This window comes from Phocoena sinus, chromosome 12, assembly GCF_008692025.1.
Source record: "Phocoena sinus isolate mPhoSin1 chromosome 12, mPhoSin1.pri, whole genome shotgun sequence".
Lineage (NCBI taxonomy): Eukaryota > Metazoa > Chordata > Mammalia > Artiodactyla > Phocoenidae > Phocoena > Phocoena sinus.
Genome location: NC_045774.1, coordinates 14670690 through 14814868, shown reverse-complemented (window position 1 = coordinate 14814868; position 144179 = coordinate 14670690). Strand labels below are relative to the sequence as shown.

The window sequence follows — 144179 nt, the reverse complement described above, 5'->3', positions numbered from 1 at the left end:
CAAGAACAGGGGTTATTACTGGGCAGATTTTTTTTTAATGTCTTCTATATATGTAGTTATGGCTTTTATTTTCCAAAATGTTAAAATACAACAACTTTTAAGAGGAAAAGAAAAAATTGGGGGTACTCAAAATCATCTTTCTCAATTTAATTTCTACTCTGTCTTCGTTAGAATGCATTTCAGCATCTCTGTCCAATACATGGTTAAATATGGTCACTATGTACTGGAAGTCCTTGCAGAAACAGGGTAACTGGTGTCCAGCTTAGTGTCACTTTTAGCTCTGCCCTGGTTGAACATCAAAATAATTCTTTTGTGTGATAATAGAACAGTTTCATATATGATGTATCCAATTTCCTCCAGGATTTTCAGCATTTGGGTTAAATTTCATTCAACCTTATACCCACACTTTAATTTCCCCAAGGCACCAACCAGAAAAAAACAGGCCCCAACTTTGCCACACAGACATACCTAGGCATCCTCATCTTTTCCCTCAGCATACATAGATAAAATTTTGTAAAGATGAATTTGCATACAAATGCAAAAGTCTATTTTAAAGTCTTATGTCAAGTCTTTTAGAAAGAGCTTCCAAATTCTTACTCTTGAATATTCCCTAGTAGCAGGAGATAATTTGACTGCTGAGATATTCACAGAAGAAATGAGAAAAAATGATTAATTTCTGGACATGTTTAATTTCATAGAATCTTAGGCTCCTAATTGATTGTTGATTTCCAGTTCTTCCAGGTGCAACCACACCATGGAGAAATGATTTTAAAAGATGAAGCATTAGTGAGAGCCTAATAGATTTTTCAGGCCAGCTCTCAATTTCCTATGTACCATTAAAGAGTAACACATGGGGCTTCCCTGGTGGCGCAGTGGTTGAGAGTCCGCCTGCCGATGCAGGGGACACGGGTTCGTGCCCCGGTCCGGGAGGATCCCACATGCCGCGGAGCGGCTGGGCCCGTGAGCCATGGCCGCTGAGCCTGCGCGTCCGGAGCCTGTGCTCCGCAACGGGAGAGGCCACAACAGTGAGAGGCCCGCATATCGCAAAAAAAAAAAAAAAAAAAAAAGAGTAACACATGTCTAGCACTTAGAATGCTCTGGTAGTGCACCTGGGGACAGAAATGACTGGATAACACAGTAGGATCTGCCTAAGTATCCAAACAGCAAGCAAACAAAAATGGAAATGGAAACCAGCTGAATAGAACATCCTAGGGGAGCAGCCCTGACCCACAGTAAACCACTGCCATGGGGACAAAAATCACAGAAATTTCCAAAGGGTGCTCAGGACACATTTCCAGCAGAAACCCTTGAGCTCTCTGTGGTTTGCTTCTTTCCCTGGCTCATGGTGTTTGCAATGGGACCACATTCCAGGCTCAAGGGTCTTCTGTCCATTCATAGGGCACAGTATGGCAGAGGAAACAACCTATTGCATATTGCTAGTTTTAAATGAAGGCTATCTTAATAAACACACTAAGAAGCAAAAATTGGAAATCGGGGGCTTCCCTGGTGGCGCAGTGGTTGAGAGTCCGCCTGCCGAGGAAGAGGACACGGGTTCGTGCCCCGGTCCGGGAAGATCCCACATGCCGCGGAGCGGCTGGGCCCGTGAGCCATGGCCGCTGAGCCTGCGCGTCCGGAGCCTGTGCTCCGCAACGGGAGAGGCCACAACAGTGACAGCCCGCGTACCGCAAAAAAAAAAAAAAAAAAAAAAAAATTGGAAATCTGTCCAGTCCAACCTGCCAGAGAAGTGGGACCATAAATGTAATAAAGATACATTGGGATACATCCCAATACATCGGAATCAGTTTATAAACATTCGTTTAAAATTTCATCTATAGAGCACTAATTCATATGATTCCCTCAACACTTGTTTTTTTACACGGTACCAGCACCTGTCTAGTTCTCCTTGGGGAAAGGTGTCTTGCTCTTTCATGAGATGAAAACACATCCGGTACAGATTTCCAGTCGATTCTCCAGAACGCTGCATGCCTCCACGCTTCAATTCCCTAAGTGTTTGGGAATTAAAGTCATTAATCTTTTTCTTTCTTTTTTTTTTAAATCACAAGGACCCTAGTGGCATAGTGATTAGCAATTGTAGCCTAAAAGAAAGAAAGAAAGAAAGAAAAGAAAAGAAAAGAAAAAGAATTCTAGCACAGCTGCAAGAAAACAAACAGAAGGGCTGGGAAGACCTGGTCTATTTTTGTTTTCCATTTAGTTGGCAAAACAGAATTCCCTTTAGGAAAGAATTCCCCAGCTCCACTTCACTACATATTTCCTCACTTTTCCTACGTCTTTTATTTAATTTTGCAATGTTGCTGTCTTTTTAGTCGCTGGGCATTTGCTTGTTTTTATAATCCGTTTAACAAATACCATTGCATGCCAAGTACTGGTGAAGTATTGTGCTGGGCACCCTTCAGCCACACAAAGCTAAATTACATGTGAGTACTGACATCAAAAGTGTCTTATCCTAGGACTTCCCCGGTGGCACAGTGGTTAAGCATCCACCTGCCAGTGCAGGGGACATGGGTTCAAGCCCTGGTCCGGGAAGATCCCACATGCCGCGAAACAACTAAGCCCGTGTGCCACAACTACTGAGCCTGTGCTCTAGAGCTTGCGAGCCACAGCTACTGAGCCCGCGTGCTGCAACCGCTGAAGCCCATGCGCCTAGAGCCTGTGCTGTGCAACAAGACAAGCCACCGAAATAAGAAGCCCGTGCACCGCAACGAAGAGTAGTCCCTGCTCGCTGCAACTAGAGAAAACCTGCGCACAGCAGCGAAGACCCAATGCAGCCAAAGAAAAAATTAAATTAAATTTAAAAAAAAAGTTTATTATCCTAGTAGAGCATATGACTGGTACATAAATAAGTATAAAATGTGGTAAGGGGGCTTCCCTGGTGGTGCAGTGGTTGAGAGTCTGCCTGCCGATGCAGGGGACACGGGTTCGTGCCCCGGTCCGGGAAGATCCCACATGCCGCGGAGCGGCTGGGCCCGTGAGCCATGGCCGCTGAGCCTGTGCGTCCGGAGCCTGTGCTCCACAACGGGAGAGGCCACAACAGTGAGAGGCCCGTGTACCACAAAAAAAAAAAAAAAAAAAAAAAAAAAAAAAAAAAACAGATGATAAGGGACAAAAAATATGAAGTGCCATGGAAACTAAGAAGGAGAGAGATTTCCTTCCAGCTTGAGGGTTCAGGGAAAGTTCACAGAGGAGGTGTGTGGATGAGAAACATCCACATGAGAACATGAGAAAAGGCGTGAAGGCATGACAATAATTTCCAAAGAACATGGAGGGATTGAGTTTGACGAGAAAAGCAGTTCTCAAGGTGCGGTCCCCAGACCATCTGCATCAGCATTATCTGAGAACTTGTCAAACCTGTCAGTCCCCAAGATCCAGACCTACTCTATCAAAAACCCTGTGGTGAGGGAATTCCCTGGCTGTCCAGTAGTTAGGACTCTGTGCTTTCATTGTCGAGGGCCAGGGTTTGATCCTTGGTCAGAGAACTAGGATCCCACAAGACACACAGCATGGCTAAAAAAACAAAAAAAATAAAGCTCCTGTGGTGGGACTCAGCAATCTGTGGTGTTACAGGCCCTCCAGGAGATTCTGATGCATATTTGAGTTTGAGAGTCACTAAATAAAGGTGGATGCACCTGGGGGTGCATGGGGTGGGAAATTAGCTTTAAAAGTAAGATTGGAAAAAATGGGACTACATCAAACTTAAAATCTTTTGTGCATCAAAGGATATAATCAGTGGAGGGAAAAGGCAACCTCAGGAATGGGAGAAAATATTTGCAAATCATATATCTGATAAGGGTTAATATCCAGAATACATAAAGGATTCCGCAACACAGCAGCAACAAAAAATCAAACAATCTGATTTAAAAATGGGCAAAGGGCTTCCCTGGTGGGGCAGTGGTTGAGAGTCCGCCTGCCGATGCAGGGGACGCGGGTTCGTGCCCCAGTCTGGGAAGATCCCACGTGCCGCGGAGCGGCTGGGCCCGTGAGTCATGGCCGCTGAGCCTGCGCGTCCGGAGCCTGTGCTCCGCAACGGGAGAGGCCACAACAGTGAGAGGCCCGCGTACCGCAAAAAAAAAAAAAAAAATTGGGCAAAGGACTTGAATAGACATTTTTCCAAAGGTGATATATAAATTACCAACAAGTATATGAAAAGATGGTTAACGTTAGTAATTATCTGAGAAGCACAGATCAAAATCACAATAAAATATTACCTCACACCCATTAGGATGACTATTATCAGTTAAAAGCAGAGAGGGAGAGAGAAAATAACAAGTGTTGGCGAGGATGTGGAGAAATTGGAACACTTGTGCAGTATTCATGGGATTATAAAGTGGTGCAACCCCTATGGGAAACAGGATGGAGGGTCCTCAAAAAAATAAAAATAAATGTACTGCAGCATCCAGCAACCCCAGTTCTGAATGTACATCCAAAAGGATTGAAAACAGGATCTTGAAGACATTTTTGCACGCTGTGTCCACAGCAGCACACTAGTTACAATAGCCAAGAGGTGGAAGCAACCCAAGTACGCATTGTTGGAAGAATGAACAAACAAGATGTGGTATATACATACAGTGGAATGCTATTCAGCTTTAAAAATCTAGGCTAACCTACCACATGCTACAACATGGATGAAGCTTGAGGACGCTATGCTAAATGAAATAAGCCAACAAAAAGACAAATATTGTATCATACTACTTATGTGAGGTATCTAAAGTAGTCAAATTCATAGAAACAGAATGTTAAATTGTGGTTGCTGGAACAGGGGAGGAAATGTTATTGTTTAATGTGTATGGAGTCTCAGATTTTCAAAATGAAAATTTTCTGGAGATCTGTTTCACAACAACATAAATATATTTAACACTACTGAACTTTACACTTAAAATTGGTTAAGATGGTAACTTTTATGTGTTTTTCTTCATAAAATTTTTTTAAAAGGAAGTTTAGGATAATTGAGGGCTTGGAATTCTCCCTCCTTTTCCTACCTCTGGTCTATTTTGAGTCCATTACCCCTTTCTTTTCTTGCCTTTGGTCCTGAGCTTTTCTTTGTGGGAAGTTCTGTTTTGTTTTGTTTTTTTCTTGTTACTAGTAATTCAATCTTCTATTTTGATTTTCTATGTCTTCTTGAATCAGTTTAGATAGTTTGTACTTTTCTAGAAATTTGTCCATTTCATATCGATTATCTGATTTGCTGGTACACAATTGTTCAAAATACATATTTCCTTACAATTCTTTTTATTTCTGTAAGGCCTAGAATAATGTTTCTTCTATCATTTGTGTTTTTAGTAATTTGAGTTTTCCCTCTTTTTCTGTGTCAGTCAAGCTAAATTGTCAGTTTTGTTGATTTTTTTCAAAGATAAACTTTTGGTTTTGTTGATTTACTCTATTTTTTTTCTATTCTGTATTTCACTTATTTATATTATTATCTTTATTATAGCCTTTCTTCTGCTTTCTTTGGGTTTAGCTTGCTCTTATTTTTCCAGTGTCTTAAAGTGGAGGTTTAGATTATTGATTTGAAATTTTTTTTTTGTTAATACAGGCATTTACAGCTATAAATTTCCCTCTAGTCAGTGTTCCAGCTGAATTCCATGAGTTTTAGTATGCTATGTTTTTATTTCTATTCATCTCAAAGTATTTTCTAATTTGCCTTGTGATATTTTTCTTTTATTCATTGCTAATTTAGGACTGTGTTGTTTAATTTCCACTTATTTGTGGGTATCCCAAATTCCTTTTTGTTTTTGGTTTCTAATTTCATTCCATTATAGTCAGAGAATATATATTGTATGACTTCAGTCCTTTAAAATTTTTTAAGACTTGTTGAGACTTCCCTGGCAGTCCAGTGGTTAAGACTCCACTGCCACAGCCAGGGGCACGGGTTTGTTCCCTGGTCAGGGAACTAAGACCCTGCATGCTGCATGGTGCAGCCAAAAAAAAAAAAAAAAAAAGACTTATTTTATGGTCTAACATATGACCTATCCTGGAGAATATTCCACGTACACCTGAGAAGAATGTACATTCTGTTGCTGTTGGTTGGAGTAGTTGGATTAATTTAACATCTGTCTGTTAGTTCTAAACAGTTTATAGTCTTGTTTATTCTTCTGTTTTCTTTTTGATCTCCTGTATAGTTGTTCTATCTATTATTTTTTTTTTTTTTTTTTTTTTGCGGTATGCGGGCCTCTCACAGTTGTGGCCTCTCCCGTTGCGGAGCACTGGCTCCGGACACGCAGGCTCAGCGGCCATGGCTCACGGGCCCAGCCGCTCCACGGCATGTGGGATCTTCCCAGACTGGGGCATGAACCTGTGTCCCCTGCATCGGCAGGCGGACTCTCAACCACAGCGCCACCAGGGAAGCCCTCTATCTATTATTGAAAGTACGGTACTGAAGTCTCCAACTATTATTGTTAAATTGTCTATTTCTCACTTCATTTCTGTCAGTTTTTGTTTCTTTTATTTGGGACTCTGTTGTTAAGCGCATATATGTTTATGTATTCGTTTGCCAGAGTTGGCATAAAAAATACCCCATACTGAGTGACTTAAACAATAGAAATTAATTTTTTAAGTTATGGATCCTGGAAGTCCAAGTTCAAAGTGCCAGCAGGGCTGGTTTCTTCTGAAACTTCTCTCCTTGGCTTGCAGATGGCCACTCTCTTGCTGCTTCTTCACATGGTTGTCCTCTGCCCACCCTGGTGTCTCTCCATGTGTCCTAATCTCCTCTTTTTATAAGGACACCAGTCAAATAAGATTATACTCTAAAAGCCTTACTCTAACTTCATTATGCCTTTAAAGGCCTTATATCCAAATATATTCACACTCTGAGGTTCTGGGGGTTAGAGCTTCGAAATATAAAGTGCAGGGGGTGGGGGTGGGGACAATTTAGTCCATAACAGTTTACAATTGTTACAAGGTATAACAATCTTATGAGAACAATTGTTCTTAAGAACACTCTTGATGGATGTCATTCTTTGTCTCTATTAACAGTTTTTGTCTTAAAGTCTATTTTTATCTGGTATTAGTATAGCCACTCTAGCTCTTTTTTGGTTACTGTTTGTGTGGTTTATCTTTTTTTCAAACTTTTACTTTCAACCTACTTGTGTCTTTGAATCTGAACTGTGTCTCCTGTAGACAGCAAACATTGGATCATAGGGTTGTTTTTGGTTTTTTTCATCCATTCTGTCAATATTTGCCTTTTGAGTGTTTAATCCATTTATGTTTAATGTAATTACTGACAAAGTAGGATTTATGCCTGTAATTTTTGTCCTTTATTTTCTATGTCTTACGTCTTTTTGTTTCTCTGTTCCTCCATACTGCCATCCTGTGTGTTAAATAACAATAATTAATAAAGTTCTTTTCTAGTGTACCATTTCAATTCCCTATTTGTTTCTTTTACTAACTTTTTTTTTAGCTGTTTTCTTAGTGGTTGCCCTGGGGATTTAAATTAACATCCTAATTGATAACAACCTAGCTTAGATGAACAACAACTTAATTTCAATCATATACACAATCATATATAGACCTGTTCCTTCCCCCTCCTTTGTGCTGTTATTGTCATACAAGTTATACTTTTATACGATGTATACACATGCCTTGTGTGCCCATCCTCACAGATTTACAATTATTGCTGCATGAAGTTCTCCTTTAAATCAGATAGGAGAAGAAAAGTGTGACAAACAAAAAATAAATTTGTACTGCGTTTTATATTTACCTATGTAGGTACCTTCACCAGTGCCCTTTATTTCTCCATGTGAATTCAAGTTACCGTCTAGTGTCTTTTCATTTCAACCTGGCTTTAGTGGTTTTTAAAGGACTCTCTTTAGGATTACCCTAGGGAGTTGAAATTGTACACTAGAACACAGACCAGTTTTCTTATTACTTTTATGGAGAAGAGAATTTTCAGAGGTCCTTTCTCGGCCATTTTGGCTGACATCCTTTTCTCTTACATTTGGAACCTGGGTGAGAGATTTGTTCCCTCTGTATTCAGTGCTGTCCACATGGCCTGGGGCAATCCAGAAAACAGTGCTCAGGACAGTGCTTGTAAGGCACACAATGCAGTGCTACTATCAGGTATACAAATCCAAAAGGGTTTACCTAAAGGAAATGGTTGAAGGTTTTCCTTGGCCTTTATGCTGGAGGCAGTACCATGAGGCTTGTCCCATGTGAGGTCCTCAGCTCCCCTTTTCTCCTTTCTCTCTTCTTCCATCCAGTCTCTAAGACAAGACAGGATTGGTGCCCACCCATGTTGAATTAGTCATCACCTAGTCTGAACCAACTCAAGACCATGTTTCCTGCCGACATGGTGGCAAGAGCATCAATTTTAGGGTAAAAATAACTTGGTCTAAACCCAGCCATGCCACTCACTACATGTGTCCCAGGAAAGTCCCTTTAATATCATTGAGCCTCAGTTTACTTTTCTATAAAATGTGGGTAATCATATTTATTTTGGGAGTTCCTAAAAAGATTAAATGAAGCAATGAATGTATTTGAAGTGCCCAGTATTCTGCCATGCATATAGCTTGTGCTGGAGAATAATAATTATGCCTCAATATTATCTGGGAAAACGACCTACTTTACAGCAAAGGGAACTATACTCAATATCTTGTACTAACCTATGATGGAAAAGAATCTAAAATATAAAAATATACACACACGCATATCTGAATCACTTTGCTGTACTAACACAACATTGTAAATAAACTATATTTCAATAAAAACAAACAAAAATTATCCAGAAGGGTGACTTATATAGCTCTGTGCATACTCTTTTCCTTTATTAAAACCCATCTTACTCCTCAAAAGTTTTTATTTATATCTAACAAAATTCCAGACTAGGGCTTCCCTGGTGGCACAGTGGTTGAGAATCTGCCTGCTAATGCAGCGGACATGGGTTCGAGCCCTGGTCTGGAAGGATCCCACATGCCGTGGAGCAACTAGGCCCGTGAGCCACAACTACTGAGCCTGCGCGTCTGGAGCCTGTGCTCCGCAACAAGAGAGGCCGCGATAGTGAGAGGCCCGCGCACCGCGATGAAGAGTGGCCCCTGCTTGCCACAACTAGAGAAAGCCCTCGCACAGAAACGAAGACCCAACACAGCAAAAATAAATTTATAAACTCCTACCCCCAACATCTTCTTTAAAAGAAAAAAAAAAAGAATTCCAGGCTATATTTAACTCTTTTATTTTGGCCTAGATTGGGGGAAAAAAAAAAAGTAGCTGTGAGCTCTCGTTACCATGACGCTTCACAGTCTGTGTTAAAGCCATATCTTGGCCATGTTGTCATTAATCCAGATGTCTTTGGTCAGCTTGCTTGCCTTTTAGTCCCTTTATTCCTCTTTGATGATCCTTTGCCTGCTTTTTTCCTTCTCTGTCTTCCATCTCTTCCTATGTATATTAATTGATGTGTTTTGTAGGTCAACGTGTTATTAAGGTCAAGGTCTGTGTCTCTGGGACTTGGATTCAGCTGTCAGCCCTCAGCATCTAAGACAATTCGAGACCAAGTTGAAGCTGCATCCAGAGGCTGAGAGGATGCAAGAGCGACAAAGGCTGGATTTGATGGACAATTAGGACAGCTGGAGAGAACAGAAACAGTTTCTTTAGACCTATTTCCTGAGGTCAAAAAACCCGGAAAGTGGGGTAGGGTAAGGAGTGTTCAGGAATAACTATAATCACCAGCTTTGCACACACATAAAACATGGGTCAGGACATGCTGGGCCTATTTCATTATTTTTCACAAAAGATTCCCTCAGACTTTTCAGTCTCTTTTGTTAACAAATGCTTGTCCTAAATTCTATTCATTCCCTCTTCCTTCGTTTGTTTCGTTTTCATTATCTCCTCTACCCGATTGATTATGCACTTAATTACCATATTCCTTTTTCTTACTGGTTCCTTCAGCATTTTTCTGACTGGTTACTCTTGTCCTCATTACAGATCTTTCAAGGTCATTTATTTGTTATAACAGAAAGAAGAGATTTGGAATCTGATGGTTCAGCCCCTGGGAGATGCACAAACTCGAACGAGTAATAATGGGCCTATTTCACAATTCTCTCCCCAAGTTGTCAGAAAGATGAGAAACTTTTATGCATATGCAAAAATTGAGACATAGTAAGAACTCAAAAACTTATAGCTATTATTGCTGTTTTATAAAACTCATGCATTTAACTTGCCTATGATTTTTTATTGGGTGCCCCAGGGTTATTTGGCTATAAATAAGGACAACTAACCCCTAGTCAGTGAAGCCTGTTCTTGGAGCTGGTTTTTCAAGAACAAGGATGGGCTGGACTGAATCGTTCACACACTCTATTTCCTCATGACAAATGGCCGGCATTTGTGAGGATGGAGATTTAGACTGTGTCTGTGGCAAAGATCAGGGTGGGTAACTTTTAGTATCCCCGGGCTGTGCCGCCAAACTCTCCAGATACTCTAGGGTCTTAACCAACTTGACATTAAGAATCATCTGCAGAGTCATTTTCTGTTTTTGGGGTTTTTTTGTTTTGTTTTGTTTTGTTTTCTTGTGGTACACAGGCCTCTCACTGTTGTGGCCTCTCCCGTTGCGGAGCACAGGCTCCGGACGCACAGGCTCAGAAGCCACGGCTCACGGGCCCAGCCGCTCCGCATGTGGGATCTTCCCGGACCGGGGCACGAACCCACGTCCCCTGCATCGGCAGGCGGACTCTCAACCACTGCGCCACCAGGGCAACCCCATTTTCTAGTTTTTTTGTTTGTTTGTTTTTTAATACCTCATGCCCAGAGAGCCTATGATTTTGGTCTGTGACAAGGCTCAGTTACCTGAATTTTTAAAAGCTCCCGATTGGTTCTAGTTGCTTAGTCAGCTTTCCCAGATTAGGTAACTCAACAACCCCTACTCCCAGATGCTAGGTTTTCATCCCAACCTCCACTCAGACTTTCCCCGCATCCTTTGCTGGTTATCTACCGCAGACTAGCATGCTCCTGGTGCCGAAGAGTTAACTGTCGTCCCTCCCCGTCGATATTTGCAAAGTAAGTGGTTCCATCTGGAGGAGAGTGTTTTTCTCAAAGGAAAGATTTTGCATCAAGCTTTCAGCCACTTCCTCCCCCAGGAAGCCATCCCTGATAGCCCAGGCTCAGCTCAGGGCCCTTCCTGCATACTTTGGAAATCTCCAGTACACATCTCCAGTTTAGCACTTGTCACAGTTATATTAAAATGACCCACTTACAGATCTGACTCTTTAACATCAGTGACTGTGTTATTTTCACCTTTGTGCCTGTATCACTAGCCCAGTGCCTGGGACGTGGGAGGCTCCCAGTTATCTGCCCTTTATTGAGCCTCTGCTATGTGCCATGTGCACATATTTTCATCCTTCCATGAAGGACTTTCACAGCGAGGTCAAACCTGGGCTTCTGACATGATTTGCTTCACGCTCCTCTTTCTGAGTTCTCTAGTTTATAACCCCAATTATCTTCCAAACCGGAAAGCTGGGCTTCATCCAGGACTTGTCTTCCTCACTCCAGCTCATATCCAATTAGTCATTCATGCCCTGTCCATTCTCCCTCCCAGAAATCTCTCTACCTGTCCCCTTTTATTCTGGCTTCGTGGCCACTGTCTTAGTTTCCTGAAATTATTCCCTCCCCGTAGTCAAGTCCTCTTCCCATCTCTTCTGAGAGCTAAAAAACTCTTCAGTGAAATGTCCTTCTCTGAGGGATGGATAAACAAACTTCTATGTGCATATAGTGGAACACTACCCGTGGTAAACAGGAAAAAGTACTGATACGTAGGACAGCTTGGAGGAATGTCAAATACATTGGGATGAATAAAAGAAGCCAGTCTCAAAAGTTTGTATACTATAAGATGCCATCTGTATGGCATTCTCAAAAAGACAAAACTATAGTGATGGAGAACAGATCGATAGTTGCAGGTGGTCGGAGTGTGGGGGAGGGGTATGACTACAAAGAGGTAACAGAAGGGATTTCGGGGTGTGTGTAATGGAAGCGTTCTGTATTTTGATTGTGGTGATGATTACAAGAAACTCCACGTGCATTCAAGTTCATAACACTATATGCCCCCCAAAAGGTCCATTTTGGATGTGATAATTTGAAAAAATAAAATTAAACAATTATAATGAAAATCCTATTTGTTACCCAATAAATGAATGGAATATACACATTAATAATTTTTACAGATGCAGAAAAACACAAAACAAAAACTCTTCAGTGACTCCCTAAAGGCCATCTGAAAATATCCTAACCTTTATAAGATCCTTTATGATCTGACCCTGGCTTGCCTCTGGGGCCACCCCTCTAACACCATATTCAGTCCTTACCCGCAAATACCCCCAGAATGTACACTGTGTGCTCCAGTCCTGGCAATCGGCCCAAAGCTCCTGGATGCACCAAGCTTTCTCTCATTCACCGGTGCCTCTGTCCATGCTCATCCCTCTGTGGATGCCTTTCATAGTCTATTCCCCTTCGTGTTCATGTGGCTGTCACTGACTTACACTTCACCCCATCACCCTTCCGGATTCAGCCTGCAGCCTGCCCAAGCCCGCCTTCCCTGACCCGTCCTCCCCGGCCCTTCCTCAGAAGCCGGTTGGATCCCAGGCCCATCTCCCTCTATTTGAATTGTAATCCTCTGTAGTCTTCCCACAGATCGTAAACTCCCAGTGGGCAGAAGCTGTTGCTTATCATGCTATTTCCAGTGTTTAACCCAAGGCCTGGGAGTAGTAGACTGTTACAGTTTGAGGAATGAATGAATGAATGAATGAATGATGTTGTAACCTCACGGATATGACCAAAACACATTAGAAGGGAACTTGAGAATGGTGTTTTCTATTATTCCGTGGCCAGTCCTTCTACCGGGCTCCAAATACAATGGCTACCTATTCCAGATAAATCTAAACAATTAGTGGGCAGAATTCCATCTAATTCTGAGTCCACGAAGGGGTCAGGGGTGGAAAGGAGGCACCAGGACCAAGTTGACCATATGCTACGTGTCAGGCACTCGTCACGTACACTATTCTATCCTTTCATTCTCACAGTCACCCCAGAAGCAGGTATTAATAGCTGCATTTTACACATGAGGAACCAAGTTTCCTCAGCCTTGCCCAACCTTCCAGAGTCAGTACTGAAGCTGGTAATGGAACAGTAACAGTAGCAAATCTTTATCTATTGGGCTTAAAAGCCTTGCATCTTTTATCTCATGGAATCTTTTTAACAGTCTTGTATGAGTTGGTTTTCTTTTTTTTTTTGCGATACGCGGGCCTCTCACTGCCGTGGCCTCTCCCGTTGTGGAGCACAGGTTCCGGACGCGCAGGCTCAACGGCCAAGGCTCACGGGCCCAGCCACTCCACGGCATGTGGGATCTTCCCGGACCGGGGCACGAACCCATGTCCCCTGCATCGGCAGGCGGACTCTCAACCACTGCGCCACCAGGGAAGTCCTGAGTTGGGTTTTATATCACACATGAGAAAACAGAAAATGACGACTAAGAGACAAGAAGCAGCTCCTCCAAGGTCACAGTGGCAGAGCTGGGTCTGTCTGACAGCGAAGGCTGTGCTCTGGGCCCCAGTGTGACACCTCCTTCTCTCTCCACCCCCAGTCTCCACTTGTTGTACGTACATGCTGCCCCCAAGACTCAGGTGCTGCCCCTCACACTGCAACTCCTCTCTCTGCCCTCCAACTGACTAGTGAGACGCTCCCAAGCCGGGAAAATCCCAAATAATCTCACGAATTCACATTGCTGCTTTTATAACAACACAACCCAGCCAGTGTTACTAAGGAAGAAAGAATCCCTTCCCAAATAAAATCACAAAGTTATTGGAGCCATAGTTAATTTATTACCTACGGGTAAACATTCCTGTTGGTTTCCGAACATTTTGATTAAGAAATTACACTAAGGGCTTCCCTGGTGGCTCAGTGGTTGAGAGTCCACCTGCTGATGCAGGGGACACGGGTTTGTGCCCCGGTCCGGGAAGATCCCACATGCTGCAGAGCGGCTGGGCCCGTGAACCATGGCCGCTGAGCCTGCGCGTCCGGAGCCTGTGCTCCGCAACGCGAGAGGCCCGCGTACAGAAAAAAAAAAAAAGAAAAGAAATTACACTAAATTTAAAGGGAGCATTTACAGTCATTGAAACAACACAGTGAGGCCTTTTATGTATTAGTAGATGTGAGTCCCAGTTATTCTATACAATTGAAAAAAAAAAAAAGCTTTACCCAGTTTGAATTCAAGAGGCCTAAAAAACAAACAAACAAACAAACCCTCACAGCTACCTAGGATAATCGGTAAGAAAAGGAGTTTGGACTTTCTAAAACAAGGAAAACCAGTTTTGACCTCTATTTACCCTCAGCTAGTCATCTAATTAATGGCAATGCTTTGCTAGCTCCCCACAAGCTTCTGCTTACGTGAATTAGCCATATTTTACTATGTCCAGAACACACACTAATAAAGACTACAGAGCAAAAGGTAAAAATCAAGAAATAAAAGGGGAAGGGACCACCGTTTATTATAGGTAGAGAAGTCTTTGAACTTCTACTCCAGGTTGGGCTGGGAAAAACCAGGACTAAGAAAAGCAACGCAGCGCGGGCTTGGTCAGGAGAGCCTGCAGGCGTTGCCAGATGAGGTGCCGCTTTCTGCTTTAAGTTGCTCTCCGGTGGCTGACACTTACCTGTAACAGAGACTGAGTTCAGGCTTGGTTTTTGCTCGTTCTCTGCATCCTGCCCTGGTTCTCAATGCACTTCTCCCCTGCCTGGTACCCCCGCCACACTCCTTTCCCAAGGAGCCCAGCTCGCCCTGCAACCTGATTACGCTCCGGCAGGGCATCTGCTGGGTGCCTCTGTGTCACTGGCAAATCAGCTTGCAGGCCACAGGTGGTGTTTCTGGAGGATCAGGTGAGGGTGCCTTGACTTGGCACAGCTGAGGGACGCTCATCGGATTAGACCCCTCTTGTTCTCATGTGCAGCTGGACAGCAAAAAGTCCCTCGGTTTCTCATTGGAAATCAGCTACAAACACAAGTCCTCTAAGAATATTAGTACTGACTTCACCAAGATTCTATTCTTGATCTTTCTGCTGTTATTAAATTAAAACCCCAAAATGTTGCTTACTCACATTTCCAGTTTTCTTTTTTTTTTTTAAAGGATACTCCAAACTCATGTAGATTTTGGTAAAAGTTGAGGCTGTCTTTTCTTTTAATGTTAATGTCTTACACAAATGCTTTTGAGCCATTGACAGCTTTTTTTTTTTAATTAATTAATTTATTTATTTATTTTTGGCTGCGTTGGGTCTTCATGGCTGCACGTGGGCTTTCTTTTTTTAGTTGCAGTGAGCGGGGGCTACTCTTCATTGCCGTGCGCGGGCCTCTCGTTTCGGTGGCCTCTCTCCTCGCGGAGCACCGGCTCCAGAGCGCAGGCTCAGCAGTTGTGGCGCAGGCTCAGCAGCTGTGGCTCACAGGCCTACCTGCTCTGCAGCATGTGGGATCTTCCCGGACCAGGGCTCGAACCCGTGTCCCCTGCATCGGCAGGCTGACTCTCAACCACTGTGCCACCAGGGAAGCCCAAAGTGAGATCATTTTGAACTACAGGCATACCTTGTTTCACGGCACTTCTCAGAGATTTCGTTTTGTACAAAATGAAGGTTTGTAGCAACCCTGTGTCCAGCAAGTCTATCGGCGCCATTTCCCCAACAGCATTTGCTTACTTTGTGTCTCTGGGTCACATTTTGGTAATTCTCGAAATATTGCAAAATTTTCATTTTATCATATTTGTCACAGTGACCTGTGAATGGTGAGCTTAGATGTTATTATTGCAAAAAGATTATGACTCGCTCAGGTGATGGTTAGCATCTTTAGCAATAAGATATTTTTGGGTTTTGTTTTTTGTTTTTCGGCTGTGCCGCACAGCACGCAGGATCTTAGTTCCCTGACCAGGGAGCGAACCCATGCCCCCTGCAGTGGAAGCACGGAGTCTTAACCACTGGACCCAAGGTATTTTTTTTTTTTTTTTGCGGTACGCGGGCCTCCCACTGTTTTGGCCTCTCCTGTCGCGGAGTACAGGCTCCGGACGCGCAGGCTCAGCGGCTGTGGCTCACGGGCCCAGCCACACCGCGGCATGCGGGATCCTCCCGGACCGGGGCACGAACCCGTGTCCCCTGCATCGGCAGGCGGACTCCCAACCACTGTGCCACCAGGGAAGCCCCCAAGGTATTTTTAATTAAAGTATGTACATTGTTTTTTTAAAGACATAATGCTATTGCACAATCCATAGAGAGTATAGTATAAACATAACTTCTATAGGCACTGGGAAGCTAAAAAATTCATGTGACTCGCTTTATTGTGATGTTTGCTTTATCGCTGTGATCTGGAACCGAACCTTGGAAATCTCCGAGGTCTGCCTGTACTTGTTGATGTACCAAACACAGTTGGATAATCTGTCCTGGTTACAGAAAGGGCCTGGGCTGGGGGACACATTTGGACATGAAGTAGCTACTAAAGCTGTGAATGGGCTGAGCCACTCAGGACAGACATGGAGTGTGAGACAAGGTGAGAAAAGAACAGGAGAGGGCCTGGGGCAGGGCTGGTGGAGCAGCCACATAGAAAGACAGTCGAAAGTACGTCTGCAGGAGATCAACATGCAGTGGCCTGAGAAAAAGTTAGAGCTGGGAGGCCGCCGAAGAAATCTCCCAGGAGAGGCGGTCCACAGTGTCAAATTGCTCAGTGGGAACAAAGATAGGGGCTGGGGCCTGTTCTCTGCTGCAGGCGACCAGGACAAGAGAGCACAGCCCACTGCCACGGTGGGGACAGAGGCCAGATGGCAGAGAGTTGAGGAATGAAAGAGGGTAAGGTGAAGATCAATGCTGTAGAGACTGTTCTTCCAAGAAACTGGATTGTGAAAGAAAAGCAATCTCTAAGGGCATTGAGCAAAGCTCAGTGATTGTTTATTTTTAAATCTCAAATAGATTTAAGCACTTGCATAAAAGAAAATTCAACAGAGGAAGAGAATTCAGACATGCTGGGTGCGGGGGAGGGGTACTATGTGTGGAGCCCATAGAGTGGCAGTAGCCCAGTGTTTAAATAGGGGCCTCTGTCATCCATCTGCTAGGATACTGGGAGAAGTTGCTTAAACAGCTAAGTTGGAGAATTAATGGGATCTCGGTGACAAGGAAGGACAGGAGATGCTGTTTTGGGGGGAAAAAAAATTAGAAAACTCTGATTCGTTTGTAATATATTAACAGTCTCCACCTGGGGAGATGGTACTGGACACACAGAGAGACACACACCTCCTATGGTAGATGGGGGACCAGGGTGGTCCACTAGCAGCGCATAAAGGGCAGCAGGGACCACGGCCTCCTTATCACAGCTATCTACCGTGGAGGACGCAATAATGCAACATGGAACAAAAGTACAAGGTCTAATGTCTACAAATTAAAATAACAGTGTCACATAAGAGTTCTACTGTTTAATTCTGCTATGAGAATCCCAAAGTGGGCCACCTGTTATTAAAGATCACAGTGCCCAGAAAGGTCATATCCTAGAATCATTGTCTTTGTTAAATTAGAACTGAATATGATTGAAATCTTGCATTTAGAGAATTTCCTGGAAGTCCAGTGGTTAGGACTCTGCGCTTCCATTGCAGGGGGCAGGGGTTCCATCCCTGGTCGGGAACTGAGATCCCCCAAGCCACGCGGGGGCTGGGGGTGGTGGCGGGGGAGAAAGAAAAAAGAAATCTCACATTTAAAAGCCAGAGATGTTTAAAATCACTCCTTTCGATGAAAAGATGGGACCCTACAAATTTCCACCTAGACCTGAGAGACCTACTTGAATCATCTTCAAGCCAACCTGTTGGGTCCTTTACAGATATTGATTTTAGTTGCTGCATTTATACTCCTTTGCAGTTTCATCCGTATGGGATAAACGTTCCACTTGTGCTTGGCCTCCTTGGTAATATCACCCCTTCCACAGTGGGCTCCTTACCTTTCCTGGTTGCTACTCCAGATACCTCCTGCCCCTCCAGGGAAACTCTCCCAGATCCTAAGCCTATTCCACATTAAAATTGGTTATTGATTTATTTTAATTTTTAAATTAAGGTATAGTTGATTTACAACGTTATATTACAACATAGTGATTTGACATTTTCTATAGATTATACTCCATTTAAAGTTATTACAATTAGGAGGTTGGGATTACATATATACACTACTCTATATAAAATAGATAACCAACAAGGACCTACTGTATAGCACAGGGAACTATACTCAATATTTTGTCATAACCTATAAGGGAAAAAATACATATATATGTACACCTAACTGAATCACTTTGCTGTGCACCTGAAACTAACACAACATTGTAAATCAACCGTACTTTAAGAAAAAATGAATTCATTAAAAAAGTATTATAGGGCTTCCCTGGTGGCGCAGTGGTTGAGAGTCCGCCTGCCGATGCAGGGGGCGCGGGTTCGTGCCCTGGTCCGGGAGGATCCCGCGTGCCGCGGAGCGGCTGGGCCCGTGAGCCATGGCCGCTGGGCCTGCGCGTCCGGAGCCTGTGCTCCGCGGCGGGAGAGGCCACAGCAGTGAGAGGCCCACGTACCGCAAAAAAAAAAAAAAAAAAAAAAAAAAAAAAAATTAAAAAAAAGTATTATAAAATATTGGCTATGTTCCTTGTGTTGTACACTATATCTTTGTAGCTTATTTATTTTATATGTAGTAGTTTGTACCTCTTAATCCTCTACCCCTACCTTGCCCCTTTGGTATTTAAATTTACATATATTTTCCCCTCCACTATGAGGTCTGAAAATAGGTATTGTTTTAGTGTCATCATATAAAATTCTGGAGCCTCTCAAACAGCCCCCAGGTATAAGAAAAAGACCACTATACCTACAGTCCTATTTCAACTGGTCTGAACAGAGCACCTCCTGGGTTTTTATTTGCACACGGGATTATCACAGCCCATCCTGCCTCTGCCTCTGTGGTCATTGCACAGGTCCACTCTGGAGCAACATCCTTGTTGTGAAATTGTTCTGTGGCTCTGCCTGCCATTTAATGAGCTCATTTCCTGGTCGTACATCTGCCTCTGAGAGCTTGATCTAGATCTTGTTCGGAAAGTAAATGGTGTGGCAGCCTTGCACGGTAGGGCTGTCACCAAACTGTGACACAAAAAATACCGAGCCCTCAACTCAGATAGGTCAAGTGACCACTAGGAATAAACATTGGCTAAAAAATCACAAGAATCTACCATCTGCTTCTTTTATAAGCATCTAAAAATTCTTGGGCTTGCCAATTCAAATGTAGTTTATTTGTCCTTTAAACACATAGCATTTTTTTTAACACCTTAAAGCAATAGACATTTATGATTTCACACTGTCTCGGGAAGCTGGAAATGGCTTAGCTGTGTGATTCTGGCTCGGGGTCTCTCATGAGGTTGCCTTCGGGCTGTCGGTCAGGGTTGTCGTCATCCCCAAGCTCATAGGGAGCTGAAGAATCCACTTCCAGCTCACTGTCTTGGTAATTGGTTAGCATCATCAGTTCTTAGCTGGCTGCTGGCACAAGGCTTCAGTCTCTCGTTTCATGGGCCCCTCCACTGGGCTGCTCACAAGATGGCAGCCTTCCTTCCTCAGAGTGACAGATGAGAGAATGATCAAGACAGTGGGAGCCAGTGGGTATCCAAGGTGGAAGCAGAGGTCTCTCACATCCTAATCTCAGAAGTGATACCATCACTTCTGCCATATTCTACCAGGCATGCAGTCCAATCCTGGTAAAACTTCACATAACATGTTGCCTAGTGCTCCAAGGGGTTAATTAATGGAAAGAATATATTATAGATAAGAATATTTAAATAAATGATGTATACATATATTGAAGCTAAATGCTTTTTTTTTTTTTTTTTTAATTGATGGAACATATACTCAAAAAGGCTGGAGACCACTGCTCCAGAAAACAAGAAATCCTGCTTTGGAAATATTTTCTAGGTGCCAGGCACTGTTCTTAGCCCTTTATATGCATCCTCACAAATACTCTTCATGACCTTATAAGGCAGGCATTAATATTATTCTTATTGTAGAGTTGAGCAAGCCAAAGCACAGAGAGGTTAAACAACTTGCCTGAAGTCACACAGCTACCAAGTGGCTGACCAAGACTCAAATCCAAGTAAACTAACTTAAGAACAGTTCCTCTCCATTCCTCTCAACCTCCTTTCACAATCCAGTTTACCCTTCATTAACAATTCTCTTACACTCTCAAGGACGATACTAGGTCATGGGGAAATAAAAAGGTATGAAATATGGTCCCATCCTTGGGGAGCTGTGTGATGTGTCACAGTCAGCGGCTAATACCAGTTATGAATTTCTGGTTATAAAGCACAAGTCACTTTCTATGGGCTTGATTGAAGAAGACTGATTTTCTTTGCCTTTAGCAAAGTGGTCTCCAGCCTTTTTAAGGCTTTTCATTCTCTCATCTGTCACTTTGAGGAAAGCAGGCTGCCATCTTGTGAGCAGCCCAGTGGAGGGGCCCATGAAACGAGAGACTGAAGCCTTGTGCCAGCAGCCAGCTAAGAACTGATGATGCTAACCAATTACCAAGACAGTGAGCTGGAAGTGGATTCTTCAGCTCCCTATGAGCTTGGGGATGACGACAACCCTGACCGACAGCCCGAAGGCAACCTCATGAGAGACCCCGAGCCAGAATCACGCAGCTAAGCCATTTCCAGCTTCCCGAGACAGTGTGAAATCATAAATGTCAACTTTTTAAAACTTGAGCATTCAGATCCAATATACATATTTGTACTTATTTATAAATATTATACTTATATTGCTATAGCACTAATATGTTAGGTATATCATATCATATACTCCAATTAGTAATTTAGATAGGATGAGGTTAAATACATGTAAATAGAGGTTTTCCTGTTCTCTTGCTGTACTTCATGAGTCCTCTGAGAACTGGCCTGTTAGGGGCAGCCCCCCAAGATGCACGTTTGTGCCACTCAGAAAGGTTGCTCATGGAAAATTCTTGGAGAATCTGTCTCAGAATTCTCAAGTTAGTGGGAAATTTTGACGCTAGGGTGCGCCTGGAAGAGAGAATCTGAATGAAAGTGCTGTAAGGATCATATCCAAACGATTCTTTTCAAAGTAAGTAGTGCTCCTCATTTTCTTGGCCTTAAGGACAGTTTAATTTCTATTGTTTCTGCCAATGCTCCCTCTAGAAAAAAAGTCCTCCAGGTGGTGAAGCCTGTAATATAATTGATCTCACCTCTTATTTGTGTGTTATTGCTCCACAGACAAAATCCTCACTTAACAACTGGTCAAGATATCCTTTATGGACCCCACAGTGGTTGGTGAAATAAATCACTTTTAAGTTTTCCTATTTCGTAGTCAAAAAGAAAAAAGCAAACAAGAAAAAAAGCCAGATGTGCCAGTTTATGTGTCAGGTTTATCAAGAGTGCCATTTCATGCAAGTCAAAACTACAATGAGGTATCATCTCACACTGGTCAAAATGGCTATCATCAAAAAATCTACAAACAATAAATGCTGGAGAGGGTGTGGAGAAAAGGAACCCTCTTGCACTGCTGGTGGGAATGTAAATTGATACAGCCACTATGAGAACAGTATGGAGGTTCCTTAAAAAACTAAAATCGAACTACCATACGACCCAGCAATCCCACTACTGGGCATATACCCTGAGAAAACCATAATTCAAAAAGAGTCATGTACCAAAATGTTCATTGCAGCTCTATTTACAATAGCCAGGACATGGAAGCAACCTAAGTGTCCATCAACAGATGAATGGATAAAGAAGATGTGGCACATATATACAATGGAATATTACTCAGCCATAAAAAGAAACGAAATTGAGTTATTTCTAGTGAGGTGGATGGACCTAGAGTCTGTCATACAGAGTAAAGTAAGTCAGAAAGAGAAAAACAAATACTGTACGCTAACACATATATATGGAATCTAAGAAAAAGAAAAAAAAAGGTCATGAAGAACTTAGGGGCGAGACGGGAATAAAGACACAGACCTACTAGAGAATGGACTTGAGGATATGGGGAGGGGAAAGGGTAAGATGGGTTGAAGTGAGAGAGTGACATGGACATATATACACTACCAAATGTAAAATAGATAAGCTAGTAGGAAGCAGCCGCATAGCACAGGGAGATCAGCTCGGTGCTTTGTGACCACTTAGGGGGTGGGATAAGGAGGGTGGGAGGGGAGAGGGAGACACAAGAGGGAAGAGATATGGGGACATATGTGTATGTATAACTGATTCACTTTGTTATAAAGCAGAAACTAACACACCATTGTAAAGCAATTATACTCCAATAAAGATGTTAAAAAAATAATTTTAAATAAATAAATAAATAAATGGTATGTCAGGAGGGAAAACCAGAAAACAATAAATTCCATATGTTTAAAAAAAAAAAGAAAGAAAGGAAAGAGTGCCATTTCATTGTCCTTGGGCCTTGCCCCGGTTGGGCCCCTCCTCCTCTCTAAGCCCCCCACCTCCACCCCCTCCGAAGAGACACACCATTGTGCTTGCTCCTCCAGGAGTCTAGGGGTTCCAGGACCCTTGGCTTAGGCCGCTAGAGGCCCCAGGAAGAGCGAGGGAGTCCCAGATGAGTTTCCCCCACAGCAAAGTCCCTCCCTCATCCTTAGAGTCCCAGGGCTGGCAAAGGAATTCAGGAGAACCCAAGAGCGGGCCGCTGAAAGTGGTGGGATCGGATGGGGACAGATAAGGGACTTCAAATCAGAACAGCAGTTTCCACAGCGAATTATGAACCAAAACCAAATAAATTTATAAAGATGGAGTGACAGGACACAAACTGGAACTTTGCAGTTTTAGGAAAGAAAAACCCAAGTGAGGGTCAAGGCCAAACATTTTTACCAGCTCCACACACTTTTCTGAATCCTGACTCTGGCTTGGGTGGGAAGGAAGAGACTCCTGTTTAGTTAGCCACTTGGCTTTGAGTTTTGGACGATAATGCATTTAAAAGGAGCTGCTTTTGCGACTTATGCTGAGAAAAATCAGTAAGAGAAAGATTATCTAATAATAAAAGCAACCATTCTTCACCTCTGCTGCTAATTTGTTCAGACTAAAGCCACCTCCCGGATATCAAAGAAACCTGGGAGCCAGAGACAAATGGGAAATTAGTGCCTTGAGCAGTTTCTTTACAGGAATGGGGAAAGTTCAGTGTCTTCCTGCCCAGACTGGCAAAAGAGCTATTTACACTGTTGAGATCTTTAAAAACCTTCTGGCCTCTTCTCTCGGCCGCCAAAGACAGGCATAGCAGTATTTTGAAAAGAGGCTGAGATGGGATTTTTCTCTGCAAATCTCCAAACTATCCAGAAACCATTTTACCTGAATACAATGAAATGTGGGAAGTAAAAACTCTCATGTGGACATTTCTGGGGCAAGTCTAGCTCCACGGCCCGGGTTGGAGTCTTACTCTGCTAAAATATCAGCTTCAAATATTCGTGGCTGCTAAATGCTGCCTGAGAGCTTTACCATCACTGGAGTTTTTAAAAAAACATGGTTATAGGGCTTCCCTGGTGGCGTAGTGGTTGAGAATCCGCCTGCCAATGCAGGGGATGCGGATTTGCGCCCTGGTCCGGGAAGATCCCACATGCTGCAGAGCGGGCTGGGCCCGTGAGCCATGGCCGCTGACCCTGCGCGTCCGGAGCCTGTGCTCCGCAACGGGAGAGGCCACAACAGTGAGAGGCCCGCGTACCGCAAAACAAGACAAAACAAAACAACAAAAAAACATGATTATAAAGTTATAAATTTCTTAATCTTGGGGAATGCTTTGCTGCATTGCCTTGCATGTTGCAGATGTTTATTAAAAAAGCAAATATATAATAGTCGTTATTAAATATAGGCCAAAGAAGGATGTGCATTTTTTAAAATCCAGAAAATATAAGCCATATAAAATCCAATTTTGTTCCAGGTAAATTTACCCTAGAAATTAGCATTTTAAACCCTAAGTGCCCCCTCCTGTTCTTTCTTTAACTGATCTTTTTTATCTTTCTTTATCTTGTAGCTGATATAATATTGCTGGATTCCCATGTGTATTTTGCTAACTAAAGCCATGCTAAATGCTGGTGATGAGAGAAGCAGAAAAGGGAGGGACCTTTGCAGAAACTGTTCTTGAGTCTAAGATGTTCCTTGCTTCATTTCTTGTTTGATCTGGTTCCTTTGAGGCCCTTCACAAGCAGGAGAATTTGGAAATTATATTGGCCAGGATAATTATAGGTGGGTCCACAAGTACATTGGCAGATGAAGCTAAGGAGTTAAAAGAGTATTTACACAGCAGTGCAGAGTCAGGAAATCTATTGTTTCTGTATTTTATCAAGTCTGATTGTTTCAGAGTTAACAAGCTTAGAAGCAAAACAAAATACCAATTTACTAACACTGAGTTGACATCTAATTTGGCTTAGTTTTCATTTTAAAGGGCATTTCAAGGATGCTGGAAAGTTGAGGAGACTGTACATTGAATAAAACCAGGTATCTTAGACCTTTATTTTAGCCCATCCAAGAATATATATTTTATTGTTCTTTTTAAAAAAAAAATTGAATCTTTTTTTTTTCTTTACGGTACGCGGACCTGTCACTGTTGTGGCCTCTCCCGTTGTGGAGCACAGGCTCCGGACGCGCAGGCTCAGCGGCCATGGCTCACGGGCCCAGCTGCTCCGCGGCATGTGGGGTCTTCCCAGACCGGGGCACGAACCCGTGTCCCCTGCATAGGCAGGCGGACTCTCAACCACTGCGCCACCAGGGAAGCCCAAACTTTTTTTTTTTTTTTAAGTTAATTGTAGACACAGCAGTTGTAAGAAATAGTACAGGAGAGAGCCCATATACCTTTTACCCAGTCTCCCCCATGGTAACATCTTGCAAAACTGTAGTCTATATCACTCGGGATATTGACATTGATACGGTCAAAGTACAGAACATTCCCAACCCACAAGCACCCCTCTTGTTGCAGTTTTATGGCCATACCCACTCTCTCCTCCCTCACCCCTCCCTAACCCTTGGCTACCGCCAAGCTCTTCTCCATTTCTACAGTTTTGCATTTCAAGACTGTTATATAAATGGAGTCATACAGTATATAACTTTTGGGGATTGCTGGTTTTCTTTCAGTATAATTCTCTGGAGATTTGTCCAGATTGCTGCACATATGGGGAGTTTATTTCTTTATACTGTTGGGCAGCGTTTCATGGTGTAGACATACCACAGTTTATTTAACCATTGAATGTGTTAAAGGATATCTGGGTTGTTTTTCCTTTGGGGCTATTACAAATAAAGCTGCTATAAACACTCATGTGCAGGTTTTGGTGTTAACATAAGTCTGTAAATGTCCAAGGTGCAGTTGCTGCACCACGTGGTAGTTGCCTGTTTCTTTTTTTTTTGTTTTTAATTTATTTTTGGCTGTGTTGGGTCTTTGTTGCTGCGCGCAGGCTTTCTCTAGTTGTGGCGAGCGGGGGCTACTCCTCATCGCAGTGGGCAGGCTTCTCAATGCGGTGGCTTCTCTTGTTGCGGAGCACCAGCTCTAGGCACGCAGGCTTCAGTGGTTGTGGCGCGTGGGCTCAGCAGTTGTGTCTTGCAGGGTCTAGAGCGCAGGCTCAGTAGTTGTGGTGCACGGGCTTAGTTGCTCCGCGGCATGTGGGATCTTCACGGACCAGGGCTCCAACCCGTGTCCCCTGCACTGGCAGGCGGATTCTTAACCACTGCACCACCAGGGAAGCCTGCAAGTTGCACACTTTTTAGTGTATTTATTTGCCATCTTTATATCCTCTTTGATGAAGTCTCTTCAATTCTTTTGCCCATTTTCTAATTGGATTGTTTGTTTTTTTGTGTGTTGGGTTTTGAGAATTCCTTATACAGGTCTTCCTCAACTCACAATAAACTTACATCCCAATAAACCCATGGTAACTTGAAAATATCATTAGTCAAAAGTGCATTTAGGGCTTCCCTGGTGGTGCAATGGTTGAGAGTCCGCCTGCCGATGCAGGAGACACGGGTTCGTGCTCCGGTCCGGGAAGATCCCACATGCCGCGGAGCGGCTGGGCCCGTGAGCCATGGCCACTGAGCCCGAGCGCCCGGAGCCTGTGCTCCGAAACGGGAGAGGCCACAACAGTGAGAGGCCCGCGTACAGCAAAAAAAAAAAAAAAAAAAAAAAAAAGTGCATTTAATACACTTTACCTACAGAATATCATAGTTTAGTTCTAGTCTAGTCAGTGCAGCTTCCTGCCACTGCCCAGCATCACAAGAGAGGCAGGTACTACGTATTGCTAGCCTGGGAAAATATTAAAATTCAAAATTTGAAGTACAATTTCTACTGCATGCATGTCACTTTCACACTATCATAGAGTCCAAAAATTGTAAGTCGAGCCATCATAAGTTGGTGACATCTGTACATCCATATACTAGTTCTTTATTGGATATGTGGTTTGCAAATATTGTCCCCCAGTCTGTAGCTTATCTTTTCATTCTCTAACTGGGTTTTATGCAGAGCAAAATTTTTAATTTTGAAGAAGCATAATTTATCAGTTTTTCTTCTTATGGATCATGCTTTTTGCCGAGGCCTATGTCCCTAAGATTTTCTCCTATTTTTTTTTCTAAAAGTATTACAGTGTTATGTTTTACATTTAAGCCCCTGATCCATTTTGAGTTAATTTTTTAAAATAAGATATGGGCTTTAGGTCAAGGTTAATATTTTTACCTGTGAATGTCCAGTTGTTCCAGCATCATTTGTTGAAAAGGGCATTTTCCCTTCACTGAATTGCTTTTGGACCTTTGTAAAAAATCGGTTGTTCATATTTGTATGGGTTTACTGAAATTGTTACAAAATTAGTTTACATTTATTTTAAAAGCATATTATAGCAAGTCAACTTAAAAGAATACAAAAGAAATGTTAGATGAACTTAGCTGCCTTTCTTCAATTTATTCCTAGTTAAGATGTTTATCAGTTCACACTCTGATTATTTTCATGACTAAAGGCATGTGGGTTTTGGCTGACCAAATATTTTTCTATAGTGATTAAATTCTATATTTAAGAGAAAATATTCAACATTTCATAACCTAATGGTTTTCTCCCTAGGAATATGGTAAGTAGTATATAATTGAATATAGATAATTTTATATTTATCTGTAACTATACACTGGAATAACCATCTCCTTTGACATGATTTTAAAAAATACAGTCTCACTATAAGATATTCCCACTGTAAAACAAAATTCATTATGCCGTGAAACCCTATGTTGGACCCGTTCCAGGTGGATTGATTTTCTTGGAAGGATTAGATTGAATATATGTAATTATGATGATTCCAGAGCATAGACCTTCGCCTCCCGTAATGTCATTTAAAAACTGTGCTAAAAGGAAATTGCTTTTCTCCCACATCCTTGCTTGTTACAGTTGACTATTAATTCCCATCAGGAAGCCAGGTGGCATCAAGAAAATCCGTTCAATTTCAAGGCCCTAGAGCAGTGGTTCTCAACCTCTGGCTACACATTAGCATCACCTGGGGAGATTTTTACAATCCCAATACCCATGCTGCACCCTGGACCAACTAAATCAGAATCTCTGGGATTAGGATGCAGGTATTAGTATTGTTAAAACTCTCAGGTTATTCCCGTATGCAGCCAAGTTTTAGAATACTGCTCAATTGTTAGGTCTCTTCTTTTGTTTATTTCTTTATGAAACTTTATATTACTATAATTTATCACTCAATACTGTGAATACAGGGTACTGGGTTGTCATAATATACCATGTGAACTTATATCTTTCAGGTTTCACTCTTCCTTGGATAATTTAAACATTTCTAACAGTCTTTTTATTCTGTTGGCAAGAGTAACACATATTCAGTGAAGAAAATTTGGGGAAAAAACAGGCAAGCATAATGAAGGAAAAAAATCATTTTAAATTCTATCATCCAGAAAGAATTATTGTAACAATCTAGTTTTTTTTATCAGGCATATACACATACTCTCTCTCTCTCTCTCTCTCTATATATATATATATATACACACACACACACACTCACCTTTCATTCTTTCAACGTTGAGATGATATTGCAAATATAGCTTTATACGTTATTTTAGAAATCTCATAAATAAATGCAAAAATTAGTATCAATAGCGAAAGTGTGAGATCAGTATTGGTTTGCAACTGTCATAATTTTTACACTTTCACACACCTTGATCTGGGTCATGGATATAAGCAGGTAAGACATACCCTTTAATAAGTCATTTTACATTGCTACAAAACAACATTTAAGGCATATGACTATACTTCCCATAATATTTTCCCCCTAAGTTGACAAAGTACTGCTATCATATGTAGTTTTGGAATTATGGCCAAAAATGCATCATTACCAGCCAAACTGATGACTATTGTGTAAAGATAATAAAGTTAATTTTTTTTCTAAATCCTTCAACTACTCAGACTAGAATAAGAATATGAACCAGGAAAAGCATATAAAGTGAATATGTTTATTAAATATGACTTATTAAATACAGAATGGAATTGTATTCCTCTAACTCAGACTCAAATACCAGTTGAATTTTTTTTTTTTTTTTTTTTAAACATCTTTATTGGGGTATAATTGCTTTACAATGGTGTGTTAGTTTCTGATTTACAACAAAGTGAATCAGCTATACATATACATATGTTCCCATATGTCTTCCCTCTTGCGTCTCCCTCCCTCCCACTCTCCCCATCCCACCCTTCCAGGCTGTCACAAAGCACCGAGCTAATATCCCTGTGCCTTGTGGCTGCTTCCCCCCAGCTATCTACCTTACTACGTTTGTTAGTGTGTATATGTCCATGACTCTCTCTCGCCCTGTCAAAACTCACCCTTCCCCCTCCCCATATCCTTAAGTCCGTTCTCCAGTAGGTCTGCGTCTTTATTCCTATCTTACCCCTAGGTTCTTCATGACATTTTTTTCCCTTAAATTCCATATATATGTGTTAGCATACGGTATTTGTCTTTTTCTTTCTGACTTACTTCACTCTGTATGACAGATTCTAGGTCTATCCATCTCATTACAAATAGCTCAATTTCATTTCTTTTTAAGGCTGAGTAATATTCCATTGTGTATATGTGCCACATCTTCTTTATCCATTCCTCCGATGATGGGCGCTTAGGTTGTTTCCATGTCCTGGCTATTGTAAATAGAGCTGCAATGAACATTTTGGTACATGACTCTCTTTGAATTTTGGTTTTCTCAGGGTATATGCCAAGTAGTGGGATTGCTGGGTCATATGGTAATTCTATTTGTAGTTTTTTAAGGAACCTCCATACTGTTCTCCACAGTGGCTGAACCAATTCACATTCCCACCAGCAGTGCAAGAGTGTCCCCTTTTCTCCACACCCTCTCCAGCATTTATTGTTTCTTGATTTTTTGATGATGGCCATTCTGACTGGTGTGAGATGATATCTCATTGTAGTTTTGATTTGCATTTCTCTAATGATTAATGATGTTGAGCATTCTTTCATGTGTTTGTTGGCATTCTGTATATCTTCTTTGGAGAAATGTCTATTTAGGTCTTCTGCCCATTTTTGGATGGGGTTGTTTGTATTTTTGTTATTGAGCTGCATGAGCTGCTTGTAAATTTTGGAGATTAATCCTTTGTCAGTTGCTTCATTTGCAAATGTTTTCTCCCATTCTGAGGGTTGTCTTTTGGTCTTGGTTATGGTTTCCTTTGCTGTGCAAAAGCTTTGAAGTTTCATTAGGTCCCATTTGTTTATTTTTGTTTTTATTTCCATTACTCTAGGAGGTGGGTCAGAAAGGATCTTGCTGTGATTTATGTCATAGAGTGTTCTTCCTATGTTTTCTTCTAAGAGTTTGATAGTTTCTGGCCTTACATTTAGGTCTTTAATCCATTTTGAGCTTATTTTTGTGTATGGTGTTAGGGAGTGATCTAATCTCATACTTTTACATGTACCTGTCCAGTTTTCCCAGCACCATTTATTGAAGAGGCTGTCCTTTCTCCACTGTACATTCCTGCCTCCTTTATCAAAGATAAGGTGTCCATATGTGCGTGGGTTTATCTCTGGGCTTTCTATCCTGTTCCACTGATCTATCTTTCTGTTTTTGTGCCAGTACCATACTGTCTTGATTACTGTTGCTTTGTAATATAGTCTGAAGTCAGGGAGCCTTATTCCTCCAGCTCCTTTTTTCGTTCTAAAGATTGCTTTGGCTATTCGGGGTCTTTTGTGTTTCCATACAAATTGCGAAATTTTTTGTTCTAGTTCTGTGAAAAATGCCAGTGGTAGTTTGATAGGGATTGCATTGAATCTGTAGATTGCTTTGGGTAGTAGAGTCATTTTCACAATGTTGATTCTTCCCATCCAAGAACATGGTATATCTCTCCATCTATTTGTATCATCTTTAATTTCTTTCATCAGTGTCTTATAATTTTCTGCATACAGGTCTTTCGTATCCTTAGGTAGGTTTATTCCTAGATATTTTATTCTTTTTGTTGCAATGGTAAATGGGAGTGTTTTCTTGATTTCACTTTCAGATTTTTCATCATTAGTATATAGGAATGCCAGAGATTTCTGTGCATTAATTTTGTATCCTGCTACTTTACCAAATTCATTGATTAGCTCTAGTAGTTTTCTGGTAGCATCTTTAGGATTCTCTATGTATAGTATCATGTCATCTGCAAACAGTGACAGCTTTACTTCTTCTTTTCCAATTTGGATTCCTTTTATTTCCTTTTCTTCTCTGATTGCTGTGGCTAAAACTTCCAAAACTATGTTGAATAAGAGTGGTGAGAGTGGGCAACCTTGTCTTGTTCCTGATTTTAGTGGAAATGCTTTCAGTTTTTCACCATTGAGGATGATGTTTGCTGTGGGCTTGTCATATATGGCTTTTATTATGTTTAGGAAAGTTCCCTCTATGCCTACTTTCTGGAGGGTTTTTATCATAAATGGGTGTTGAATTTTGTCGAAAGCTTTCTCTGCATCTATTGAGATGATCATATGGTTTTTCTCCTTCAATTTGTTAATATAGTTTATCACATTGATAGATTTGCGTATATTGAAGAATCCTTGCATTCCTGGAATAAACCCCACTTGATCATGGTGTATGATCCTTTTAATGTGCTGTTGGATTCTGTTTGCTAGTATTTTGTTGAGGATTTTTGCATCTATGTTCATCAGTGATATTGGCCTGTAGTTTTCTTTCTTCGTGACATCCTTGTCTGGTTTTGGTATCAAGGTGATGGTGGCTTCGTAGAAGGAATTTGGGAGTGTTCCTCCCTCTGCTATATTTTGGAAGAGTTTGAGAAGGATAGGTGTTAGCTCTTCTCTAAACGTTTGATAGAATTCACCTGTGAAGCCATCTGGTCCTGGGCTTTTGTTTGTTGGAAGGTTTTTAATCACAGTTGCAATTTCAGTGCTTGTGATTGGTCTGTTCATATTTTCTATTTCTTCCTGATTCAGTCTTGGCAGGTTGTGCATTTCTAAGAATTTGTCCATTTCTTCCAGATTGTCCATTTTATTGGCATAGAGTTGCTTGTAGTAATCTCTCATGATTTTTTTTATTTCTGCAGTGTCAGTTGTTACTTCTCCTTTTTCATTTCTAATTCTATTGATTTGAGTCTTCTCCCTTTTTTTCTTGATGAGTCTGGCTAGTGGTTTATCTATTTTGTTTATCTTCTCAAAGAACCAGCTTTTAGTTTTATTGATCTTTGCTATTGTTTCCTTCATTTCTTTTTCATTTATTTCTGATCTGATTTTTATGATTTCTTTCCTTCTGCTAGCTTTGGGGTTTTTTTGTTCTTCTTTCTCTAATTGCTTGAGGTGCAAGGTTAGGTTGTTTATTCGAGATGTTTCCTGCTTCTTAAGGTGGGCTTGTATTGCTATAAACTTCCCCCTTAGAACTGCTTTTGCTGCATCCCATAGGTTTTGGGTCGTTGTGTCTCCATTGTCATTTGTTTCTAGGTATTTTTTTATTTCCTCTTTGATTTCTTCAGTGATCACTTCATTATTAAGTAGTGTATTGTTTAGCCTCCATGTGTTTGTATTTTTTAAAGATCTTTTCCTGTAATTGATATCTAGTCTCATGGCGTTGTGGTCGGAAAAGATACTTGATACAATTTCAGTTTTCTTAAATTTACCAAGGCTTGATTTGTGACCCAAGATATGATCTATCCTGGAGAATGTTCCATGAGCACTTGAGAAAAATGTGTATTCTGTTGTTTTTGGATGGAGTGTCCTATAAATATCAATTAAGTCCATCTTGTTTAATGTATCATTTAAAGCTTGTGTTTCCTTATTTATTTTCATTTTGGATGATCTGTCCATGGGTGAAAGTGGGGTGTTAAAGTCCCCTACTATGAATGTGTTACTGTTGATCTCCCCTTTTATGGTTGTTAGTATTTGCCTTATGTATTGAGGTGCTCCTATGTTGGGTGCATAAATATTTACAATTGTTATATCTTCTTCTTGGATCGATCCCTTGATCATTATGTAGTGTCCTTCTTTGTCCCTTTTAATAGTCCTTATTTTAAAGTCTATTTTGTCTGATATGAGAATTGCTACTCCAGCTTTCTTTTGGTTTCCATTTGCATGGAATATCTTTTTCCATCCCCTTACTTTCAGTCTGTATGTGTCTCTAGTTCTGAAGTGGGTCTCTTGTAGACAGCATATATAAGGGTCTTGTTTTTGTATCCATTCAGCCAATCTGTGTCTTTTGGTGGGAGCATTTAGTCCATTTACATTTAAGGTAATTATCGATATGTATGTTCCTATTTCCATTTTATATATTGTTTTGGGTTCGCTACTATAGGTCATTTCCTTCTCTTGTGTTTCGTGTCTAGAGAAGTTCCTTTAGCATTTGTTGTAAAGCTGGTTTGGTGGTGCTGAACTCTCTCAGCTTTTGCTTGTCTGTAAATGTTTTAATTTCTCCATCAAATGTGAATGAGATCCTTGCTGGGTAGAGTAGTCTTGGTTTCAGGCTATTCTCCTTCATCACTTTCAGTATGTCCTGCCACTCCCTTCTGGCTTGTAGGGTTTCTGCTGAGAGGTCCGCTGTTAACCTTATGGGGATTCCCTTGTGTGTTATTTGTTGTTTTTCCCTTGCTGCTTTTAATATGCTTTCTTTGTATTTAATTTTTGACAGTTTGATTAATATGTGTCTTGGCGTGTTTCTCCTTGTATTTATCCTGTATGGGACCCTCTGTGCTTCCTGGACTTGATTAACTATTTCCTTTCCCATATTAGGGAAGTTTTCAACTATAATCTCTTCAAATATTTTCTCAGTCCCTTTCTTTCTTTCTTCTTCTTCTGGAACCCCTATAATTCGAATGTTGGTGCGTTTCATGTTGTCCCAAAGGTCTCTGAGACTGTCCTCAGTTCTTTTCATTCTTTTTTCTTTATTCTGCTCTGCAGTAGTTATTTCCACTACTTTATCTTCCAGGTCACTTATCCGTTCTTCTGCCTCAGTTATTCTGCTATTGATCCTATCTAGAGTGATTTTAATTTCATTTATTGCATTGTTCATCGTTGCTTGTTTCATCTTTAGTTCTTGTAGGTCCTTGTTAACTGTTTCTTGCATTTTGTCCATTCTACTTCCAAGATTTCGGATCATCCTTACTATCATTATTCTGAATTCTTTTTCAGGTAGATTGCCTATTTCCTCTTCATTTGTTAGGTCTGGTGGGTTTTTATCTTGCTCCTTCATCTGCTGTGTGTTTTTCTGTCTTCTCATTTTGCTTATCTTACTGTGTTTGGGGTCTCCTTTTTGCAGGCTGCAGGTTCGTAGTTCCCGTTGTTTTTGATGTCTGTCTCCAGTGGCTAAGGTTGTTTCAGTGGGTTGTGTAGGCTTCCTGGTGGAGGGGACTAGTGCCTGTGTTGTGCTGGATGAGGCTGGATCTTGTCTCTCTAGTGGGCAGGTTCACGTCTGGTGGTGTGTTTTGGGGTGTCTGTGGCCTTATTATGATTTTAGGCAGCCTCTCTGCTAATGGGTGGGGTTGTGTTCCTGTTTTGCTAGTTGTTTGGCATAGGTTGTCCAGCACTGTGGCTTGCTGGTCGTTGAGTGAAGCTGGGTGCTGGTGTTAAGATGGAGGTCTCTGGGATATTTCCGCTGTTTAATATTATGTGGAGCTGGGAGGTCTCTTGTTGACCTGTGACCTGAAGTTGGCTCTCCTACCTCAGAGGCAGAGCCCTGACTCCTGGCTGGAGCACCAAGAGCCTTTCATCCACACGGCTCAGAATAAAAGGGAGAAAAAGTAGAGAGAATTAGTAGAAGTATGAGGAAAGAAAGAAGGAAAGGAGGAAAGGAAGGAAGGAAGAAAGAAGCAAAGAAGGAAAGAAAGGAGGGAGGGAGGGAGGGAGGGAGGAAGGAAGGAAGGATGGAAAGAAGGAAAAAAAGACAGAAAGAAAGATGATACAGTAAAAATAAAATAAAGTATAATATAGTTATTGAATTAAAAAATATTTAGAAAAAAAAAAGGGACGGATAGAACCTTAGGACAAATGTTGGAAGCAAAGCTATACAGAGAAAATCTTACACAGAAGCATACACATACACCTTCACAAAAAGAGGTAAAGGGGGAAAAATCATAAATCCTGCTCCCTGAGACCACCTCCTCAATTTGGGGTGATTCGTTGTCTAAAGGAGGGAGGGAAGGAAGGAAAGAAAGAAAGAACGAAGGTAAAGTATAATAAAGTTATTACAATTAAACTTAATTATTAAGAAAAAGAATTTTTAAAAAAAAGTCATGGACGGATAGAGCCCTAGGACAAATGGTGGAAGCTAGAGTATACAGACTAGATGTCACACAGGAGCATACACGTACACCTTCACAAAAAGAGGAAAAGGGAAAAAAATCATAGATTTCGCTCCTAAATTCCACCTCTTCAATTTGGGATCATTCCTTGTCTATTCAGGTATTCCACAGATGCAGGGTATATCAAGTTGATTGTGGAGCTTTAATCCGCTGCTTCTGTGGCTGCTGGGAGAGATTTCCCTTTCTCTTCTTTGTTTTCACAGCTCACAGGAGCTCAGCTTTGGATTTGGCCCTGCCTCTGCGTGTAGGTCGCTGGAGGGCGTCTGTTTTTTCGCTCAGCCAGGACGGGGTTAAAGGAGCCGCTGATTCGGGGCCTCCGGCTCACTCAGGCCGGGGGTTGGGGGATGGGGGTAGGAGGGGCACTACGTGCGGGGCGGGCCTGCAGCTGCAGAGGCAGCGTGACGTTGCGGCAGAGGCCGGCGTGACGTTGCACCAGCCTGATACCCGCCGTGCGTACTCCCGGGGAAGTTGTCCCTGGATCCCGGGAACCTGGCAGTGGCGGGCTGCACAGGCTCCGCGGAAGAGGGGTGTGGAGAGTGACCTGTGCTCGCACACAGGCCCCTTGGTGGCGGCAGCAGCAGCCTTAGCGTCTCCCGCCCGTCTCTGGGGTCCGCGGTTTTAGCCGCGGCTCGCGCCCGTCTCTGGGGTTTGCGCTTTCAGCCGCGGCTTGCGCCCGTCTCGGGGGCTCGCGCCCTCAGCCGCGGCTCGCGCCCGTCTCTGGGGTTTGCGCTTTCAGCCGCGGCTCGCGCCCGTCTCGGGGGCTCGCGCCCTCAGCCGCGGCTCGCGCCCGTCTCTGGAGTTCCTTTAAGCAGCGCTCTTAAACCCCTCTCCTCGCGCACCAGGAGACAAAGAGGGAAGAAAAAGTCTCTTGCCTCTTCGGCCGGTGCAGGCTTTTCCCCGAACTCCCTCCCGGCTAGTCGTGGTGCACTAACCCCTTCAGGCTATGTTCAAGCCGCCAACCCCAGTCCTCTCCCTGAGCTCCGTCCAAAACCAAAACCCGAGCCTCAGCTCGCAGCCCCGCCCGCCCCGGTGGGTGAGCAGCAAGCCTCTCGGGTTGGTGAGTGCTGGTCGGCACCGATCGTCTGTGCAGGAATCTCCCCGCTTTGCCCTCCGCACCCGTCGCTGTGCACTACTCCGCGGTCCCGAAACTCCCCCCTCTGCCTCCCGCAGTCTCCGCCCGCGGAGGGGCTTCCTAGTGTGTGGAAACTTTTCCTCCTTCACAGCTCCCTCCCACTGGTGCAGGTGCTGTCCTTATTCTTTTGTCTCTGTTTTTTCTTTTGCCCTACCCAGTTACGTGGGGAGTTTCTTGCCTTTTGGGAGGTCTGAGGTCTTCTGCCAGCCTTCAGTAGGAGTTCTGTAGGAGTTGTTCCACGTGTGGATGTATTTCTGGTGTATCCGTGGGGAGGAAGGCGATCTCCGCGTCTTACTCTTCCGCCATCTTCCCCATTTCCTCCACCAGTTGAATTTTTATTCTCTAGATTTCAATGGGAGGATATATGCAATGTATGCATATATCATGAGCATATGCCTAAATCTTTGTATTACAAGGGAAAAAACTGATACATATTCACTATTAAATATTTAGGAAAGTCATAAACAACAAAAAATTTTTTTTTCTTTTTGGCCGCACTGCATGGCATGTGGGATCTTAGTTCCCCGATCAGGGATGGAACCCGTGGAAGCGGGTTCCACACTGCCCCCTGCAGTGGAAGCGCGGAGTCTTAACCACTGGACTGCCAGGGAAGTAACCCCCTCAAAATTTTTTAAAAATAAAAATCGCCTGTAACTACTGTTAGATGCAACAACTCTATATAATTATGAATGCATCTCAGTATAATTATGCTGAGTAAGAGAAGTCAGACAAAGAAGAGCATATAGTAGATTATTCCATTTCTATGAATTCCTATAAAATTGTGGAAAATGCAAATTATTCTATAGTGACGGAAAGCAGGTAAACGGCTGCCTGGGAAGGCAAGATGGGGAATGGGAGGGGCTGAATAGAGGGATTACAAGGGCGCACAGAGATGTTTTTGGGTGAATGGTTATGCCTATTAACTTGATTGTGGTGATGATTTCAAGGATGTATACATTTGTCCTAAAACCCATCAAATTGTACACTTTAAATGTGTGCCGTTCCTTCTATGGCAATTATACCTCCATAAAGCTGTCAAAACAATAAGGGACTGTTGGCAACTTCCAGTCATGGAATTTGTTCTGTAAAGTTTTGCTTGAAATCCTGGATATTGCAGTCACTTGCTGGATATTATTTTCACTAACCCATCATTTTTACTCAGGAAAACACCCCATAATTTCACACTCTGAAATAATCAGTGTTTCAAATTCTCCAACAGAAAGGAAAATTCAAATATTTCACTCATGATTTCTTCCATAGAATTGTCAAAGAGCATAATAACATTCAAAACAACATATCAAGTGATTGTTTCACTTTTCAAAGTTACCATTGACTCTACTACCTCTCCTATAAATACTGCATTTGTAGGAGTGACAGAAGTCATTAAAAAACAAACAAACAAAAAGCAGCTGATAGACTTGAGATCAATCCCAATACAACTGAGATCAATTCAAATACGGAATCTCAGGACAACATCTGAGATTTGGATGGGAGCTCAATAACATGGGATAAAACAGTCAACCTCTCTTCTATACAATTTTAGTAATTCTTTAGATCAACCATTGGTCTTTTCACTGGGTTCTTAATCACACGCAAAAAATAACTGAAGTATTTTTTAATGTCAGAGACAACATATAACAGATCTAAGATTAAAAATTCATAAAGGTATTCAAGTTAATAGGGGAACATGAAAATCTCTCAATGATTTAAAATGTATGTCTCTATAATGTCTATTTTTCCAGTAAGCAATGTTGACTTATGAAACCAGTTTCCAACTTTGAAAAGCCCCAAGCATTTTTCCTGGCACTTAACTCAATAAAAGTTTGTCGAATTAATAAGTCAAAAATTTTTTTTTAAATGTTGGATATTTACAGGACCCTTTGAAGAATGTGTGAAGGGATTTGAAGTTGTTGGATTATGGTAACTTGATCTGCCCTGGAGTGCAGAAACCTTCCAGATACCTTCAGGCACCCTCCATAAATGTATCCTGAGAAAATCTCCCTCCATATTGGGCAAATCATTTACTGTATCTGCGTTCTAGTCACTCCATAATAGGTGGAGAGCAGCTCAACTCTAGAAAAATGAGAAGCCAAAGCTATGTGGGCTTACTGGGGACTACATTTCAATAGTATTCATTTATTTGTTTATTTGTTTACATTTAGACACATTTTGAACAAAGTGGTGGGAGCTATGTTAAATCAGTTCTCTGTAAATAATTGCTTCTGGAAAGCCTTCCACAGTGGCTGGAGGGGGAACAAAGGTATATGTATATATCAATGACATGAATGAAAGAACTAACTGTCCCCTTCCAACACCCCACCTCCGCAACCCTCAACTCACGGCTCCTTCGCTTTGTTACCTTGGAGTAATCTTAGATTTGAGTCAGGAGCCAGTTTTAAATCTTGGTAAATGAAATAGATATATGAATAGCAGGCTTTATACTTAAACCCAAAGCAATACATTCCTTAAAAGTTAGAAGAATAATGGGCTTCCCTGGTGACGCAGTGGTTGAGAGTCTGCTTGCCGGTGCAGGGGACGTGGGATCGTGCCCCGATCTGGGAGGATCCCACATGCCGCGGAGCGGCTGGGCCCGTGAGCCATGGCCACTGAGCCTGCGCCTCCGGAGCCTGTGCTCCGCAACGGGAGAGGCCACAACAGTGAGAGGCCCGCGTACGACAAAAAAAAAAAAAAAAGTTAGAAGAATAATATTTGCCTATATACATAATGTATATTTACCGGAAGATGACCTTTGAACTTAATCTGTATGTTGAACTTTTCCTGTAGTTTCTATACAAATATTGGATTATTAGCTACTCATGAATTGAATAAAGTTGTTAATTTTTCTGGTGTTCTAGTTAATAATCAGCAAATACAGGAGAGGAGAGTAAGAGTTGGGCTCTTAGATAACTTGATGTAAGTAATTGCTTCAGAAAAAAAGTAGACTTTTTATTTAGGGAAAACAGGTGATAAGTGGTAGTTTCAAGGGTGAAGAGTTGCCAGTTTTAAGCGAAATTGTCTGAAGGCAATCGAGAGGATGAATCCGTGGGAGAGTGTTGGTTTTAGATTCTGTTTTTTTTTTTTTTTTTTTTTTTTTTTTTTTGGTACGCGGGCCTCTCACTGCTGTGGTCTCTCCCGTTGCCGAGCACAGGCTCAGCAGCCATGGCTCGCGGGCCCAGCTGCTCCGCGGCATGTGGGATCTTCCCAGACCGGGGCATGAACCCACGTCCCCTGCACCGGCAGGCGGACTCTCAACCACTGCGCCACCAGGGAAGCCCTAGATTCTGTTTTAATCACTATAGTTATTATTGTGCTTTCAAGGGGTTGTATTAACATATGTGAATTATTTTCAAACATATTTGAAAATGCTTTGTATGCACAAGTTGCCCAGCTATGACTCTAAATTTTATTGGCAAATCTCATGTGACCTGCCTTTCTGGAGAAGTAAGCATTAGACATACAAGTTCAGCCTGCTATATGGGCAATGTGTATTTGTTTCTGAGAAATCTCTGTTTTTATGAGAGCATTAACTCTCTTAGGGAAACGACTCTATCACCAACTGCCCCATGGGAGAAGATGTGCAGGGACACCTGCGTCCTGCTGTTTGGAGGAGAAAGGGCTGCTGGTGAGAAATCGGGGTAACTGACAGCCTTGGACTGAGAAGTGGAAAACAGAGAACAGGTGCCTTCCTCTCCATCGCTGACACTGATGCAAGCAATTCTGAAGGTGTCTCCAAAACTCTGGAAAAGAAAACCTTGGTCAGGCTTCCCTGGTGGCACAGTGGTTAAGAATCCACCTGCCAATGCAGGTGACATGGGTTCGAGCGCTGGTCTGGGAAGATCCCACATGCTGCGGAGCAACTAAGCCCGTGTGCCACAACTACTGAGCCCGTGAGCCACAACTACTGAAGCCTGTGTTCCATAACAAGAGAAGCCACCACAATGAGGAGGCTGCACACAGCAACGAAGACCCAAGGCAGCCAAAAATAAATAAATGAATTTATTTTTTAAAAAATCTTGTAATAACTTATAATGGAAAAGAATCTTAAAAAGTATATATATACATATCTGAATCACTTTGCTGTACACCTGAAACTAACATATCACATCATTGTAAATCAACTATATTTCAATAAAAATTGAAAAAAAAACAAAGCTGAATGCATGATCTGATGAAGAAATATTTTTAAGAAAGAATGAAGCATCTTAAAAAAAATAAAGAGTAATTCCACAGTCTCTGAGTAAGATGGAAAGGATTCTTTGGTCAGTCTAAAAATCAAACATACTTAATGTGTGTGTTTGTGTGAATCTACAAAGCAGCCTGTTATCCTTAATACCTCCTTATCATGGTGCTGTTTCAGGAAGAATAAGGAGTACTAGAACATGCACATTTCTTTTTTTTTTTTAACTTAGTTTTAATGTATTTTATTTTTGGCTGCATTGGGTCTTCGTTGCTGCGCGCAGGCTTTCTCTAGTTGCAGCGAGCAGGGGTTACTCTTCGTTGCAGTGCACAGGCTTCTCATTTCCGTGGCTTCTCCTGTTGCCGAGCAGGGCTCTAGTAGTTGTGGCACGCAGGCTCAGTAGTTGTGGCTCACAGGCTCTAGAGCTCAGGCTCAGTAGTTGTGGTGCACGGGCTTAGTTGCTCCACGGCACGTGGGATCTTCCCGGACCAGGGCTCGAACCCGTGTCCCCTGCATTGGCAGGCAGATTCTTAACCACTGTGCCACCAGGGAAGCCCACATGCACATTTCTTAAAGTAAGATTTTGCAATTAAAAAATAAGAATCTGAGCATTTCACACTGAAAAATAAACACAAAGCAAGCAATTGCTAATCTAATCAGACATTGGCACTGTCTTCTTCAGCATGCGGGTGTACACTGCCAGCTTGAAATCTTTGACCTTGCAATCTCTTCTGAAAATTCAAAGGCTAGTGTGATGTGAAAAGCTTTAAGAATTTCCGAAGAACTGAATAAATATAATCTCACAGAATGGGGAATTTTGAAAGTATTTGTACTACTTAATGGTACATTTTCATATGTGCTGAGGTTAGTCATTCTCAAATAGGTTTTTTGTTTGTTTGGTTTTTTTTTTAGCGGTACGCGGGCCTCTCACTGTTGTGGCCTCTCCCGTTGCGGAGCACAGGCTCCGGACACGCAGGCTCAGCGGCCATGGCTCACACGCCCAGCCGCTCCGCGGCATGTGGGATCTTCCCAGACCGGGGCACGAACCCGTGTCCCCTGCATCAGCAGGGGGACTCTCAACCACTGCGCCACCAGGGAAGCCCCTCAAATAGGTTTTAACAGCGTTTTTTTGCTCTTAACATCCCAGGTGAGGTCTAAACGCCACTTTTCACTGACATCCCTGAGAAGAAGAGAGAACACATTCCAAGCTTCCCACAGAAGCGGAGTGAAATGTTGGCCAGTGGTTGGCCAGGGAGGAATCTGTCTTCCACGTACCGGCTATGAAGCCTTGAAGGCCTGATTTAACCTCTCCGGGCCTACTTTCCCCCACTCCATTGGTAAAATGAGAACAATAGGATCAGCATGGCAGTATTGCTGTAAGGATGAAATGGGATTATACACACAAAGTGCATTCACAATGTCTGGTACTGAGTAAGTACTCAAATGTTTCCTAAATATTTAAGTCAAAGTGGGGGAAATGCTTAAAACTTCGGAAAACCAACCATTTTCCAAACATACTGCTTCTTAAGGGATAGATTCCAGAGAATATATAGTCGTTCTGTACTCCTTTCAAATAAAAATGATAAATTCAGAAAAATTTTACGCTGGATAACTAACCTGTGGTCCCCAAGGAGCCATTTTACTACATGCAATTAGTTGGGCACAAATATCCTGGTGTTGAACTATTGTTTACATCAATTCTCTACAAGATTGTCCTAAATCTGGGTATGGGATATTTATCTGGCATCTAGTGGCAATATTCCAAAAGTTTCTTCATTTTTAATGAGCTTCTGTTTGTGAAAACTAAGGCGCTTTGTTGTCGGTTAAAACTGGGATAATTTTTCTTTCAGCCCCACTACCTTCATGCTTACATCCAGATAATTCAGCTAACATTTTAATTTAGTTCAAATATATAGTGACTGCCTGCTATGTTCATATGACAAGTATTATATTCAAGAGTATGAAGGGACAGAATGCAAGCCACTTAGGCAGTTATTATTGAAAGCCCTTATCTATGGAGAAATACTGACAGCAAACGACGAGCAGATCCATGTCATCCTGTTTCAGTGGTGGCGTGAGGGAGAGGTGGCCTGGACCTCCAGCATCAGGCCCTTAAGGACAGGCACATTTCCAGTAACAGGCTCAATTCCCCAGATTCCCCGGGGAATGAGGGCAGCCGGTGCTGCCCACGGCATCGCCTGATATCACTTGTTCCGGATGATAGGAGAGCGTGGGGCTGCCTGGGCCACCTCATCCGTGGTCTGACTGCATTAACCTCTCGGTTCCCAGCTCCTGCCACGTGAGGTGTCCTAATATGGTCAGACTCCGCAGGAGCCCAGGAGCGCTTGCCTTTCTCCTGCTAACGGGGAGGAAGCAAACACTCTGAAGGTAAGCAAACGGGGGGATCTGGGTTCGCCTCTGGGCCAGCTGAAAGTGGGCTGCAGCAGAAGCCCTGCCTCGGGTCATCAATCATTTAATAAACCCCCAGCGAATCCGATCTCCTCGGGGGGCTTTCTGCCCTGCCCTCTTTCTCGCCCTCCCCTCCCCTTCGTGGAGGCAGCCCTGGGTGGTGGTCCCCCAGCTCCTGTCCCCGTACAGGAACGGGAGGCGTCCTGGGGGTCGGGGTGGGCGGCTCGCCTGGCCCTTGGCTCGAGGCTCTGGCCGCTCCTCGGGTCCTAGCAGCCTAGCAGGAGATGCTGCTGCAAGGCGTGTCTGGGGCTGTGCTCATGTGATGAAGCGAGGGAAAAACAAGGGGGAGGAGGAGGAGGCAAAGAGGTGGCTTTTTTTTTTTTTTTCTTTTAAGGAGTTTGCAGCGAGCGCGTCTCCTTCATTCGCTGTCTGGGCGGGTTCGGAGGAGGACGACGGGAGAGGAAGGCGCTCCTGAGACCTCGCGGGCGCACGGCTCCTGGCTCTTCTCCCCGTCCCTGCTATTTGGGGAAGGCGTAACCCGGCTGCTGGGCGCGGGAGAACCGCAGACAAGCCATGGGCGCCGGGAGCTCCACCGAACAGAGGAGCCCGGAGCAGCCGGAGGCGGGGAGCGCGACGCCGGCCGAGCCCGAGCCCGAGCCCAACGGCGGAGGCTCTGCGGCGGAGGCGGCGCCCGGATCGTCGGCGGACGCGACCATCGCCGCTGCGGACCCCGCCACCAAGGTACCGGCGCGCGGAGCCACCTGCCCCGGGGTGGCGGGTGTGTGTGTGGGTGTGTGTGTGGGGGGGGTCCCTTGATCTCCGCCTGCGATAACTTCCCGGCCGGTCCAGCCCATCTGCAAACTCGGGAGCATGAATCCCTCTTTCTAGGCTTTTCAGGGTCTTTAGCGCCGGGGCGGGACCACAGCAGCGGCGAGCGCGGCGAGGGGCTTGCATCTTTGTAGTGGGTCTCCAGGGGTGGCGACTGCGCCATCCGCAGTAATAAAACCCGCCGGCTGCCCGCCGCTAACTGAGCCTTTCTCCACGCTCTTCCGGTGGGAGCGACCCAGCCCGATACCGGCGAGCTGCTTGGGGGAGTCCGCGGAGAACTGACCCCCGAGCCGAGCGTGTCGAGCCCCCGCCCCGCTATCTCCCCAAGCGGAAAGTCCGCTGTTGGGCCCTGACGCGTGTTGCAGCCTGGCGAGCCCTCCACCCATGGGTTCCCCGCAACGTACCGTCCGTGATATCAGCTGTGTCTGGAGCGACCCGGGTTTGGTACCCAGTCCTCCTGCGGCAGCGGCTCGAGCAGATACCGCCTTCCTGATGCAGAGAAAGCCTGGGGTGTAGCTCTCTCGGAGCCAAAGAAAATCTGAGCCGACGCTGCATTTCCAAAAGGAATGACAGGTTTCGCAAACACGGCGGCGTCCTCCTTTTTGCTCAGTTCGTTGCACTCAGTTGGATAAACAAATACTGGAGGAGTAGTTAGAAGTTCTCAAATGCGGTCAGAGGCGTAAGCCAGCATTCCCTCTACTCTGGTCTCTGGAGGCAGTGCTGAACCTCCTAGACATTTTGCATTTTATAGTCGTAGTCTTCAAGGCTGAAATATTTCTTCTTGGCGACTACAGTCGCCAAGATTGTGACTTGTTCAGATCGTTGTCTTTTAGATCTATTTTCCAGCATCTATGTTCTTTAGCCAGGCTTCACCCAACCCTTTTTGTGATATTTTTATAGAAGATGTGGATAACCACATTTAATACTTAAAAGGAAAAAAGAAAACCCGTTGTGTCAAATTTGAGGATATATGGAGTACATGAGGACCTTTAGGAGTTATCTCAGGAAGTATAGATGTTTACAGTTTGGGGGGGGAAACAACAACCCTGAAATCTAGGTAAAAATCACAGAATTATATGACCTAATCGCCTTGACCTTTTAGCTGTCTTAGTTTAGTTTGGGCTGAGAGACTGCTCTTAACTAGATTACCTCTAGTCGTTAACATAACTACTTGTACTAGAGCTGTAGGTGCTCACAGGTACCAACTGTGCCTGGAATGCCTAGATTTTCTGAGATGCCTAAGAAATGTACTATCCTTTTGAGATCTCAGTTAGGTTTTAATATTTACTGTACATCACTTTTTGATGCCAACTACTGTCAAAATGGCTGTATAACCAGTATTTAGAGTCCAGTAATGAAAGTAATTTTAAGGTATAGTTGCTAAAAGCTTGCAGTTGGGGAACATTTTTTTCCTTGGCTTTTACCAGTCCTTCAGGTCTTATCAACAGCTCACCCTGGGTTATGGTACTTATTCCCTTCCCAATAACTTCAGTGTGTTCATTTAAAATATTACCTCCTTTCTGTTCTCTTTCTTCCATAACCTTATCCTCCCTTTTTCTTAGTCACCACCATCTTGAAACAGCCAGATGACCTCCTTTAAAAAATTACCTAAATGACACCCGGAATATCATTGAACTTTTTGGCCTACGGCCCAGTTATCAATTTGGAGACAAATCAATAAACTTACATGTATCCTTAGAAAATGTGTAGTTTTTCATTTCAACTAGCAATATTTATTTCTCAGGTTTTGAAGACCTAAGTCTTTTCACAAGGATGGTCTAATTAAGAACGATTCTGCACATAGCTTTTGCCTCCCCTCCTTGCCTGTTCAGCCCCAGTTCTTGACCTTTGAGTAATCTCATCTGCCCACAGCACCACGGACCCTTCTTTCCAGCAGTTTCCATATTTGTGGGTTTAGTGACTTGTGTTCTTCTGGCTGTTCTGAATGCTCCACAAGGGCAGGGACCATATCTGGTTTGGCTCATAACAGGTGTTGCCCCATGTGTGACGTGTGTGGCTGGCGGGTAGGCTGAGGCTGGCTCCCTGATTTTGATTGCAGACGGTCAAGTTGGGGAACACCTTGGCCTATCTACTTGTTCTTTGACTTTCTCATCATCATGATCTGTGTCACTTATCAGATAGTGACTAAGTCAAAGTGAGTCTGGTTATTCACAGACCAGGTGAATGTCTAGCAAAAAACTCAGGTTTGGGGACTCTGATTTCTGTTTCTTTAGAAGGGCTTTTTACCATTGCAATTTCAAATTGCCTTTAATCTCAGATAGACAAATGCATTACAAATGCAGGTTGCTCAGAGGAGACCACTTCATACATTGGATTAGTGATGAATTACATCTTGAGCTTTTTTGATTGGGTCTGTGGACATTTGGGGAGGTTTAGACTAATGCTTCCCTCCTCCCCCCAGTGGAATGCTGATCATTAATTAAAGACTGTTAGATTTTTTTCCCCATTGGTAAAACTTGATTACTGAAGCCTCACAGTTTAGATGCACTGAGACAAGTCTTGGTTTTATCTGTGATGTATTTTAATGGAAATGGAAGGAGTCTTATCTTCCAGTCAATCTTTTACAATCTTTGTATGTTAATTCTGAAGGGAAATGGCTTGATCAGTTATTTTCCAGGTTTAATTTTGAGAGTTTGCCATTTTGGCCACTGCAGGGTGCAGGAAGATTAGACCACCTGAACACAGGTGGTAAGCAAAGCCTCGTGGTATTCCTCAGTCATCTGCTTTTAAAAGTTGAAAAGCCTGTTTTCACTCAGGTAGCCGTGTAGGGTGGGGTGGCCAGTGACAAACTTCCGTATCTCTGGCAAATCTTGATTTCTGGAGCCAAGCTTCAGGCTAAATCTGGACAATCACAATCCTCTAAATTAGCCTTTCTGTCTTTTCTGTTCAGTGACTCAGAGCTAGAAATGGAACAGTTCTCAGTTGCAACAGTGTGAGGCCTAGGTCCCCAGCAGGTGGGGAGACTGGGACCCTTGACAGTCTTTCAAGCTGTGGTTCCATTTGGTTATAAGAGCTGTGACTCAAACAGATGTATTCATATAGAAGAATCCACTGTCCCGATTAATAAAGTTGAGGACGCCCTTACCTTTTGTGCATTAAAACAGACAATTGATTTGGCCAGCTGCATTTCATAATTCCTCTCCCAACACAAGATATGTGCTGTTTCCCATTTACCCTGTGTTTACAAAATAGGAATGGAGATGGCTGTAATGTGATTGTCACCAGTTTTACACTAGAAGGGCCAGAATTTAAGATGATTTCGAGAGAATTATATGTTAACAGAGTGGGTTTTTTTGTGTGCGACTACCTGTATTCATATGGATTTCCCTCAGATTATAAGAGGTACTACTTTCTGATTAGAACACAGTCTAGAAATTGGAGCTGTGGGTGTGAAGATGGTCGTTTAGGGTACCAATAGCCTGTGGGGACTGCAGTGCCTTCCCTTTAATCCATTATAGCCTTTTAAGCTCTTAGATTTGTGAGATCAGTGAAGATTTCCACTTAAAATACTTCCCTTGGTGAGGAAAAGGCCCCAAACGTGCGTCCTCTTTGAATTTGCTGTGCATTGACTAATCTTTGTGCTGGGATAGCTTTAAACTACATTAAAAGGATGATTCCAGCTTGGTATCTTACAGGATAATTAATAAAATGGAAATAAAATGTTTTGTTTTAAAAGGTACAAAGGGGAGTTCCCTGGTGGTCCAGTGGTCAAGAATCTACCCTCCAATGCAGGGGATGCGAGTTCAATCCCTGGTTGGAGAACTAAGATCCCACATGCCGCAGGGCAACTAGGCCCACACACTGGAACTAAGACCCTACACAGCCAAATAAATAAATACATGTTTTTTTAAAAATGAAAGAAAAATAAAAGGCACTAAGAAATGGTTTCTTTTCTTTACCAGTTTTAACACCTGTTCAGTGTTACAGGAATACCAATGAAAAGAAAATCCAGCTAAATGGTGCTCGTCCTTGGCCTCTATAATTTTTACTGCTGTAGTCATTCATGAAGTGAGAAATTAGAATTTACAGCACTTAGCATTGTGAGAAAAATATATCAGTACTTTTATCACATGAAAAATATAAAACTAAGGGCTTCCCTGGTGGCGCAGTGGTTGAGAGTCCACCTGCCGATGCAGGCGACACGGGTTCGTGTCCTGGTCCGGGAAGATACCACATGCCGCAGAGTGGCTGGGCCTGTGAGCCATGGCCGCTGAGCCTGTGCTCCGCAACGGGAGAGGCTACAACAGTGAGAGGCCCGCATACCGCAAAAAAAAAAAAAAAAAAAAAAAAAAAAATATATATATATATATATATATATAAAACTAAAAATCCTTGAAGCCAATTCTTAGTTCTCTTATAACCTAAAAAATTATAATTTAGAAGAAGTTTCATTTTAAAATAATACAATAGAAAAATATGGAAAAAGCTGGGTTTGGGAGGGAGATGCATTATATCTTGTAAATAGGCAAGCTTACTTTCTTTTTTAAAAAATTTATTCTATTTACATTTATTTTTGTCTGCATTGGGTCTTCGTCGCTGAACGCGGGCGGGTGGGCGGGGGCTACTCTTCGTTGTGGTGTGCCGGCTTCTCATTGCAGTGGCTTCTCTTGCTGCAGAGCACGGGCTCTAGGCGCGCGGCCTTCAGTAGTTGTGCCATGCGGGCTCAGTAGTTGTGACTCGCGGGCTCTAGAGCACAGGCTCCGTAGTTGTGGCGCTCGGACTTAGCTGCTCCACAGTATGTGGGATCTTGCCAGACCAGGGCTTGAACCCCTGTCCCTTGCATTGACAGGTGGATTCTTAACCACTGCGCCACCAGGGAAGCCCAGCAAGCTTATTTTCAATAAATTCTTTAAAAATCTATAATTATAATTATTTGTTTTGTCTGTTTAAATTTTGGACTATTTTCCTGTAAGTTAGCACCTTATTAGAGAATGGGTATGGGTTTTTTTTTTTGTTTTTTTTTTAACATCTTTATTGGGGTATAATTGCTTTACAATGGTGTGTTAGTTTCTGCTTTATAACAAAGTGAATCAGCTATACATATACATATGCTCCCATGTGTCTTCCCTCTTGAGTCTCCCTCCCTCCCACTCTCCCCATCCCACCCCTCCAGGCTGTCCCAAAGCCCCGAGCTAATATCCCTGTGCCTTGCGGCTGCTTCCCCCTAGCTATCTACCTTACTACGTTTGTTAGTGTGTATATGTCCATGACTCTCTCTCGCCCTGTCAAAACTCACCCTTCCCCCTCGGGTATGGGTTTTATACCTATGTTCTTACTTGTTAGTACATCTAATAAAAAGATTAAGGGGAAGATATTAATCTGTAATAATTTTGATTATATATACATTTTTATTTCTTATCGTGAATAATTAAGTTTACTTATTTAAACCTGACTGTAGACCTGACATCATCATTCTTGAATAATAAAGGCTTTATAAAAAGATGATCAAAAGCACTTGCTTACTCTTATTAAAATGATTTTTATTTAAAGTCATAGCAAACAGGATTCATTTAATGTTTATTTTTCTAAAAATGTTAATGGTTGAGAACCTTAATTTGTAGAGTATGGTAAAAAGGGAAAGCCTCGTGTTCCTCCCCGCCCCTTAAAGTACTCACTGTTAACAATAGTTTGAAATCAATGTTGGTTGTTTCTAGCATATTCTTTTAAAACCTTTATACATGTGCAATTATATAGATAAGAATAGCTCTATCTTTTGCTTTCAACAAATAAGATCATAACACATATATTCTGCAACTTTAGAGTTTGGATATCTTTTCATAACAGGACATAAACATCTACCTTCATTCTTATTGGCTACATAAATTTCTCATTTATGGATTGAAGTACCATAATGATTTAAGCAATCCCCCTGTGTTTATATTTAGATTTTCCTAGTCTTTTGTTATATTAAATTGGCACAGGGAATATCCTAGTTCAGACATCTTTGTATGCGTGTGAATGTATCTCTAGGATATATTTCTGGAAGTGGAATTGCTGGATTACAGGATTTACATGCATTTAAAATTTTGATAGTCCTTGCTAAATTTACTTTCCAAAGAGATTCATCCACTTTGCATCCCTACTCTGTGGAGAGCAGCGCTCACTTTCCCTTGCCTCAGTGGATAGAAGATTTTTCTAGTATTTGCCAATCTGTACCTCAGTTGGCACCTCAGTTTCCTCAATGCATTTTTAATTATGAAGTTGGGTGCCCTGTCAGGTATATTGACCATATGCTTTTTTTTCTGTGCACCACTCCATCAGGAACTGGACTGGCTTTTAGAGCATTAAAGGGTATAGTTTATTTTATTGTTAGTTAACTTTAAAAGACTTTTTCCCTCCAGAAATTAATCAAAATTGGGGAAAAGCAAGTTTAGAGTAAAAAGGGGGCTGAGGTATTGTTCCCTTTCCTTCCCAAATTAGCAAACTGTCTTTAATTTTATTTGCTTGGATTGACTTTGCAATGACCTACTTCTTTAGCTATCAGTTTAAAAATTTCTCCTCTGGGAACAATCTAAAATCATCCAGTTGCCAGAAATTTCTTCATACATCTGATCCGTGAAATGTTGGAATCAGGGATTGTGGGCAGAAATCCACCTCCTGGGAAAACAGTAGTCCCCTCCCCTGGGTGCTGTTCTCAGTTCTCATAACAAATGACAGCCTGGCTCTGTTAACTGGAATAAATGTGTTTTCCCAGGAAAACGTAGGTGTTCAAAGCACTGGAAACTACAGGGTCTTTCCCAGACACTGTTAGGCTTCTCTTAATACAAGTATTCATTCAAGTTCAAAGGTTTTCATCTTCCCTACAGTTTCTTCATGATGTTATGTAAATGAGATAAGCCAAATTTTAAGAAGGGAAGATAACTATAAATCATTGGCAGATCTTCTGTCCGTCATATGCAGACATTGCAAATTGTAGAGTTTGGAGAGATTAAATTTTCTGTGGCTCCCAAACCTGGTTGTGCAGTTGAGTCACCTGGGGAGCTTTTTAAAGACACCACTGGGCCCCCTTCTAGATTATTCAGTCAGAATCCCAGGCCACCCCAGCGTCTCAGATTCTGTAGCCTTAATGCTCATCAGGGATCCTAATTTGCCTAGTTAGGCCACCATTGCCTGGAGGAAGCGGTTTGGGGTGTAGACTTGGGCGAGGCATTCAGAGGTAACAGCAGCACAGACTGACACTGGTGCTTGTGTGGGTGGGAGGGAGGGTTTCAGATGATGCTAGAAGAATTAGGTGTTTCCCCTCCTCACAACAGAGGAGAAAATAGACAGAAACATTTCCTACATAATTTCCCTCCTTTATTCTACTGCCTTTTTTTTTTTTTTTTTTTGGCTGCACTGGCTCTTCGTTGCTGCACGTGGGCTTTCTCTAGTTGCGGCGAGCAGGGGCTACTCTTCGTTCTGGTGCGCGGGCTTCTCATTGCATTGGCTTCTCTTGTTGCGGAGCACGGGCTCTAGGTGCAAGGGCTTCAGTAGCTGTGGCTCACGGGCTCAGTAGTTGTGGCGCATGGGTGTAGTTGCTCCGCAGCATGTGGGATCTTCCCGGACCAGGACTCGAACCCATGTCCCCTGCATTGGCAGGCGGATTCTTAACCACTGCGCCACCAGAGAAGTCCCTATTCTACTGTCTTGAAACCAAGTGTGCTGCTAGTAGAGGCTTTTTCTTAATGGAATGTGCTCTTCAGGGTAAATAGGTGTGGAATCAAATGCTCCCATCGTTTCTGAGCCAGGAGCTACTTGTCAAAGTTCACTTTTCGTTCCCACCTGATTGCCTCTTAATCCTCAACCCTCATTTATCAATTTAAAACGTCACTTGTGTTGGGTAAGTAGACAGTAGCTGATGGCTTAGTTTATGGCCTTTGGCTGGTCCGAAAATCCGTGAAGAAATCTTAACACCTAACCATGTTGCTGAAGATCAGAAGAGGGGGCTGTCTAAAAAAAAATTTTTTTAATTAAAAAGAAAAAAGAGGAAGAGGGCTGTGTGGCTTTCCCCACCACTTGATTTCATTAACATTTCTTTACTGGCTCTTGTACTCCAGGAACTGGGGGTTGAAGAAGAGAGAAATCCAAGAGCTCAGTGCTAAAAAGAAGGTTAAATTGTTCCCAGTGCACTAAAATGTATTATTTTCTGTCTAGAGGGAGAAATTTAATTCATTTTCCATACTGGTTACCTGTTCCAGTACCATTGACTAAATAGTCCCTCCGGTTAAAACTCGAGTTTCCGTATGCATATATGTTTATTGATTTCTTTTTACTTAAAAAATGTTTCCTACTCTTTATTTGTACACGTAGTTAAAAGCATTAAGAGAGTGGCTAAAAATGTAATCGATTCTAATGGCAGACCCATGGTTTAAAATACTTTTATATTCTACATCTCCGGGCTCACCTCTGTCTTGTGGCTATCGTAAGTTTATACACACATAAATATAAAAAAGTGGGGAGCCCTGTGTTGTCTTCAGAAGTGAATTTATTTTCTTGGCATGTGATAACATTATGCATTAAAAATAGTCACTCAAGTATTTCCTAACCACTTAGCCTATGAAAGGCCCTGGTCTAGATGCTTCCTGAGGTAAATTACACACAGCATTATCCTTGAGCACCTCAGGATCTAGGTGAGGTATAGGATTCCTCTAGAGGAAAAGATTCAATAAGAAAGATTCAAATAAGTTGGGTAGACAATAGAAGAATTGCCATTAGTTGGTACATGTCTATTCAGTGAATTGTCCAGATAACTGATGTACAAAGGAAAGAAGATCTTGGCAAGTGTTGCAGGCAGATAAAAGCCGTTAGTCGGGAGGCCAGGAGGTACAGGGCATATGAAAGAGCTGAATGTTTTAAGAGGATAATGGGAAGATGCCGATAGAATTGCAGCCAATCATGGTAAGAGCTGCACAGGCAGCAGAGAGCCAGTGAAGTGAAGGCTTCCGATAAAAAACAAAGCAAAGAGGCAGACCCTCTCTCACTCGGCAGAGAGGACACCCCTAGGAGCTTGGGGGGCAGATATTAGCCCATGCGGTGGGATGGGTGCAGGGTGTAGGCTTGGCACGGGGGCAGCCAAAAACAATTGAGGTTTCAAGACTTGGAATGCGGAGTGCCTCAGTTTCTCCAGTAGACAAGGACGTTCCCCTCAGGATATCGGTTTCAGTTTTCTATTGCTGTGTAACCAACTGTGCCAAACAACTGCTCAAACCAATAGTATCTTTAGAAGAGAGAACATCACTTGATAGTAACAGCTTGGGATTTTTTTTTTTTTTTAATGTAAAGAAGAGGTTTGCAGCAGAGTCTAGGGAATGAGAGAGGGCATCCATGAGATCAATAGGGTTTCTCTAAGTAGTGATCTGCTCAGAGCCCAGACCACTGGCACTGCAAGCAATCCAGGCTTGCAGAGTCGGGGGCACAGGGAAAGATTAAATATCACAGGATAAGAGATGATGACACCGAAGGGGCTGAGAGTGGCGGCTGGGGAGAAGGTGGAACCAACAGTGAATATTAATAGAGGAGAAGACTAGAGAAGACAGATGGCACTGGCTCCACCAGCCATTGGGTCACTGCTTCATCATGCAACAGTGACTGGTTTACCCCAGCACATCTGGGTCCACCTAAAAATGAAAGAGACTGATGGTTGACTAGCATTTCTTCCATTTGTAGGCAAAGAATCTAGGTGGCTTGGGGAAGGTTTATCTTCGCTCTCAAAGCAGATACTTCTTCGCAATTTTTTCCATCTCCAGTGTATGCCCTTTGGTGTGTCGTTCGGAGGACTATTTATGGTTTGCTATTTTTCTTCATGTCTGAGCGTATGATTTCTTACTGAATTGAACCATTACATAAGGCTCTGGGTTTTGTCTGCTTCATGATCAATTTTCTGTCCTTGCTCAGATATTGACCACCCTTATCGAAGCCATGCTTCATCACGTCCTTGATGGTTTTCCTTACTCTTTGAAATACATATCGTTGTGATGCATAAAACAAGATTGTTGATGTATGTTATGGTTGTTAGCTTTTTTTTACATTTTCAGTTCTGGGTGTTAATTTTTCACTAAGGTAACAAACTGCTTGCATAATGCTTTTTAAGAAACTTTTGTTTGAAATTATCCTTCACTTGGGTATGTATGTAAAACAGTCTATTCCACACCAGCAACGTTGAATGCTATGCAAAGTTCAACCTTAGATGTGGTTGAATTTACAATTGATATACACTGCAGTACCAACTGGGGTGGGATGGGAGAGGTGGAGAAGGGATCGAAATCTACAGGAAATTGCTAAAAATTAGACAGTCTCTCTATGAGGAATTTTTCTTAATTATTTCAGAAATGACACGTTTAACCAACATTTAGACATGAGTTCCTGACTCCTATAATGTTAATCTAAATATTGGAGTGGAAGTTTTTGTTCTTGTTCTGCTCTGTTTTATATGAAGTAAGTTACTGAAAAACAGTGGAAAATGTCACCACTAAAGTTTACTAAATCAGTCCTGATTATTAAGATCCTTTCTCCAATCCTGACAAAAGTGTATAACATTTAAACAAAAACTTCTTGACAGTACCGGGAGCAAAACTCAAATTGATTTGATTTTATATCTGATTTTTTTTTAAAACTTCAGGAGTTTAAGTTTCCTTTAAATTCAGTGTGATGGCAGTGTTAGATCTGTCCGTTTTGTTTGCAATATAGGAAATTTGTTTTACTTCAATTAAAATGCAGATTGGTTGTTCTTTTGTTATTAATTAAAGGCACACTAAGGTCTTTTGAATGCTGAAAAGATTTTTGTCCTAAATGGAGCTAAGAGGACCTACAATGTTATCTAGAATTGCAACAGTGACAGAGATTTCAAGTCACTTCTGGAACTGTGCATGATAAACAGTCCTCCAGGACAGGGAGGAATGCGAAGAATGCATTCTACTTCAGGGAAGTAGGTCATGGTTTAAAGCCTTACATTTGTCAGAGAACTTTTCTCAAGCAGTCCGTATGATTGCTGGGTCCCCGCTAACTCCGTACTCAGGGTTCTTTAGTCTTAGGCAAATTAGGTGGCTAAATTAACTTGTTAGTTTCTAGGAGGGCTGGACTAAAAGTAACAGATTCACCACATGCGCCTGTACTCCCAACACCAAAAATAGGGCTATAGACTAGTGACTGGAAAACCATAGATGTGGGTTTCCCTGGTGGCACAGTGGTTAAGGATCTGCCTGCCAATGCAGGGGACACGGGTTCGAGCCCTGGTCAGGGAAGATCCCACATGCTGCAGAGCAACTAATCCCGTGCGCCACTACTGAACCTGCGCTCTAGATCCCGCGAGCCACAACTACTGAGCCCGCGAGCCACAACTACTGAAGCCTGCGTGCCTAGAGCCCGTGCTCTGCAACAAGAGAAGCCACGACAATGAGAAGCCCGCGCACCGCAATGAAAAGTAGCCCCCACTCTCTGCAACTAGAGGAAGCCCGCATGCAGCAATGAAGACCCAATGCAGCCTAAAATAAATAAATAAAATAAGTGAATTTATTAAAAACAAAAAAAGAAAATCATAGATGTGATAAGTGTTTTCTCTTAATTGCACAATCTTGGAATAAATTTTTTTAGGGCTTCCCTGGTGGCGCAGTGGTTGAGAGTCCGCCTGAGGATGCAGGGGACACGGGTTCGCACCCCGGTCCGGGAAGATCCCACATGCCGCGGAGCGGCTAGGCCCGTGAGCCATGGCCGCTGAGCCTGCGCATCCAGAGCCTGTGCTCCGCAACAGGAGAGGCCACAACAGTGAGTGGCCCGCGTACCGCAAAAAAAAAAAAATTAAATAGTAAATAGGCAGATGATGTGTAAGTGTACTTAGGAAATTTAGAGAGTAGCTTTTAAGTGAACTGGGGGTATTTCTTTGCTGCCAAGATTAAGTGCTGCGGGAACCAGCTGAGTCCGCTCTACCTAAGTGTGACCATAGTGCCCACAGTTTATTGTGGACTTAAGCCTGTGGAAACCATATCTTGCCCTGAATTGTATCTGAGTGCTGGACAAAGAGGCACTAACATGACAGGGTTCAAAGGCAAGAGAGAGAGCACATACTGGGGTAGCAGGAAAGGTGGCATGGAGGATGGTATGGACTGAGTGTTTGTGTCCCTCAAAATTCATATGTTGAAACTCTAATTCCCAGTGTGATGATATTAGGAGATGGAGTCTTTGGGAGGTAATTAAGTCATGAGGGTGGAACCCTCATTAAGGAATTAGTGCCCTTATAAGAGGAGACACCAGAGAGCTTGCTGCCCTCCCCACCCCCCAAAAGGTACCCTCTCCAAAGCAGGAGGAGAACTCTCACTAAGAACCAAATCAGCTTGCACCTTCATCTTGGACTTTCAGCCTCCAGGACTGTGAGAAATAAATGTTAGTTGTCTTGGCTGTCCAGTCTATTGTAATTTGTCATAGCAGCCTGAACTAAGACAGAGGAAATGGAATTTATAGTGAATTGCTGAAGAGTGGAGATACTTGAGAGAAGGAGGCAAGAAAATAAGTAATTTTTTAAAATAATAAAAATAAATACTGAAATAAGGAGGCAAGAGAAAACCTCATCATGCTGGGACAAATACTGAGTGAAAAATAGTCTAGGAAAAATTGGGTTAAAGATTTCGTTTTTTAACTGCAGGACTTTTGCAGAACCTTTATTTTTTTATTTAATTAATCAATTTATTTATTTTTTGCGGTACGCGGGCCTCTCACCGCTGTGGCCTCTCCCGTTGAGGAGCAACACGCTCCGGATGCCCAGGCTCAGCGGCCAGGGCTCATGGGCCCAGCTGCTCCATGGCACGTGGGATCCTCCCGGACCGGGGCGCAAACCCGTGTCCCCTGCATCGTCAGGCGGACCCTCAACCACTGCGCCACCAGGGAAGTCCCCAGAACCTTTATTATATTTAATTTTATTTTCTTACAGTTTTTTTTTGATGTGGACCACTTTTAAAGTCTTTATTGAATTTGTTACAATATTGCTTCTGTTTTATATTTTAGTTTTTTGGCCGTGATGCACGTGGGATCTTAGCTCCCTGACCAGGGATCGAGCCCACACCCCCTGCATTGGAAGGCAAAGTCTTAACCACTGGACCACCAGGGAAGTCCCAGAACCTTTAATATGTTACTATTGATTATGCTTCTCCCAAAGGAGACATATAGTATGCATCTTTACCCAAATATGACTGGGAAATGCCAGGCTAGTGAAGAGAGCACAATTAGAGAGTGGTGATTGAGAAGCCAGGAGAGGTATCTTGTGGCTCTGCCATGGAGAATTTGAATACCAGAGTGTGACTTCTACATTTATTGTAATTGGCAATGTGAAGCCAATAATTAATTGGGATCTACATCTACATCTGTTAGGGTGGAGGCGGGGACTTAACTTTCTGTTTTGAATCTGAGACAAAGAATCATTCTGAGATATTAAGGAAATTTGTCTCTTTTGGACGAGGGGAGCAAGGAGGATGGATTTTCACTTCTTTCATATAAAAATGATTGCATTTTTATATCTAATTTTTAAATGAACCATATGTAGAGAGATTCTTACTCTCAGATTAAAATGAAAAAATATGGAATATAGCCCAGCTTTTAAATGTACATTATTGGGAAATGCCTCAGATTATCCTGAGATGAAATATATCATATTTTTACATCCTCATTAGGTTATGTTTAGAGTTTCTGATGTATTTTGGGGGGCTGTGTGGAGCAACAATAAGGATGATTAAAAATTTGGAAATTGAATATACTTTGGATTTCTTTCATTGTTCAGATAATCCAGATAATTGCATATCAGGTTTAGTTTTTATTTTCACTGTGCAGTGAGTCCAATAACTTTATTGACTCAGTTTCTATGGCACTTAATTAATTGCACGTAGAGCTGAACATCCTGGGACAAGCCACATTATGTCCTGAAACTTTCCCTTAACCAGATTTTCTGGGGCCAAAGACAATCGGACTACTGTGGAGTTAAATGCTGTAAATTATTGTGTTCCTCAAACCCTTTCCAGCTCCTGCAGTGAATACTGGAGGTATTGTAACTGTATGTGAACTCGAACGAAGATCAGGGGAAGGTCAAAGCAGAGCCTTCTTGAATGGAGTTGCAAATTCTTCCTCTGGCAAATAAGAGTAAAGGGAAATGTCACCCATTTGTTGCTTTTTATGGTCATGAAGAAGGAAAAAATCCCCAAAGCTTCTGATTCCTTTGCTATGAGCTGACCAGCTGGCTTACTTTGGCTTTGGATAAGAAGCTGAGACGCACACTGATTTCTTTTTTCCTTGAGTCTCATCAAAGCAAATCAAAGCAAATAACTGTTTTCTGGGATTGTTAACGAAGCTAAATTTTTAAGTAAGTTGCTCCTTTGGAAAACCTAAAAATCAATGTAGGGCTGTTCTTGTAAGATTGCTTTAGGCCATTTTTAAGTGGGAGTGACTCAATCTAGGCATAAAGTAATGATTCCTGCTTCTTAGTAAACATTTAGTAATACTGCATTTACTTTAAAAATTAGCTCATATAGAAACATGTTTAATATACCGACGCATTGACCCTTTTCTTCAGTGTAACTTTCTATGCTTATTCTCAAACAAAGCATGAACTTTCTGTGAGTGGAAGAGGAGCCTGGCTGTGCCAGTTTTGTGTGCTCTGCCCATGTCCGAGGCTCCTCACACAGTTTTACTGTGTGTTTCTGGGTTGATTCCAAGGGTGAAAGCTGTAGGGGATGAACTAATGCCAAAGCCTTAAGGGTCAGGTACATGTAGAAATATTAAAAAATATAGTCCCTTCTCTCACTGACTGTCAGCTCATTTGTCGGGTTGAGTATCTATCAGGTACCAGACAGTTTTGGGGGCACTTGTACATGCTTTTTCCTATCTTACCAGTCACTTACAACTTCTATGAGCTAAGTAGTGGCATCCCCATTTAAAAAAGGAGCCAACAAAGTGAATACTTACGGAGCTTTTGATTCATGAGCTCTTTTTTTGTTGTTTTGTTTTGAATTTTATTTATTTATTTATTTATACAGCAGGTTCTTTTTTTTAACATCTTTATTGGAGTATAATTGCTTTACAATGGTGTGTTAGTTTCTGCTGTATAACAAAGTGAATCAGCTATATGTACACATATATCCCCATATCCCCTCCCTCTTGCTTCTCCCTCCCACCCTCCCTATCCCACCCCTCTAGGTGGTCACAAAGCATGGAGCTGATCTCCCTGTGCTATGTGGCTGCTTCCCACTAGCTATCTATTTCACATCTGGGAGGATTCACTAGCTCTTGAGGGCACCCCCCTCCCCGCACTCCCCGGGTTTGGTCAGCTCCCGGGCTGGGACTGCTGGGTGTGAGACCACTGCAATGTGAAATGTGCCTTGGCTGTGATGCTGAGAAGACGGCTCCTAATAACTTCTGACACACTAGACCCTCCTCAGATCCCAGGGCTCTCTGCCTCTCTAGGTATTTTAGGATGTATCACTCGATCTGCTGTCAAGTAAATGGCAAACGATTCATCTTTGTGGGCCAACCGGTTATTTCAGACCCTGTCCGCACTCTTCCCATCCCATATGAGAGGGGAGATAGCTGATGCCAGGCTGTAAGAGCTTCTTGGGCTTGGAGGCAAGTCATATGACCTAAAGAATCGATACCACTCATTCCTCTTTCATTTGGGTTTAACTGAATGCCAGGCACCTACAACCACCGTTTTCTCCCTTCCCATTTTGCTCTGCCAACCTGACCTCCCAGGGCATCCATCCATCCTACTGTACCCGTGTAAACCCCATTCCATTTCCTCTCTAAGGATTTGCCAGCCCAGATCAATGCTTTGTCCTTCGGGGATACTGTGCTCTCCCAGGTTTTTTTTTTTTTTTTTTTTTTTTTGCGGTACGCGGGCCTCTCACTGCTGTGGCCTCTCCCGTTGCGGAGCACAGGCTCCGGACGCGCAGGCTCAGCGGCCATGGCTCACGGGCCCAGCCGCCCCGCGGCATGTGGGATCTTCCCGGACCGGGGCACGAACCCGTGTCCCCTGCATTGGCAGGCGGATTCTTAACCACTGCTCCACCAGGGAAGCCCTCTCCCAGGGTTTTAATACTCAATTATATCCACCAAGTTTCAGTCCCGCATATGCATCTATGTACTGGACAAGTTTACCTCAAGAGCAGTGTTCTGTCCCCTTTGCCTGCCTCCTCTTCCCATAAAACAGCGATCCCCGACCTTTTCGGCCCCAGGGACCAGTTTCGTGGAAGACAGTTTTTGAACGGACCCAGAGGAGGGGGTGGTTTTGGGATGATTCAAGCACATTACATTTACTGTGTGCTTCATATCTATTATTATTACACTGTAATGTATAATGAAATCATTCTACAACTCACCATAATGCAGAATCAGTAGGAGCCCTGAGCTTGTTTTCACTTGCCACTCACTGATAGGGTTGTTTTTTCTTTTTTTAAAAAAAATTAATTTATTAATTTATTTTTGGCTGCATTGGGTCTTTGTTGTTGCACGTGGGCTTTCTCTAGTTGCGGCGAGCGGGGGCTACTCTTTGTTGCGGTGCGCGGGCTTCCCATCGCGGTGGCTTCTCTTGTTGTGGAGCACAGGCTCTAGGTGCCCAGGCTTCAGTAGTTGTGGCTCACGGGCTCTAGAGTGCAGGCTCAGTAGTTGTGGTGCACGGGCATAGTTGCTCCGTGGCATGTGGGATCTTCCTGGACCAGGGATCGAACTGGTATCCCTTGCATTGGCAGGTGGATTCTTAACCACTGTGCTACCAGGGAAGTCCACTGATAGGGTTTTATTATGAGTCCTCAAGCAATCGATTTATTATGGTCTCTGTGCAGTCAAACCTCTCAGCTAATGATAATCTGTATTTGCAGCTGCTCCCCAGCGCTAGCATCACCTCAGCTCCACCTCAGATCATCAGACATTAGATTCTCATAAGGAGCACGCAGCCTAGAACCCTCGCATGCTCAGTTCACAGTGGGGTTCGAGCTCCTGTGAGAGTCTAATGCCACCACTGATCTGACGGGAGGTGGAGCTCAGGCGGTAATGTGAGCGATGGGGAGCGGCTGTAAATACAGATGAAGTTTCGCTCGATCACCCGCCGCTCACCTCCAGGACTGGTACCAGTCCGTGGCCCAGGGTTTGGGGACCGCTGCCATAAGAGAACTCTCTTCTGGTGCCTTTAGCATCTTGTAGAATGGTTCTGTCTTACTGGCTTTTCCTTTCAGTTGCTTCCTCAGATGTTTTTCTCATTTCCAAATTTTAATTATCTCATGCAATATCCTGCAGCATTAGTCTTCAAACTAGTCTTCCTGCTTCTAGCCATTTTTCTCTGTGTATGACTGCTTTATAGATGTAGATAGTTAGGTAGTAGAAGTACCTGGAGCCCTGTGATCTGAGAGGGTTCTCCAGACTTTTCCTCTTTGCCTCCAGTCACGCACTTATGTATTTGTTATCCTTCATTCCCCAGGTTGCACCTTGAGGGTTGGGAGAGAAGATAAAAACCGGTGGTTTGTTAGATGCTTTCTTTTGCTCTTCTATATATTTTTTTCCCATTCAGTCAGTGAATGTAGCAATAAATGGAAGCTCTTTTCATTGCCTTTGTTTGATTTTAAATACTCTTCCATGTACTGCAGTAACATGGCCTCCGAGAAATGTCTACATAACTGAAGTCAATTTTCTACCACCGTGGGCATCTTAAGATAAATAAAAACTATGGTATCTTCATCATATTTGTATAGAAACATAGTTTGGGCTATAAATTTATTCCATTCTTGGGTTGGTTTTTATTTTGGGAATTCTATCTGAAGCAGAAACGTGGCCAATTGACTTAAAATGTTCCAGCATTTGATTTATTGGCATTTTCATTTTCAACGAGCAGGTATCTGGTATGAATTAAATAAAGTTTAGAGATTCTTTGTTTTCCTTCTCCTCTTCCCACCTCCAAAAAAGAGAAAATTCCTAAAGCTTTTTATAATTTCTTTCATAAAACAGTTGAAGCCATTCTTTATCAGGACTATTTCCCAGGAGGACACTATCAACAGTTCTTTCTTTTAAAGCTAAAGAGACATTTCACAACTTCAAGTCTAAGGCTTTAACAAGTTTTTGGGGTCTTAATTTCCTTATTCTTCAGAGCTTAAGCCCATTTTCTTTGCCTGGATATAAAAGATAGTTTATTAATTGAAGTTGTTAGCCTTTAGATTTCTTCCTTACAGGTGAAAAATGTGTTCATGTGACTTTTTCAGAGTCTTCTCTTAAATTTTCTCTTTGACTCACATGGTGATTCGCTGAGAGTCTGGATAACTTAATGGCAGGAGAATTACTATTACTTCCTGAACTAGAATCACCACTTACTTAATGGGCTTTCTCTAACTCAGTTCTTTTTTAGCTGTATCCATGCAAAACTTGTCACTGGGGCATCCATTCAACACATACTAAACTCCTGTTGGTATTTCTTCAGTTGTTTTTGCTCCACAAGCTCTTGGGAGATATACTGTGCACCAGCTTGGCTTTTGATACGACTACATGCTGTCGAATCCAAATCCAGAAACTATCCCTCTCTCTGCCAGGGACACCTCTAGTTTGTTGTCTTTTGCTCCTTCAAGCTGAGCCCACCTACCCCAAGTCTGTACCTTCCCTGCTCTCTTCCCTGATGGTCCATGCAGTCTCCAGCTTGGGGCAGGTGGAGAGGAGACTTCTGGGAGAAAAGCCAGCGGTACACAGATGGGATTGAGTGACATAGAGGAAGGGAACAGAGAACATCAGCTTGGCAGATGGCCCAAAAGTCTAAGGGCACCAAGAAGAAAGCTCAAGCAAAGTGTGGTCCTGCAAGGAGGCTTGAATGCCTTAAGGACAATAGACAAGAACCTATTAGCTCTAAAATATGTGTTGAAAGCAATTTACTAGTTTTGCTTGCTAGCATCATAAAAGAATAAGATCTATATTGAATGCAAAATTGTAGGTGGTTCTTTTGCCAACAAATTCTACATCAAGATAGTAGGAATCACAAATGCCTGTTAAAGATAGATTTTTTTTTTTTTTTGTTTCCATTTTACTTTATTCTGTGTGAAGTGAAGCATCATACAAACCACAGAAGCTTTAGATATAGTGCTGACCAGTTCTAAAACAGTGAGTAATCGTTTACACAGACTCATCTCTAATTTTACATCTCGTTATACAAAGGTACTATTAACACACACAGTTCTAATTCCTTATAAACCTATTTGTCAAGCAGCAAGATGACAATACATCATAGCATAGCACAGAATGTTTCCTCTAAGAAACCAGAGCAGCAGTATTTGGTGAATGGTTATGCATAGAACTGACTTAGAGGGGTAAACACTGGTCATAAAACAGGCGACACATGTATATTAACAAATGCAAAATGCAACTTTTTAAAAAGATAGATTTTTATATAATATAAATATGTATGTAATATTTCTCGTAAAAAAAAGTAAATTCAGACTCAAAAATCTCATTTATTTGGATGATACAGACCAAATTTGTCTGTAGTAAATAGAATTTATAGTAAAAGCTTACGTTTTTAAGGACAAAGTTAAATTTATACCTGTAAATGAAAGCATTTTTTTCTTTCTGCAACAGTTTTATTAATATATAATTCACCTAACATACATTTCACCCATTTAAAGTGTTACGAGTCAGGGGAATTCCTGGCAGTCCAGTGGTTAGGCTCGGCCAAAAAAAAAAAAAGTGTACAATTCAATAGTTTTTAGTAATCAAAAGATTCTTTACTGAAAAAATGTTATTGCTGAATGACTAAAAGGAAGTGATATTTGTTAACTCATCTGACTTAGGTTCTTACGACTGTTTAATACTTTCCTTCATAGGAATCCAGTTGGCCCCTGCTAAAAAATATTTCAAAAATCGAAGTAGAGGAAGGGAACTCCTATTTACTGTCTGAACTTTAGTCACTGTAGGGATTTCATGACCCATTAAATCAGTTAGCTAAAACAACTTCAACCCAGTAGCTTTCAAGCTCATTTTCTATTGCTGTATTTTAAATCTAGTAGAAGACTATAGCAGAAGACAAACATTTGAATATATTACCTTTCTGGAGAAAGGCCCACTTAAATTCATGTTTTTAAAATTCAAGAATAATAGTGCTTTTAAAAATCTGATAGTACATACATAACTATATAAAAGCCCTTCTTTCTCCTTACCCATCCATCCCCCCCATCAGTCAATCTTCCTTAACAGAAGGAACCACAGATAATGGCGATTATAACATCCTTCCCAGCCTAGAATGGATTGCTCAACAGTTGTGTGAGAAAAAGTTGGTGATCATTAGGGGTCAGCTTGGGTTCACTTAATTAAGAATAAACCTAATAATCAAATTAATTTAATTTTTTTCCCTTCATTTCTTGGTCTTTTATTGTTGTTCAGGTTCCTGAACTATAAGATTTCAGGGGAATGGACTGATGGTGATTCTGGATTTCACGAGAGAGGTCTGACAAAACTGAGTTGTTATAAATGTGGTCTAGTCACACATACAGTTGAATAAACATAATCGATTGATCATCCTGGTAAGAGTTGCCTGCTATTTCATCACCTTGCAGCAGAACTGAAGGCAGATATCTCAAATTGACAAAAGATTTTTTAAAAAGTTAGGATAGAAAGCAAACGCTGGATGACGTCTTTTTTCAAACGTAGGTATGGTGACAGTGTTATGGGATCAAGAAGAGAGCCAGTTTAGCTCAGTGCACTGGAGCAGGCAGACCCAGGGCACCCAGTAGAGACAGAGGAGGGCACTAGATCTGTGGAAGAATGGGGAGCAAGGAGGGCCTCTAATACGACAGAAGGAAAACATCTTTGAAACATCCATGAAATGCATCCATTCCCGTGCTTAAAAAGAAAAAATTATAGAGCAATTTGGCAATGCATTGAACCATGTAAGTGTTCACATCCTTTTTTCCAGTGCACCTGGTTCTGGAAATTCAGCAAATAAATAATATAAAGGAAGGTAAGCTATGTTACATAAAATGTGTTACAAATGTTTATCGGTTTTGAAAGACCTGTTAAGTGAATTATGTGTGGTACATACACCTGATCCTTTGTCGTTAAAGGATACATGAAGAGAATTGGTAGCAACTTGGGAAAACGGTTATGGTTTCAAACTGGGGAAAATATGTGGAACTGTATATAATCCAAGTGTATGTATGTGGCTAAAAATTGAAGGGAGCACATGAAAATGAAGAGGTGTTAGGACGACAGTGTTTTAGGTCAACTTTTAAAAACTTTCTTTAATATTTTCCCTTTTTAAGCTTATTGAATAACCAGCAGATAGATCAACATGGGAGGGAATTTAGGATGAAAGAGGATCTAGTTTAAAAACAGAAGGAGGGACTTCCCTGGCGTCGCAGTGGTTAAGAATCCGCCTGCCAATGCAGGGGACATGGGTTCAATTCCTGGTCCAGGAAGATCCCACATGCCACGGAGCAGCTAAGCCCGTGCACCACAACTACTGAGCCAGCACTCTAAAGCCCACGAGCCACAACTACTGAAGCCCACGTGCCTAGAGCCCGTGCTCCGCAAAAAGAAAATCCACTGCAATGAGAAGCCCACGCACTGCAATGAAGAGTAGGCCCCGCTCACTGTAACTAGAGAAAGCCTGCGTGCAGCAACGAAGACCCAACGCAGCCAAAAATTTTTTTAAAAAAACCCAAAACAGAAGGGAAGTAAAACACTGGGGGTTTAATTGATTTTCTGTTAACTATAGTATTAAATGAGAGCGGGTGGCTAATACATACCAAACATACTCTTATGCTATATATATATATATATATATATATATATATATATATATATATAGTAATTAATTAATTATTTATTTATTTTTGGCTGCATTGGGTCTTCATTGCTGGGTGTGGGCTTTCTGTAGTTGTGGCCAGAGGGGGCTACTCTTCGATGCGGTGCGTGGGCTTCTCATTGAGGTAGCTTCTCTTGTTGCCGAGCACAGACTCTAGGTGTGCCGGCTTCAGTAGTCGTGGCGCATGGGCTACAGAGCATAGGTTCGGTAGTTGTGGTGCGTGGGCCCAGCCACTCCGCGGCATGTAGAATATTCCTGGACCAGGGATTGAACCCACATCCCCTGCACTGGCAGGCGGATTCTTAACCACTGCGCCACCACGGAAGTCCCTCTTATGCTATATTAATAGAAATAGTGTACCGTGGTTTGCACCGGTCAATGTCTACTTGGAGTATAGTACTTAGTCCTCAGAGTCACATTTTAGTGCCAGATATTGCTACATTAAAGCCAGAAGTGTAGATTTTGGTCCTTAAAAGACTCATGAATATTTTCAGGGCCTTGAGAGACAGTTGTCACAAGCAGAATCCACAAAACCCTGGTGAACAGAGAGAATGTAGGGTTTGGAGTAGGGTTATTTTGAAAAGAGTGTTCTTCAGAGTGCCAGCTTTGTTTCCTGTGATAAGTTTTGCAAGTAAGTTATAGATGTGTAGAACAAGGGACCTGCTTTTGCATCTGTAGTCATTGTACACCATTTTTGATTCCTGTTATCGGGGCCTATTAAATGTCTAGAATGCAACCATGGAAAGACGCCATAACTGTTCTCACAGGTTGGCAAGGTAACATATCACTGTTAATTTAATAAGGCTTTTTCACAGGCAAACATAACAGGGATAATGGCAGGAACAGAGTGTGACAAGTTCCAGGAAGGTGTGGGACGTGGTTTCTTTTTAGTGGCAGCTGAGATAGTTCAAAGGCAAGGTCTCCAGGCTGCCAGTTTTTTCCATTGCCAATAGGGAGACATCCATTCTTTGGGCTCTCTGAACCTTTCTCTTCAGGTATTGCTGATGGAGAGAGCTAAGTGATCATCCTTTAGGCCTCCCCAGGTACTCTGATTCCTACCCACACTCACTGGGCATCACCTTTCTGCCTGACAGATGCCACCCACTCCTATCCCCCTGCAAAACCCCCCGCTTTATCTTTTTCTTTTCTACTAAGTGAGATCCAGGAATCTTCATATGGGACCAAGCAAGTAGCCATTATTAAAACAATGGGACATGTTCTCAAATATGTGTATTTAAAACAAAACTAAAACTTTGGCAGCTATACATATATCTAACTAAATTTAATGTGAATCTGTCAATATTGTTCTTTTTGCTTTACAAGAGAGGGTGTGACATCTAATCAAATACCTACATTATATGGAAACTTTCAATTTTGGAACAGACCCATGTTTATAATTTGCAGGGTATTTGACCAGCTTTCAAATCCCTGTTTTAATATTACAGAAAGAAAATTAGAACTTGGGGCATATCAAAGTTTAGTGTAATATGAGTTCTGTGTTAAGAATGCTGGAAGGAAGCTGTCCCCAGTACTAGGTGTGGAAAATATTTAATGTCTAATGACTAAATCTCATGGTCAGGATGAAGGATGTTCGATCTTAACTGAAAAGATTTCTGGAGACGTCCCAAAATGTCACCAGAGTTTTAAGGGTTTTTTTTTTGTTTTATATATCCTTCCTAAATTTTTAAAATTTAGTGCAGAATATCTTTCAAGAGCACTTTAGACTCATTTGTCATCCTATTCAGTCTTCCCCTCCAAATTTAGTGGAAAAGGAGCTTATTTCTACCATAAGAACTGGCCAAAACATCTGGGGAGGCTTACATAATTAAAAGGATGTATTTTATTTCCTTCAGGAATCAACACCACTTAACTCTGATTTGTCATGACATTTTACTGTTGCTCAAGAAGCATTGTAGATCTTGGCTTGTGATTAATAGGAAATGAACAGATATATTTACCCCAGGAAGACATCCATGGGTAACTTTCCCTCTGAGATATTTCCTAGTCTCAATTGCTGGAAGAATTTATTAAGATATAATTCACATACCCTACAATTTACCATTTATTTATTTATTTATTATTATTTTTGGCTGCGTTGGGTCTTCATTGCTACGTGCGGGCTTTCTCTAGTTGTGGCGAGTGGGGGCTACTCTTCATTGCGGTGCGCGGGCTTCTCATTGTCGTGGCTTCTCTTGTTGCGGAGCACGGGCTCTAGGCACACGGGCCTCAGTAGTTGCGGCATGTGGGCTTCAGTAGTTGTGGCTTGCGGGCTCTAGAACGCAGGCTCAATAGTTGTGGCACACGGACTTAGTTGCTCCGCAGCATGTGGGATCTTCCTGGATCTCACGGATCAAACCCATGTCCCCTGCACTGGCAGGTGGATTCTTAACCACTACGCCGCCAAGGAAGTCCCCAGTTTACCATTTAAAGTGTACAATTCAGTGGTTTTTAGTATATTCACTGCGTTGTGTACACTTACCATCACAACAGTCCATTTTAGAACATTTTGACCCCCAAAATGAACCTCATAGCCATTAGCAATCATTCCCCATTTCCCTTCCCTCCAGTCCCTGGTAACCACTAACCTCCTTTCTATCTGTAAAGATTTTCTTATTCTGGACATTTCTTATAAATGGAATCACATAGTATGTGGCCTTTTGTTTCTGACTTTTTTCACTTACTTTAATGTTTGCCAGATTCATCCATGTTGCAGCATGTATCAGTACTTCGTTTCTTTTTATTGCCCAATAATTTTGTACTGTGTGGTTCTTCCCCACATTTTATTTATCCACGCATCTATCCATGTTGATGGACATTGGGTTGTTTCCACTTTTTGCTAAGAACATTAGTGTACAAGTTTTTGCTTAGACGTATGTGTTCATTTCTCTTGGGTATTTATCTAGGAGTAGAATCGCTGGGTTATATGTTAACTAGCAGACTGGTTTCCAAGGCAGCTTTTACCTTCCCCCTGGAAATATAAGAGGGTTCCCGTTTCTCCACATCCTCTCCAGTACTTGTAATCTGTGAAGTGGTATCTCACTGTGGCTTTGATTTGCATTTCCCTGATGGCCAATCATGTTGATCCCATTTATTTTTAGTGAAATAAATATCTGGTATTCTTTTTTTTTTTTTTTTTTTTTTTTTTTTGGTACGCGGGCCTCTCACTGTCGTGGCCTCTCCCGTTGCGGAGCGCAGGCTCAGCGGCCATAGCTCACGGGCCCAGCTGCTCTGAGGCATGTGGGATCTTCCCGGACCGGGGCACGAACCCGCATCCCCTGCATCGGCAGGCGGACTCTCAACCACTGCGCCACCAGGGAAGCCCAATATCTGGTATTCTTATACAGCCAAGTAAAGCTAAAAATTAAAGATGCCTTCTGAAATCAATGTTTGTACAGCAAACAGCACAGCGGATCCAAGGGAACAGTATGCATTGTGCATCCTTGGCAGTTAAAGCACGTTCTGGCTTCTGAAAAGTGGTTCTTACAGTCCTGACTTAATAGATAAGAAATACTGTTTCTAGATGGGGGAGTTGATGGAATAATTAAATGTTTCCATGGTGAGGAGGTGGTGAGAATTTCTGTTGGTTAAATATGTTTCTCACCAAATAACGTAGTGGCAGTTACTTGTGTAAATTCACCAGTCGTCAGCGTATGCCAGATTTGTCTGTCCTTGTCTTGTTTGTATACTTTTGTGTGTATGTGTGGTGACTGAACTCTTTTACACATCAAAACACTTCTGAAGAGTCTAGCCCTGCCTCCTAAGAATAAATCCTTGCATTCTTCTGCTTATCCCCAGTAGCATGATCACACTTGAGAAATTTAACATAAAATTGATGATATCATCTAATATAGAGTCCCTATTCAAACTTCTGCTATTCCTTAAACATATTTTATACCTGCATTTCAAAAAATTGGATCCGGGATCTAATCAAAAGTCCCATATTGCATTCAGTTACGTTTCTTTTAGTCTCTTAAACTAGAATACTTCTCCTGCCTTTTTGTTTTTTGTGGGATTTTTTTAAAGAGCCCAGGCCAGTTTATTGGATAGTGGGCTCATTGGATTTGTTTTTCTATGATTAGATTGAGGCTGAACAGTCTTAGCAAGAATACACCTAGGTGTTACTGAGTACCTACTATTACATCACCCCGGGAGTCATATAACGCCTGGCTGCCCGATTATATCAATAGGTGATGCTGAGTTTCATGATTTGATTAATGGTTCCCACCAGATCTCTTCATTAGGAAGGTATGCTTTTCCCTGTGGGATAATATGAGCGCTCGATGCTGATTATTCTGTTGCCGAACAGTGTTTTAGCATCCGTTGATGATCCTCGACTGAATCACATTGGGGGATACAAAATGGTAACGTTCTCATCCATCATTCTTTCTGCATTTCTCCATCTGGCGTTCTTCTGTAGAGAAGAGCTTTTCCTTTGTATCCTCTTTTCTCCCTTCGTTTTCCTCTTAAAGGTAAAAAAATTTTTCCCAGTAGAAACGTTATGAGCATATTTATTTAACAGAACAAGAGAATGGTTAGATGGTTATTGCTTAGACTGGTTAAAAAAATGGGATCAAGATGGTCGTTACCCTCAGTTCCTGAGGATCACCTGGGTGTGAGTGGTGGTTAAGGAAGACGAGGGAGGGGTAGCGTAGCAGGGAAGCAAGGCAGTTGACTAGAATAATAGGCCTTAATTTCATTAAAATGAATTAGAAATATTTTGTCAGAAGTGTTCTTTTTTTTTTTTTTTTCCTGGAAGAAGTTGCCAGTTATAACACAAAACAAAAAATTTCCGTTCCGGGCCTCCCTGGTGGCGCAGTGGTTGAGAGTCCGCCTGCCGATGCAGGGGACACGGGTTCGTGCCCCGGTCCGGGAGGATCCCACATGCCGCGGAGCAGCTGGGCCCGTGAGCCATGGCCGCTGAGCCTGCGCGTCCGGAGCCTGTGCTCCGCAACGGGAGAGGCCACAACAGTGAGAGGCCCGCGTACCGCAAAAAAAAAAAAAAAAAGTTCTGTCCCTGACCAGGTAATGGTCTTTCCGTATTATAAATATGGAAATTAGAAACTGTAGAAAGATTATAAAGTAGCAGAGGGGGAAAAAAGTGGAAATTCCAAGTTAACACAACCGTTATCTCTTTTGCATATTCTTAGAAAAAAGGAATATTTGTGACTGGGTGCCATTTCACAATTTTATAGTTTCTAACTTCAAAAGCCTTACAAATACACACACACACACACACACACACACACAAACTCAGGTTCATAGAGACAATGTACGAAGGCAGAGGTGAGAATTCGAAGCCAGTTCTTACAAACCTGTTTGACCCAAATGTGGTCCAGCAATGTTGCGAATGGATCACCCTGGCGGCCATTTTGAGCTTCGCAGCAAGGGTCCCTAAACTGTCATCTTCCTAGCTTCTTAGCGTGCTGCGTTTGGAAGGCGTTGGAAAGGGCAGAGGTTTTGCATCTGAGAGAACCTAGAACTGGGTAGTGTCCCTTGTGTCAAGTTTGAGGTCTCCTATGTTATTTGCATTTTGGATGTTGAACCCTCAGAGTAATCCTTGAAGAATGCATGTACATTTTACATCTAGAAAAGGGGAAACCCTGTTGAAGACTAGATGTTTGCAAAATGAATCTACCCTCCAACAAGGTGATCCAAAAAACTGCCTGACTGAGACCTTCCCTTAGAAACTCCATTATAGGAGATGCCACATTTCCTAGGCTCATATTTTTGTTGTAGGAGACATTTGAATGAATCAATAACAGTCTTTTTTTAAAAATCAGAACATTTATACATTTATACGTTTTATATTGATTTAGTACTTTGAATGTTAAAAACAAGAAATCTTATACTATGACTATCGCTGGAAGGAGTAAGATTGTAAATAATTATTTTCCTGGCATCTGTCTCAGAAAACCACCTGCATTTCATTGTCTGCCTGCAAGTTGTGCATTTGTATTTTTCACTCCACTGTGGGGATTGCAGGACTGTTTCTAGTCTTATTTTTGTTGAATGACTTTATGCAGGTTAAACCATCAGAATGCCTCATTGACTTGGAAAACTGTTCTATTTATCTAGACATCTAGACTGGTTTTAAGTGTTTATTAGCATTCATCTTTGCAGGAAGAAAATAGCTACTAAAGGATAAAAATTAGATTGACCATAATATTAATCGATAACACCCCTGACAATTTTTCTTGGTCTAACAATTGTTGGTTAACAAATTGATCAGGCTGAAATTTTGTGTATAAACGTCATTAGGGTAGTGGTGAGCTTAAAGAGACCTTGAAATACAATTTTCAGTGTAGAACAGTGAATCTCCTATTTTTTTAATCTTTCCATGTTCCTGGGACACTTTTTTTTTTTTGGAGTGTAATTGCTTTACAATGTTGTGTTAGTTTCTGCTGTACAACGAAGTGAATCAGCTGTATGTGCATGTATAGCCCCTCCCTCTTGGACCTCCCGAACACTTGTAAAATCTTGCACAGAATTTAAATGTAGCAAAGCTATAGCTGTAAAAGTTCAGTTTAACAGCATGGTGTTCTGCTGGTTAGTCATTGTTGCAAAGTCTCGCTAGCAGAGCCAGGAAGGAATTGAAAATGTAGATTTCTTCCTCCAAATGTTCGCTACACATCGCAAAGTGATGAAGACATTTTCATAGGTGCCAATGCCTTGGATTGCTGTTTCTGTTTTTGCTCAGGGCGTTAGTGGAACAGAGAAAGGATGGCTAATGCAACCAAGTTAGCTTTTTTTTTTTTTCCCATCTTTATTGGAGTATAATTGCTTTACAATGGTGTGTTCGTTTCTGCTTTATAACAAAGTGAATCAGTTATACATACACATATGTTCCCATGTCTCTTCCCTCTTGCGTCTCCCTCCCTCCCACCCCTCTAGGTGGTCACAAAGCACTGAGCTGATCTCCCTGTGCTATGTGGCTGCTTCCCACTAGCTATCTCTTTTACGTTTGGTAGTGTATATATGTCCATGCCACTCTCTCACTTTGTCACAGCTCACCCTTCCCCCTCCCCATATCCTCAAGTCTGTTCTCTAGTAGGTCTGTGTCTTTATTCCTGTCTTACCCCTAGGTTCTTCATGACATTTTTTTCCCTTAAATTCCTTATATATGTGTTAGCATACGGTATTTGTCTTTCTCTTTCTGACTTACTTCACTCTGTATGACAGACCCTAGGTCCATCCACCTCATTACAAATAGCTCAATTTCGTTTCTTTTTATGGCTCAGTAATGTTCCATTGTATATATGTGCCACATCTTCTTTATCCATTCATCCGATGATGGACACTTAGGTTGTTTCCACGTCCTGGCTATTGTAAATAGAGCTGCAATGAACATTGTGGTACATGACTCTTTTTGAATTATGGTTTTCTCAGGGTATATGCCCAGTAGTGGGATTGCTGGGTCATATGGTGGTTCTATTTGTAGTTTTTTAAGGAACCTCCATGCTGTTCTCCATAGTGGCTGTACCAATTCACATTCCCACCAGCAGTGCAAGAGTGTTCCCTTTTCTCCACACCCTCTCCAGCATTTATTGTTTCTAGATTTTTTGATGATGACCATTCTGACTGGTGTGCAATGATATCTCATTGTAGTTTTCATTTGCATATCTCTAATGATTAATGATGTTGAGCATTCTTTCAAGTTAACTTTGTCAGCGGTCCGGGCAGCTGAAGGGATACGGTTCCCTCCCAGCGCTGAACCTGCCTCACACTCACTGCGTCGCCTCTCCCTGTGGACAGAGCTTCCCGGTGGCTCACACAAAGGGAAGCCAGCGGGGCTGGGAGTGGTTCCAGGAGCACAGTACACTGGGAGAGCCGAAGATTTGGAGGAACTTATTTTATTTACTTATCGTTTATTTTACCTTTTCCTCCTGGGAAGTCTCTGATTGTGTTTGATCACAATCCTATCTTTTTGTGAAAGATTTAGATAGACCTTTTTGTTGATTTATCCAATTAGTAAGAATACAAGGGGACCTGCTGTTTAAAAGACTATCGTTCGTGGATTGATATGGAAGGATTGCCTTTTTCTTGGCGGTTTTGAGGTGGAATTCCTTGTGTGTGCATTTCTACAGGCACATACTCAGTTTAAGCCATTTTAAACAAATCTTGCTTGTGGTCATTTAGTGAACACGAAAACAAACCTAAAAACAAATCCAGCGACTTATAAAATCTCGAAGATACAGAAGAAAATGCATCCGTCCTTTCCTAGGGGTAATTGCTTCTGCAGCTGTTTCAAGGTGGGTTCTGTACGCCGGGGCTCCCGATTTCCGTTGGAGCAGATGGGGATCACTTATTAATCCACGGGGCTACAAGAATCATTTGTCAGTTGTAAATGTTACATAGACTGGAGTGCTTTCCTCAGCAATGTGTATGTTCCTAAGTTAAGGGAAAGCCTTGAGTTTTTCTTTGGGGGTGGAATCCTCCTAAGATAACCACACCCAGACAGATAAAACTCATTTTCTGGATCTACTCCTTGAAGAAGGAGAGTTTTTAAAATGCAAAATGGGTGGAAAGAGGACACATATAGTTTCTAAGCATCTAGAGTTTTACAACGAGAGAACTTTGTAGAACTGAAATACTTTGAAAATATTCCCGTTACATTTCTTTAACTGAAAATTTGATGCTTGAGAACTAATGGACACTCAGTAGGTATTTATTGAATGAGTTTAATTCTTAGGTCTTAAAAATAACCTGTTTCCTTAATAAAATGAGCAAGCTTAACCTGCAAGTAGACCATTGCCTCCTATTTAACCATTTTCTTTAGTATACTGTATTTTAACAGGGCTATAAATCCTACTTTTTTAACATTTCCCTTCTGTTCATTTTAAATGCTAATAATATACATAGGAACAGATTTTAGGAGTAATGTGTGGACTTTGTAAGAATTTATTCTTTAATTGCATTGGTTTGCCTGGTACTGGTATTTTTGGTAATGTTAAATAAAGCATTAATCACTGGAATATATGAGACTTGTTAAGACTTCCCTTTCAGATCCTTAGGGAACAGCTAATAGGTGTGTGTGTGAGTGTGTGTCTGTGTGTGTGTGTTCCTAGTAGAGAAGAAGCATTTCTTTTTTCTTACTACTGTGAAAGGGGGATAGTAAACACTGTTCATCTTCTCTTTCAGATTTTCATATTTTACTTAACACCTACAATGATGAAAATGAAATGTATCACTTCAGATAGTATTTGAAAAGTTCATGAGTTAATTGTATGTTAATTTCTTTTTGTTGTTGTTGGCCATGCCACATGGCTTGTGGGATCTTAGTTCCCTGACCAGGGATTGAACCCAGGCCCTCAGCAGTAAAAGTTCAGAGTCCTAACCACTGGACTTCCCGGGAATTCCAATTTCATATTAATTTCTATGTGGAAGGAAATCTTTGGGTCTGTAATGTATGAATGTGGATAGACTCACAATGAGGGAGAATCCAAGAGCCATTTATTATTTTCTTTTTCTTTTTTAAATTAATTTATTTACTTATTTATTTTAATTAATTAATTTATTTTATTTATTGATTTTTGGCTGCGTTGGGTCTTCGTTGCTGCGTGGGCTTTCTCTAGTTGTGGTGAGCGGGGCCTCCTCTTCATTGCGGTGCACGTGGCTTCTCTTGCTGCGGAGCATAGGCTCTAGGCCCGTGGGCTTCAGTAGTTGTGGCTCGCGGGCTCTAGAGCGCAGGCTCAGTAGTTGTGGCGCACAGGCTTAGTCGCTCCGTGGCATATGGGATCTTCCCGGACCAGGGCTTGAACCCGGGTCCCCTGCACTGGCAGGCGGATTCTTAACCACTGCGCCATCAGGGAAGCCCAATGTTATCTTTTTAAAAGAAAGGTAGAGATAGAGAAGGAGATGGGAACAGTGACCTTGAAGCCGAGAGTGTTTTAGTGTGGTTTCTATTCCTCATGAGGTCTGTGACCTTGGACAAATAGCGTTCTTTCAGGGCTGGGTTCTCAGCAGTGTAATGGAGAGACTGTTCTGGATGGTCTCGAAGATGAACACGTCAAGCTCTAATGTTTCATAATCGTATTCTGTCTCCCTCCTTCTTAAAGATATTATAATATTAGATACTTTAAAAATACTCAGAACACTCCCTCCCTTCTGGCATAAGAATTTTAAATTTATATGTATTCAATATATTTAATCCATAATTTGTGATTCATAAGCATATGGATTTTTATTGGGTTGCAGTTAGCTTGAAAACACTCCCATTTTGCATTCACTTATAGAATTTCCTGTGTTTCCATGTCATTTTAAAAAATACATTACAGCTAACGAAGTAATTCTTTTTATTTGCCAGGGAACACACTGACAGCTGATTTCCATTCTGCAGGGAGTGTCTTTGTTTCTGTGACCTTCTTCTCTTATTTCCTGAGGGTAAACTTCCCGGTTTCACGAATGGTAGAAACAGCAAATGTTTTGTCATCAAGATATGGATTTGAATCCTCGGTCTGCCACTTACCCAAGATAAGTGGCTTACCTTGTGAGCCTTCCTCTACAAATTGGTGGTTAAGGGCGTGCTTTCACAAGCGATGCTAATTTCGATGCCGCTGGGAACAAATAAGTGTTCAGATTTTACTGCCATGTCACTGATACTGGTAGAGTTTACTTAGACAGGTGAAGGATGGCATCTTAAGTTTGCTTTGGTTTTTGCATTCTTTTACTTGATTAGAGCAGGTGAATATATTTCCATGTGTTGATTTACTGATTTAGTTTCATGTTACGAACGGTATTCTTTGCCCATTTTATCTATTGGGGTCTTATTATATGCTTCTAAACTCACGGTTTCTATTTTCACATCTGTGGGCAGTCCCTCGGCAAACAATTTTTTCTAATTTTTTTGGCGAGTTGAGTTGCTGGAAGTGTCTTCTCTTAGAAGTTTCCTACACATAAGGATTGGGTTTACAGGCCAAGCCCCCAATCCTGAACTTAACCCTTTGTTATCTAATGATACCATGGATTTTTAAGTCTTGGGTTTTGTGGTTAATGCATTCTTTGTGAGGTTGGGACCTGATTTCCTGTGGCTCCTTTTCTCCACATACGTTTTGTTTCTTTAACAAACTCTTACATAGTGCTTATTACGTCCCAGGGGTTGTTTCAGGAACTTTACAAATATTAACTCATGTAATCCTTTCAACAACCTTTTGAGATGTAGGTACTATTAGATCCATTTTACAGATGAGGAAACTGAGGCACAGGCTGACAGGTGAAGCAGCTTTAACTAAGGTCACCCAGCTCCAGGAAGCAGAGCCTGAGTAGAATCCTGGAGGTTGGCTCTTCACTCCTCTGGGCTGACTCTAATGGATGGTGCTGGGTTTTTCCCTTTAGGCCTTGGGCTGCTCATAACCCGGATTTGGTTCTCATAGGCTCATCCCTCATGTTTGCAGGGCCCAGGACAAGAATACAAATGAAGACACATGTACTACATGTCAAAATATTTTAAAACTATTAATCAAGCTAACACATTGTTAAATGAAATGCTATTGTCTTATCTTGAAAAACATACCTTCATAATGACCTAGAAGGCCAGATCTGAGTTTAGAACTCTTAGACCCCTAGACCTTCCCTACCAGAAAGGAGGCAGGCTGGAGGGAGGGCCAGCCTCCAGTTTGCCTTCTTCCCACTCCTGGTTGCCCCTGAGAGGCCTTCAGCACATGGATGTGATTAACCAGCCCACTGTCCAAGCTTTGTCCCTACCCCCCAAACTCCATCATAACAAACAGCCTTTGGCAGGCCCCTGGCCTTGGGGTGCCCTGGGAACTCCACAGTCTTGGGTCCCCGGGCGGGTGGGATGGCAACTTCAGGTAGGTTTGCCCTCTTGCTTCCTGTAGGGGAGGGAAGGGCCAGAGGACCGCCAGAATGGACTGTGCAAAGTGAGAGGCTCTTTGGCCTGGGTCTAATGGTGTTATCGCTCGTAGGGATTCTTTGATGTAATTGCTTTTTCCTTTTTGCCTCTTGTCTGTTGACTAGGTTTGTTCCCTGCTGTCTACCTCCAGTTTCTGTTCAAGCTAGTCACACTTGAATTCAATAACTATTTACCTAAAGCGTATTATGTGTAAGGTGCTGGGTGTGTCCGCCATCCTCACGGAGTAGATTTTTTAATCTTAGCTTAGCCCTTGAAACTTCCCACAGCATAGCCTGCATTGTATAAAAATTCAGAGGTGACTGGTGAAGAACGTTGAGAATTTCTTCCTGATTAGCTCAGGGCGGAGCCTTTAAGGAAGAGGGTAGTAGGAAATCATGGCAAGGCAGAGGCTCTTAGATAAGGAGGCTGGGCCTCTGTAGTTGATGGCAGGGAATTACGGTTAGGAACTAAAGGAGACTGGAGTGACAGATTGAGTTAGAGAACTAACCAGAGTCAGGGAGATCAGCTTTTAGGATATTGCGTTAAATCAGACATTGATTCAATGAAACGTTGAAGCCTGAGCTAGGGCAGAGGTCAAGGAATGGGTGTAGACAGCGCTGAAGACATAAGAAATGATGGCAGCTGGTGGAATGGCACTTGGGGATGAAAGAGAAGCAGAAAAGCCCCAGGTGATCCCCAAGTGTCTAGGCTCTTGCATCTGAGATGTTATTCCTCTCCTAGAGAGTAGTGTCGAGAAAAGACGTGAATGAACTGTTGGCTAGCAAAACAGAGGGAAGGGGTGACAAGAGCATGATTTGTCATTTGTGTAATACTAACAGCTAACATTAATTGAGTGTGTACTACGTGTCAGGTGTTGTCTTAAGTGCTTTGTACAAGTAAACTTGTAAATCCTCTTTCTACCAATGAGGAAACAGGCACTGTGTAGAGATTAAGGAACCATGCAGCTGGGGTCTCTTGTCAGGAATAGACATTCTGGCTCAGAGAATGTGTGTGTGTGTGAGAGAGAAATTCAGTATAAAGACCAAAAGCTCAGGGTTTTAAGCAGTGAACAGGGACAAGTTTTTTTTTTTCTAAACTTAGGAACTGTCACTGACATAACCCAGCCTCAAGTCTGGGAGTCCTTCTTTTTCCATTGGCAGGTCCTGCTGGCTTCATGTCCATTATTTCAGGTTGATCCTTCCTGTCCCCAGGGTCTCCTCCCTGCTTCTAGCTCTGCACTGGATGAAGTAGCAGTCTCCCTGCCTCTATTCTTGGCCTCCTTCTTTCCATTGTCCACTGGGCAGCCAGATTGATGGTCTGAGGGTTTTTTTTAAACATCTTTATTGGAGTATAATTGCTTTACAATGTGTGCTAGTTTCTGCTCTATAACATAGTGAATCAGCTATACGTATACATATATCCCCATATCTCCTTCCTTTTGCGCCTCCCTCCCTCCCTCCCTCCCTCCCTATCCCACCCCTCCAGGCGGTCACAAAGTACCGAGCTGATCTCGCTGTGCTGTGCGGCTGCATCCCACTAGCTCTCTATTTTACATTTGGTAGTGTATATATTGTCCATGCCACTGTCTCGCTTTGTCACAGCTTACCCTTCCCCCTCCCCATATCCTCAAGTCCATGCTCTATGTCTGCATCTTTATTCCTGTCCTGCGGTTTGAGGGGGTTTTAGGTTTGTTTGCTCATGGTCCACTTACATCCAGTGAAGCCTACAAACCTTAAGTGTACAGCTTGATACCTTCTTACAAAATGAACACACGTGTGTAAAGAGCTTCCACGTCAGTTTGTAGACCATTCCCAGTGTCCCAGAGACCTCCCTGTGGCCCCTTCTAGTGATTACTTCCTGCTGTGGACAGACTGCATCCTCCTAAAATTCACGTGTTGAAGGCCTGACCCACAGTGCGACTGTATTTGGAGGTAATTAAGGCTAAATGAGGTCATAGAGTAGGGCCTGAAAGGATTTTTGTCGTTATAAGGAGAGATACCAGGGAGTGCTCTCCCTTCGCCGTGTGAGCGCATGGTGAGAAGGTGGCCATCTACAAGCTAAGAAGCAGGCCCTCACCAGAAATCAAATTGGCTAAGACCTTTATCTTAGACTTCCCAGCCTCCAAAACCATGAGAAATAAATTTCTGTTGTTTAAACCACCCAGTCTGTGGTATTTTGTTATAGCATCTCAAGAAGACTCATACAATTGACTTTGGAGAGTGAACTTAGAAGGTCAGTCAGGAGACTGCAGTGCAAGATGTGAGTGTGTAGTGGTCTAAGTTATGAGATTCTGTGACCTTAAGAATAATTATTGTGGGACTTCCCTGGTGGCTCAGTGGTTGAGAATCCACCTGCCAATGCAAGAGACATGGGTTCCAACCCTGGTCCAGGAAGATCCCACATGCTGTGGAGCAACTAAGCCCGTGCGCCACAACTACTGAGCCTGTGCTCTAGAGCCCACGAGCCACAACTACTGAGCCCACGAACCACAACTACTGAAGGCCACGTGCCTAGATCCCCTGCTCCACAACAAAAGAAGCCACCGCCATGAGAAGCCCGCGCACCACAACCAAGAGTCGCCCCCACTCGCCCCAACTAGAGAAAGCCCGCGTGCAAAAACGAAGACCCAACACAACTAAAAATAAATAAATAAAATAAATAAATTTATATTAAAGAAAGAATAATTACTGTGAAGAACATAATTTATGAAGCAACAGAGTGGGGAGTCTACTGAGTTCAAGTAATACTATTCCATCATAAAAACTTACATATTAAAGCAAAATGTCATCCCCTATTTCCCAGAGGCAATAACTAGAGACAGTTTTATAGGATATTTGCTAACCTAATTGATATAAAAACTTTTCAATCTCAAAACAATTCCCCATTATTATATGAATGGATACCAAATAATTTCCCATCCTGGCAGTGATTCACATTATTGTTTGCTATTGAACTATTTTTTCCTTGCCAGGAGGTAATAGTACCCATCAGAGAAAACTGCATTTCATTTTCTGTGTGTGTCTTTTTCAAACTACTGATTACCAGAAAGCTTCTGATCCTCAATGGAGAGTTTATGGAAAAGGTGAAAAGGGGATTTTTTTAGAAGAACAATGCACAAGTTTGAGACAAATGAGTATTAAGACAATCAAAAGGTTTTTTTTGTTTGTTTGTTTTTTGTTTTGTTTTTTTTTGCGGTACGCGGGCCTCTCACTGTTGTGGCCTCTCCCGTTGCGGAGCACAGGCTCCGGACGCGCAGGCCCAGCGGCCATGGCTCACGGACCCAGCCTCTCCGTGGCATGTGGGATCTTCCCGGACCGGGGCACGAACCCGCGTCCCCTGCATCGGCAGGCGGACTCTCAACCACTGCGCCACCAGGGAAGCCCAAAAGGTTTTTTTTTATATTAACTTCTCCAGTAGCAATTTACTCTTTTTTAGGGAAAAAAAAAAAAAAAGTTTCATGCCAAAAGGGAGGAGTCGATTACGTAAAGAAAGCAGAAAAATATTCAAAGTATTACTGTTTACTGTTTGGGTGAGTTGTAGAGGGAAAGGGAAATTGTTTGGACAGTCTATATGGTGAAGAAAGCCATATATATTTTCCAGTTTCTAGTACTTTTTTTTTTTTTTTTTTTGCGGTACGCGGGCCTCTCACTGTTGTGGCCTCTCCCGTTGCGGAGCACAGGCTCCGGACGCGCAGGCCCAGCGGCCATGGCTCACGGACCCAGCCTCTCCGTGGCATGTGGGATCTTCCCGGACCGGGGCACGAACCCGCGTCCCCTGCATCGGCAGGCGGACTCTCAACCACTGCGCCACCAGGGAAGCCCAAAAGGTTTTTTTTTATATTAACTTCTCCAGTAGCAATTTACTCTTTTTTAGGGAAAAAAAAAAAAAAAGTTTCATGCCAAAAGGGAGGAGTCGATTACGTAAAGAAAGCAGAAAAATATTCAAAGTATTACTGTTTACTGTTTGGGTGAGTTGTAGAGGGAAAGGGAAATTGTTTGGACAGTCTATATGGTGAAGAAAGCCATATATATTTTCCAGTTTCTAGTACTTTTTTTTTTTTTTTTTTTGCGGTACGCGGGCCTCTCACTGTTGCGGCCTCTCCCGTTGCGGAGCACAGGCTCCGGACGCACAGGCTCAGCGGCCATGGCTCACGGGCCCAGCCGCTCCACGGCCTGTGGGATCTTCCTGGACCAGGGTTGGAACTGCGGGATCTCTGTCATCCTGAGTTATAACTTCCGCGAGCCACAACTACTGAGCCCATGTGCTGCAACTACTGGGCCCGCGTGCAACAAGAGAAGCCACCACAGTGAGAAGCCTGCGCACCGCAACGAAGAATAGTCCCCGCACGTTGCAACTAGAGAAAGCCTGCACGCAGCACCGAAGACCCAACGCAGCCAAAAGTAAAAATAAATGAAATAAATAAATTTACAAAGTAAAGGCTGAGAGATGCTTAACTTGCAGAGACATTGGTTGTGACTCTTTATTCCTTAGGGAACACGATGACTAGCGTGTTTAGGGTTTGCGTCAGTTTGGGTTTGGTTTTGCTTTGTCTGGTTTGAAGATGCTTTTATTTGTCCAGGAGGCATGGCTTGGGAAGAGGCATCTGAACAAGATGGTTTGGAAGCCTACCATTGAGACCGAAGAAGTGTATGGACCAGCATCAACCTGTTCTTAGAATAGTCACTGTTTCTTTTCTTTTCTTTTCTTTTCTTTTTTATGCGGTACGCGGGCCTCTCACCGCTGCGGCCCCTCCTGCTGCGGATCACAGGCTCCGGACGCGCAGGCTCAGCGGCCATGGCTCACGGGCCCAGCCGCTCTGCAGCATGTGGGATCTTCCCAGACCGGGGCACGAACCCGTGTCCCCTGCATCGGCAGGTGGACTCTCAACCACTGCGCCACCAAGGAAACCCCTGTCTTTACTTTTTTAATCGAAGTATGGTTGATTTACAATGTTGTGTTAGTTTCTGGTGTACAGCAAAGTGAATCAGTAATATATACATATTTTTTTCATATTCTTTTCCATTATGGTCTGTTACAGGATATTGAGTATATATAGTTCCCTGTGCTATACAGTAGGACCTTGTTGTTTATCTGTTTTATATATAGTAGTGTATATCTGCTAATTTATCCCTCACCTCTTGTTTTCCTTTTGAGAGCTGGGTTCCAGTCTCTGCCAGTGACCGAATCCGGTATCCCCACTCACCAATGATCAGTTTCCTTTGTCAATATTATACCCCCCGGGTCCCATTCCCAGAGATGCCGGCCTAATTGAGTTGGGGTGTGGCCACAATGACAACTCTGCATAGTATTATCACCATTGTATAGGTGAAGAAACAGAGGCTCAGAGGATGGCAAATGTGCTCAAAACTCTTACAACTAATAAGCAACGGATCTGGGCACCCTTCCCCATCTGTCTGCTTGTGATGCCCGCTTTTCATTTGCTGCACTGTGCTATGTGGATCCAGAGAAGCTTTGTAGCATTTCTACCGGTTAAGGAAGGGTTCTGCCATTAACTGCCTTTATGAATCCGTGGGCCTAGACAAAGGCCTTGTTTTAGTCCGACCAGACTTACTGATAAACAGTAGCCATGCTGCAGTTGCTGCAGGACTGGATCACGTCACTTCTTCTGGTATGCAGCAGGCCATTGGAATTCCGGGGAGTACAGGGCTAAGTACACACGTCAGAGAAACCCATTTCAATTTATCATTTTAATTCTGCTGTTAACCATCACAGACCCTAAATGGATTCCTCCAGAATGGCATCTTCAAGCCCATTATCAGAGCTAAATGTTTAATAGCTTTGTTAAATAATCCATGCCACGGAGTATAGGAAACTTTCTTTAGTGTTTTTCACATAGAAGGAGGCATTTCTGGACGTCCCTGGGGATGGCTTAACATAGCTCTCACTGGCCGCTGGCTGGCCCCCTCCCCTTCCTTCCTTGCTGGGTTGCCTTCTCTCCTAAAAGCTTCAGGCAGGAGAGGTTCTAGCAGTGAAACCTCCTGCTTAGCAGGCTTCAAAAAGAAGCAGATGTGAGGCAGACATTTAATCAATCAAAAAGCAGTTTCGAATTCAGGCCAGGAAGCAATAGATGCTTTTTAGCAAACGCAGCGCGGCTCTTTGTGGAGTAGCAATTGGCAGGTTTGCTATTCTGTATCTTAGCTTTTCCAGTGATTGTGCTAGAAATATTTAGGGTAGAACATTATAGGATAGCAATTGTTGATTCTAAATCATATTATCTTAGATGGGCCATCTTTGCAAATTAAGTTCATTTTACCGAAAATAAGACAAGACCTTTGCCTGTTTTCTTTTTCAGTCAAATGGATCACAAGCTTAGAACTGAAGTAGCAACAAGATGACCAATATGTTCTCTCTAACTGGATTTTTTTTTTTAAATCAGCAGTCATTTTAAGCAATGTGGTTCAAAAGCAGTATGACCACTAAATTTGCATACTGATAAAGTATGCTGTTTAACTTTGACAGTGGTCTCAATTATATTCCTAATTAAATGGTATGTCGCTGGGAGTTCCTGGCGCTTTCACTGCTGAGGGCTTGGGTTCAATCCCTGGTCGGGGAACTAAGATCCTGCAAGCCGCGCGGTGTGGCCAAAAAAAAAAAGTATGTTGTGTTGGGCGAAATTTGGAGTAAACATCTGTTCCAGCTCTCTCTACCACAATAACATGGTGTAGAAGTACCTGCCAAAGGAGGTGATGCATGCTACCTTGGGCTACTTAAACGAGCAAATAAACATCTCAGAATAGGAGAAGAGCTTCTTTTGTGGTTTTTTTTGGTGGTACGCGGGCCTCTCACTGCCGTGGCCTCTCCCGTTGCGGAGCACAGGCTCTGGACGCGCAGGCTCAGCAGCCATACCTCACGCTCCGCGGCATGTGGTATCCTTGCGGACCGGGATATGAACCCTCGTCCCCTGCATCGGCAGGCGGACTCTCAACCACTGCGCCACCAGGGTAGCCCTAAGGAGAGCTTCTTTTAAGAGACTTTCTTGTGTTTCCCCTTTTCTCATCTCTGCCTTGTCTCCTACAACCAGGTAATGATGAGCCTCTACCACTGGACCCGTACTCAATCCCAGATGTGCGTCTTGTATTGGCGATTGGAGTTTATTGTGCAAAGTTTGGGCACTGTATATTTTTGGGACTCCCTCCATGGTGAAGTTTCTGACGCTTGTGTCTTAGGGACAGGTCCTTCATCAGAAGGAGTAGTATTAGGGCATTCCCTGGCAGTTCAGTGGTTAGGGCTTCTCGCTTTCACTGTGGAGGGCTTGAGTTCAATCCCTGGTCGGGGAACTAAGATCCCACAAGCCGTGGGGCGTGGCCAAAAAGAAGTAATATTAGCATCAAAAATTTTTTGAACCTTAAAATCTAAACTTTACTTGAGATAACGCTGGTTTCCTCCTTTGTCAAAATTGTTTATCTGTCAGGCTTAGACACTATTTAGCCTTCCTATGGCATGTGGTGGATTTCAGAACATTTTGTATTATCGAATTCCTAAGCAAGGATGTGACGTAATTATTTTACTACTGAACGCACATCCTTTGAAAGAAGCAGCCATTTACCAAGAGAGTAATTCCCGGAATATGACATGGTGTGTAAGGATTAGGTGGGAATTGGGATCGTGACTTCTAAATCTACAAGAATGAAACTCTGGTGCAAGGGCTCAAAAGGAACTAGACATGTGACAATTGTCAGAAGAGTTTCAAAACACCAATCTTGTGTTTTTAGGCTACTCATTTTTATTGTTCTCTTCACAGTAGTATTTTTCTTACTTTGCATTTGGGATTTGTGGAGGCAGTTGCTTTGCCCTGTACATCTTATAGGTGCAACAGATCAAAAGGGAAGAAAGTAACTTGACATTCGTGCTCTGTCATAACACGAGAATATAAGCTTTCCGGGTCTGTATCCTGAGATGTCTAACTTGACAAGATCTGTAGAGCCTCATCCCACTGGGGCCACAGTCAAATAACCAACCAACAGATGGTAGGTGCTCACTTTTCTGTAAAACCGGGAACTTCAGCAGGTTTGGGAGCTTACGGAGTAACCCGAGTGGAACGTGTTCCCTGTCCTAACACAAGAATCTTTTGAGTTGGGCTGCTTATGCTGTCTTTTCCCCCAGTTGGACACCTCAGTTCAGCCATAGTTCACTCAAGTAAGACGGATTGTATCATTGATCCAACATAATAGAAGTAGGATTGTGTTTTCTTAGTTCAGGACAAGTTGGTGGAGGGAAAAAAAAACAGTTCTTCAAGTTCAATGCTTAGAGTTCATTCCTGATTCTAGGAGGCTGAGGACTGGCTGGTTCTTAACGAGTGTTAGCACTACCCCCTGAGGAGAGATGGCACACGTGGGTGTGCTGTGGGGACCATCAGGGAAGCCTCATGTCCTAATTCCTCTGCATAGTTTCCACATAGAGGAGGACGCTGGTGATTCAGAGGCTTGGCCTAGGATTCCCAGGTTTCTTTCTTTCTTTTTTTTCTCACATTGCATTTAACAACTTCACTGAGAAATAATTGACGTGTGCAGTTTGATAAATGTCGACGTACATCTACATCTGTCTAACCATCATCACCATCAAGATAGTGAGCACATCAAACACATCCCCAAATTGCATGCCTCTTTGTAATCTCCCCCTCCTTTCTGTAACTTCTGATCTTCTTTCTGTTACTGTGATCAGTTTGGATTTTCTAGAAATGTATATAAATGGAATATACCACATGTATAGTTTTCTCTTGCTTTTTTCACTCAGCATAATTATTTTAAAATTAATCTATTTTGGGACTTCCCTGATGGTCCAGTGGTTAAGACTTCGCCTTCCAGTGTAGGGGGTGCAGGTTTGATCCCTGGTTGGGGAGCTAAGATCACACATGCCTCCGGGCCAAAAAACCAAAACACAAAACAGAGACGACATTGTAACAAATTCAGTAAAGACTTTAAAAATGGTCTACATGAAAAAAAAAAAAAGCTTAAGGAAAAGTAAATAAAATAAAATTAATCCATGTTGTTCAGTTTGGAAGTTTTTTGTTTTTTTTAATTTATTAAATTTATTTATTTTTGGCTGCGTCGGGTCTTTGATGCTGCACGCGGGCTTTCTCTAGTTGCAGGCAAGCAGAGGTTACTCTTTATTGCGGTGCGCAGGCTTCTCATTGTGGTGGCTTCTCTTTTTGTTTTTTTTTTGTGTGTGTGTGGTACGCGGGCCTCTCACTGCTGTGGCCTCTCCCGTTGCGGAGCACAGGCTCCGGACGCACAGGCTCAGCGGCCATGGCTCATGGGCTCAGCCGCACCGCGGCATGTGGGATCTTTCCGGACCAGGGCACGAACCCGCGTCCCCTGCATCGGCAGGTGGACTCTCAACCACTGCACCACCAGGGAAGCCCGCGGTGGCTTCTCTTATTCGGGAGCACGGGCTCTAGGCGTGTGGGCTTCAGTAGTTGTGGCTCGCAGGCTCTGGAGCGCAGGATCAGTAGTTGTGGCTCACGGGCTTAGTTGCTCTGTGACATGTGGGATCTTCCCTGTCCAGGGCTCGAACCCATGTCCCCTGCATTGGCAGGCGGATTCTTAACCACTCTGACACCAGGGAAGCTCCGAGTTTGGAAGTTTTTTTAACAAGTTGAACATATACCGACAATATAACCTAGGTATATAAATATATAAATACCTAGGAAATACACCTAGGTATTTATCCAGGAGGAATGAAAGCATGTATCTAAACAAAGACTTGTACACGAATGTTCACACAGCTTTATTTGCAAGTGGACATAGGATTTTCCAGGATCATTTGTTGAGAAGACTCTCCTTTCTCCATTAAGTTGCCTCCATTGTCAAAGATTAGAAGTGTATCTGTGTGTGTCTATTTCTGGGCAATTTATTCTGTTCCCATGATGTGTTTGTCTATTCTTTCACCGGTACCATACTGTCTTTTGATTACTGTAGTTTTATATTAAGTTAGGTAGTATTAGTCCTCTGACTTAGCTGTCCACACAGGTTTCTTAAGTTGTGTTTATCAAGCATCTCTCTGTCCTAAGTATGATACAGACCTCAATTGTGTGAGGACTCCAAACAATACAGGTAGGCATTTCACGTAATGGAATTGTGGTGACCTATCTTCACTCAGTGAATTGCTATCTTGGGTCGGTGGTGCTTTTCATTTCCTTCATCTCAAGCAGAGATCTTATAAATTCCCTTTGCTTGAAATCAGCATGGCTGATCTCCTACCTCACCAGATTTAGAGCTCTTTGTTTTCTTTTACATACTTTCCCAGAGAACCCAGGAGTTTTAATACTTTTTAAAACAACTATAACGTTTTAATGTAGGGGAATATTTGACTGAAATGTCGTGTGTTAAAACATATTGCATTTATCTTGGTGTCTTTACTTATGGTAGATGTTAATGGATGTGGTTCAAAAAGGGTTCTGTGGGCAAGTCACTTGAGAAAATGCTGTAATGATTTGTTCCTTAGAGGTTCAGAATGCACATTCAAGAGTCTCTAAATTCTAATTAAATCTGCTTAACTGTCTAGGTCAGAGTTTTGCAAGCTGATTTTGAGCCCAGAACGCTTCTGAGAGAAGCCTGGTAATACACAGGTGTTGATATACCTGGTATACTGATATTCTTGGATACCAGTTTGAAAAATGCTGATCTTTGAGATTTAGAGGCCTAAATTGTAGACACCATTCCTCATAAAATGACTTCACCTGTAGTGGCCAAGTCCCTTGGGATTTAAATAAATAATATGGGAGATATTACTTTCTAAGACACTCAACAATTTGAATATTTGAGTAGAAACATTCAATTGAATTGAAATTTAATTTCACAGGCTAAAAGCAAACTAGGGACTTTAATGGACATCTCCTAGTTTTCATTCTTTCTCATGTCTAGGGGTGAGCCTGTGTTATTCCTCCTAAAACTATACTAAGTAATTTTCACAAATTTTACTGAAAACTACGAGAAACAGGAAAATTAGCGATTTGTAGACAATGACCAGAGACTGTCTATCTGGTATGTACACCCTTCACCAAGTGGCATTTAAGGGCCCTCATGTGCTGTGCAGATAATGTTCCAGAAACTTTCCATAAATAGGGAGCAATGCAATTTCAAAAGCAAAATAAGATTAATCTTTGTATTCTGAACATCAGAATTTTTTCCACTTTGATTAAATTAAATTAATAAAATAAACAGCAGCACGACAAAACTGCTCTCCGCCAATTAGGTATAAACTTGGTTAAATGTGGCTTTCTGGCCAATATTTTTACTTCTGGCTGTGGGTTGGGGGATGTTGTCTAGTTGAACAGCACTGTAGACTCACAGTCAGATTTCTAAGTAAAGACCAGCAGGATAAATTGGTAGCATGTGCAGGGTCAGACAGCTGGACCACTGTTTTCATTGGGTGGGGCTGGAAGGAAGGGGGCCACACTGACTCTGGGTGATGGTGATGAGTTGCCGCCCCCTTTTCTGGTCCTTCAAATGAACTCACTCATATTTAAAGCAAAGTTACCAGCCAGTAAGGGCGTATTTTTGTTTGTCGGTTTTGTTTGCTGAATATACGAGTGGAAAAAAGTAGCATGAAATTAAAAATAAACAGAGGTTTTCTTTAAAGATCAGAGGCTTCAGGGCACCAGGATTTTAAGAGGTGGGACAGCTGCCACACTGACAGGAGGGTCTGTCCTCCTTTTCGGGAGGAAAGCTGGCATCAGAAAGAGATCTCTAAAGGCCAGTTTCTTGGAGACAAGGACTTCTCCGTTTTAGAGGTCGCTAGAAGCACCCCTGACCTGGGGTACATGCTCTTCTCAATTTCATGTGGTTTGAGAGAGCTTTTGGCCCGATGTTTTGACAATACCTCTGAAACTTGATAAGTAGTTCATATTCTCTCTCTTTGAAAAGCTTTGCAAGTTAAAAGTTCTCATTTTTCTTTTATAGATTGCCTTAAATCTTTTTTTAAATTCATAGACTAGAAATATATCTTAATATTTAAGAATTGCCTTAGCCCTGCTTATTGTATATCTTGAACTAATTAGAAATTAGATGATTACCAAGGGGTGAAACATTTTACTGTTTAAAATATAAAACTTTTGAAATTTTCTCGACTGCACTGAGGTTTTCTTGAGTTTACAGATTTTATTGGCTATACCCCAAAATTTAACTCTGTGAGAAGGTTCACTAAAGAAAATGTTATTTTTTCTTTTAATTCTGGAAGATTTCAAAATGTATACAAGAGTAGAGAATAGCAACAAGTACCCGTCCCCTAGCTTCAGCTGTAATCAACATTTTGCCAGTCTTATTTTGTCTAATTTTTAAATTTTATTTTCCTATTTTAAAACAAATACAAGATATGTCGTCTATAGCTCCATTATTATATATCTCTAACAGTTGAGGACTTTTTTTAAAAAATAAATTTATTTACTTATTTATTTATTTTTGGCTGCGTTGGGTCGTCGTTGCTGCACGTGGGCTTTCTCTAGTTGTGGCGAGCGGGGGCTATTCTTCCTTGCAGTGGACGTGCTTCTCATTGTGGTGGCTTCTCTTGTTGCAGAGCATGGGCTCTAGGTGCATGGGCTTCAGTAGCTGTGGCTCGCCGGGTCTAGAGCACAGGCTCAGTAGTTGTGGTGCACGGACTTAGCTGCTCTGCGGCCTGTGGGATCTTCCCAGACCAGGGCTCGAACCCGTGTGCCCGCCATTGGCAGGCAGATTCTTAACCACTGAGCCACCAGGGAAGTCCCCCAGTTGAGGACTTTATAAAAACCTAACCACGTTATTGTCACTCTTTATAGAATTAACAATAATTTTTTAGAATCTTAAAGAAAATCTTTAAAAAATTATTTTAACAACTGATGTTTTCATACGGTTTTATTTCTGCATCTCAGAGGAGACGTGTCCTTGTGGTAGAGAGGTTTCATATCAAGACACAGCATCTTAAAGCTAACTTGTTGGAAAGCATGGCTGTGTAGGGGAAGGCACAGAGGGATTAAAGAATTCAATCCAGTTTGCTCACAACAGTTAGGGCTGTTGCCCCTCTAAAATTCTTATAAACACGGACTGCTGATGGAGTCATCAGTTTCTGCCTTTAGCCTCTTATTTTCAGCCTATTTCTAGAAATTTTAAAATACATTGGAAAATGCTTTGTGTGCCTGTGTTTAAATAAAAGGGGGAATGAAATACTTTCACCATGGTCCTCATGTTTGCTGTTTGGACAGCATGGCTCTAGAGTGAATATACTGTTTGGAGCTGTGGCTATTGAATGTAGTGAGTCTTCAGCCAAAAGGATGGTCAGCGTTTTAGTCGGTGTTGATGGATGGGCTCACTCACAGCTCCCACGCAGCTCTGGGTGTGGAGGTGTGGATGCATGGCTTGTCATTTACAGCCCCATTCCCACAGCAGCATAAGTTGCTTTTGCTACCTGAGGGTCAAACCAAGCAGGAATCCTAGGCAGAAAAGGCTACCTCTCTCCAGCCATTGTTTTCTCTTCTTGTGACCAAGCAAGGCTACAGCCATTTTACTGTAGGGCTGCCTGAGTCTTGCGCTACAACCCTGTTCGAGTGCCCGTGAGTGGGTGTAGTGAGATGCGGTCCCTGTACACAGATGTCTCATTTTGTTGGGTTTCTTATCATCTCACATCTAATGCTGCCTCCTTCCAAACCCTCCTTGCGGCGGGGGTTGTCGGGGGGAGTAAATCAGGAGTTTGGGATTAACATACACACACTACCAACAAGGACCTACTGTATAGCACAGGGAGTTCGACTCGATATTCTGTGATAACCTATATGAGAAAAGAATCTGAAAAAGCTGTATGAGAAAAGAATCTGAAAATGGAATCACTTTGCTGTACACCTGAAACTAACACAACATTGTAAATCAGCTATAATCCAATCACATTAAAAAAAAAAAAAAGAAAGAAAGAAACCTTCTTTAACACAAACATGAGGACAATTTTTAAAAGGCATCCTTAGTGTGATATAAGGGCTGGAAAAATACTGGAGTACAAGCTTTGCCTTGATTTGATCAAGTGGACAGACATAAAATGGCTTCTGAGAGCTTTTCCATTTAGAGAGAGAACTTTCCCAAATATTTCATTTGAATCTCAACCAGCCTGAAAATAGAGATGGTATTAGTTTCAATTTATAATTGGGAAAATGAGCTCAGAGATAAGGTTCCATGGCTGACAGGAGCCTGACTGTGCTCTGTCTGCTGTTTCCCCTGTACCTTCTAGGGTTAAGAAAAGAACAAAGAAAAGAAAAAACTCAGGTGGCTCCCCTCCATTTAGACCTTTGTATAAACTGCATTGCTTTTCTTCTCCCACCCAGACCATTAGAAAATTAGAAGAAGTCTAATTAGGAGTCTTTACACCAGATGTTCTATTGGGTGCAGAGCTTGGAGGCAACAGGAAGGAAGTCTTGGAGGTTTCATTTTAGAGGGGAAATGGGCACAGGACAATTCATTCCCATTAGATCGCAGTTGTTGACCAAATGGTAGAATAAGAACTGCTAAAACTTACTTAGTAGTTGACTTATTAGCCACTTAACATGTGTGGGGTGAAACTGCAGTTATTCATTACGGTAGGTGAAAATGAATTCTTACCCCAGCTTACAGAAAAAGAGAGGAGGCTGTGAGAAGCTAAATAATGTTCCCAAGGCCAAAGATCAAGTAGATGGCAGATCAGACCCTGCTCTCCCAGCCACCTCCTGTTTGCTGACCTGGAATTACCAAGTTTCAGCCTACGACAATGATAAAACTCCAGATGTGAAGTATTTCATCTTGCCCCAGAGCACCCAGCCCTCCGCTCTGCTTCTGAGTCCACCATGTCCTCCACGGTGGAGGAGTGAGTATGGCTTAGTTTGTATGAAAAGCCTCCTGAAATATGATCTCAGTGTCAAGTTCCTGTCTTAAAGCAGTTCTCGTTTCCCATGAAAATCCACGTGACTGGCAATCGGTGAAGCAGAATTTTCTGAACTGTCTCCCAGCCATACTGACAATAAGACAGGAAAACGTGTGAAGGAAAAGCTTCTCTCCCACCATCCAGTTATGAAAGTAATCAGGTGTATTAGACAAGGAACAGAACACAGAAAAGTAGAAAAACAAAGGATATGAAAAATTCATAATTCCCTCCCCGATGATTATTTGCTATACTGTGATATTAACAATTTGGTAATATGGTTATCACCACTTATTTAGCTATTTGGGGTATGTTCTTATATAGATTTGTAATCATATTGTACCTATAACTGTTTAGTTTGCTTTTTTTTTTTTTTTTTTTTTTTTTTTTGCCGTACGCGGGCCTCTCACTGTTGTGGCCTCTCCCGTTGCAGAGCACAGGCTCCGGATGCGCAGGCCCAGCGGCCATGGCTCACAGGCCCAGCCGCTCTGCGGCATGTGGGATCTTCCCGGACCGGGGCATGAACCTGTGTCCCCTGCATCGGCAGGCGGACTCTCAACCACTGCGCCACCAGGGGAGCCCCTAGTTGGCTTTTTAAATTTAATATTACAACATAAAATACATCTCTACACTATTACATGTGCTTTGTTGATACCATTTTTTAAAATTAATTAATTTATTTATTTATTGGCTGCGTTGGGTCTTTGTTGCTGCGCACGGGCTTTCTCTAGTTGCAGAGGGTGGGGGCTACTCTTCGTTGCAGTGCGCAGGCTTCTCGTTGCAGTGGCTTCTCTTGTTGCGGAGCACGGGCTCTAGGTGCACGGACTTCAGTAGTTGTGGCATGCAGCCTCAGTAGTTGTGACTTGCAGCCTCAGTAGTTGTGGTGCATGGGCTTAGTTGCTCCGCAGCATGTGGGATCTTCCCGGACCAGGGCTTGAACCCGTGGGCCCTGTACTGGCAGGCGGATTCTTAACCACTGTGCCACCAGGGAAGTCCCTGAAGAGTCTTCTTTATAAGTTCTGTCATGGGATTTAAAATCATTTCCAGATTATCTTTTTTATTCTCATCATTTGTGCATGTGTTCTCCTTATATTGACAAGGTTCTGGTTCCTTCCTGGTTACAGCCATGTAATAGTTCTGCTTCTTGGGTTTTGCTGTTATTGTTGGGACCAGTGACACTGCTCAGAGCCTCATCTGCTGTGTGGACTGCAGGGCTCTGGCCGCTCCCACCCGTGCTGGTCCTGCAGTGAGATGGTGGAGCCGGGAGCATCACTCTGTGAGGAAATGGTTTGCAGGCTCACCTCCTTTTCCCCCAGCATCCTGACACATGTCAGGAGCTCACCCGTTTTGTTCATGGTTTAGCATGTTCATTAAAGAGCTTGATACCCCTACAGCTTACTCTGCAAAGGAGTTCAGAGCAAGTTGTGGGCCGTCCTGTGGAGAAGGAAAGGGGACAGAGACATTGGGTGGCTTTTCTGCCGTGCCTTAGCTACCATTTTGATGTTTTCTGTTGTTGTCCTTAGAGGAATGAGAGGACAACACTGTTGCTGGAAGCATTCAAGATTTTTTTTAAAGCTTGTTTAGTTGTAATGTGGTAATGCTTTACGGGAATAAACTCTGGCTGACCCACTCAAGGGAGATAAGCTTGAAAACATTTAGGGTTTTGATTTGCTCAAAGGGGGCGTTTACCGTTTTTGAAGCAGAAATCCAGTGGGAAAATAGGTTTCCTGGTGCTAGCTGTGTTTCAGTGCAAAAAGCATGCCTTTGAAGTCTAGTTCTCATCTCAAAAGACCTAACTGTTCATAAAAGTAAGAACAAGGTGGATGGATAAAGCTATGTGACAGGGCTTCCCTGGTGGCGCAGTGGTTGAGAGTCTGCCTGCCGATGCACGGGACACGGGTTCGTTCCCTGGTCCGGGAAGATCCCACATGCCACAGAGCCGCTGGGCCCGTGAGCCATGGCCACTGAGCCTGCGCGTCCGGAGCCTGTGCTCTGCAACGGGAGAGGCCACAACAGTGAGAGGCCCAAGTACCGCAAAAAAAAAAAAAAAAAAAAAGAAGTTATGTGAGGAAGCTTCAGCATGAACGCGTTTGGAAACTTCAGTCCTGTACCGATTTCCTCCCCTCGCATCTCATCTGGTTCCGGCCCTTCCCACCCTGTGTGTCACTGAGTTGTGTCTGTACGTCTTTCAGGGTCTATCTGGGCTTAACTGAAATCCTTGTCTTCTGTGGGCGTCTGAGTTACAGAGAAAAGAGAGAAAGACTGAGGACGAGCCAGATGTGTGTTTAGTGACAAAGAAATGCATCCACAGTGTACGAAGCAATCAGATTATAAAAGCATGTATTCTCCTTTTTTTTTAAATTAATTAATTTTTTTTTGGCCGCATTGGTTCTTCGTTGCTGCATGCAGGTTTTCTCTAGTTGCGGCGAGCGGGGGCTACTCTTCGTTGCGGTGCACAGGCCTCTCATTGTGGTGGCTTCTCTTGTTGTGGAGCACGGGCTCTAGGCACGCAGGTTTCAGTAGTTGTGGCACATGGGCTCAGTAGTTGTGACTCGTGGGCTCTAGAGCGCAGGCTTAGTAGCTGTGGCGCACGGGCTCAGTGGCTCTGCAGCATGTGGGCTCTTCCTGCAGGGCTCAAACCCGTGTCCCCTGCACTGGCAGGCAGATTCTTAACCATGTGCCACCAGGGAAGTCCCCATTTTTGTTTTTTAAAAAAAGAAAGCTTGTGTGCATGTAAACACATAGAAAAGACAGAAAGAACGTAAGCGTTAAGGAACCGTGGGTTAGGTTTCTTGCCATTTGAGGTGACTTTAACGTGCTGATAACTCTCGGAAGCACCTGAACCCTTAACAATAGTATGAATTATTTAGATGGTTGGGAATGGGAGAAAAGGAAAACAAAAACACCATAGATTGGGTTGGCCAAAAAGTGAATTATCCATGTACAAGAACACGTGAGATTTTGTAAAAAGCATCTCTAAGTGAAACACAGAATGGTGGAAGTGTCTGAGTACGGCTGAATGGAATGACGTCCCATTGTTGTGTGGAGGGCTGGTGTGTCACGGGCTTTGAGTGCTCAAGACATCACTCATGGGTCAGAGCTTGGGCACACTTGCTGGACCCAAGCTACACATATAATAAAATAAGCTCAAAACTCAGTTTCAGTAATGTCGCTGTCATAAATTGTCACCAAAGTTAAGTCAGCAAGTGCCTTTCTGAGGTAAAGACAGTTGCCCTGTGGTCACAGGGAATAACTAATCCACAATTTACTTATCACGCTTGACTTTAAAGGGCTGGCAGGTGATCTCAAAGACTCATTTTGTTTTATATCATCTAATGTAATACATCATTGTATACATGTAACACTTCTAAAAGAGTAGATGAAAATTTGTGCCGTGTCCTATAGATCCCTCAAGTTTGAAGATACTCAATTTGACTCCTGCTAAAGATGTCTTGGATTTGACAATTCACGAAGAATTGTGAGAAACAGCTCAAGAATTATAGAAACTCTGTAGAACTCTAGACTCTATAAAAAAGTTCAGAGTTCTGGGTCCTAAACTAGGAGCACAGTTGACCAACGTTTTTTGACTTGAAATCGAGGTACTAGAATGGCTGTCTTTCATTCCCCTGCTTAGGTTGCCATGCCCTGCTATCTGTGTTCAATTTTTTAGGTTTCAGGTTCATTGGTTGACCACGTAGCCCACAAGAAAATGCATTTCCTGCTTTCCCCCACTAGCTCTTCATCACATTCTTAATGAAATCTCAGTCTAACTCGTGCGTAAGACTAGTGGAATTTAGTTAAAATACTCCTAAACGTTGACATTTTTGCTGATGAGCATTTTGTGGGGATATCCCCCTGCCCCATCTCCTGTGCTTTCGTCTTTAGGTTTCATTTAAAACTCCCATCTTTCATATTTTGGTAAGAGAAGACTTTAAGTGGAAGTGTAGTCTGAGCATCCTTTCTAATGCACTGACTCAGCATGGGCTCCTTTCTAATGCACTGACTCAGCATGGGCATTTTGAAGCCGACTCTGCCATCTGTAGTGAGAGTATTAGAGTACAGTGGCGGTATTTCAGAAGGCAGTTTTTGCAGTTGCAGGGCATCTTTGCTGGGAGCAGGGAACAGCCAGGTGAAATCCATTTCAGCACCGTTCGAACCTTCTGGATTGATCGTCTTGAATTGGATCTACTCCCTTCAAGGCTCTGATGGAAGCCTATGGTTTGGCCAGCATGCCCCCATTGGCCTGTAAACGGCATGGGATGATGCCAAACAGAGTGTCCAGCTTTGAGATTACTTTGGCATGATGGGGTCTGGGTACTCTGGGATACTATTTAAGGCATTTTGTCATTGTGCTTAGTAACAGGTCCTCCAACGCTTTGTTGTGTTGCGGAAAAATCTCTGGGGGCTTCCCTGGTGGTCCAGTGGTTAAGACTCTGCATTCCCAATAGAGGGTGCCCAGGTTCCATCCCTGGTCAGGGAACTAGATCCCATATGCCTCAACTAAAGATCCCGCATGCCGCAACTAAGACCCAGTGCAGCCAAATAAATAAATACAAAAAAAAAAAAAAAAGAAAGAAACCATCTGTGTATTAAAAAAAAGAAGAAGAAAAAGAAAAATCTCTGGAAGTAGTTGGTGGTAAGCCCTGGCCTTCAGGCCATGGCTGAGCTCTGGGACCCATGGCCGGCCAGCCTTCCCCTCTGTAATCACTTTGAGTCTCAGTGTCTTCATCTGTAAAATGGAAACAGTAGCACCGCGCTAAGTTGGTTTTAAGGAAAATGAGAAATGTATGTGGACCATAAAGCATTGTTGAAATCCTTAGGTTCCTAGTGGTTATTGTACGATTTTTTTTTTTTTGCGGTACTTGGGCCTCTCACTGTTGTGGCCTCTCCCGTCGCGGAGCACAGGCTCCGGACGCGCAGGCTCAGTGGCCATGGCTCACGGGCCCAGCCGCTCTGAGGCATGTGGGATCTTCCCGGACCGGGGCACGAACCCATGTCCCCTGCATCGGCAGGCGGACTCTCAACCACTGCGCCACCAGGGAAGCCCTATTGTACGATTTTTATTTGGTTTAAAACTTTTAACCTATATTATCAGGATTTAAAAAATTAGGGCATGTCTTAGGAATTCCCTGGCAGTCCAGTGGTTAGGACTCACGCTTTCACTGCTGTGGGCCCGGGTTCAATCCCTGGTTGGGGAACTAAGATCCTGCAAGCCGTGGGGCGGAAAAAAAACAACAACTGGGCATGTCTGTATGTCTACTGTTTTTGCATCTGATGACGTCAATTGCACGGGCTACCCTATGGGGACGATTGTAAACCACCGTTTTAGTAATATTTTTAAGGAAAATACAATGAGTCATGAACACACATGTTAGGCGTCTCTTCTTTGTTCACTGGGCTCTGGATCCACTGGCCTTTGAACCACGGGGCCTTCTCACTTGCCTCCCCTTTACCTTTTGCTCACATACCCCTTGCTAGCATCTTAGATCTTAGCTTTACCTTTACTTCCTCCGAGAAGCCTTCACGACACCCTGGCCTAGGTCATGGCCCTCTGTTTGTTGTCATTTGCTGTATGTATTCCTTCTTCGTGACAGTTTCCATAGCTGCAATTCAGTAATTATTTATTTAAATGTCTGCCCTCTTCCCCGAGAAGGACACATTGTCGCTTAGAGATATATTCCAGCCAAATATGCATATCTTGTGTCTAATCACAAGGAAACATTATTTTAAAGTAAAAAATATTTTTCAGAGGGCTGTCTGCCTTCCACAGTAGTTTGTAAGCTCAAAGTGTCTGGGACCACACCTGACTTAGTCGTTGTGAAATCTCAAACAGACCTGGAATGATGGGTGTTGTGTGTCAGGCCTATGTCTGGTTTCTCAGAAGAGTGAACGAATGCATGAATGGTGTGTACCTTTATCCAGATACAGAGTCCTATCTGCTTGTTCATAGCTCCTTGTATCTTTTGTAAGATAGCTGGATCATTCAGACAAAAAAAAAAAAAGACTTAACTCTTCACCGTTACTAGCCCTCCAGTTCTCTGTATTTCTCCTCTAAATGATTTATATTCTCGAACTTACAGTATCGTTTCTAACTTGGTTGTGAAGATTGAAATTAAGTTTACATGGTTCTGTCTTCCCCGTAGCTACTACAGAAGAATGGTCAGCTGTCCACTGTGAACGGCTTAGCCGAGCAAGGCCTCCAGGAGGGAGCCCTGAATGGCCAGGAGGAGGAAACTGTCACAGATGGTAAGTCGCCTTGCGGGGGACTGGGCAGAACCAGGGGCTGGAGGACAAACAACACCTGCAACGGATCCCTGCAGAACAATAAAAACAGGCCTGGATAGAATGGGCACTGTCATCCTACCCGGGGGTGGGTGATGTTGACAACAAAAGCAATCAATTGATTGCAAAAAGAAGTATTTATCTGGCCGTTTGCATAGCCCCGTGGGAGCTTATAGTAACGCTTGGGTATGGAAGTGAAGTTATTTTTCCTTTTTCTTAGGCATCCTTGCCTGAAACTTCATGATCTTTTTGTTGTTGTTATTGTTGCCTTATTCCAACTACTTGTCTGATGTCGAACGTGAATTCTTGTTGGAAATGCTTAAGTCTTGGCTGCTTTCAGAGTCAGTATCTCTCACTCTAGAGTAGCCTACTGGCCTTGCGAAGATTTTTCTGGTAGTGTACATTTCAAGGTGCATACCTCTTTGCCCAAACTATGATACGCGCATGTGTTATAGCTCTTGAGCCCAGAGGTCCTCAAGAGGTGTTTATTGGAAAGCAAATCTGTGACCATGCTATCACTGGTTTGGTTTCAGCCCGTGGAGGGGCTGGGGACCACACCTGGGGGTCAGAATCAAGCACCTTGACAAGTAGGTCTCTTGCGAAGGCCACGTGTTGGAGAAGAACCTTCCTGTTTCTTGTCTCGTTGTTCCATTTAGTCATAAAGGAATCATTTAGCCACTGCTGTTGAAGAGGCACAGAATGATCATTTTCCATAAGTGAACTCACGCTTACATGTAATATGAATAAGACAGATGAAGGGAAAGTCTTGTGAAAGGAGGCTGGCCATTGCCTCGGTGAGATGAGATTCTTCTAACATGTGGAACCTGTTTCTCCTCGTGTTCAATGCCCCTGTGGAGCTGCTGCAAGCAGGGGGCTGCTTTTGAAGTTGGTGGGAATCCTGATCTTTCTATAGCACCACAGGCACCATATAAAGCTAGAAATACATACAGCCTCACAGAAAGAGGAGCTGCACGACCCAGTACGAGAGTTTCAAATAATTTCTACCAAAGTAATTGGAACGGCCCCAACTCAAATTCCAGAGTCCCACGCTCTGTCCTTCCCATGATAACTTTTGAATCAAATCAAGCCACAGCCGATTTGGAGCCTTCCATGGATGGGCAAGCCACCGTGCCCTGTGCTTTGGGGAGGGTGAAGAAAGCTAAGAAACGGTCCACCAGGGGAGACAAGCTAGTCTATGGAAGGCTCCCTAAGATGAAACTAAGGGGGACTTCCCTGGTGGTCCAGTGGTTAAGACTCGAGGCTTCCAATGCAGGGGGCACGGGTTTGATCCCCGGTCGGTTTGATCCCACATGCCGCGTGGCCAAAAAAAAAAAAAAAAAAAGTTAAGACAAGGCAACGTGTTGATTACCTAATGAATTTTGCAAGAGATGAGAGCTGCTCAGAGTTCTGGAGGAGTCCTCGTTTGAGGTCAGGGTGTGGGATAAGGTCTGGGGACTGAGGGGAGGTTAGGTTTAGATTTGTTGGGACAGGGGCTGCCAGCCGGAAGGGAGGAGAATAAGAACAGCCAACACTTCACAAGCTTTTATTATGGGTCCTGGAACTGTGCCTTTTGTGCAGTATGGCAGTAACCCGGTGAGACAGGTCCTATCTCGATTCAAACCCAGATCAGCAGATTTCCAAGCACGAGCTCTCACCCGCTGTGCGGGCCACATCCACAGGCTTGCCCACTGGGATGGCATCTTCTGAGCAAGGGGTAGAATGAAAACCCAGAAGGGAAAGTGCGCTGGGTTGGAGGGCTCTTCTGAAAGGCGAGTGGCTTCAGGAAGTATTTTGGCGATGTGGGATCACTGAAATATACCCCCAAGGGAGTGTCGGGCCAGGCCTTTTCATCTGATCTGGTGTGGAGTGTTGATAAGAGAAGGGAGGGGCTTCAGTGATGCCCTTGTTTCCATACAATCCTAGGTAGCGTGAAAATCCTGTCTAATCTGTGGCCTGTTTACTGGAGATCCGCTGGCTATCTTCCTTTAGTCCAGATGTAATTTCTTTCACTTTTCAGCCATGTGTTTAAACACTGATTTTTACGGAAAGTGATTCTGTTCCCACCCTGTGATTATTCCATTGTCTCCCTGAGCCTACCATGGCCTTGGGGGTCTGAGCAAATACAGATGCCTCTTGCAGGAAGAGTGGTGATTAATATACCTTGTCCTTCACAAGATCCTGAAAAGGCCTGCGGGCCTAGAAAGGACCCCCGTGTGGCCCAGGGCTGCAGAGGCCACCCCATCCCCGCCAGAGGCATTTCCGGAGGCTCTGCCTTTGGGATGAGCTTTTACTGTTTTGAGCAGAACTGTTATTGCTTTGGCTTGTTAGGGTGTTTCTTGTTTTTATTATTTTTTCTTTTCCTATTTTGTCTGCAATGCAAATGCAGAAAATTCTCTATGTTAAATTATTAAACAGTATTTTTTCATGCTTTTATTTTGACATAGGTGATAACCTGTGGTTAGATTTTATGTATTTTCAGGAATCCGTGTCCTACATGGCGGCTTACTGTAATGTAAATGAAGGCATAATTTGGTATGTGATGCTTATTTGTAGGATTTGGTGGGCCTTGGTTTCTACTCTTGCCCACTTCAGTAAGGAAAGACCTGAGCCACCCTGGTCCCTAGGAGGATTGGCCGGCAGTGGAATTTGGTCCTGCCATAGGCGGATCGTTGGATGGGAGAAAACTACAAATGAGGGGCATTCCTGCTCAAGGGGTTTTAATTTAAAGTGACAGACAGGGCTTCCCTGATGGCGCAGTGGTTGGGAGTCTGCCTGCCGATGCAGTGGACACGGGTTCGTGCCCCGGTCAGGGAAGATGCCACATGCCGCGGAGCGGCTGGGCCCGTGAGCCATGGCCACTGAGCCTGCGCGTCCGGAGCCTGTGCTGTGCAACGGAAGAGGCCACAACGGTGAGAGGCCCGTGTACCGCAAAAGAAAAAAATAAATAAATAAAGTGACAGACAATATTTAGACAAATGTAGAATATGCAAAATGTGCTTCTACCTTGACTTACTCTCTTTCTGAAACCAGAAATCCTGGTAATTCAGAACCAGTCCTCTTCCTATAATGAAAATGAAATCCTGTTTCCTTGTAAACTTTCTTTAAATGATAGAAAAAGGGATCTGCTTACTAAATATTTTCAAAACTATGCAGTAGGGTTCAGATACACACACACACACATATATATCTATATATATGTATAGATATATACACACACACATATATATATAGATATAGATGATATAGATATACACACACGTGTGTGTGTGTGTGTGTGTGTTCTGGAGGGAGCTTGAAGATTATATAATTTCAGGGGCCATCTTTTACAGAGTATACAGTCAGGCATGAAAACAAATATTTATTAAAATGAAAAAAAAAATTCACAACAAATTACTTTAGCCTTGGAGTTAGTTAGTCCCTTTTTTTGGAGTTAGTCCCTTTTTTTGGAGTTAGTCCCTTTTTTCTGAGCTCTTTTTAGGCGATTTAGCATTTATCACTATACAGCCTTTTCCGAACCAGAAGGTTCTATCCAGCCATGCCACGCCTAGCACTCACAGGGGCCGCACGAAGTGCCGTTTGTTTTGTGGAAAATCTGCTTCTGCTGATTTTAATCTCTTCTGCTGGAAAGATTAAAGAAAAAGAAGACCCCTCCCAACCCAGATTGTCATTTGTTCTATAGTTTATCGTTTATATGGTTTTCTATGAGTTTCTATGGGTGCCTGAGCAAGAATGATTTTTAAAACATTATATCTCAGTCCGGGTCCAACTTTAGATTTCAAATTTTTGCAAATTAAAACTTTTAGATTTTTCTTTTTTTGATTCAGTCTTAGTATCTGTTGGGCAGATTATTTTCTTTCCAAACAGATGGGGAAATTAAGGATTACAAAATCAAACATCTTAAGACCTCTTTTTTTAAAAAAATTAATTAATTTATTTTTGGCTGCGTTGGGTCTTCGTTGCTGCACATGGGCTTTCTCGAGTTGGGGCGAGCTGGGGCTACTCTTCATTGTGTTGCGTGGGCTTCTCATTGAGGTGACTCCTCTTGTTGTGGAGCATGGGCTCTAGGAGCACGGGCTTCAGTAGTTGTGGCACGTGGGCTCAGTAGTTGTGGCTTGCAGGCTCTAGAGCACAGGCTCAGTAGTTGTGGTGCACAGGCTTAGTTGCTTGCGGCATGTGGGATCTTCCCAGACCAGGGCTTGAACCCCTGTCCCTTGCATTGACAGGTGGATTCTTAACCACTGCGCCACCAGGGAAGTCCCAAGACCTCTTTATTTTGATAATAACATATTTGTTAAAGTGCCTACTGAACTCATTGCCATATACGAGTTAATCACGTGACTGTGATCTTAGTACATTTGAATGTACCATTTACAAGACAGTTATTTTGGGGGTTCTTTGAGATTTTTCTTTCTGCAGAGTAGCTACAGCAAACATTGTAAAGCCTGTGAATGTTATGTTTTCTCCATCCGTCACAGGTCACATTTGCTTGTATGAAAGAATAAACACACGGTGGTGGTCCTCTCCTTGGTTTTTGAATTTGTGCACACATATGCCTTATACTATTTGCATACCCCGAGTGAGGGCATTTACACCAGCAGCGATGAAGCGGCAGCTGAGAACTCTGCCCTTGGCATTTGCTACTCTGGGGTCGGCCGCGAGTATCAGCCGGCAAACCGGGGGAACAGGCTTTGCTATGCTGAGCAGAATGGCGCGGAGGCTGCGTAAGGAACTATGCACGTGAATCACTGCACGTGATTTCTCTGACCTGGGAGGCGAGCCTGGAAAACATCCTCTCACCCCCAAGAAAAAATACCCCCCCGCGCCAAAAAAATCTTGTCACTTAAAGCAGAAGTCTTTAAGAGAGTGTGTTCCTTATCCTTCTCAAGGTTCTACTTTTCTACATCCTGATATTTTCCCTGCAGATACAGTAACCAAAATGGAGGATCCGTTGCTCAGTTATCTAGAAGCTGAGTCTGCAGCACTGTGGGGAATTAATTTCATGTTTCTGACAGTGCTGAATGTCATTGTCTTGGCCTTTATTGAATTTGCTGCTTGAACCTGGCAGCTTCTGGTGTACAGTGCCTTTGGGATATGATCACAGCCCTCCCCGTGGATCTTGTCACCTTACAGAAAATCCATTTGGGAGTTAAAAGTTGTTCTTCTTTGCTTTTTGATCATTTAATAAATTTATGTGAAGAATGAGTACCCCAAGTGCTGCTCTAGGTTGCTGTTAAAAGATGATCCTCCAAAATACTTGTTTCTCTGTGATACAGTTTTCCCAACTGGGAAGAAATGTTTTTATGAGTCAATCCCTTTCCTCCTTCAGTTTGTGACATAATTGGTACCTTGTTAGTATTCTCATGAAGACATGTGTGTTGCACAAATACTACCCTCCGTGCCTCCTTTATTTTTCTCTACATCAGTTGTCAACATCTGGCGTTCAGTCTGCCTGTCTCTTACCTCCCACCTCTGCTAAAATATAAGAACCATGAGAGCAGAGATTTCTTGGGATGGGGGGGTCGGGGTGGGATCTGTATGCTTCAGTGTTGAATCCCCTGAGCCTAGAACAGTGTCTGACACATAGTAAGTGCTCAAAAAAATTTTGAATAAGTGAAGACACAGTTTTAAATTAGAGTTAACAATATTACATTTTCACTCATATGGGAGAGGAGGATCTGTTTGCTTTTCCCTTTATATCAGTTCATTCCCTACGTAAATACCAGAGCTTTCTAGACGTATCCGAGGCTCCCTTTCCTTTGCTGCATCAGCACTGACAAAGCTGGTACTTTCCGGTGCTGGGCTCTCACAGGTGCCCACCATTGGTTATCCAGGTGTTGTTGCCTGGAAACATGAAATCAGACCCTGACCTGCCTGCAATTAAATAAGAACGCCCAGTGATGCTATCAAATATGAGGGCTGGATAGACAGAGAGGGGTCTCCCTTCCAACACTTTGGTACTTCAAATACAATATTAATACATGACATTTTCTCAAGCTGTATCCTGTTTTGTAATGTTTTGAAACACTCACAAAATAGGCCTTGAACTTAGGCAAAAGTCCTACAGTCTGCACTTTCTGGGAACTGGTTTTAATTCAATCCTCTGCTCCACAGCAATATTTTTAGCATGCTTCTCTGAAATTAGTTATGTCATTGACAAATTTCTGGTACAAATACTCTACTGCTTTCATCTTTAAAGAAACACAGATTTATTTTTCAGTAACTAACATCCAAGCTATATAGAGCTTTTTTCCCTCTGAAGTCTATTTAAGTCTGACAGTGCAATGAACCTTTATTTTTGTTCTAACTTGAAAATTTGGGGTGGGGTGGGTGAAGGAAGAAGGAGTAAGACTTCTATCCATCCTCCCTCCCTTTTATAATCAGTTCATTCCAGGAGAGTAAAACACTGGCGAGACTGCTTTTCTCAGTGGTTTTCTGTCTGACCTTGAATACATCCCTTTATCTCATTGAGCAGCAGTTTTCATCTGTAAAATGAACATCCTTGTCTGTCTCTGAAATTCTGTGACAGTCACATCAGCAGTACTGGTAATATAGGCATTAAAAAAAACAATGATGGATTAACTGTTGAAGATATGCAAGTGACTTTAGGCAGGTGGGAATCTACTTGTCAATTTCATTATGGCTTTTTATAAAAACACTTTTACGTTTTTTCGTTTTAGTTTGATCTTAAAAGCCATCTTCTAGATTTGAAGTTTTTACTTTAATGAACAAAAAATTCAAAAGGGGGGCTTCCCTGGTGGCGCAGTGGTTAAGAATCCGCCTGCCAATGCAGGGGACATGGGTTCGAGCCCTGGTCCGGGAAGATCCCACATGCCACGGAGCAACTAAGCCCGTGCGCCACAACTACTGAGCCTGTGCTCTAGAGCCCGCGAGTCACGACTACTGAAGCCCACGTGCCACAACTACTGAAGCTCACGCACCTAGAGCCCGTGCTCCGCAATAAGAGAAGCCACCGCGATGAGAAGCCTGCACGCCGCAACGAAGAGTAGCCCCCGCTCGCCACAACTAGAGAAAGCTCGCGCACAGCAACGAAGACCCAACGCAGTCAAAAATAAGTAAATTAAAACAAAAAAAAAAGTTCAGGAGGGGAAAACATTCAAGAATGTCTCCATATGTAATTATTTAGGTATGCAAGAAAGATAAGGAGCTTCATAAATGTGGCCACAAAGTAACGTTTTTCTCTGCCTACATGGGAGGAGATCAGAATCGTGTAATAGGGGTTGGTTCTGGCCCAGAATGAGTGCAAAATGTTGATAAGTGCCATAAAGACTGTCAGTCAATCTTAAATTACTGCAAAGACTTACCTATAAATGGCTGTAATTTTGAGGCTACTCCAGGGCACCCATGAATAGGATGGATGCTCTGGCCCACTTGAGGAGTGTAGGTAAGATGGCCTATAGCTTGTCCGAGTAACATACCAAGATTCAGACCCTTTCCCTTGGAGGGATCGAGGCAGTTAATGGTTTTCTAATGGTAACTAAGCCAAGAAAGGAAACATTAAATTTAGCATTTTATTTATTTTAAAAAAGTCCTTTAGGGGACTTCCCAGGCGGTGCAATGGTTAAGACTCCATGCTTCCACTGCAGGACATACGGGTTCAATCCCTGTTGGGGGAAATAAGATTCCGCGTGCTGCACAGCACAGCCAAAAAAAAATTCAGCTTTTTGACATTTAGGTCTGAAGGACGTTCTTAAAACAGCTCCAGTTTCACCTAATACAGCAACCCCCAAATGGTCCTGGCAATGTATATGCTAAAGCACAATGTCCCTATACTATATGGAAGGATGCTTTGATAACATAAATCCTCTGATCTATATTTGTATATATCTCTGGAAGGTGTATTCTCTGAGCTTAAGTTCTATAACTTTTTAGCCTATCGATTGAGTCTTATTCTTGAGCGCCATACTTTGAATTTTTACAAACTGTTTTCGTAATTAGTGTGTCGGTACAATGTGATATCAAGTAGACCCCCCTGCCCCCCAGTTAACAATGCATGCATTAGTTATTTTGGTGAAAATTGATATATGCTGGATTGAATTAATTGAATGAACTGGTTGCTTTAATGTGTCTTAAACCGGACATGCAGTATTTAGACTGACACCAAGTACCAGGCAGTTATCCTGCTGTATTAGTTTGGTCGGGCTGCCATAATAATATATCACAGAATGGGTGGCTTGAATATCGGAAATTTATTTTCTCACCAAGATCAAGGTGCCCTCAGGTTTAGTTTCTCTGAGGCCTCTTCTTGGCTTGTGGATGCCGGCTTCTCTCTGTGTCCTCACTGTGTCCTCACCACTGGACCGCCAGGGAATTCCCATGACCTTGGAGTTTATGCAGTAAATTTTGGTGAGCAGGACTATGTTTTCTGGAGGGATTAGAAGTAAATTCTGTCATCCAGAATTTGGTCTTTCCTCTGTGTGTGCCCATCCCTGGTGTCTCTATGTGTCCTAATCCCCTTCTGTAAGGCACCAGGCAGAGTGGATTCGGGTCCACCCTTACAGTCTCATTTTAACTTAGTCACCTCTTTAGAAACTTTCTCTCCAAATACAGCTACGTTCTTATGTGCTGGGGCTTAATGCTTCAACATACAAATTTGGAGAGGATGCAGTTCAGCCCGGGACACCTGCCTTTATGATTGTCAGCTGGAAAGCCAGGTTTGGGACCAGGAAGCCTCCATGGGAAGGCAGTCTGAGGCTGTCTACGCCAGGCTCCTGCCCCCACTTAGAAGGCTCTTCTGCTTAAACACGGGAAGGTTTGGGGAGTTTCTCCATAAAAGGAAACCAGTTATTCCACTGGAGTGAGAATATGCCTCCTCCAGCTGCTCCCTGCTTCTGGTGCTGCCTTCTGGGGCTACATAGAACAAACTCACCTCCCTTTTCCACATCGCGGCCCTCTGAGTATTTGAAAACATTTATCGTGTCTTTCCTTTAATCTTTTCTCTTCTAGGCAGAACCTCCCCAGAGAAGACAAGCTGTCTCACATTCAAAGAAAAATGCCAGGGCTGATATATATATTTCAGATACGGATGTGCTTGATGGAAGCTTGCCAAGCATGACGGGGTATTAATTTCAATATTCCCACTTTTAAAGAAGAGTTTATTTCTCAGACTCTTTAAAACACGAGAACAGCTTAGTCTGCGTTAAACGAAGGATTACGTACTGGAGGAATTGATTGGAGGCGAGAAGTAAATTGTTTCAGAAGTATATAAAGGAGTTCCCCTATCAAGGATGTTGCTAAAGGAGCTACTGCCACATAGAATGAAGACAGGAGAAGAAAATACCCATACACGTTGGTATTTCTAACACTGGAATCCTTAGTCACCCTTTCGGTACTTCACCCAGCATGATCATAAGCAGACAGCCTTTACGTGATAACAGTAGCTAGAGATAAGAATAAGAGAAATCCCACTTTTCAAGTCATTGTTAGTTGTAAATAAAGTGGAAGGTCGAAAAGGTCCCCTTAGCAGAGCCACGGTTCGCCCCTAAGCAGCCTCTTGCAGAGAGCCCCCGGGATTCCTCTCAAGCTCTGTGGCCTCACTTAGTAAAGCTCAGTGTACGGAAAGGTGATGTCTTCCTCGCGCTTGTCAAGTCTTGGCCCCGACCGTTCCCCCAGTTGTGTTAATTTCTGATCAGTGTTCTAACACAGTAGGATTCTATCAGTGTCATCTTGATAAATGTATTACTGTTGGCATCTGATGCTATTCTGATCTTAATCCCTTGGGTAGCCCATTATCTCACGGAGTCCTTTTTGTCCTCCGTGTTTGGAAGATCTAACAATGATGGATCTTCATGTGAATCCACTTATTCAACATGCTGGGTTCGTGTGACCTCTTTCCATCTAGAAACTCATGCACTTCATTTGTAGGAAGTTATGTCTTCCATTTCCCTCTTTTTCTTTGCTCTCTTTCCGAGATTACTATTGTTCAGATTTTAGAACTTCTAGAATGATTCTAAGTAAAACTTTTTTTTTCCTCTGGTTTGTATCTCTTTACTCTTGGAGAACGTCCTCGAGAATAGATTTCATCTTGTCACTATATTTTTAATTTCTAAGAACTGATTTTTTTGTTCTAAACATTCATTCCTTTTTTTTTTGGACTGTGCTGAGTGGCTTGCGGGATCTTAGTTCCCCGACCAGGGAGATTGAACCTGGGCCCTCAGCAGTGAAAGCTGGGAGTCCTAACCACTGGACCGCCAGGGAATTCCCATGACCTTGGAGTTTATGCAGTAAATTTTGGTGAGCAGGACTATGTTTTCTGGAGGGATTAGAAGTAAATTCTGTCATCCAGAATTTACTCTTTGTCTAGGCAGTGAATTCTACCTTGACTTTAAAAAAAGATATACTTTTAAAGATCACACTCTAGATTTGTAGAAAAGTTGTCTTTACAAGTAAATTTTAATTCATGTGACTACAGGTTAAATAAATGTATTACTCCTTCAAGTGTAAATTTTTGCTTTGCAATTATTTTTGAAGCCAGTCTAAATATACTAGCTGACCTTTTAAGTAAAAAAAAAAAAGGTCATTTTAAGCACTTTATCATTGTGTATGATTACAGTAAAAGTTGCTGGGAAAATAATAGATTTGAATATATTCACTCAAATTAAGAGATAATGAAAGAGACAGATGTACCAATTAAATCTATCAATGGCAATTTAATTCCTTGCCGCTTAGAGACCAGCAGGAACTCATGTGTAGTCAAACCAAGTTAGGTTTGTTTAGCCTCTGCTGCACTGAGGGAGGATTCTAGGCATGGGTGGCTCAGTAATGGAGTAATGTGGGAGGTGGGAGGACTTTTATTATAGAGTTTGGGCTTATGCTGGATGATTCTGAGAAAACAAAGGAGTCATCTCTAGATTGGATGCTGAAGTAAGGGCAGTTCTGTGATTGGATAGCTTGGTTGTTTCTGTCCAGGAGGCAAGGAGATGGAAGCAGGGCTAGAATTGTCATTGCAGGGGACTTCCCTGGCGGTCCAGTAGTTAAGACTCCGCGCTTCCAGAGCAGGGGGTGCAGGTTGCACCCCTGGTCGGGGAACTAAGATCCCACATGAATTGTCATTGGGAAATGAGTTAGCATAAAGGAGGGATGTTCAGTTATTTTTGGAGTTTTAGAAGTTGTGCTCTGGCCATATGTGGCTGTTGAACCCTTGGAATGTGGCTGATCCTATTTGAGATGTGTTCTACATGTGAAATAGTACAAAAAAGGAATGTAAAATATTTCCCTAATAATTTTTCTTATTGAGTACCTATTGACGTAACCGGACATACTGGGTTTGATAAAATATATTAAAATTAACCTCAAGTGTTTATTTTTATTCTTTTTAATGTGACTACCGGAAAATTTAAAGTTGGGGATTCCCTGGCAGTCCAGTGGTTAGGACTTGGCGCTTTCACTGCCCGGGCGGCAACTAACATCCTGCAAGTCATGCTGGGCGCCCAAAAAAAGAAAGAAAATTTAAAGCCTTGCATGTGGCTTGCTGACAAGCTCACATCACAATTCAGATGGACAACTGTGGAATGTCAGTGGGTCTTGGGTAGGTAATTATCATTATTTCTTCCCAGTGTGAACCTTCAGCTGGCCCCTCGCTCCCACTCCTTTTGAGAAAGACTTCAGGCAAATCAAAGATTGTCTCATTCTCTTCTGAAAAATCGAGAGGGAGCCTCAGGTTAATTACTTTTAGTGCAAGATGATGCTTCTCTTATTAGGATGCATTTCTGAGAAATTGATGATAAAGGGTATTCTTGCTTTTTACAGAAGTATTTTTCAAAGGACTTTTTAATAAATTTTTTTTTTTTTTAATTTTTTTTTGTGGTACACGGGCCTCTCACTGTTGTGGCCTCTCCTGTTGCGGAGCACAGGCTCCGGACGCGCAGGCTCAGCGGCCATGGCTCACGGGCCCAGCCGCTCCGCGGCATGTGGGATCTTCCCGGACCGGGGCACGAACCCGTGTACCCTACATCGGCAGGCGGACTCTCAATCACTGCGCCACCAGGGAAGCCCCAAAGGACTTTTTAAAATGAGACTTAACTATATTTAAAGCTGTATTTCTCAACCTTCTTTTCGTTACCGCTGCCCTGCCCCACTGAGTCTTTTCAGACATTTTTTTCCCTAACGGTCCCCGCCCCCCACCTAATATTTTAATAGAAGAGATATACTGCATATCAGGTTATGTAATATCTATATCTATCTAAATATGTATGTATGTATATATATACATATACACGCACATACACACACACATATATACATATATATATATACATATATATATGTATATATATATATATAAAATCTGTGCTTCATATATAAAGAGTAAGATGAACCATGAACTAATTTTTACCCCATGGGGGAATGTGTAGTTTAAAGTAAGCACAATATCTAACATTTATTATGCTTTTAGAATACACTCAGTAGTGCCGAGGCTAACCTTTATTTGCACCTCAGAATAACATTGGCATGGGTGGTGTATTTATTCCCCCGTCCGTTGAAGCCCAGAGCCCAGAGATTTAAAAGAATATTTTACCCCGGCCACATTGCTATTAGAAGAATGAGAACTACAATTAGTTTCTCAACACTTTGGAATCTTCTTTAGACTAAACCAAAGATGAGAGTTCAGAGTCCTAAGAGGAATAGAAGAGTTGAACACAAAGCACTCAGGAAAGAATTTGAAATCTATGCAGATACTTGACCAAATTTGGTAGTGAAACATCTTTTTGCTTATTTCCTAATTTTTAAAAGATCACACTTTGACTTTAACCTGCTTGCTAATTTATATATTCCATGATCGGGAGTTGATCATGGTTTAGACTGCCTTGCATTTTTAATGGAAAATCAGAGGTATTGCTCTAAGGTTCAAAGTCCAGCAGTGCTGGACCACCCCGTGCAACCCCAAGCTGGATGTCAAAGGTGCCTGCATTCTAACCGTGAAAGTAACAGAGGTTGTTGTAGAAGATGTGTAAAGTGTTGGAGACTATCAGGGCAGAAATTACCCATAATTCCACTGTGGTTGGCTTTTGTTAGTCTTCTTTCTGGGCTCTTTTCTTCCTCACCTTCACTTATGTGCAGATATATATGCATTTTAGAAAGCAAAGATTCTATTGAATATATAGTTTATATACTGAACAAAGAGGTGTGTGTCTTTCTATATCCATGTAAGCATTTCTCCTTGTCATTAACTGCTTCAAACATGTTGTTTTGCCAGATAGTCCACTGAAGAGTTAAATGTACTATTTTCCTAGTATTGGGACACTTAGGTTCTTTAAACATTATACGTCCCAAGCAGTTAAATTTTCATACATAAATCTATACTTTCATTTGGTATAGCTAATAAAAGCAGAATTGCCAAAGCAAAAAATATAAAAACATGTGAACTCAGTAAGAGGAGAAATAAACTTATTCTGCGTCACTTTTATTACTTGGATTGAGTTTTTTAATAATTTTCCCCTTGACTCGTTTTTTTTCTTCTTTTTTCTTTTTTTTGGATAAATTATCTTAAGTGACTTTTAAATCCCCCTTAGCTTTTCTATTGTATTACAATAGTCCCTTTGAGGAGCTAGTCTTCAGATTATTTGTCTTGAGGATTTTGAATCAAAATAACCATGTCTACACAAACATGTCCAACTCAACTGGACCGTAAAATCCAATTAGCTGGTATTTGTCTGTGTTCATAGCAGAGCAGCAGAGACTTGAAAATACACTGAGCCCAGGAGAACCTGCCCAATGCATTTAATTCAGTGTAGATATTCATCTTCTTCATGGTTATTGGTTTGCAGCGGCTTCTAACTCAACCTGAGATTATCTCTGAAGCATTTTAAAGGGGTAACAGTGCAGAGATGCTCCTTTAGAGCTCACCTGCCCTTTGCAGCCAGAGGAAAAGTGACCTCACTGGGTTTGAGTTTATCTTCCTCCGAGTGTAAAACTGGGGTGAAAAGAAAACGGAAGGATGGGGTGATGGGCGGGGGCTGGATTTGGTGTGAGTCCAAGTCAACAGTTCCCGATGTTGCTCATTTTTGGGTTAAATACTCACGCCTCCTTGGAAGAAGTTAATGAACATAGTGTCAGTGCTAATCCTGGTGTCTTGGTCCTTGTCTTTATTGCAGCGTTTTGTCCACTAGTCCAGCCTCTCCTGACTGCGAGGCTTCCTCAGCTCTCATCCTGAGTCACCACTTTGTGAGTTGTGTCCGACTGTTTCCACTATTTCCATCTCCTAATCCTCTCCACTCTGGGCTTCTGATGCCATTTTCTCCTTGATGGCCACTAATCTCTGTTCATTCTCAGAGCCCTTCTTCAGATTCCTCTTCCTCAGGGTTCCAGACCTTTGACTTCACCTGCCTCCTACCATTCTGATGATCTCAGAGATGCACGTGGCTGCTGCTGCCTTCCTGCATCCAACAGTGGGTGGTGTAACTTTTGACTCCTTCCCCTCCTTGGTCACCACGGTTTCCATCAATTTTATTTCTAGAGCATCTTCCTCCTTGTCATTACTGCCTGCTTACTTTTTCTAAATCACAGTTCAAATTTTGTGCCACCAACTCTACTCTAAAACCTCCAATGATTCCCTGCAGCCTCCAGAACTCATACAAAATTCTTTTTTTTTTTTCTTAAAAAAACAGCTTTAATGAAATAGTCACATACCATGCAATTGATCCATTTAAAGTATAATGTCTGGGACTTCCCTGCTGGCACAGTGGTTAAGAATCCGCCTGCCAGTGCAGGGGACACGGGTTCAAGCCCTGGTCTGGGAAGATCCCACATGCCGCGGAGCAACTAAGCCCATGCACCACAACTAATGAGCCTGCAAGCCACAACTATTGAGCCCACGTGTCACAACTACTGACGCCTGCGCACCTGGAGCCCGTGTTTCACGACAAAAGAAGCCACCACAATGAGAAGCCTGCGCACCGCATCGAAGAGTAACCCCTGCTCGCCGCAACTAGAAAAAGCCTGCATGCAGCAATGAAGACCCAATGCGGCCAAAAAAAAAAAAAAAAGTATACATGTCAGTGGTTTTTAGTATATTCACAGAATTGTACCACCATCACCACAATCAATTTTAGCACATTTTCATTTCCTCGTAAAGAACCCCCTTACCTGTTAGCAGTCTTTCCAACTCTTTGGTTCTGAGTAACCGCTACTCCACTTTATGTCTTTATAGATTTGCCTGTTTCTAATGGAATTAAATAATATGAGACTGTGTGCTCTTTTGTGACTAGCTTCTTTCACTTAGCAATATTTTTTCAGTGGTTCTCCATGTTATAACATGTATAAATAGTCCATTTCTTTTTGTTGCTGAATAATGTTCCATTGGAAAGATAAACCAGATTTTATTCTTCCATGCATCAGTTGATGGACATTTGGGTTACTTCTACTTTTATGCCTGCTATAAATAATGCTGCTACCAATATTCTTGTACAAGTTTTTGTGTGGACGTAGGTTTTCACTTTTCTTGGGTATATATCTAGGAGTAGAATTGCTGGGTCACACGGTAAATCTATGTTTAACATTTTGAGGAATTGCCAGACTGTTTTCCAAAGCAGCTGCACCTTTTACCTTCCCACTACCAATGTATGAGGGTCCAGTTTCTCCTTTCTTTGTTATATTGTCTGCCTTTCTGATTACAGCCATCCTAGCGAGTGTGAATTGATATCTCATTGTAGGGTTTGATTTGCATTTCCCTAATGGCTCACGATGTTGAGCATCTTTTCACGTGCTCATCAGTCATTTGTGTTATCTACCTTAGAGGAACGTCAGCTCAGATCCTTCATCCTTTCTTTTTTTTGGCCACACTGCACAGCTTGTGGGATCTTAGTTCCCTGACCAGGGATTGAACCCGGGCCACGGCAGTGAAAGTGCTGAGTCCTAACCACTGGACCGCTGAGGAATTCCTGATCCATTTTTTAATTGGGTTATTTGTTACAAAGTTCTTAAGGTGTTATTCAAAGCCCTTCATAATCTGGCCTCCAATGTAATCTTTCTTGTCTCATTTCCAGTTATCACCTCTGTCCCTCCCTTCTCCTGGTCTCCCCAAGTAGACTCTGAGCCTGTAGCTATAAAGAACTCACTTATATTCCCTAAACGTTGTGTTCCGTCGTGCCTTTCCGCATGCTGTTCCCTCTGTGGGACTGCCTTCCTCTGGGCCTCAGGTAGGGCTATCCCCTCACATCCCCCATCCTTTCAGAGGCTAGCAGAGATGATACCTGAGGTGGGTTAAACTGGAGCGTGCGTGCTTCTTCCTTTGGTGTGTCTACCACCCAAGACTGAGCTCCCCGAGGTCAAGGACAGTATCCAATTGTATCCCTAGGGACTTAGCATAATTAACGTGGAGTAAGAACTTGGTAAATATTTGTTGAATGAACCATGAAGTTTTGGGAAAACACGTTTTTTTTCATCCACCTATTTATGATATTGGTAAACATTTTCCCGTCGTTTTTGCTTTGGGTGATGACGTCTTCCTCTAAAAATTCTGATGTAACAAAAACAAGCAAATAGGGAATGAAAGTAGTAACCAGAGAAAGTTGCCTGCATTGTACACTGACCTCAAGTCTGATCTTTACTCCAGCTTTTATCCTGATTGATGACCTTTCTTTGTAAATCCAAGACACACAGCGGCTTATCGGGCAGCCTGCCACATGCCCTGTCCTTGATTACTCTTCAAGGTGGATGGAGGTCAAAGGAGGACTGTCTGCTAAGAGAGGCAACAACTTGCCACGTGATCCCTTGCTCTGCTTTCTGGTTTAAACCACCACTCCAAGAATATCAAACGGGCTGTGTCACTGTCTTCACCAATGTCTTGAAAAGAAACAGAAAGTTTATGCACCAAAGCTGAATAGCGATACATTTACCTTTTTAAATGTTGTTGTTGTTTTTTAATTTTATTTTTTATTTATTTATCTTTGACTGCGTTGGGTCTTCATGGCTGCACCCGGGCTTTCTCTAGTTGCGGCGAGCGGGGGCTACTCTTCATTGCGGTGCGCGGTCCTCTCGTTGCAGTGGCTTCTCTTGTTGCGGAGCATGGGCTCTAGGTGTGCGGGCTTCAGTAGTTGTGGCTCACAGGCTCTGGGCACGCAGGCTCAGTAGTTGTGGCGCACGGGCTTAGTTGCTCCGCGGCACGTGTGATCTTCCGGGACCAGGGCTCAAACCCATGTCCCCTGCCTTGGCAGGCCTATTCTTAACCACTGTGCCACCAGGGAAGCCCTGGACCTTGCATTTGTAACTAGTGATGTTTCTTCCATTCAGCTCAGGCGAACAGCTGATGCCTGTCCTATTGTTAGAATTTGGACTTTTTAGAAAGGAAAGGAGCTGGTGGCACAGCCAAGCAAGGGGAGAATCAACAGATGCACCCAGAACTTGAATATGTGTATTTCAGGCGGTGCCGGACGATAGCCATCTGTGGTCCCCAACTGCTGGTGCTGAGAAATGATGCAGAGCTGGGAGGTCAGATCCTGGAGGTAGCCCAGGCCGATACACACGCTTGGGAAGGCTGTAGACCACTCATTTAGTGTACAGTGGTCTACATTAAATGCAGCCTTCAGGGTCGGCTTTATCCATGATTTGCACAGCTAGGACTCTCGAGGGTTGGGGGTGGGGTGGCAGAGAGAGGAATGTGGAGCTGCCCAGACCCCTTAACTCTGTGGACTGCACAGGGACCATTAACACCAGCAACGTTTCAGCTAGGGAAGATAAAGGTTAGGAAACTGCTAAGTGGCTCACTCTGGGAATCAGCTCCCAGGCCTCAGGACAAGGCGCATCACTCCCTGTTCCCACTTGGACGTATGGCCAGGCTGGGCGTTCGCCAGAACATGAGGGAAATCCAATCTATGGAGGCTGAACTGATTTCTGTAACAAGGTCTGGTTGCCAGAAACGGTGCCGCCTTAACCTTGCTCGGTGTAGGCCTGATAGGGTGCGTAGCGCCCCCTGGTGGCCAGAGGGAGCAACTACGTGCCATGCCAGCCAACAAGTCTGTGCTCATTAGCATTTTCTTTTCTTTTCTTTTTCTTTTAATTCTTGGCCGCGTTGGGTCTTCATTGCTGCACGCGGGCCTTTTCTAGTTGCAGAAAGTGGGGACTACTCTTCGTTGCGGTGCACAGGCTTCTCATTGCGGTGGCTTCTCGTTGCAGAGCATGGGCTCTAGGCACACAGGCTTCAGTAGTTGTGGCACGTGGGAGTAGTGTGGCTCGCGGGCTCTAGAGTGCAGGCTCAGTAGTTGTGGCGCACGGGCTTAGTTGCTCCACGGCATGTGGGGTCTTCCCGGACCAGGGCTTGAACCCGTGTCCCCTGCATTGGCAGGCGGATTCCTAACCACTGCACCGCCAGTGAAGCCCTTATTAGCCTTTCTTGATAATTCTGTTCCCCTCCCCCCTCCTCTTTCCTGTGCCCACTCTGGTCCACTCCAAGCCCCCCACCTTCCTCCCTGCCCCCGAGCAATGATGAACAAAATCTTCACTGCCTGAAGAAAAAAAGCAATAGTAAACCTTTCTTTTGTTTACTTAGGGGGAGAGCCTGTGCTAATGGGGTCAGACAGGCAAGGCATGAAGAGATAAAGAGAAAAAGGATGAAAAAAGAAACAAACCCAGGAGGGCCTAAATGGAAAGAGTGTGTCAAAATCGTAAGAACCCCCCAACTTATCCTGTGTCTTTATATAGAACAAATCTGAAAAAAAGATTTTACAAATTTAGGGCTGCTTGAAGTTTTCTGAACTTTAAATGTCGGCTCTGACTGATTTTCATGCTGTGTGCCTGTATGTTAGAGATGCCATAGTGTCTCCAAATTGGAATACGGCATAGTTTGAAAGTTTAACTAACTTCTACCATGGCTTGGCGTGGGGCGGGGCGGGGCGGGGAACAGACGTAATGCTCATGTATCTAGACTTTGAAAAAGTTGCCGGGACCAAGTGTTGAAGACACATGTTCGCCTTGTAACAGCCCTTCTCAGAGAGTTCAGGAAACAGGACAGCTGAGGGTTGCCAACCCCGGATCAGCGCAGTGTGTGTGCCTGTGTGAGAAGCAGGTGGTGAAAATATAAAAAGCTATAGGTGCTAAAAAGGAAAGAGCGTTTTTGCACCTCATCAGCCTCTAAACAAACATAAGGATACGGAACACAGTCTTTTTTTTAAAATGGCAGTGGGATTTAATATCTGTGTGGTTATTTCCTTTAAGTAATATTAAGAGCTAAGAGACAAGTATATCGGTGCCAGGAATGAAGTAACGGTTTAGATAAAATGCCGCTGACTCTGGTCTTACTCATCCCAGCAACTCGGAAACCCTCCCTGGGTCTCTCTGCAGAGCCTTACTGACCACGAACAGAGGCCAGCTACAGGGAGGGCTCCTCTCCTTTACAGCGAAACACATGACTGGAGAGCGCCGAGCCCAGTCCCGGAGCGCAGGGAGGGCGGGCCAGCCCCGGGCCCCCAGCCCGCAGGCCCGGATGGGTGGGTGAGTCCTTGCATAATTAGCCAGGGAAATGCAGCCTCAGTCCGCTTGCGACTGCAGCTCCGCGGGCACCTCTGGCTCTCCCTGATCTTCCGAAGGTGGCCTGGCGCTTCGTTCTTGCGGATCACAGGGTAGACTGCCGGGGGAGGGGGAGGGGCGCCGGCAAGACCCCGTGCGGCCCCAGCCAACCGCCCGAAGAGGCCGAGGGCGGCCGCTCTTCCCGCTCGGAGTGCGCCGTCCAAGATGCTGGGGATCATCACCATCACAGGTAAGGCGGAAGCCGGGTCAGCTGTGTCCTGCCTCCGTGGCAGGTGGAGGAACCTGCATTTGGACGTGGGCGGGTCGGGGGCCGCAGGGCAGCGGCTGGACATCCTGATGGGCGTTTAACGCTCTCACTGTGCTGACTTTTTGATCAGAAGATCATTCTCTTTTGGGCTCAGCAGGCACCAAGCAAACCCAACGTTTTCTTTTTGCCTCCGCAGGAATCTTCCTGACCCGGGCCCGGGGGAGACCTGGAATGCATTTTGGGAGGGGTTGCACCTCTTCCCCTGGTGGAGGGGAACGACAACCCCACCCCAACAGATGCATGTTAGATTGGGGTGAATTTGAAAACAGGTTGTGAAAGCCTAATTGCTTGCTATAGTCATTTAAAAAAGGTAGATTCCTGTTGTTGAGAAATTGCAGTATTTGACATTTTGACCTGCTTATTAGGAACTGGCAATGAAGGTACACTTGGCCATTTAGGGGATGAAAATGTTATCTCTGGTTTGTGTGGTGGGTGTTTTTTTGGCGGGGGGCGAGTAGAAAGGGATAGCTCTATTGCTTTGGTAGGCAAAAGGAGACACATCAGGTCTTGCCTTGAAAAACTGTGTCCCAACCTGGGACAGGATTTAATGAGGAGCTTCATAAGGATACTTCACGAGCGGGGTTGCTGACAAGATGAGGGTGTGTGCGGGGTCTCAGGTGGCTGGTTTCCTAACCTTGAGGAGCTTCTCTGCTTCCTTCAATCTGGCCTGGAATGGTTTCTTGGCTGTGCTGATTAGCAACTGTTCGAATCCACCCTTTGGAACTCAGGGAAGGTCATGGAGGCTGGAGTCTTGCCTGTTCTCAGGACTTAATGAAGCTCAGGTTCTTGATGTCTCATCGCAGAGAGAATTCAGTGAGAGACAAAGTGATAGGTAAGAAGCGGATTTATTTAGAGGGAAACACACTCCACAGGACAGAGTGTGGCCCATCTCAGAAGGTGAGAAAGGCCTGTGTGGTGGTTCTCATAAAGCCATAGTTACTGTAAAATTGGTGACTAACAGGCAACAGTATTTGGGCAGTGAATAATAAAAATGTATGTTTCTTAAGCTTGCTTTCTAGAAATCTGGCTGTTGAGTGTGAATGATAATATTTAATACCTACCTCCAGCAAATAAGTTACAGACATCAAACTTGTGGAACGTACTCAGAGCCCTTCTTGCTTGTCATTTGACCTTCTCATGATGATGTACTGTAGCCTGAATCCTTAGGAACCTGCCTGTTTTCTCCTCCTTTCTGCCTTTTGCCTCCATCAAAATTCAACTCCATTTGCTAACTTAGGTTTATAAGACCAGCTCTTCTCTAAATATTTGAGATCTTTGTTCTCCAAATACATGTTTTCTTAAAAGGGCAGTATAGAATTTCTAGGACTTAAAATTTTTCTCCGTATCTCTCACGTCCTATAGATGAGCTTGTTTACTTTGAAATTTCCTTAAAATTCCTTCCGCAAGTTAACTCAACTTGCCTTTCTACCCTGTACGTAGCGTGAAAATTTACAATACCTAGAAAGTATTATTAGACTACACAAAACTTAAAAATTAAAAACACAAAATGCATTTTTTCCCCAGATCATTAATTTTTCTATGAATGAGATATATAAATGCTCAACCCTGAGATAGCCTGCCTGGGAGTGTGGTTTGTGCGGTGTCACAGCTGGGGGTGGGGCTTCTATGATCATGACTTTTTCCCGGTGCTTTTTGTGTACAGTATAATCTTTATTATATTCACTATTTGATGAGTTCAGCACACGCTCAGTTTCTTATGGGAAAGGAAGGTGGTCCTTTTTAAGCAGAAGTTGAGTTAACAAACTTGGGATACTTGGGGGCTTTAAAAAATTGGTTCAGATAATCCTAATGGGATGCTAAATGAATGGAAACAGTTGCAAGGGCTGTCTAATTTTTAAGGCAGCTTTAAATAATTGGGTCAATTGCTTTCTGAGTTTTATTACAATGTTGGTATGAAGGATGTGGCAAAATATTGTGTTTTTTCCTGGTAAAAAGAAAGTGTGCAGAAAATCTTAAATTCCAAAAGGTTTATAGCAAATAAACATTTCATAATGGAAGAAGTAAAAATTAAAAAGGAGTTTCAACCGTCTTTTTTTTTTTTCCTCTGCAAGTTATTCTGATGAGGAAGATTTACAATCAATAGTCTTTAAATAACTGGTCAGAATCTTGAAAAGCAATGAAGGCTTTTAAAATTGGCATTCAGGATTAATTGAATAGCAAAGGTTTTTGTAACTTCGGGATTGCTCATTTAAATAATGTAGCAGAGGGACTTCCCTGATGGTTCAGTGGTTAGAACCCCTCGCTGCCAATGCAGGGGGCCTGGGTTCCATCCCTGGTAGGGGAACTAGATCCCCCCATGCTGCAACTAAGAGCCTGAATGCCACAACTAAAGATCCCGCATGCAGCAACTAAGATCCAGCGTAGCCTAAATAAATAAATAAATAATTTTTAAAACATAAATAATATAGGAGAAAGTTATTCTCGGCTGCTTTAGTAGGACTGCCTTATGTGAGAATGTGTTTCAGTTTCACAATTAATAGGAAGGAAGCAGGATTGATGACATTTTTGTAGAACTGCTTAGGAATGAGTTTTCATTTTGTGAAGCACGGAAAGCTGTCACCTAATACTGACTATTATTCTCCTCTCCTCAGACCCTGTGTGCACAGCCCCCTGAAGTGAATACAGCAGACCTTCAAGTAGGAGATGATTGATTATTCACATCACATTCTGTTGCCTTTCCTGAAGTCTTTCCCTCACATCATGTTAGCAGTAGCTTAGTTTAAGAACTAGAAAATAAGTAATTGGACACGATGATGAAAGAGGTATCCCCTCCCCACCCATGTATCAGTGGCATGCCAGCAAAAAAACAAAAAAACACCACCTTTTTGAATTAGGAAAATATCTTTCCTGTTTTCCCTAACTCACACACAGTATTGAGACAAAATATAGAGTTATCTTGAGGAATTAGGGCAGCAGTATTCTCTATCTCTAAAGTAAACTGGGAAGAAAGAATCCTCCAATATTCACAAAAGTTCTAGATGATTGATAATGCACTTCTTTATGCAAATCACTTTACAAGATTAAAAAAATCCCCCCCACATGGCTGCTTCTCTCTGCTGTGCAGGCAGACTAGTTATCAAGGGATTTGTGAAACCTGAAATTAATACCCTCACAACTCTGGCCCAGTAACTGCCGTGTACCGAGTGCCCACTCTGAGGTGGCCATTATTATGATTTCCCACAAAAATCCTGCAAAAAGTGGTTTTTGTAACCCCCTTTTTAACATGAAAACTAAGTTTCTCTGTGTTCCACAGCTACTAAGAAGCACAGCTGTGGGCTTCCCTGGTGGCGCAGTGGTTGAGAGTCCGCCTGCCGATGCAGGGGACGCGGGTTCGTGCCCCGGTCCGGGAAGATCCCACATGCCGTGGAGCGGCTATGCCTGTGAGCCATGGCCACTGAGCCTGCGCGTCCGGAGCCTGTGCTCCGCAATGGGAGAGGCCACAACAGTGAGAGGCCCGCGTACCGCAAAAAAAAAAAAAAAAAAAAAGCACAGCTGTAGAATAGCTTGTAAAGAACCTCTTTCTCGTTGTGTAACGGATGCTGATTTGATTTCGTGGTGCCCACATTTTTACATGCCTGCCCAGGTTATAAGGGACCACGGGACGTCACTATCAAGGCCAGGGCCGATGATGAGCATCACCTGTATGCTCCTGTGTGGGGTTTTGCTTCTCTGAGTTTCAACCCCAGTTACACATCTCCCCTTGGAGGTTTCGTGGTTGATCAGCATTAGAATGAGAATAGTTGGTTGGGTGTGTAAGATATAGAGATGGATTTAGAATGTGGAGAATTCCTGGAAAAATTTCAGGGCAATGCTGCAAATCATGGGGGAAAGTTAACCAGTTCCAGATGTCACAGCAAGCAGCCCCAATTTGCGTGGGGAACGAAGAGCATGGGTTATACTAAACCTTAAAAAAAATCAATGTTATAGCTGTTTACAATATTGAACTTTTTATCTGACAAATATATCTATCTAAGTTTGGATAAAAACATTAACATTTTGTAATCTATAATATGACATATTTCTTAACGGTTTTTTTTTTCTTTTAAACCTCTAAAGTAAAAGAAAACAAGTCATACTTTTATCTCTTAATCTCTGAGTCTTTGGAAGAGTGAGAAAAGAATGCTGATCTCGCAGCTTTTGGACCCATAAATGCTTGTTGCATTTTGTGGAGCTTGGGAGCAGGGTGTCTGCGCGGGAAGCAGGGTTCAGTACAGGACCTTTAACCTCTGGGACTTGGAAGACCCTTTGGGACTTGGAAGGTGGAGGATTATGAAATTGTTCACAGGGAAAATGTATATTCGCCCATACTCATAGATCTCCTGTGCTTGATTTTATGAATTGGCATTGACTGGACATTTATCTGCAGATAAGCATGGTTTAGTAGACGATAACACCGAAAAAGGAAAAGCTTTGACAATTCTCTTCCAAAGTGGAATTTCTGTCCGCAAAATGCTTTCAAGTTTTGGTTTCTTTCGACGCTACTGAAGATAAAGCTATTCGTATATTTTCGCACTTATTTGACTTCATTAATGTTCTGTAGGTTTTCTAAGCCTTGGAAGGGCTTGTTAAGCTGTTCAAAACATTAAACAACTCATAGGTTATTACTATTACAGATATGCTATAAGTTTTCCTATTATGTAGTACCTGAGGATAGCTGATACTTTTAAAAGTAAAAATATCGGGGCAGAAAGTATGTACTACCAGCTGTCATTTTTCTTCTCCGTTTCACTTTCCATACTTTTTTCTTTAAGGAGACCTTTCCGGACTTCCCTGGCGGCCCAGTGGTTAAGACTCCGCACTTCCACTGCCGGGGGCCAGGGTTCGATCCCTGGTTGAGGAACTAAGATCCCACAAGCGGCGCAGTGTGGCTAAAAAAAAGAAAAGAAAAGGAGACCTTTCATTTGTCTTAGAAAAACACAAAGGCAAACAAAAAGCTTATTCAAAGTCTTTGATAAAACTTCAGAAGCTGCACCATCGCTTCACCCGTCACTCGCCTTTATCTTTTCTGCATCTATAAAGCTGTATGTCCACCCTAAAGAGCCTCCTTCTGGGGCATATGCAGAAAATTAAGTGAGTGAAAGCACTTCCTATGTCATTTTTAAATCATCTTTTTCTTTTCCAAGTAATGTTTCCAACGTAGTAACACTCACTCACAAAGGCATATGACTAGAATCTCCTCCCAGAAAAAGGGACTAGAAATATTTGGTTTCTATGTTGATGTTTATTTACGAAGCAAGACTTATGACGTTGATGCCACTAACGGTTTTAGTGGAAAACCATGTTGACACAAATCACGTGTCCAGGTAAGACTGTGTTTAGGGTGCTGCCGATAAGTGCGGGGATCCTTGCAAGAACTGTAGTATTTTCTTGCCCTTTGAAGTGTCTGCGGGGTGGGGAGAGGACCAGTGACGAGCAGGACTGCATGGAGATGAAGCATTTGCTGGTTCCGCCTCCTAGAGCTTTCCCAGTTGACACATTGACCGACTCCCTTTCCCAGCCTTTTGGCCATCTTTGATGCCTGGCGAGAACGTGGAGTTTCTAGGTAAACCACAGCATCACTGAATATGGGAGCACTGTGTTTGGACTTTATGGGTATTTGAGAAACTTGCAGGATTAATAGCAGCGTTCTGCAAAATGACTGGATAATTCAAAGCCCCACGTGTGGGATAATTATACATTGTATCAGAAAGGCCCACCCTAAACCAGTTATTTTGTGCAAGGTCTTTTTGGATGCCAAGAAAGTGCATCCCCAAATCAGTGATGCTTAGATGATGAAGGTTTTTGATTTTCCTCTTCCTATCCAACTGGACAAATCTAAGGCAGACAGCAATTCCATAGGGAGCTGATGTGTCAAGTTAGAGTAGAGGAGGTTTTGAAGTCATTTAAAAGTAAATGTATTAATGAAATGCTTGTAAGTGTGGTTGTGAGTAGATTCTGCTATGCTAAGTCCGAACAGGTGAACACTGGACTATCTTCCTCGAAAGCCGTCGCCACCATTATTATCTGCTTCCTGTCACTCACCTGCTTCTTCTACTCCCAACAGCTGAACCTGCTGACGTGGTCCGCCCCTCCCTACCACCCCACGTTTTTGGGTTTTTTTTTTTTGCAGTACGTGGGCCTCTCACTGTTGCTCCGTTGCGGAGCGCACGCTCCAGACGCGCAGGCTCAGGGGCCATGGCTCACGGGCCCAGCAGCTCCGCGGCATGTGGGATCTTCCCGGACCGGGGCACGAACCCGTGTCCCCTGCATCGGCAGGCAGAGTCTCAACCACTGCGCCACCAGGGAAGCCCCACCCCACATTTTTGGGCTGTTCTTCTTTTTTCTTTTTTTTGATAAGTTGATTATAATTTCATGGATTATAAGCTGTATTGTTACATTTTTACACTGATATTTATTTATTTAGCTGTTCTTTTATGCGTTTAACAGCCTCCTTGTTTGCTCACCAAGCTAAGATCTTTGAACTCACTTAGAACCTGCATGCAGATAGCTCATAGAAACACCTTTAAAGAGCTTTCTGCTAACCACAAACTGGAACGTGGGTGGGGTGGATGATGGTCTGGGAGTCTCTGCCTTCAGCCGGAACCTGGGAAATGTGGGGTGATTTTGCTGTACTGTGTGCAGTTGGGCTGGGAAAGCAGGGAAGGGGAGGAAGGGAGTTCCAGACAGAAAGTAGGGCTCATCTACATGTGACCTTAACTTGGTCCAAAATCGGGGAAAAGGATCTAGATCTGGGTGCAAATAAAGAAGAAGAGAGCAGATAGGGAGCTAACTCAGAATGCCCATTTCCCCCCTTGAAGTGTTTATGCTGAGAGTCGAAGAGGTAAAAACAGGTGTGATATGACTTCACAGAACTTGAAAGAGCACCTAAACTTTATGTGTTGATGGGTTTCTGCAGCGTCTTGTGGTGCTGAAGGTCTAGGAGTGTCTCAAGGCTGCCAGGTCTGGAGAGCTGAAGGCTGCTCAAGACTGCCCTCTTCTGTTCAAAAACTCCTTCCCGGGTTTGGACAATGACTTTATACATGTGAGTGTGATAATGAAAAACTGGACCAACATAAATTGTCTGAAAACAAGGGGACATGAAAAGAAATTATGCAACCAGTATGTCATAGTTTTGAAGACTATTAGATAATTTATCCGGAAGAAAATACAGCTATTAATAGCCGTTATCACTGGACATAGTCTTTATGGATGTTACTCCCAATTTTCGGTATTTTTAAATCTTCTGCAATTCATATAGTTCACTGTTGGAACTGGTGAAAAGTAATTAAAAGGAAGTATTTCTGTTCTGAGGAAAACAGTGAAGCAAAAAAAAAAAAAGCCATTCTAATGGCTTTTGTTTTATTTTTATTCTAGACTGCCAGTTGATGTTTTACCCTCCTAACTAGCCTTTGCTAGTAGCGGAGGGGACCTATGTTATAGGTGAGGGCACTGAGAACAGAAACTTCAAGAGATGTGCCCAAGGGCCCAGTGCTAGTAGGTGGTGCAGCTGAAATTTAAACACCAGTCTGTCTCTAGAACTTCTGGTCTTTAATCTTCTTCCTTTCTACCTGAATTCTGTCTCTTCTTTGAGGGGTAGGGGAAGAGTTTTCCTGTTATTTAATTCATTGATAAAAATTTGTTCCATGGTGTATAATATGAGGCAAAGAGCCACTAAAATCAGGTAGGGTGAATCAGTACCTCTCCATTTTTGTTGTTCTCTATATTTTCACTAGTCGTCTGCACTCGTTCATTCTTCTGATTGATTGTTTCAAACAATAACTTCAAACTTAGAGGAAGTAGCAAAAATAAAAATGGTACAGGGCACATCATGTACTCTTCACCTAGCTTCACTTCTTAACATTTGCCGCATTTGCTTCATTATTTACTCTCTCGCTCTACGTTGGAAAACAAAACAAAATAAAAAAACCAACATACAGGTTCCCGTTATGTCTTATGTAGGCATGAGATGTGGAGCTTTCTGAATCATCTGAGGAAAGGTTATGTACATCATGGTCCTTCACTCTTAAATGCTTCAGTGTGTATTTCCTAAGAATAGAGATATTTCCTTTCGTAATCGTAGTACCGTTATCAATGTCAGATATTTACATTATCACAATACTTATTTTATAATCTACCATTCTTTTTTCAATCTTGTCAGTTATCTAATAAGGTTCTTTTTAGCATTCTCCCCTTGCATTGCCAGATCCATCCTCAGGTCAGGTATTACATCGTAATCTGTTTAGCCTCTTTTAATCTGGAGCATCTGTATAACCTTTGTCTTTTAGATATTGGCATGTTCAAAGCATATAGTTCTCTTCCCATTTCTACCACATTCCTTATTTTGTGTTTGTTTTCTCCTACTTGAATTTAGGTTGTGCATTCTTAGCCGCAGATGACATTGTTTCCTTCTCAAGGTATTGTACAAAATGTCCATGTGTCCCTCATAGGTTGATGTTGAGCTGTTGTCCGATTTCACCACCCTTTCGACTATTAGGCATGTAAGTATCCAGCCCAACTCCCCCCCTCCCCCATTTAGCACCCATTGATTCTTTTTTTTTAATTTATTTATTTACGGCCGAGTTGGGTCTTCGTGGCTGCATGCGGACTTTCTCTAGTTGCGGCGAGCGGGGGCTACTCTTCGTTGCAGTGCAGTGGCTTCTCCTGTTGCAGAGCACAGGCTCTAGGGCTCGTGGGCTTCAGGAGTTGCGGCAAGCGGGCTCAGTAGTTGTGGCGCACGGGCTTAGTTGCTCCGGGGCATGTGGGATCTTCCCGGACCAGGCATCGAACCCGTGTCCCCTGCATTGGCAGGCGATTTCTTAACCACTGCACCACCAGGGAAACCCAGCACCCATTGATTCTTGCTTTTATCCAATCTTTACCTTGACAAAGTGACAAAATGATGGTGAGGTGATCTTACAACATTAAAAAAATTTTTTTTATGCAAGTAGAGTTGATGTACAATATTATATAAGTTACAGATGTACTCAGGTGATCTTTTGAATCATTATCTTTGAGTGGGCGCATAGTATATATGTGTTCTTTATTTATTTATTTATTTTTTTTGCGGTACACGGGCCTCTCACTGCTGTGGCCTCTCCCGTTGCGGAGCACAGGCTCAGCGGCCGTGGCTCACGGGCCCAGCCGCTCCGCGGCATGCGGGATCCTCCCAGACCGGGGCACGAATCCGTGTCCCCTGCATCGGCAGGCGGACTCTCAACCACTGCGCCACCAGGGAAGCCCTCTTTCTTTTTTTAAAGCATGACCGTAACCATGAAAAAACCGCTTTTTACACTGAAATAGAATTTGAATTGCTGTCCACATCAGACATAGCAATTTTTCTCTTAAGTGTAGGTGTTGACATGTCTAAATAATTTTTCTTGTCATAAGTGGCATTTACAAATTGTAAAGTTACAATGTTTGGAGAATAAGAATTTTAATGCTTTGAGAGTACATGGAGTTTATTTCTCTTTTAAAAAGACAAACTTTGTGTTTAGCATTTGGTAAAAAATAGACTTTATTTCTTAGAGCAGTTTTAGGGTCGCAGCAAGAAAGAGTGGCAAGTACAGTTCCTATACACGCCCTAACCCCACACACGCCTAGCCTCCCCCACTATCAGCGTCCCCCACCGGAGCGGTACATTTGTTACCATCCATGAGCCTACACTGACATCATTATCACTCAAAGTCGATAGTTTACATTGGTGTGGGTTCGTTTACATTGGTTCACTCTTGGTGGTGTACATTCTGTGGGTTTGAACAAATGTATAATGACATGTATCTAGAGTATCATGCAGAGTATTTCACCGTCCTAAAAGTCCTCTCTGCTCTGCCTGTGCATCCCTCCCACCTCCCTGCCCCCGTAACACTGGTCTTCTTATTGTCTCCACAGTTGTGCGTTTTCCAGAATGCCGTGGAGTTGCAATCGTACAGTACGTAGTCTTTTCAGTTTGGCTTCCTTCACTTAGTCATCTGCGCTTGTTAAGGCTCCTCCATGTCTTCATGATCTGTAGCTTGTCTTTAGTGCTGAATAATATTTTTTTGCCTGGATATACCACCATAGTTTATTTATCCATTCACCTATGAAGAACATCTTGGTTGCTTCCAAGTTTTTGCAATTGTGAGTAAAGCTGCTATAAACATCCATGTGTGGGTTCTTGTGTGGACATGTCTTCAACTCATACCAAGTGTGGGTATGAGTAAATACCAAGAATATTTAGGGAAAAACCAAGGAGCGTAATTGCTGGATCAGATGGTAAGAGTGTGTTTGGTTGTGCAAGAAACTGCCCCAATGTCTTCCCAAGTGGCTATACCGTTTTGCATTTCCCACATACAACCATGTTTGAAGTCAGTTTATTCCCCTGTAAACCAGCTAGGGGGACCAGGTGACCTCTGCTTTCCAGCTCTAAGGCTCTATGATTGGAGATGATAGCTTCGTAACGGGAACCCAGCTCTTATTCTAATACTTAGGAAGTTAAAGTACTTACAAACAAACCCACCCAGGCACAGGTGCCTGCCATGCCCTGGGCCACTGATAGGCAATGCAGGTTTTGGATCAAATACTCGATGGAATGTTGTGCGGGTAAGACAGGCAGTACAGGAACGCTGCGGCAGTGAGGTTTGGCGGCCTTTGGCCAGGGAGGTTTGGCTGGTTTCTGGCATCTAGTGTGCTTCGCCTGGAAGAGGGGCCCCTGGGGGTGATGCTCAGGGCCTCCTGGCTTTCCCTTGCAGGCTGACGAGGAGGCTGAGCCCTCTGAGACGTGCGCGACTCTCCCAGGGGCGTCTCCATGCAGCGATGGGGCAGCCGGCAGAGGAAGGCTGGGGCCTCCGGGGCCTCTGTCGGATTGCCCCTGCCGGCCAGCGGCGCGTGCCAGGCCCTGGTAGAGTATCCTCTGCTGTGAGTAGCGCGCGCCCCCCAGCGGCGGTTCGCCCCGGGGCCTGGCGGGCCGGATCGCCGGGAGCGCCCCCTGAAGTGTCAGTTAGATGGGTTTGTGGGTTTCCATCCTTCCTCCTTTCCCTTGCTTTCATCAACCTGCCGGCGCAGGGTGGGGGGGGGGGTGTTAGGGAGGGACACCACAGGACACCATGCCCAGGGCTGCAGAGCCACCCTCTGGGCTCCATAGGGTTCGCTGAGGCCCGTGGAGCATGTGCCCGAACCCTGCACTCTCCGAGCCAGCACCTCGCCCGGAAACTGAAAAACAGAACCGCAGCGCAAGGGAGGCCCTAGGCTGCACGTTGCTTCTTGCCAGAAAGAGGCACATCGGGAAGACAATGACCTAGGAGGAGGGGCGTGAGGATTGGGATAGAGATTGTGCGGGCTGGGGTCACCTGGGAAGGTCTTTGCCCGGCAGGCGGATGAGGTAGAAAACGATACAGGCCTCGAAAAATCACAAGGATTTAGCCAAGACCAGAAAGTCGCCCCCCACCCCTCCCCAAGAGCCCAGAGGCAGGCGAGCAAAATGGGGGATGCAGAACAGGACGGAGCAGGCCTTGCTACTTGGGCTGCAGCACGCCGAGCGCCTGGCCCAGTCATAGGAAACGAGGCTGAAAAAAAAGGATCTAAGTTTCACTGCCTGCGGGTTCCCAGCTGAGTGGGTAGCCACGTGGTCGCACGTGGTTTGAGGCAGGTTACAGACCTCTGAAGTGCAAGTGTGCGATCAAAGTTGGCTTATTTTTATTGGAGTATAGTTGATTTACAATGTTGTGTTAGTTTCAGGTATACAGCAAAGTGAATCAGTTATACATATGCATATATCCAATAAAAAAATTTTTTTTTAAGTTGGCTTATATGTTAGAATGTAATTTAGACAGCCTTGGCTGCCAGGTTAGTAGTGTAGAAGACACTCCCCTAGATCCTGGAGCCCTTAGGGATGTTTGGCAGCTAGCTTCATGGTGTGATCAAAGGGGTATTTTAGGAAACAGGGCCTCTGTGTAAGGTCTGTACAGGTCTAGCTGGTACAGAAGGCAAGTGGAAATCAGGGCTGAGTTGGGTTTGTCCAGCCTTGTGCATAAAGCACAAAGGCGCCATCTGGGCCAGCGGGGGCCTTGCCCAGTCTGGAAGATTGTTCTGACAATAGTAGCTCCTAGGATTACTTAGGTAAAAAGAGACTGCAGACCAGTTGACCAGTTAGGATTTTAAATTTTCCTGTGATCTTAAATACTTTTCTTTTTTAATGGGTTCAGCCATATAACACTCTAAAGAGAACATCTGAATATTGCTAAGCTATAAGGAACCACCAATAGTTGTTTTGTAATTCCAGTTAGCAGCTGTTCAGCTTTGTTTCCCGAGTTTTGACTATAAACATTCCAGTCATCCCAGAGTTTTATAAAAGGTGTTTCAAATTGAAACACAGATTTAGGAACATGGAGGGGAAACGGGGGAAACGGTGTGTTACACCTACTTTCTCCTACTATGTTAGCAAAGCGTCTCTGCATTTTCTAATGGTTTCTAGAGAGGTTAGTTAATGAGTGTTTTTACCTCCGGCTTGCTGGCAGGAAATTTAATTTTTATATGTGTGCATTACTAGTAAACTTATAGTAGAAGAGAGTTTACGTTTGGGCTTTGACTTTTTCCTCTAGTGTATTTCCAATGATATCATCCATCTTTAAAAAAAGAAGGTCACATCTCTTGTGTTGCATTAGAAGTGTTTGCAGAAAGTTCTCTGATGAGTGTGCTTTTATAATTGGGAAAATTTGTAAAGTAGTTCATCGAAATGCACTTAACTTCAAGAAACCCTTAGACTTAACTGTATAAACTGGATTATAATAGGAACAAATGGAAACTTACAGCATATTTTTTTTTCACACACACTGTATTTTATTTTTACAAGAGATAAATAAACAGCATATTCTTATTTCAGAAGATTATACATACTTTTAAATAAATAATGGGGAGAGAGTGTTCCCAGAAGGAAAGGAATGTCAGGGTTGGATACTCTGAACAGTCTATCACATATGTCTGAATTTTTCTTTCTCTTGGGATATTTGCCTCAGTATTTAATGTGGGTCGTAATTTTTCCTTTATTTTTTAAAAATAAATTTATTTAGTTTTGGCTGCGTTGGGTCTTCGTTACTGGGCACGGGCTTTCTCTTGTTGTGGCGAGCGGGAGCTACTCTTCTTTGCAGTGCGCGGGCTTCTCATTGCAGTGGCTTTTCGTGTGGTGGAGCACGGGCTCTAGCCGCGCAGGTTTCAGTAGTTGTGGCACGCAGGCTCAGTAGTTGTGGTGCACGGGCTTAGTTGCTCCACAGCATGTGGGGTCTTCCCGGACCAGGGATCGAAACCATGTCCCCTGCATTGGTAGGCGGATTCTTAACCACTGCACCACCAGGGAAGTCCTCCTTTATTGTTTATAAAGTCTAAAGTTGGTCACAAATGTGTATTTCAAAGTGATTTTTTTTATCACCTGGGGAGCTTTTCCCCCCAAATTTATTTATTTATGAAAAATTTTAAGATATGAAAAAGTTGAAAGAAAAGTGAATATTAGACATGTATATTTATCTAGATTGTATAATTAATGTTTTACCATAATTGCCTTCTCACATATCTCTCCAACTATCCATCCTTGTATCTGTTCATGAGTCCATCTTACTTCTCTTTTATGCATTTCAAAGTAAGCTGCAGGCATCAGTATGCTTCACCGCTAAACACTTCAGCATGCATGTTATTAACTAGAGTTCAGTGTTTGGTTCTCAAATTGATTTTTCTAAAAAAGGAAAGGAAAAATTTCCCTTTAAGAAGAATACTTCTTAAAAGTAATCAAGTTGGTTTTTCTTCAAACCTTCTTTATCTAAAATGTTCAGTTTGGGGGGCTTCTCTGGTGGCACAGTGGTTAAGAATCTGCCTGCCAGTGTGGGAGACGTAGGTTCGAACCTTAGTCCGGGAAGAGCCCACATGCCGCGGAGCAGCTAAAGCCTGTGCACCACAACTACTCAGCCTGCGCTCTAGAGTCGGCAAGCCACAACTACTGAAGCCCGTGTGCCACAACTACTGAATCCCACGCTCCTAGAGCCTGTGCTCTGCAACAAGAGAAGCCACTGCAATGAGAAGCCCGTGTACTACAACGAAGAGTAGCCCCCACTCACCACAACTAGAGAAAGGCCACGGGCAGCAACGAAGACCCAACGCAGCCAAAAATAAATAAATTAATAAATGAATTTAAAAAAAAATGGTCACAGTTTGGGGAGTTCCCTGGTTGCCTAGTGGTTAGGAGTCCGAGCTTTCACTGGCGTGGCCTGGGTTCAATCCTTGGTCGGGGAACTGAGATCCTGCAAGCCTTGTGGCGAGACCAAAAAAATATATAAATGTTCAGTTCGATTTTATTATTATTATTTTTTAATGCTACCTTAGATGCTGATATCAGTTAGAAAAAAATGAAAATTGGCTGAAACTCCCAAAACTCTTACAGAGACAGCTACACACTGTCACCAAAGCCGAGGCCCTGCCCAGCCCTGTAAGTATGTGGGCAGCGTTAGAGCACCTCCTCAGTATCCTTCCTTCCTCTCTGCAGAAGAGGAGGTCCAGATGGTCACAGGTTTTATCTGTGATTATCCGTAAATCTGGTAACGTTAGAAAAGAAAAAGGAAGGGGAAAAGGACTTTAGGTTGATTTCTAGCACAGTACAAGGCATGTTCAAACGGGGCTCTGCACGCGGGCTCTGGTCTTCACTTGGGTGGTACTTTGGACAGCTTTTCAGTGAACTTTCTAGGCTTCACTTTCAAAATGAAACCCAATAAATAGTAAAATGGAAATTTGTAGACATAGGTTTGTAATATTTCATATAAAGTATAAAATTATTTTCTTGGAGGAATTTATGGATTTGGATATGCATATGGTTTCTGTATTTCCACATTGTTCTGTGTTTCTGTATTTCAAATACTTATTGCCACGTTCTAAGCACTGGTATTGGAACTGGTTATAATTATTAAGCTTCATTTTGTGCAGCGGGCATTAACTATGTTGTTCCAACATTATTGGGACCTTTTTGTGCGTCAGTTTTAATTGACCTTTTTGTTTATTACAGAAAGCAATACTAAATAGAAAATGAAAAAATTCAGATAAGCAAAACTATACTATATGACATTCCCATCCTCCGGAAGTTGTATGTGAGGGGTGTGAGAGAGAGAGAGAGAGAGAGAGAGAGAGAGAGACAGTGATGCTCTGCATTTTCAAGGCTGAACGGCTGTTTGCTGGGGCCTAGAGAGAGGGAGAGAGAGAGAGAGTTTTTAAACCAAAATGAGGTCATAGTACATACACTGTTTGGTAACCTGCTTTTCTTCAGTCAAAATTTCTACCCTTTCATTTTGCTAAGAATTCATCTCCTCTAATCTGACATCGAATATCCCAAGTAGACCCAAAAATGTCATTAAGCTGGCTTGCCCTAACAAATATCCAACCCAGGACCATGCCTGGTGTCTCTGGTTGTTATGTTTCTTAAATTTTTAAATTTAGCACAGAATCCCACCCTTTATTAAATAACATTGACTTGCTTCTTTAACCCCCAAGTTTTAAAATTCAAACCTAAATTCTAAAACAGAAACTAACACACCATTGTAAAGCAGTTATACTGCAATAAACATGTTAAAAAAAAAAACAAAATTCAAGCCCGGGCTTCCCTGGTGGCGCAGTGGTTGAGAGTCCGCCTGCTGATGCAGGGGACACGGGTTCGTGCCCCGGTCCGGGAAGATCCCACATGCTGCAGAGCGGCTGGGCCCGTGAGCTGTGGCCGCTGAGCCTGCGTGTCCGGAGCCTGTGCTCCGCAACGGGAGAGGCCACGGCAGTGAGAAGCCCGCATACCGCAAAAAAAACAAAAAAAAATTCAAACCTAAAGAAAAATACAGTGAACACCCATATACACTTGACTTTATTCACCATTCACTGATACTTTACCACATTTTCTTTCTCCTCTAGCCATACCCCTTCATTCTCTCCCCTTAAACTTTTTGAAAGTTACTTGCAGACAATCCATTTGTATTTATGTTTGATTTTTGTCCTTTGCGACATTTATATTTCAGGCCAGGCTTCCATGTGGGCTGTTGTCTGACTGTTTCCACACGATTCAATTCTGTTAAACATTTTTGTCAGGAGTACTGTGTAGCTGATTTATTGGCCCTCGCAGTGCCTCACATCACGTAGCATGATGACAGTTTTGTCCCATTATTGGAGATGTTAATTCTGATCGCTTGGTTAAGGTGGTACCTGGCAGGTTTCTGCACTATAAAGGAAGTTGTTGCTTTTGAAACGAAGTAATCTGTGTGTTGATACTCTAAAACTGTAAGTATGCTGGAAACCTTTCACCCCAAAGTTTTAGCATCTCTTGATTCTTGACTGAATGAGTTATTAGAATGGTGTTATTAGTAAATGTGGTTTTTCTAAGTCTACTGATAAACAGCCAACTAGGCTTTACCAAATAAGGCAACCACTTAAGCTACAGCCAATTTCCTTGCTTTGCTTCCAAGTCTCATCTATTAAAAACTTCCCCCTAATTCCTGTCTTTAAAATTTGTTTCTGAATAGCTGATTTTAATAGTGATATGACTAGTTCCAAATGCCTTCAGTCAGGCCCACATTCAAAAGAGTAACCTCATTGGCCATGAAACAGTGTTGCATTTATTTTATATAATGAGAAATTATTTTTATTTTTCTAAGCAATTGAAAAAGTTCAGTTCAGTTGACCCTACAGTTGAAGTGAATTAAAACATGGCTTTCTCCTCTCCAAATTAACTGCAAGCGAAAATCCACTTATATTATTTCCTTTAAGTTAATTGTTTGATGAATGATACAAATACGTGTTTAGAGACAGTGATGCTCTGCATTTTCAAGGCTGAACGGCTGTTTGCTGTGGCCTAGGAAGAGCCTGGACAACTGTCTATAAAAGAACCGTTTTTCTTAACTCTCGTCCTTAGTAAATATGAATCTTGATGTGGTAGAATTCTAAATTCTAAAGAAATAGCTCTACGGATCAAAGTGCAAGTTATATCTAAATTTATTGATTGGCGTTTTTTCATAAGGAAGTATCCCGTACTCCTCACTTAATTTTTTGGTATCACTCTTTTATAATTGAAGTATAGTCGATTTACAATGTTGTATTTGTAGTGTCACTTTTGGTTCATAGATTCTATTTTTAGTCAATGTATTATAACCTATCATTGTTATTTTTTTACGCTTCAAAGTTTGGCCAGCAGAAGCCCTTTCAAGCTGGCTCCTGTGTCCTTTGGATATGCCCGCCCACACACAAGCTTTTGAGCACCCCCTTTTGTCGCAATAAAATGTTCCTTGTACTTTCCCTGACCTAGCCCAGAATTTCCCCAAGGAGCTCTGGTCGCCTTTGGGGACTTGTTGAAGAGGCCAGGTAGTTATCACATAGAATGCCCCTCCTTTAGATTTGTCTAGGTACTTATTTAGCTTAGTTTCTCTAACCCTATATTTCCTATAAAGTGGAAGTTATCTTTAAAGCTTGATGGATTCTAGATCCTAGGTGTGATGTGTGATTCCATTTTGCATACGCCGTCTGGTTGACCTACCCTTAGTGATGTTGTGACTACTTACCTATAACTAATTTTTTGCCTAATCTATTGAGATTTACAGATACTGGTAAGACCGTTACCCGATCTTGGAACTGCCTGATGTTAAAGAAAGTATTCATTGGCCGTGTTTTTTAAATATTTAATTTTCTTGAATTGTAATCATTTTCAACCTTTTTCTTCCCCACCCCACCCCCTCTTTTTTTTTTTTTTTCTGTTAATAGCTGGACAGAGAGAGTCTGAAGATGTGACTGAAAGGGACTCAGACAAAGACATGGCTGCTAACTCAGCGGCGGTTCAAGACATTCAAGACATCACGAAGGAGGGGCAGGAGGAAATGCCTGAGACGATGGAACAGATCCCTGCCTCAGAAAGCACTGTAGACGAGCTGATGCAACCCGCTGAGCCCCAGGCTAATGACGTAGGATTTAAGAAGGTGTTTAAGTTTGTCGGCTTCAAATTCACTGTGAAAAAGGATAAGACAGAGAAGTCTGACACTGTGCAGCTTCTCACCGTCAAAAAGGATGAAGGCGAAGGGCCAGGGGGGTCCGACGGGGCTGGTGACCGCCTGGAGCTCAGCCGGGAGACAGGGGACGCGACACCCACAGACACTGAACTCAAACAGTCCACAGAGAAGCCCGAAGAGACGCCCAGACACGAGCTGAGCCGCCCAGAAGTCTCCCTTCAGGCGGAGTCCGGTCCACCAGCCGGGGAAGGCAAAGACGAAGGAGAAGAAAAACAAGAGAAAGAACCCGCCAGATCTCCAGATTCTCCGACGAGTCCAGTGGCCAGCGAAACCGCATCGCCCTTCAAAAAATTCTTCACTCAAGGTTGGGCCGGCTGGCGAAAAAAGACCAGTTTCAGGAAGCCTCGGGAGGATGAGCTGGAGGCTTCAGAGAAGAAAAAGGAACAAGAGGCAGAAAAGGCAGACACAGAAGAAAACGAGAAGACGGAAGGTCTCTCCGAGCAGCCGTCCTCACAGGAGGCCCGCGAGAGCACCCAGGATGCCAGGCTGTCGGCTGAGTATGAAAAGGTGGAGCTGCCCCCCGAAGACCAAGGGCAAGCACCTCCCGAAGAGAAACCCGCCCCGTTAGCAACAGAAGTGTTCGATGAAAAAGTAGAGATTGTCGCGGAGGTCCACGTCAGCACTGCAGAGAAGGGCACAGAGGCGCAGAAAGCCGAGGTAGAAGGGGCAGTAGAGCCCTCGCCGCCTGAGCGATCGCTTGAAACGGACGCCGACCTTCCGGATGCCGAGCCCCCGGAGCCGCTGCTGAAGATGCAGGAAGAGGCGGGCGCCCCCAGCGGGGACCACGCCCAGCCAGCCGAGCTCTGCGCAGACGCGAAAGCACCTCCCACGCCCCCTGAGGGCGTCGCGGGGGAGGTGGAAGTGCCGTCCTCGCAGGAGAGAACTAAGGTGCAGGGAAGCCCTTTAAAGAAACTGTTCACAAGCAGCGGCTTAAAAAAACTCTCTGGAAAGAAGCAGAAAGGGAAAAGAGGAGGAGATGAGGAGTCCGGGGAGCAGCATCCAGCCTCAGCGGATTCTCCCGACAGCCCAGACGAACCCAAGGGTGAGAGCTCAGCCTCGTCCCCCGAAGAGCCCGAGGAGATCACGTGCCTGGAGAAAGGCGTGGCCGAGGCCCCCCAGGACGGGGAGACGGAGGAAGGGACCACTTCCGACGGAGAGAAGAAGAGGGAAGGTGTTACCCCCTGGGCATCTTTCAAAAAGATGGTGACGCCCAAGAAACGCGTGAGAAGGCTCTCTGAAAGTGACAAGGAGGACGAAGTGGACAAGGTTAAGAGCGCCACCCTGTCCTCCACGGAGAGCACCACCTCTGAAATGCAGGAGGAGGGGAAAGGAAACGGAGAGGAGCAGAAGCCGGAAGAGCCAAAGCGCAAGGTTGACACCTCCGTGTCCTGGGAAGCTCTGATTTGTGTGGGGTCATCCAAGAAAAGAGCAAGGAAAGCATCCTCTTCTGACGACGAAGGGGGACCAAAACCCCTGGGAGGAGACAGCCAAAAACCAGAGGAAGCAGGGAGAGACAGGGAGTCGGGCCCAGACGCGCCCCCTGCCGGCTCCCAAGACCACGACCAACCCCCAGGAAGTTCCTCACCCGAGCAGGCCGGCAGCCCCTCCGAAGGGGAGGGGGTCTCCACCTGGGAGTCATTTAAAAGATTAGTCACCTCGAGGAAAAAACCGAAGTCAAAACTGGAAGAGAAAAACGAAGACTTGGTAGCTGGGTCCGGCCTAGAATATTCAGCCTCAGATGCTGAGCTGGGGAAAGAAGAGTCTTGGGTTTCAATCAGGAAGTTTATTCCTGGGCGAAGGAAGAAAAGGCTGGATGGGAAACAAGAACAAGCAGCGATGGAAGATACGGGGCCAACGGAGGTCAACGAGGACGATTCGGACGTCCCAGCCGTGGTGCCTCTGTCCGAGTACGATGCGGTGGAAAGGGAGAAAACGGAAGCACAGCAGGCTCCCAAGAGCGAGGAGGGCCCCAAGCAGAAGGTGGCTGTCGACGTGTCGGAGGAGCTCAGTAAGGGTCTGCTTCACGCCGTGACTGTGGCTGTCACGGACGGGACAAGGGCCGTCCCTAGCATTGAAGAAAGGGCACCTTCATGGATCTCTGCTTCGGTGACAGAACCTCTTGAACAAGCAGAAGACGAAGACAAGCCACCATCTGGGGAGGTGTTTGAAAAAGAAGTCTTTGCAGAGGAAACCCCCGTCGAAACCAAAACGCTGCCGGAGAGCCAGGAGGCCGCTGATGACACAGTCGCCAGCAAGGTGGAATTGACCCCTGAAGCTCTGACGGCCGCAGAAACCACAGAGCCGTTCTGTGCTGAAGAAGCCACAGAAGCCTCTGGTGCTGAAGAGACCACCGACATGGTTTCGGCTGTTTCCCAGTTAACTGACTTTCCAGATACCACCGAGGAAGCAACACCGGTTCAGGAGGTGGAGGGCAGCATGCCCGACATGGAAGACCAGGCGAAGAGGACCCGAGAGGTGCTGCAGGCCGTTGCAGAAAAAGTTAAAGAGGAATCACAGCTGCCTGACGCCAGAGGGCTAGACGACACCATCCAGACAACCCAGAAAGGACAAGCGAAAAGACTGGAGCAGGTGGAGGAAGCAGAAGAGGATCCTTACGCACTCGATCAGAAGGAAGCGATGGGTGGAGCACCCAGAGTACGTGTACAAGAAACGAAAACTGAGACTTTGACACAGGGGACGGCGATGGTACAGGCCACCGCGGAAAGCTTGGAAGAAATTCCTCCAGGCACAGAGAGTGCAGAGGCCAGGGAGCTTGCAAGCACTTGTCCAGCTGAAACCGTGGCTGCGGTAAAACCAGAGACTGTCCCAGAACAGGCTGTTGCTCCTGACTCAGCTGAAACCCTCACAGATAGTGAGACCAATGGAAGCACCCCAGTAGCAGATTTTGAAGCTACAAATGTAAGCCAGCAGACCAAGATCATGGAAATCGATGAAGATGGTGAGGTTCCATCCGGTACCCAATACCAGGTCACAGAAGGTGAGGCACTTTCTGAACTGAAAGAGATGCCTCCAGAACCTTCCAATTTTCAATCCCAGGAAGAAGAGCGTTCAAAAGTGGAAGAGGTTCTAGAACATGCCGATAAAGAGGTAACAGTGGAAACTGTACCCATCCTTTCAAAGACTGAGGTGATTCAAGAGGCTGGCCGATGTGCTGAAGAGGAAGCCAAAGAGGAGCCATCTGTCGAAGGACTTGTGTCCACTGACACAGAAACAACCGAGAAAAAGATAACTGAAGTTGCCCTTGAGGATGAAGTTACGAAAACTGAGTTTCAAAAGAATGATGATCTCGAACTCCAGAGACCTGCTAAGTCTCTTCTAACCCCAGCGGAGAGAGAGAGGGTAGTTCAAGTGGAAAGGGACAAAACGGAATTCGAGCCAACTCAAGTAAATGAAGAGAAACTTGAGTGCAAACCAGCTGTTACCACATGTGAAGAGCTCAGTAAGCAACTGGTTCAGGCAGTGAATGTAACCGTCATAGACGGGGAAAAGGAAGTCATCAGTTTTGAAGGAAGTTCTCTGCCCGTTCACGAGGAAGAGGCATGCACAGAAATTCAAGTTCAAAGCTCTGAGGCACCATTAGCTCTAACAGCTGCAGCAATGGGGGAGAAGGTCTTAGCAGAAGCTATCAAGATTTTAGAAACAGCGGAAACTTTGGAATCTGCAGAGGCACGTTTAGTACCGGAAGAAAAGTCCTCAGAAAAAGATGAAGGCTCTCCTGCTCAGCCAGGGGAAGACGCGGTGCCCACAGGGACCGAGTCTCAGGCCAAATCAATCCCGGTAATAGTATCTGTTATGCCTGAAAAAGGCATCAGCGCAGACCTGGAAGGAGATAAAACCACATCACAGAAATGGGAGTCAGATGGAGACGGTGAGCAGGTTCGTTGTCAGGAAGGCGGAGTAAGCAAAACAAGAGAGGAAGATTTAAAGGCTGAAGATGAGATTTTGAAACTTGAGACAGAGAGCTGCAAGCTTGTACAAAACGTAATTCAGACAGTTGTTGACCAGTTGGGGAGTACAGAAGAAATGGCCTCTGCTTTCCAGACCCAGGCTCAACTGACGGAAGCCGACAGCCAGGAAGCTGGGCAGGAAATCGAGAAAGAAGAAAGCAAACTTCAGCCCTGCACGTTGGATGAAACACAAACCATCGAAGCCAAAGAGGAGTCCCCGCTAAGTGCCGGGGAACACACACATCCAGATGTTTCCGGAGATGTGAATGAAGCTTTAGAGAAGATGGCGGCCACGAGGGTAGAAAGTTCCCCGGTAGATGGCCAGCAGCTTGAAGAGGTAGCTTCCCCATCCAAGGAAAAGAGAGAAGCCCCTGAAACAAAGTCTGTGCCAGAAGACGACGGTGGTGCCGGGTTTGGAGAAAGAACAGAGAAGTCACCGTTTGAATCCCGAGAAGATGAAAAAGGTGATGCTGCTGTTGACCCCGGGAACCAAACCTCAGCCCCGGAAGATGCTGAGGCATCAGGAGGCTCGACCAAAGAGTCTCCAGATACAATTGGACCCAAACTGAAAGAGAAGGGAGATGGCCAGGAAGTAGAATTTCAGGAAGAAAAAGTGCAGAGCGAGTCAGAAAAAGAGATCAAAACACAAACACAGGAGGAGACACAGGACCAAGAGAGAGCACCGGCAAAACCCGAGCCCACAGAATCCTAAAACGTCACGTAAGTAACTTCCTTTCCTTTGAAAGTAATTTTGCCCTCTTTTCTGTCATCTGGTGGCAGATTTGTTATGAGGGAAGCAGGAATTCAAATAATTAGGATTTTATGCAGAACCTACATCTGGGGAAATAACCATCAACCAGACTAGGAGATCCAGGTTAGTTTCCCTTTTTAAAAATTTATTTATTGGCTGCATTGGGTTTCGTTGCTGCACGTGGGATTTCCCTAGTTGCGGCGAACGGGGCTACTCTTCGTCGCGGTGCGCGGGCTTCTCACTGCAGTGGCTTCTCTTGTTGCGGAGCACAGGCTCTAGGCGTGCGGGCTTCACGCAGGCTCAGTAGTTGCGGCTCGCGGGCTCCAGAGCGCAGGCTCAGTAGTCGTGGTGCACGGGCTTAGTTGCTCCGTGGCGTGTGGGATCTTCCTGGACCAGGGCTTGAACCCATGTCCGCTGCATTGGCAGGTAGATTCTTAACCACTGCACCACCAGGGAAGCCCCCAGGGTTAGTTTCCTTTTTCTCATTGACATGCTCTTCAGTCTTACAGGTGTCCTGAAAGTAATGACTTCGTTTTACCCCCAGTGTGACTGTGTGTGTGTTTGGCTCAAAGACATAAGAAATATGTGGTGCTCACAGCTACTTTGTTGCATTTTTTTTAATAACTAGAAGTCCAAAGTAGGTTTATACGGTAGTGCTTGAAATTTATAGTTTATAGCTCTCTGGGAAAAAATTGGATTTCTTCCAGCAGTAGTAAGAAGCATTTAAAAGAATTTCCAGTGCACGTGAGATCCTGCCTACTGGTGTTCAAGTAGCAAAGGATGCTGTATTATGGACCTTCACCATCTTTCTTTCTCACACGGTTAAACCGTGGTTCTCCCTAGGGCTCCCACTGGCTGCAACTCACTTTCACAGCTCTTCTGTGGTTGAATAAATGAGGGAGGCGAAGGATATGTTATTTACTTTTGATTCTGGCTTCCTTCTACAGTTACTGTTGTGTATTTGCAAGACCAGAATGTGAAGACGAGTGGGAGAAGAAAACGAATGCTGCTGACGAGACCGATCTTACAGAACTTTGGGAACGGAAGAACAGACACATCAACTGCTCTCATTTCTAGAGAACCCCTGACAATCCTGAGGCTTCATCGGGAGCTGTAGCCAGATAACATTTCTTCCTTTCAAGACCACCCTGATATTTTCCCTTGGTACCATATAATGTTTCTGATTCAAGGTCCTTAATTCTTAGCCCGGAACTGGAGTTGGCAATACCTAGTTCTGCTTCTCAAACTGGAGTATCATTCTTTATGTATTTATATGTATGTTTTAAGTAATTCTCCTGTATCTATTGTATATTTTTTTTTCTTAATGTTTAAGGAAATTACAGTATAGTGCATTCCTTCTGTATCACACAATATACGACGGGGCATGCAACCACGGTGAAGTCTCAGGAAGCTGTCTGCCTCAGTTACAACCTTTGAAAACAGAGCTTCCTAGAAATAACATTCCTGATCAGAAGCTACACTTCTTGTTTTAAAATTCACTAAGCATTAGGTCCTTTCAGAGTGTTTAGTATCACTCTGAAATTGGTCACTTTCCTATTATGCACAGTGCACTAAAAATAGAAAGTGTTTTTTGGAGGGAAACATACAGAATGTTCCATTGTTACTGGGAAATTTTTCTTTCTATCCCCCAGTGGAGGTTGGAAGGAAGTTTTCTTCAGTAGCAGATTAATTTAAAGTCTTCTCCGCTAATTGTTATACGGCTGTTACGGACAGATGAGTGCTTAATTTTGAGGCAAAGTAGTGAAATGTTTTTCATGTTATCAAGAAAAAAATCGACTGGTTTTGAGGCAAAGTAGTGAAATGTTTTTCGTGTTATCAAGAAAAAATTCGACTGGTTTTGAGTCTACCTTCTATGCTGGACCACATCCACACATAGCACGAAATAAGTTAGGTTCTTTACAGATGGTATTTTGATAGATGCTGGATTGTGTCTGTGCCATATTTGTGCCCACTCTTTTAAGAACAATGTAGCATTATCATTTGGATAAATTGTGATTTGACAACTGATTTCAATAAAACATTTGCTTCACTTAGATTTGTTGGATTTATTAGATAATAGGAAGCCTGGGACATATGTTTACTGCATTCTAAAAGCAGAGAAGCTAGAAGTTTCTAATGTAGTCACTACACGATGTCACCACTTTACACCAGTTTGAGTTGGGGATCAGAGGAAGTCAAAGGCAGAGGGGGATCCGCTGAAATAAACCAGGAGCTTTTTAGATTGACGGTACTGAAACAATGCTACCATCTGGTGGTGCCTTCCTGAAAAAGTCAGTTTTCTTTATTAATATCTGTTAATGACAAATGTCTCTAGAATGACATTTTAAGAAGGCTTAGTGGTAAAAATGCCTTACCTAACAGGTGATCTTGGAAAAAAAAATTTTAAGTGTCAAAATGATTTCTGATTCACGCTAATACCTAAAGGATTCTGTCAGACAGGTGCCACACAAAGGACAGTCCCCCATCTACCTGAAAGTCCCACTTTTTCATGGGTAGCACTGGCCTGGTGTGCACACTTCTTAAATTGTACTCACACTCAGTACTCCAGTTTGAGAGCTTAAATTTCAACTGCCAATTAAATTATTTTGAAGTATAACATTCTAGCAAAACTAGAACAGTCTTTTAGCAGAAAGACAGTTTGCTGTCAAAACTGGAAAGTAGTTTCTCATAAACCAACAAACCTGACTACGATAAAAAATTGGCCATTATCAGAAAGACCCCCTCATGGTAAGAGCATATGGTAGTTGGAAAACATTTAGCATCTTTTTGGGAGTTTTTCACACATAGATAGCCACTTACTTGTGCTTAATTACTAAACTTTAAAATCCCCAAGTTAAAAAAAACACCCTCTGATCTAAAGATATTTCTTTCGCCAACTTGATACTTTAAAAAAACCCGAATGCTGGTGTCAATTTTTGAAGATCAGCTGAAATTTGGAGATGGTAGCAGTTTTTAAGGAGTTCATTACACTTCTAAATATCAACTGACTTCCTTTCTACGGCAGGAAGAAACTTCGTGCTATTTTGAACAGATTAAAGATTTGTGTAGTTTGTGGTAATCATTTTTGGGGGGTTTAAATTCCATCCTGCCACTTCATCCCATTTGTATTTGGTCTTGTCTCAGTACACGTGGCCAGGTCATTCTGGCCATCACGATTGGTTTTCCAGTAGTGGTTGCTTCATGATTGTGCCCTTGATGTGCCCTGGATTACTTCCGTACAAGCTCTGGACCTATGTCCATTAAGCATCATTGTTTTATTAACAGGAGGAATGCTATTAACAGTAGCGTGAAATACAATTCTGTATTGTAACTCTAAAGCGGCTGTTAATTTGTGAAGTACATAATAATCATATGCAAACTGCAGAAGTTGAAGCAAGTGCCTAAACTTTGCTATTTTTGGCATTCCTGTGGAGCCATGTTCAAGAGAAAGCAACGCAAGACTTGTAAACTCTCGCCATTTCTTGTAATCGAAGAATATAAAATGTTCCCCCTCAGGTTCTTTTGCTAATG

At 43.1% G+C, this 144179-nt stretch overlaps 1 protein-coding gene across 5 annotated transcripts; it reads left to right on the top strand.

Annotated features, from left to right (window-relative positions):
- The first annotated feature begins 42402 nt into the window (after window positions 1-42402).
- AKAP12 (A-kinase anchoring protein 12) lies at window positions 42403-142704 on the top strand. Of its 5 annotated transcripts, XM_032650966.1 has the most exons (5): window positions 42403-42453; window positions 42869-43215; window positions 97964-98066; window positions 135628-140617; window positions 141596-142704. In XM_032650966.1, the coding sequence occupies exons 2-4, from the start codon at window positions 43048-43050 to the stop codon at window positions 140607-140609; spliced, it is 5253 nt and encodes a 1750-aa protein (XP_032506857.1). In that variant the 5' UTR covers window positions 42403-42453; window positions 42869-43047; the 3' UTR covers window positions 140610-140617; window positions 141596-142704. The 5 variants fall into 5 exon arrangements, with proteins under 5 accessions (XP_032506857.1, XP_032506859.1, XP_032506861.1 ...); XM_032650968.1 differs by lacking the exons at window positions 42403-42453; window positions 42869-43215 and adding an exon at window positions 73288-73350 and having other exon boundaries at window positions 141596-142702; XM_032650970.1 differs by lacking the exons at window positions 42403-42453; window positions 42869-43215; window positions 97964-98066 and adding an exon at window positions 117342-117810 and having other exon boundaries at window positions 141596-142702.
- The last annotated feature ends 1475 nt before the right edge of the window (window positions 142705-144179 follow it).

Coding starts and splice junctions, on each gene's coding strand:
- AKAP12 (XM_032650966.1), top strand. CDS start 43,048: ATGGGCGCCGGGAGCTCCACCGAACAGAGGAGCCCGGAGCAGCCGGAG. Junction 43,216..97,963: donor CTGCGGACCCCGCCACCAAG/GTACCGGCGCGC, acceptor TCTTCCCCGTAG/CTACTACAGAAGAATGGTCA. Junction 98,067..135,627: donor GGAGGAAACTGTCACAGATG/GTAAGTCGCCTT, acceptor TTCTGTTAATAG/CTGGACAGAGAGAGTCTGAA.